Genomic DNA, 144,179 nt, shown 5'->3' with positions numbered 1-144,179 from the left:
GCCGACTTCGTGGAGGACAAAGTCCATGGTGCTATCCAGGTGGGTTCTACCAACAACTCGCCTGGCCCTGATGGCCTGCTACTGGAGTTCAATCGGACATTTCGTCCACTAATGGCGCCAATGTGGACGGATATTTGTCGGGGCTTCATGTCGCCTCTCGCGCAGATTGCAGACGGTTTCCTCGACGGTCACATCACTCCCACCCACAAGCCTCATGGTACCTCACAGATAAGCGATTACTGCCCATTGTCGTTGCTAAACTGTGACCCAAAGATCTTTACCGGGCTGTTGACTACACGTCTACAAGGGACACCTACTACGTGGTTTCCACTGATTACTTTGGGAGGTGCTAATAACGTCCACAATGCGCTCTGTCGCTATCGGGATATAATCGCCTAGACTTTTTGCAGCATCTGATGTTATCCAAACGTTCGATCAGGTCGATCACGAGTACCTAGCTGGTGTCCTCCGCAATGTGGGCTACCCTGATACTACCGTTGACGTCGTAATGCCTCTCCTTCGTGGAGCTACGTCCCGTGTACCCTACAATGGCCGTCTGACTTCTTCCATCTTGATCTCGCTTTCGCTCCGTAAAGTGTGCCTCCTCCTGCAGTGTTGTACGCGGCCTCCGTCAACGCCTGTCTGGGATGTCTCTCGGTGGCCATGTGTTCAACTGCCCTGCTTAAGCGGACACTCTTATAATCGTTTTTCGTAGGGGTGCTGACGTCAGGGATTCATTGGCGTGGGTCACCAGCTGCGGCGAAGGGTCTAGCTGCCTTAACGTCTGAAAACCGAGCGCCATCGCTATAGGTGCGGGACTGGTGAAATGATCAGGGTTCATCCTATTTGCCGTTTCTCGAGTACACTGAAGCGGATCATTTTAGGTTAATGGGTTTCAACGATCTTCATAAAACCCTTAAGATCTTCCTGAAAGTGGAGAGTCTCTAATATCAAAACGATCATCCTCTAACCGAGAACACCGTTTTCTTGACATGCTCTGTCCAACTGCACTGTCCCCATACACGGAGCCAATATTTCTGGCTGCCTCCGCTGGTGTTGCGCATCTACTTAACTCAGACAGAAGAATATGTCGGAAATGTTCCAATTTGTTCACTTGGCACTCGATCTTCAACCGTCCGTAGATCGACTCAGTATCCTTAAATGAGAAAATAATATTTTCCCTCAAAAAGCAACACAGAACTACAAATAAAAACGGCAATCGATAAATAAACCCATAGCAGCTGGAATATCATCGTGCAAACAAAAACGCTCATGCACCAACCTAATACTGGTTTTGTTAGTCATCAGTCATTGGATTCTGGACTAGATCAGTGATCAACGTTAGATCAGGGCAAAAGAACTTTAAGCAACATTGGCAAGCATCATCTTCACTCAAGATAGTTAGTGTATATTTAATCTTCATAAAATATTGTAAAGTTTTGGTAATTTGCGTTGCTCTATTTGGCTGTAGTATGCCTAAACGTTCAAATGGTTGAAATGGCTCTGAGCACTGTGGGACTCAACATGTGAGGGCATCAGTCTCCCAGAACTTCGAACTACTTATACCTAACTAACCTAAGGACATCATACACATCCATGCCCGACGCAGGATTCGAACCTGCGACCGTAGCGGCCGCGCGGTTCCAGACTGAAACGCCTAGAACCGCTTGGCCACACCGGTCGGCGGCCGCGTTGTTGCTGCGCGAAAGCAAGCCAACTAAATAACAGCGATTAGTTTCAGTGGTAGAGGTTCTCTCCACGTGACATTTGTGCTGGTCGCCAAGTACATTTGGTGAATAAAACACTATAGAACATATTTCTTACGAGAAAACTACGTACGACACCTGGGCTAGTCAGCTGCTACGTGTGTTGAAGAAACTGTCTGAACAGCCCCAGACTCTTCAACACGAGACGTGACAGATAAATGAGCCATAACGTGAATGTTGCACAGGAGCGTACCACGAGGAAACGAGAGAAACACTCTTATACCAGAAGGCGACGGTCCCTCTCGATCGAAGTGCGAGGGAAGCCGAATTCGACGCCGTCGCTTTCAATCGGCGTTCAGCGGGGAAGACTTCCTCCTCGCTCCGCCTTCCTCCACCCCGGCCCCTGCAGGCGGCCAGGCGGGACGCCGTGTAGCGTCCGCCGTAGGGCTCGGCCCTATCTGTTATGCATGAGACCGCGGTCGGAGGTGTGCCGACACAAGACGCTTTCACGGCGCCCGATGAACGCGCCGCAGCGCCCCCCTGTTCCTGCTCGAGTGGACTGCCACCACAACCTTCCGCTGTATCCGACATCCACTTGGTCACCTGCACAAGACCGCTACGCTAGTGCTCCACAGTTCGTGACTGGACACGATACAATTCTCCGCAGCCTTCTATCTGAACACCTTGATCCTAATTTCTTCTTTTACGTTTTTGTAAATTAAGTTATTTTTCGGTTTTTTCGAGTGATGTGAGCAGCTGTGGTCTAAGGATAGCTTCACGTACCAGTAATCAGGACGTCCTCGATCCCGGTCCGAGCCCACTCACTACAAAAAATTTTCAGTAATAATTATCAGCACTGGCGACCAAATACTGAAGAAGAAATCACCCTCCTTCTGCCAACAGCCTAGTCAAAGGGCGGAGCAGAGATCAAAGGCTCAGGGCACTCTCTTGCCCTTGCGGTGGGAAAGTGCCCGTAAAGGCGGACACACCAGCAGTATTCAGCGTCATGAGGATACAGAAGGCAGTGGAAAACACTGTATTAAAGACACCAATTTGTATCCACAGAGCGTTAGGCTTGTGATTGAAAAGTTTCATGATGATGAAACTTCCTGGCAGATTAAAACTGTGTGCCGGACCGAGACTCTAACTGGATTTCATGTCAAGATGATCTTTCCATTGTCAAAGGCTTTCGGATTAATCCTCAATTTCGATCTACGGGAGGGGGCTGCCAGGAGGGAGGTTACCATAAGAAAAGATAGAATAACCGAGCAATGGATAACGTTCTGCGATGCGACGGTGGAATGCATAAGTTTAAACCTCGTAGAGAAGCTACAAAATCTGAAAAGGTAAATGCAGAGACTCAGTCTAGATACAGTGGGTGTCAATGAAGTGAAATGGAAAGAAGACAAGGATTCCTGGATAGACGAATACAGGGCAGTATCAACAGCAACAGAAAATGATATAACGGGAGTAAGATTAATTATAAATAGGAAGGTAGGGCAGGGAGTGAGTTACTGTGAACAGTTCATTGACAGGGGTTGACAGGGATGTTCTCATCAGAATAGACAGCAAACCAACACAAACACCGGCATCGATAGTTCAAAGGTATTTGCCAACCTCGCAACCAGAAGATGAAGAGACAGACCAGGCATAAGAGAATATTGAACAGGTAGTTCCGTATGTAAAGTGAGATGCAATTATAATAATCACTGGGGATTGGAATTTGGTTATAGGAGAAGACGTAGAAGAAAGGATTATGAGAGACCACGGGTTTGGTAGTAAGAATGAAAGAGGAGAAAGAGGAATTGAGGTCTGCATTAAAGTACTGGGAAATGAAGAAACGCGCTTAAAGGTCTCTGAGAAAATTAAATTTGTGGTATATTCTATGGGATCAAGTTGCTGAGGTCACCGGTCCGTAGGCTTACACATTACTTAATCTAAGTTAATGTAACTTACGCTTAGAGAGGACTCGAACCTCCGACGGGGGGAGCCGCGCGAACCGTGGCAAGGCCCCTTACACCGAACGGCTATCCATGTGGCAAAAAGTTTTCTAAGGCTATAGACACTGCTGTAGTGAATATAGCACAGTAGGTAGTTGAGGTTAAGAGGACTGGACATGTTTAAAAAGGGCAGGTACAGAATTGGAAACAAAAATGTAGATATGAGGAAGGTAGCTGTGAAGAAAGAAGGAAGTACAGCGAAAGTCAGTACTACGGAAATCCAAGTCACTTAGGAATGAAGTTCAGGGAAGCTAACGCAAAACTGATGCATTAAAAATGGAAAGAAATCGAAGAAGACATGAGTATAGTAAGGGTTAACGAAATAGCTAGAAAGGTCGAAACAGCCGTCTGTGAAATTAAAATCAAGGGTAGTAATATTAAGAGTACAATGGGATTTACACTGTTAAATGCAGAGGAGGGCGTGAACAGCTGGGAACAGTACACTGGAGGCCTCTAAAAGAGGGAGGACGTGCCTCATGACGTGATAGATGCAGAAACAGGGTAGGGAAGAATTGGGGGCCAGGTATTAAAATCAGGATTTAAAATAACTTTGGAAGGCTTAAGTCAAAACAAGGCAGGAGGGATAGACGAAAGTTGCATCGGAATTTCTAAAATCAATGGGGAACACGGCAGCATTCACGTTGGCGGACAAAGACTGGAGATATACCATCTGACTTTCGGAAAAACATAGTCCACACAATTCCGAAGACTGTGAAACGTTCATTTAACTGACTGATTAATTTCTACATGTTTAATAATTCATTTTATGCCGAGAGCGTCCTTTCAATGTTTCGTCTAGTTAATTAACCTCTCGATTCAAGAATGCTTCCGTGTATATTTTTTCTTCTGTTTGTGTCACACCTCCTCTCTCATTCTTTGATCCGATGATGTATGTGGATGGATAAACGTAATTATGTATGGAATATATAATAATCTGGATTAGTCAAAGATGGTAGCAGTAGGGTAGTTTGGCGCAATCATAGCAATGTGAGCAGATTCGGCTGTAAGTTCGTGGTTCCAAAGATAGTGGGGATGAGCAGGGCAGAGTTTGTGAGGCTGGTTCTCACTGAGGTCCTACCCCCACCACCAGCTTTTTTCTTTTTTTTACTATTTTTATTATTATTATTATTATTATTATTTTTTTTTTTTTTTTTTTTTTTTTTTTTTTTTTTTGAACTGTTGGCTGTTGGTCCTGGAGCGCGACATGTTAGGACACTCCGGGGCCGCCGATTGAACGAGACGGATGCAGGAGTGCGGCGCTCGTCATTGATGGTGAGTAAAAAATTATTCATAATATAGGTTTTTTGGTGTAACATTGATTATGAACCATGTTCGGGTGTGACTTAATAGCTGGAAACTTTAGGCGGTATTTTATTTGTAGAAATTTTTCAGATTAATGTGTTTCAACTAGCGGACTTAGGCGCGAGGTGATTGAGGGCATGAACCAACGGTTCTTGTTCTTAGGTCAATGGCGGAGAGGTTCATTAATGTCTCATTTGTTGCATAGTTTCGTTCTGGATATAAGTAATATAAATTGTTCATGATTCAACGATTTATTTTACTCGTTTCTTTGTTGTCGAACTTGGTCACGTGTTGCCAGCTTTCATAACGGTAGTCACTGGATTTGCCATTCGTTACTCATAGTATGAATAATGTGGAGTCATGAAGCCTGGGATGGTTTGCTCACGTTGCATTGCGGTTGCATAATACGCGGTTTCAACATCAACTTATCCGCATGGTACTGCATTGTAGTAACACAAATAATGGTTGATAGAGTGAAAGGTAATATCCTTCCCTACTCCAAGCGTTAAATAGGTGTGACAATAACGAAATGGTGTTAAGAGGCCACAATTCAGTACCATTCATTTTTACCCATTTTAATCATTAGTAGATGTAACTGGCGACGAAGTGTTATCTATGTTTCCGGTTTGACGAGATGCAAGAGATAGTGAGTGGTTCACGTATGTTTTGTCATTGAGAGTGGTAGTTTTCTTAAATATAATTGATTTCATGTACGTTTTGTCACAAGGAGTAATAGTTTCCTTAAATGTTTTGTCACAGAGAGTAACACTTTTCTTAAATGTTTTGTCACAGGGAGTAATAGTTTCCTTGAATATTATCGAATTAAACCAGAATGCTAATTGAAATTCTCTCTTAGCGTTATTTAGTATCCTTCATCCATGCCACTGAGATAATGACTATATTCTATGAATTTTCAATCTAGACATATCCATTGTATGCATTATTCACTTCATGCGACTAACTGAATTCATAGTATCCGATAAAGAAAGTCTTACCGTCCCTAATGTGCACGTATTGTTCCAGGGCCATTCACCGATGTTGTGTTATCCGTTGCTTCATTTTAAAATTAGAATACTATCTTTTCTAGCGGGTTTAATTACTCCTATCTGAATTTATCGGGCCTAATTGAAAGAAATAGACACATAGCGGTGGAAATGGGAACCATGGAGCACTGCGTCCACTTGTATTTAAGGGAGAGACCAGAAGAAGGGATCGGTTGGTAGGACATGTTCTGCGGCACCAAGGTATCGCCAATTTAGTACTGGAGGGCAGCGTGGAGGGTAGAAATCGTAGAGGGAGACCAAGAGATAAATACACTAAGCAGATTCAGAAGGATGTAGGCTGCAGTAGGTACTGGGACATGAAGAAGCTTGTACAGGATAGAGTAGCATGGAGAGCTGCATCAAACTAGTCTCAGGACTGAAGACCACAACAACAACAACAACAACTTACATGAAAATTAATCAGCTTAACAAACAAGGGGAGACTTTCAAATGCCAGAGCCGAAAAGTGCGTGAGTTGTCTAACAATCAGATCAACAGCTCCTGCAGTCTAGCTTCTGACAAGAATAACATACAGAGAAATGGAAAAGAAAACAGAGTATATGTTGTATGATGATCAGTTTGGCTTTAGGAAAGATAAAGGCACCAGTCAGGCAGTTCTCATGTTGCGGTTGATAATTGAAGCAAGAATGAAGAAAAACAAAGACACTTTCGAAGAATTAGTCGTCCTGGAAAAAGCATTAGACAATCTAAAAAAAGTGTAAAATGTTCGACATTCTGAGAAAAATAAGGGTAAAATAACCAACAGGGAACAACAAGAGTAGGAGACGAAGAACGAAGTGTTCTGATTAAAAGGAATGTAAGGCAGGGATATAGTCACTCTCCCCTACTGTTCAATTCAATCTGCACATCGAAGAAGCAGTGATGGAAATAAAAGAAAATTTCAATAGTTAGATTCGCTGATAACATCGCTATCCTCAGTGAAAGTGAAGAATTATTACAGGACTTGTTGAGTGGAATATACAGTCTAATGAGTTGAGAATATGATTTTAGAGAAGTCGAAAAAAATGATGATAGTGACAAACATAGGAATGAGAAGAATGAGAAACTTGAAGTGAGAATTGAGGATCACAAAGTAGACGAAATGAAGGACTTCTGCACACTTCGGCAGCAAAATAATCCATGATGGACGTTGCAAAAAGACGTAAGAAGCAGTTAGCAATGGCAAGAAAGGTATTCTTGACCAAGAGAAGTTTACTAGCCTCGAAACACAGGCTTTAATTTGAGGCACACATTTCAGAGAATGTATGTTTCAACACAGTGTGGTTTGGTAGTGAAATAGGGACTGTGGGAAAACCGGAACAGAAAAGAAATGAAGCAACCGAGCCGTGGCACCACATACGAATGTTGAAAAATAGAGGTGCAGATAAGTTTAGGGATGATGAGTTTCTATGCAGAATCGGTGAGGAAATGAATGTACGCAAAACACTGACAAGAAGAATCCACCTTGTGATAAGACATCTGTTACGAGATCAGGGATTAACTTCCATGTTCCTAGAGACAGCTGTAGAGCAAAGATACGGTAGAGCAAGACACAGACTGGAATAGATTCAGCATAGAATTACGGCCGTAAGCTGCAAGTGCTACTCTGAAATGAAGAGACTGGCACAGAGAAGGAATTCATGGCGAATCATATGATACAAGTCAGAATAGTGAGGACTCTAAAAATGTTTTAACAGCCTAGGAGTCATGCTTAAGACTGTATTTTTAACCTGACCTAATGAAATCAAAACAGTAACGATATATTCGATACCTGATGTAAATAATACTGCGACGAGTTTTTGTGCGTGTAGTTTCGAACAGCGGCTATCCTATCGTCACACGAGCCGTGACATTCAACGTGCAAGGCGCTGACTGGATCCCCACCGTGCCACTGGACACTCAGAAACGGTACGTGTGCCTGAACGGGGTACATGCGCTGGCAGTGTGCTCCAGCGGCAGTTGTCGGCTGTATCTGCCTCTACAGTCACGTAGCCCTACGAAAATGGATGTAGCCTCTCTTGTCCATATGCTAGTAATGTTGTTCTGTCTGTCGTACACATAAAGAAGAACTTCAGTGTCGAGGACCACGTTATAAGCCAAAAAGGAAAGTTCGATAGTCAGTATGTAAGGGCATCGGTTTACAGAAAATCCAATACAAATCCTGCGATAAAAATTTACGGTAATCTTCCATTTAAGACAAAAATTGTTTCATCACACTCTCTTTTAGTAAGACCCTAAGATAATTCTCAGTTGATCAGTGTTTCAGTACAGTAGCAGAATCTTTACAAAACGTGAAATAAGACTTCCAAGAGGAGAGTACAAAGTATCTACCTGCAAGTGTGCAGGCTCTTCTGTAGATAATACCTGTCCCACAAACACACTCCTAATAGAGGGCGGATATGAAGAGATTTGCGCAGGACAGAGCAGCGTGGACAGCTGCATCAAACAAGTCATCGAACGGACGGCCACAGCATAAAGCACAACATCAAATGTCATAGGATACACTTCTGTTAAAAATATGTCTCGGAGCCTATTAGAAATCATGAAGGCAGACTAAAAGAATTGTAAACAGTAAAGCAAGAAACAGCTACACTTTACACAGCACTTTGAAACTCTGTGTCTCTGTTCATTATGCTGCGCTACACTACTGAAACGTAAAGCCTTGTCTTGTTGGTTACTACCTTATAAAGGTCTTAATCAAAGATTTATTTATAGCAAATCATACCAAGAACAACGTGTTCAAATGGCTCTGAGCGCTATACGACTTAACATCTGTGGTCATCAGTCCCCTAGAACTTAGAACTATTTAAATCTATCTAACCTAAGGACACAACAGACATCCATGCCAGAGGCAGGATTCGAACCTGCAACTGTAGTGGTCGCGCGGTCCCAGACTGAAGCGTCTAGAACCGTTCGGGCACACGGGCCGGCTGTCAGAACAACGTGTTTTCGATGCCTCCTCAATGTACCTTTGTCATGAAACTGCATACTTTCGTGACACGTGTGCTATAATTCGAAAATACTTTAATCACCCAATATGATATTTCACATTTTATCACAACAGATCATACCAGTAAACGACGCATTTTCAAGGGATGCTTAATTCGCTGGTCCTCTGAAATGGCATATATTCATACAAAGCAAGTTAAAAATGTAATAGCCTTCAAGTATCGGAATAATATGGAAGCAAATATGCCTTTTCCCAAATCTATACTCGAAAGAGAAGCGAGCATGTGACGTTGGTGGCATTCTTCCATCTAATTGGTCTGCGTTAAATCACACGTTTAGAATATCTGCCACACTTGATGTTGCTTTACATGTTATGGAAGACTCCATAGCAAGATTTTTCCACGCTATGACGTCAGGAACTCGGCACGCCCACTATCGACGTTCGAATGCACAGTCCGTGCGGCGACGGCTTCAGCGTTGCTGCCTGTCCAGTTGCCGTTCGCCACTTCAGATCCATTCGTCATAAAACCTTTGCTATTTAGAATTTCTAGAAGGTTCTCGAAATTTCTTATGTTTGGAATATTTCCTTTTTCTGGAATACTGGATTATTTTGTAAATAGTACCAATATCCGGTAGGAGGCTGTTCTGTCGGTACGCTGGTGTTCGTAATAAACGTGCTTTCAGGCTAAGTGTTGTATTTCGTTGATAACCTCCTTTCGGATTTAGACTTCACTGTGGTTCTGAAAGGACAATACAGTTCAAATTCACCTATCTTTCAAGGGGACGAGCACTTATAATACGAAGTTAACTTTAGATTATAATTGGACAACTATGCAAAGGCACGCTGCTTTATGTGTAGCTGTACTTCAGCTTTTTAATTCTGTGTGTTTGTAGTGTAGAGTATACGAAACTAAATACCGAAAAATTTGGTTAACTAATCCCTGTATTGAGCATTCGCGTGAACAGTGATGTGTTGTCTAGCGTCACAGTGGATAGTTTTCAAATGTAACAGAATAAAATCAATACAAATTGCAGGTCAAATGAAGCACAAAATTTTGTGTAAATAAGTTAACCAAAGTAATTCAATTACAGTCCACTGCTGATTTACGCAGCTAACTTCCGAAACAAACTCAGAATACGAAAAATGTGCCACAAACGGTTATATCACACTGTTCACATAAATTTACTTTGTATAACAAGATGAAGTAGTGAGGGCAGTAAAGGACTAAGTAGGTAAAAAGATGAAGGCTAGTAGGAATACTTGGGTAACAGAAGAAATATTGAATTTAATTGATGAAAGGAGAAAATATAAAAATGCAGTAAATGAAGCAAGCAAAAAGGAATACAGACGTCTCAAAAATGAGATCGACAGGAAGTGAAAAATGGCTAAGCAGGGATGGCTAGAGGACAAATGTAAGGATGTAGAGGCTTATCTCACTAGGGGTAAGATAGATACGGCCTACAGGAAAATTAAAGAGACCTTTGGAGAAAAGAGGACCACTTGTATGAATATCAAGAATTCAGATGGAAACCCAGTTCTAAGCAAAGAAGTGAAAGCAGAACGGTGGAAGGAGTATATAGAGGGTCTATACAAGGGCGATGTACTTGAGGACAATATTATGGAAATGGAAGAGGATGTAGATGAAGATAAAGTGTGAGATACGATACTGCGTGAAGAGTTTGACAGAGCACTTAAAGACCTGAGTCGAAACAAGGCCCCCGGAGTAGACAACATTCCATTGGAACTACTGACAGCCTTGGGAGACCGAGTGCTGACAAAACTCTACCATCTGGTGAGCAAGATGTATGAAACAGGTGAAATAACCTCAGACTTCAAGAATAATATAATAATTCCGATCCCAAAGAAAGCAGGTGTTGACAGATGTGAAAACTACCGAACTATCAGTTTAATAAATCACAGCTGCAAAATACTAACGCGACTTCTTTACAGACGAATGGAAAAACTAGTAGAAGCCGACCTCGGGGAAGATCAGTTTGGATTCCGTAGAAATGTTGGAACACGTGAGGCAATACTGTCCCTACGACTTATCTTAGAAGCTAGATTAAGGAAAGGCAAACCTACGTTTCCAGCATTTGTAGACCTAGAGAAAGCTTTTGACAATGTTGATTGGAATACTCTCTTTCAAATTCTGAAGGCAGCAGGGGTAAAATACAGGGAGCGAAAGGCTATTTACAATTTGTACAGAAACCAGATGGCAGTTATAAGAGTCGAGGGGCGTGAAAGGGAAGCAGTGGTTGGGAAGGGAGTGAGGCAGAGCGAGGCAGGGTTGCATTCTCTCCCCAGTGTTATTCAATCTGTATATTGAGCAAGCAGTAAAGGAAACAGAAACAATAGAAAAATTCGGAGTAGGTATTAAAATCCATGGAGAAGAAATAAAAACTGTGAGGGTCGCCGATGACATCCTAATTCTGTCAGAGACAGCAAATGACTTGGAAGAGTAGTTGAACGGAACGGATAGCGTCTTGAAAGGAGGATATAAGATGAACGTCAACAAAAGCAAAACGAGGATAATGGAATGTAATCGAATAAAGTCGGGTGATGCTGAGGGAATTAGATTAGGAAATGAGACAATTAAAGTAGTAAAGGAGTTTTGATATTTGGGGAGCAAAATAACTGATGATGGTCGAAGTACAGAGGATATAAAATGTAGACTGGCAATGAGAAGGAAAGCGTTTCTGAAGAAGAGAAATTTATTAACATCTAGTATAGATTTAAGTGTCAGGAAGACATTTCTGAAAGTATTTGTATGGAGTGTAGCCATGTATGGAAGTGAAACACAGACAATAAATAGTTTAGACAAGAAGAGAATAGAAGCTTTCGAAATGTGGTGCTACAGAAGAATGCTGAAGATTAGATGGGTAGATCACATAACTAATGAGGAAGTACTGAATAGGATTGGAGAGAAGAGAAGTTTGTGGCACAACTTGATCAGAAGAAGGGATCGGTTGGTAGGACATGTTCTGAGGCATCAAGGGATCACCAATTTAGTATTAGAGGGCAGCGTGGAGGATAAAAATCGTAGAGGGAGACCAAGAGATGACTACACTAAGCAGATTCAGAAGGATGTAGGTTGCAGTAGGTACTGGGAGATGAAGAAGCTTGCACAAGATAGAGTAGCATGGAGAGCTGCATCAAACCAGTCTCAGGACTGAAGACCACAACAACAACAAGAAAGTAACTTCCAAACTAAATGTAAGCCATTTGACATAATCACTGTTTAACGGTGTTCTGTATGTATAGTGTAACTGTACCACTATGACCCTGAACTATTCTTGCGCTTATCACCCTTTAGCAAACGTTTTCTCTCGAAAGCGGAGCACAGCAAGCAGCGGCGCAGCAAAGCTAAATTAGAAAGGTAAGCTAAAAATAATAATCGAACGCAAGTGTACCACTATGTACAGAGCAGACCCAAACAACATATTATTTCTTGCATGGGAATAATTTTGGATGATAATGGTTCTGCAAAATATCTTACTGAAAACATTTATCACAGGAGTCGTGCTTCGGTAGCTCAGAAGGATCACAGGCACGAGCGTGTTCGGTCAGAGGGTTAGCTGCCCGTTGCAATAAAAAAAACTCAGTTAATGGATCAACAACGAGCTGAAACGGGTGTGTTGCGACGTCCGCCCCGAGCAAATACAACGAACTAAAACGAATAAAATGATATTTAAAAAAAAGATATAGTAGAGCACTTTCCCGCGAAAGGCAAAGGTCCCGAGTTCGATTCTCGGTCGGGCACACAGTTTTAATCTGCCAGGAAGTTTCACATCAGTGCACACTCCGCTGCAGACTGAAAATCTCATTCTGGTAATTACTTTATAGCTTGACTTTAAAGATCGTGAAGAATGCTGAATGAATGGTTTTTTTAACAGATTGATTATTCAAACCTTTTATTTTGCACATTGATTAACCTAACGAAAATGAATACTGTCCTTTCACAATAATGTATATTTTGGGGAGGAGAACTAACTTCCCTTGCTATGAACAATCCCTAAGATATGTTTAAACATAATTTCGGTTCGACAGTTAATTTCACAACACGTGCTAGTATGCAAAGCTACGGATTCAACTTAGATCAGTTCTTCCCAAAACTCTTTTCAAAATCCAAAAATACTCCCACCATTGTCTCTATCATTTCCGTAAAACCTGGATTCAATACTTAGCAGCTCAATTCCAAATAAAAATTTCCTGACCATTCAACTCCGCGTCTGGTTCCCAACAAACCATGCCTAAACATAGTGCTCCCTCTGTGAACTCTCTCAGGCACAGCCAGCGTAAAATACAATTGAGGATCTCGGATCAGCATGGCTCGCCTTCCAATGTGTGCTTATCGATATATGAAAGTAAGAAGTTAATAATTCTGTAATGAGCAAGATGACATAGACACCTCACATACGACACATCAATCTTGAACACTGTAGCTACAAAATCGCAAATTCAAGGTGATGTTGTCTTTAAATAACTGACCGCGGTCGAAAAAACCACGTTTGTCTTATTCAGCGCTGCCTTAATTCAAAGAAATCTAAAACAATTACATGGCCGATTCTGAATCACTCTAACGCTTAAATTGTTACTGGTTATCTGTACAATGCTTCACTTCATAATAAATTCTCAGAACTGCGGTGAGGTTACTGAATACTGCGGTAAGAAAAGATAATGTTCTACGAGTCGTGGCGTGGAATGTCAGAAGCTTGAACGTGGTAGGGAAACTAGAAAATCTGAAAGGGGAAATGCAAAGGCTCAATCTAGATATAGTAGGGGTCAGTGAAGTGAAGTGGAAGGAAGACAAGGATTTCTGGTCAGATGAGTATCGGGTAATATCAACAGCAGCAGAAAATGGCATAACAGGTGTAGGATTCGTTATGAATAGGAAGGTAGGGCAGAGGGTGTGTTACTGTGAACAGTTCAGTGACCGGGTTGTTCTAATCAGAATCGACAGCAGACCAACACCGACAACGATAGTTCAGGTATACATACCGACGTCGCAAGCTGAAGGTGAACATATAGAGAAAGTGTATGAGGATATTGAAAGGGTAATGCAGTATGTGGAATGCAGTTCTTCATGAATCACAAGAGGGGGAGGTATACTTGGAAAAGGCCGGGAGATACGGGAACATTTGAATTAGGTTACATCATGGTCAGACAGAGATTCCGAAATCAGATACTGGATTGTAAGGCTTACCCAGGAGCAGATATAGAATCAGATCGCAATATAGTCGTGATGAAGAGTAGGCTGAAGTTCAAGACGTTAGTCAGGAAGAATCAATACGCTAAGAAGTTGGTTCAAATGGCTCTGAGCACTATGAGACTCAACTGCTGTGGTCATTAGTCCCCTAGAACTTAGAACTGTTTAAACCTAACGACATCACACACATCCATGCCCAAGGCAGGATTCGAACCTGCGACCGTAGCAGTCGCACGGCTCCGGACTGCGCGCCTAGAACCACGAGACCACCGCGGACGGCTAAGAAGTGGGATACGGTAGTTCTAATGATGACGAGATACGTTTGAAGTTCTCTAACGCTATAGATACAGCAATAAGGAATAGCGCAGAATTCACCGTTGAATTTGAATGGACATCTCTAAAAAGGGCCATCACAGAAGTTGGGAAGGAAAACATAGGTACAAAGAACGTAGCTGCGAAGAAACCATGGGTAACAGAAGAAATACTTCAGTTGATCGATGAAAGGAGGAAGTACAAACATGTTCCGGGAAAATCAGGAATACAGAAATACAAGTCGCTGAGGAATGAAATAAATAGGAAGTGCAGGGAAGCTAAGACGAAATGGCTGCAAGAAAAATGTGAAGACATCGAAAAAGATATGATTGTCGGAAGGACAGACTCAGCATACAGGAAAGCCAAAACAACCTTTGGTGACATTAAAAGCAACGGAGGTAACATTAAGAGTGCAACGGGAATTCCACTGTTAAATGCAGAGGAGAGAGCAAATAGGTGGAAAGAATACATTGAAAGCCTCTATGAGGGGGAAGATTTGTCTGATGTGATAGAAGAAGAACCAGGAGTCGATTTAGAAGAGATAGGGGATCCAGTATTAGAATCGGAATTTAAAAGAGCTTCGGAGGACTTACGGTCAAATAAGGCAGAACGGATAGATCACATTCCATCAGAATTTCTAAAATCATTAGGGGAAGTGGCAACAAAACGACTATTCACGTTGGTGTGTAGAATATATGAGTCTAGCGACATACCATCTGACTTTCGGAAAAGCATCATCCACACAATTCCGAAGACGGCAAGAGCTGACAAGTGCGAGAATTATCGCACAATCAGCTTAACAGCTCATGCATTGAAGCTGCTTACATGAATAATATACAGAAGAATGGAAAAGAAAATTGAGAATACGCTGGGTGACGATCAGTTTGGCTTTTGGAAAAGTGAAGTCACGAGAGAGCAATTCTGACGTTACGGCTAATAATGGAAGCAAGGCTAAAGAAAAATCAAGACACGTTCATAGGATTTGTCGACCTGGAAAAAGTGTTCGACACTATAAAATGGTGCAAGCTGTTCAAGATTCTGAAAAAAGTAGGGGTAAGCTATAGGGAGAGACGGGTCATATACAATATGCACGACAACCAAGAGGGAATAATAAGAGTGGTCGATCAAGAACGAAGTGCTCGTATTAAGAAGGGAGTAAGACAAGGCTGTAGTCTTTCACCCCTACTCTTCAATCTGTACGTCGAGGATGCAATGATGGAAATAAAAGAAAGGTTCAAGAGTGGAATTAAAATACAAGGTGAAAGGATATCAATGATACGATTCGCTGATGACATTGCTATCCTGAGTGAAAGTGAAGAAGAATTAAATGATCTGCTGAACGGAATGAACAGTCTAATGAGTACACAGTATGGTATGAGAGTAAATCGGAGAAAGACGAAGGTAATGAGAAGTAGTAGAAATGAGAACAGCGAGAAACTTAACATCAGGATTGATGGTCACGAAGTCAATGAAGTTAAGGAATTCTGCTACCTAGGCAGTAAAATAACAAATGACGGACGGCGCAAGGAGGACATCAAAAGCAGACTCGCTATGGCAAAAAAGGCATTTCTGGCCAAGAGAAGTCTACTAATATGAAATAGCGGCCTTAATTTGAGGAAGAAATTTCTGAGGATGTACGTCTGGAGTACAGAATTGTATGGTAGTGAAACATGGACTGTGGGAAAAAACCGGAACAGAAGAGAATCGAAGCATTTGAGATGTGGTGCTATAGACGAATGTTGAAAATTAGGTGGACTGATAAGGTAAGGAATGAGGAGGTTCTACGCAGAATCGGAGAGGAAAGGAATATGTGGAAAACACTGATAAGGAGAAGGGACAGGATGATAGGACATCTGCTAAGACATGAGGGAATGAGTTCCATGGTACTAGAGGGAGCTGTAGAGGGCAAAAACTGTAGAGAAAGACTGAGATTGGAATACGTCAAGCAAATAATTGAGAACGTAGGTTACAAGTGCTACTCTGAGATGAAGAGGTTAGCACAGGAAAGGAATTCGTGGCGGGCCGCATCAAACCAGTCAGTAGACTGATGACAAAAAAAAAAAGAATCAGTAAAAGTCACCTTCAGAAATGCCACTTGTAAACCTGTCAAGATTGAAATCGATCGCCAGTCTTTAGAGAATGATATTTGTTATGTGATTTTATCAGTTGTTTATCAGTACTTTCCATGTAGAAACTTTGCTATTTAAGCACAGATCATGGTGAAGAAAGACGTATCAGCTTCCGCTCTTTATCTCAGTATAAGAAATTCTTTCGTTATTATAAAGCATAGCTTTCCTTCTATGTGTAGGCAGATTGACAAAATCATTTCAAAATCTGTACACAAATCCACTGCAAAGTAATAATAAATATTAGCTTTCCTATTGTTAATCTATCCAGGAAAATTCTACTGAAATTTCTGATTCTCCTACATCAATTTTATAAATTACAGCATTACAGTTACATGAACTCATTGATCAGTTCATGGCAAGTGTGACTCAAAACTGAAATCCTTGCTCCACGTAACACTCCCAGATTGACAAACATTACTTGCAAAATTAAATTTTCAGTTATGATAGGAGAGTACCAAGTACATCCGTCATGTTTTTCAATCACGAGAATCCAAATGAAACAAAGCTAACTACCTCATACAAAACTAAAAGGTACGACGAATGCTACTGCCTTATTAAGGTAAAAATAGTATGTGGCTTCACTCAGCATCTTGCAGCACGTCTAGACAATCAAATGCAAGTCATGGTCCAGCGCAAATCAACTATTTGGTGACTTTCCACTCGTAGGATTCCAGCGTATTAAATCTGGCCATTTAGTTCCACATTGTAGACTGCGCTCAGGTACGGCCAGATTGCCCCCACATTCTCTCAACCAAGGCGATTTAATAGTTACCGTCGGATTTTCACTGCTTCGTACAACTGCAACCGTTTGAAGCTGGCTGCCTTGAACAATGATTAAAGGTTGACCGTGTTCTCCCTATGTGCAACAAGGACTGACGCACCAAAAGCGTCACTCCATACGCTACCACACTCTTGACATAATACTATTTTTGCCTCAGGGTAGGAACGGTTGAACAAAGATGCAGTAATTTCATAACAATGTTCTCAATATATCTTTTACGGTATAGAAACAATAAATTCAAGTGCAGTTAATACGACTAACAACACTCACAATGTACAGTTCACCCTCAAATAAAAAATTATAAGCAGTGTAGTCAATAGGAACATACTGTGAGATATAAACGTATTTTTAGTGTCATTAAGGTTACTAAATCAACAGCGTTGTAATTTAACGATCCAAAACAGAGTATTTTGAGGATCTGGCCATCACAAATGAATATTTCAAATGCAACAGGCTCTCGAATGAGCCATGCGGGTTTCGCATGTCTTTATTAACTGATTACGTTTCACCTTTCTAAAATACGTGCCACATGTACCGTACGTTTGTTGCACTACCCTGAAAAAAAACTTTAATCATCTGTGCAGATATCAAGATGAAGTTTGCCACTGTTTACAGCATGGAACTGGTTGTTCAAGATGGCGAGTTTACTTGCAGACTTGCGTTTAATACAGGACATTATTTAAAAATTTGTCACATAGTCCTACAGGATGCACTGTTGGTCAAAAGTGAAGTAGTATCCATATAATGATTTCTCAGGGAACCAATACCTGTTGAGATATAGACTGTTGCAGATCCACAATTCGCAGGCTGTATTTTATTTACAGATGAGGTAGGAGTCATGAGAGGTGGCTTACCAAATTACCATAATAGCCACATATGGACAGCTGCAAAGAATCGAGAGATCATAGAGGTAAAGCCTCAGGATCCCTTGTGTGTCAATATTAGCAACAGGTGGAAGTAGCACCCGGAATGTTGAAATCGTCTCACTAGAAAAATAATACAGCAGGTGTCAATCAAACTCAGTGAAAGATGTTACCAAGAATAGAGACTTTTGGGAGACTGCTTCAAGCAACAGAGAAATAGTCGAGACTCTCGAGAGGAAACTATTAGCACCCTAGAATTTGAGAAGAATATAATGGATCGTCTGGAGAAGATTAACCTACATCTAAACCTACAGTATGCACGCCACTTTACGGTTTGTTGTAAAGAGTACCTCAGGTCTCAGTAAAATTTCCCCCTTTCCTGTTCCATTCATGAACGCTACGCAAGAAAGGAACATTAGTAAGATTCCTTATCAACTATAATTTTTATCATTTTTTCATCTAGGTCATTTCGTTAAACGTATATGGCAAAAAGTGCAGTAATATGTCGTCCAACATATCGAAAGGTACACTCTCAGGATTTCAGAAGTAAACCTCACCATGATGCACAACACCACTCTTTTAGCGTCTGCCAATGGAATTTGTTAAATATTTTTGAGCCGTGGTGAGCTGGCGCCAGTGTTATTTTGTTCATGTATCGATTGTGGTTGAGCTAAGATCTCTTTGCTGTTTGCGTGTCCTATCTTCCGGGTTGGAGGGCGAAGGAATTGGGTTGTCAGCCTTCAACGGGTAACCCTCGAGATCTCGTGACATTTGCTGGGAGACGAGTATGAACGGCTGCCGAACGAGCGTGATGACCTTTATATGCTGTGATGTGAAATTGGTGGAGCGGTTTGGCGACATGGTCAGCTTGGAAATACAAGTTCTGCTATTTCGCTGGGAACAAAATTTGAAGTGAAGCGGTGAAGCTGTGGAACCCGCTCCTTCATATTGTGCACGTGATATGAAATAAGTGGTCGTAATGGTGTTCTGTTGACTGACGCTCTCAGAGGCATTTAAATTTTATTATTACGTTGCGACTTTCATAGTGGAACTTTAAGATGGTGTGGAAGAGTTCAGATGGCCTGGTTAAATGGTGGCCGTTATTTGAAAGTTTTCTCAGAAGTTCTAATAGTGCTCTGTGTTTCTTGTAATCAGATGATTTTAAGTTGGCGTTTTCAAACGCCTGCACTCTATTAATACAGTTGTCCATGTATAAAATGCTTAACGTCAAAGTTGCGTATTTGTTAGTACTGTAACGTGTTCCTTTACACGCTTACCCATATATCGAGTCAAACGGTCTCCTGAGTGTTCCTACGTTTCAGAGTTACTGGAATGTCTTTGTGATTCGCGCAAAAACCTTTTGATTGTGCCAGCGCCTTGGCGGGGAGTGAACTGTCATCTGAGGTCTAGGCCTGATAGTGTTTTAAGAACCTGGCCACTACGGGGAGTTGTTCACATACCGCCTTCCAAAGTTTAGTATTTATCTTCCTTCCACCAAGACGGGTTAAGCTGATGTATATATGGCAACTGGCTAAACTTTAAATTGGAAAGCATCTGCTGCGTTCCTTGCGCAGCTCTTCGTAGTAGACTTTTATTAACACGTCTGAGCACGTGCACATTCCTTTTTAAAGATAAGTGTTTCTGTGGAATTTTTTTATCTAAGTGGTTGTATCTTGGATCTTAGCTTGGCACTAGTGTCATTAAGTCACCCTTTATTGGTAAGTGTTCTCATTGTGTGTATTTTGAGGGAATCCTATATGGGAGTTTGGATTTGTGAAGTTTGTCAGTATTTCTGTTTTCTTAATAACAGAAAATAAAGCGAGGGTATTAGTGAGCGGCAACGTTAAGTTAGTAATTGACCTTTAACAAGTGCTTCTTTAACAAATCGAAATTGTAAGTTATAAGGGTATTTTAGTGAAGAATGTTAAAGGTGGCCATCTTAATGTAATAAATAGTTTTAGGGAGTTTGATGAAGTGACTATGTGAAGTAATTGATAATTGCTATGCTTAAGGTTTCTATAAATTCCTGGCACATTAAGTTTTATATAACTTTCTCTTAAGGGACTGTTTATTTGAGTAATGAGTACGTTGGGTTTTTAACTGTATTTGCAAACCTTTACCTAGTGGCTCGTCCACAATTTGTAATTGTCAAATTCCTTAAAAGGCGAAATGTCAATAAACTGTCTTCATTATAAATTGTGACAACCAACCATGATTCCATCCCGCTTCTCCTTTTATGATATCTAAGATATGGTAGGTAAGTGGGGTACGAAAAGGGACCAGGTACCAATTTCCTTAGCGCTAACTCCCACTAAAGAATCCTGTGACAACACGCTCCGCTCTTCTTCGGTTCATCCCCATTTCTTCTATTAATCTAACGTGGTATGGGTCTTAAACTGAGAATCAAACTCGAGAATCGTTAGAACAAGTGTTTTGAAAGCAACTTCTTTCATGAGTGAATTAAAATTTTTTAAAATTCTCTCATGAATCTTAACCTAGTATCAAATCTTCCTACAGTTTGCTCGATGTTGTCAGTTTATTTAAAGTTGATATGGACGGTTACTTCTACGAATTTTCCGGTAGTTACTATTTCCAGTGATTTTTTGGCAGTAGAATAATCAAAAGTTTGTAGATGTCTTCGCCTGTGTAAGTACAGTACATTACATTTATTTACATTCAGGGTCCAATGCCAGTCCATACAGCGATTGTCGATTGTACGAATTCTGGCGTTGCAACCTTCCTGAAGGCAGGAGCAGCGTACGCCAATAGCCTTATGAAGCCTCCAGCATTGTCCAATACGACGTTAATATGAACAGTAACGGCCCTTTAACACTCCTTTGGGGTACTCCCAAAATAACTGGCACATCTGTTGATGTAGTTCCATTAAAAATCACTTGTTGTATCTTCAAGGAAGTACTGGATTCAATTACAAGTCTAGTGCGATACTTAATACACTCGCGTATTATTGAATAAACTACGGTGCGGAACCGTATCGAGTGAATTCTGGAATCACAGAATGGGACAGCAAACTGCTGTCAACGGCTCTTTGTTTCTGAAGGACGATCAGAGCCAGGTGAGTGTCTCATTATCTCTGTTTTTGGAACCATATTGATCTTTACAGAACGGATTTTCCTTCTCCGAAGAGAGTCATAATAGATGAGCGTACAACATGTGCATAACTTTACAATAGATTAAGGTCAGCGATATGGTCTTACAACCGAGCGAGACGGCGCAGTGATTTGCACAATGGACTCCCATTCAGGAGGACAGCCGTTCAAACCAGCGTCCGGCAGTCCTTATTTAGGTTTGCCATGCCTTTCTCAGACCCCTTAAGGCAAATGCCGGGATATTTCCATCGAAATGGTATGGCCGCTTTCCTTCTGCATCCTTCCCTAAACCTAGCTTGTGCCCCGTCTCTAATGACCTTGTTGTCGACGGGACGTTTAACACTAATCTCCTTTTCCTCCTCCTCCGCCTCCTCCTCGAGATACGGGTGTACAGTCATATTCATTTGCCCGAAGCCCTTTCTCGAAGACGCGAACAACCTATGCTTCTTTCCCAAGTAGTTGGTACCATTCACCGCTTCAACGACTTACGTTAAAGGAGAACAAGTTCTTTCGCTTAGTGTCTGTAATGTGTCACAGGTACGAGTGCATCATACGATTATGTATCTCTACGTTTACCGTGTCCGCCCCCGGTAGCTGAGTGGTCAGGGCCACAGACTGTTAATTCTAAGGGCCCGGGTTCCATTCCCGGCTGGGTCGGAGATTTTCTCCGCACAGGGACTGTGTGTTGTGTTGTCTTAATCAATAGGATTTCCTCCCCATCGACGCGCAAGTCGCCGACGTGGAGTCGAATCGAAAGACTTGCACCTGGCGAGCGGTATACCCGACGGGAGGCCCTCGTCACACCCAATTATTATTATTACGTCTACCGTTTATGAGTTGGAGTGCAAACATAGGCTGGACAAGTATGAGAACTAATTTGTAAGAGTTATTTTGGAATAGGCTCTAAGAGGTTTATAGCAACATTGCAAACCAGAATACTGGTGACGAGATGGGGCTTTGACGTCACTATTTTCGAATACGAGTCCATTCGGTCAACCGCTGCCCCCACTGATGACTAAGGGCGTCTTTCCAGTAATGTGGTCAATTTAATCACCTGTACCAAGCACCGAATATTTTCATCTATCGCAAACCAATATTCCTTGGCAGATGTCCATCAGCTAAATTAGTGAATAACAAACATAAGTCCTCGAATGGGTGTATGAGGATGATATTCTGGACAGATACTTCATATTATTGTCGGGGAGAGTCCCAAGTATAGTCCACAGATGCGCAGGAACGGAAATAAATAAGAAGTGCACATGGTTTCAACCTATACTGATTCAAATCAAAGGTCAGTACAATTGGCCCTTTCTTGAAACCCTTATGAGTGGAGGAAATCAGCGTAAAATCCACGTGCTGGTCTTTAGAGATTGAACGGTGACTGTTTTGGATAAAAATGGCTGCAGAAGTGGCAGCGGGTCTTTTAAAGAACTTTCTCGACAATCTACTGAAACGATTGCGGATGGAGCACGTAGCTACTCTAAATTTGCATCGTTGTACGTTGAGAATGCGAATACATGGTCTCAGTTACTGCACTGCTTTGTCTCTGTTCGGAAAGCACTAGGTGAACCACATTACGTTTAGGACACATGCAGGCTGGAAGGGTAACGACGGACGAAGCTAACAAAAAGCAAAAATATAACCAAGAGGACAGTGCGGTGCTTTTTCTTTGTGGAAGCAGCGTATTCAAGATTAAAGTTTGGGCAATGGTGGTGATATACGGAGTATATCAACAAGTGTCGTACAGAGCTTTGTGGGTGGTAGAAAGATACAAAGTGCTTATTTTGTTAATAAACTGATGTTCGAAAACGTTTCGTTTGCCTGATGGCGTTTCTATAACATGGAGCAGGACGTAGGCAGTTTGCGCGACATAAGATTGGCAAGAATTACTGTCAGTAGACACCAGTGTAATTCACTTATAGGAGGTGCCCAATATGAGCGCTACCAACCTCGATACATTTTATGAATCACCTGATGTTGCGCTGCTGAATCCTCGGAATAATTCCCTGCCTATTACGGATGAAAAATGGTTAAATGGCTCTGAGCACTATGGGACTTAACATCTATGGTCATCAGTCCCCTAGAACTTAGAACTACTTAAACCTAACTAACCTAAGGTCATCACACAACACCCAGCGATCACGAGGCAGAGAAAATCCCTGACACCGTCGGGAATCGAACCCGGGAACCCGGGCGTGGGAAGCGAGAACGCTACCGTACGACCACGAGATGCGGGCCACCTGTTATGAAAGGTGTTATTCAAGTGGCCACATATGCTGGAGAGACTTCCTGTTGGAACCTCATGACAGGACGGATGTCCAAAGGCACTTCGTCCGACAACCCGGGTAAGGGAGCCCACTCAGAAATATGCAGTAACTGGAACAATCAGCATGTATGGACATGATGTACAAACCTATGACATTGTCATCAATGAGACTTGCCAATACGCAGACAGCAAAGAGATATTGATGACCTCGGCTATGCATCCAAATTGGTTGTTTCTGGTGTTGAACATTCCAATTCTGGTAAAGGTACATTCATCAGAAAACAGGATACATCGCTAAAAAAGAGGATCCTGCCTACTTTGTTCGAGCAGCCATCTGTAATAGCTGAAAAGACAAGATAATACATACCGAGTCATCGCATGAGGCTTCCGGAGTTTTTGTGCATGAATGTGTTCACCATGCAGAACGTACGACACTGCCATGCGGCTCTCACCCATGGTGCGTGCTGCAGCTTGGGTGCTCGTAGAAAGCTCTCTCTGCAAAACGCTGGCGTACAGCGTCTTAAAATTCCAGTGTACGGCGTGTCCGCAGGCATCCTATGTGGTGACCGCTAAAATATACGCTGCCCGGTTCATGGAAAGGTCTCTCCTGATTTGCGAACATGATGTGGGCTCTGTAATGCTTGTTGTGAGCCTTCGGTAATCTCTGCATTTGTGTACGCAGTTGTCATTGTTCATTTCCGTTTTATCATAGCCACAAGAATGACTGAAAGCTAGGTACAGCATAAACGTATGATACACAAGATAGTACTGTACCCTACGGTTGTCTACATAAGACTTGGTGCACTGTGTATGTCGTGTGACTGGATCCGTACCTCTGGCAAGCACTCCGAGATCACAGTATGCCCTCTGTTGATGGTTCGTGATGATTTCTTTATCTGCAGCTCCGTTTCGGATGTTCTGGCGCGCAGTCTCATAGCGATTGCAGTCACATTATGTCCTTTACTCCTTGCCTACCTTGAGTGATCCAAACTTCCTACGTGCTAATTCACAATCGAGGCTTTTCTAACACATTTTTTTTCCTAACGAACACATGTTCACTTGGTACTCATATACCAACTAGGAAGCTTATAACATTCTTTTTAATACCCTCTGTATTTATTTACTTATTTATACATTTACTTCACCTTGCAAAATTAGGGCGTTTAAGTACGCTGTTAAACTAGACATCTAGCGTTACATTACGTTGTGATAAACGTAGAGCATGAACAGTACGTAACACACAGCCACAAGAAGTTGACACCCAGAAGGAGAGGCAGGAACAAAATGAAAATACAAGGATATGGAGAGTAAGTGATATTGTTGCAGTGATTACTATATGGAGTAACATTTAGAAAGAATTGATGCCGAGTGTCAACTGAAGATACGAAATCTGCAAATGAGTCCGAGATCATGTTATTTCCCTTTATTTGTAAAGATCCGTTTTGATCACTCAAGTTTTTCAATTCATAATTACCAGTTTCGGATGGTGCCATCTTTAGATCTATAGAAAAACAGTGCTGCAAATAACTAAGTTCAGATAGCTGAAGAATAATCTGTAACATGGTCTAGTGATGTGTAAGAAAAATAGATAATATTTAGATGATTAATAGCCATGCATACCATAAAATATTCTAATCTATCAATGTCAAAATCGATATACATTGGTGTTCAAAATGAAAGCAACAAACGTAAATTTTGTAATGATGTTTTTATTTTGCCACAAAACAGAATAAACAGGTAATAGTAAAGTAGAAGCAATGTAAAGAACACAGGACGTAATCAAGTGCAACGTGCATAACGGTAGACAAAAATGTTCTTCGTTTCCTTTCTTCAAGGTAACGGATTTGGAGAAACGTTCCAACAACTCCTTAATGTGCTCAGTATGGGATGTGACCATCTCTTGCAGCAATACAGGCCTGACAACGTCGGGTAATGCCGTGAATGATGTCATGCATCTCATACAGAGGCAATAAAGCACATTCTTCGTGTAGGACTGCTCGCCAGTCTTGGAGAGTGGCTGGCGTATGCTGATGTGATGGAGCCCTAGTGGATCCCTGACATGCTCTATGGGATTCATGACGACAGTGCGAGCAGACCACGCCATGCTTGCGATATCTTCTCTGTTTCCAAAAGAAACATCAACCACTTGTATTCTATGAGGTCGAGCATTATCGCCCATCAGTACGAAGTCCGGACCCACAGCATCGCGCAACAACCGCACGTAAGGCCCCAAGGTCTTATAATAATGCCTGATAGCAATTAAACCTTGCCAGTTCGACCGTACAATTTTATGAAGAGGTGTTCGAATAATCAACATAGTGCCTGCCATTCTAGCTGTGGTTGCGGTTTTCAGTTATCACGTGATTGTGTCCTAAGAAACCGAAAGTCGGTTCACGATTTTTTTTTAATGCAGACCCTCAGGAACGTGTTTACTAGATTTTTGTTGTATTCTGTCAAAACAGACGGAAAATTCTGTTAATGTGGTAAAAATTTAATGAGATACGATCTAAAACTTCACGATTTTATTATTAGCGGCGATTTATTTTTCTATTTCGAATATCCCTTTAACAGGCTTTGATAAATCAACGGTTTTTGCGCTTCCATGTTTTCAAGTGCAGTTTCTTTTAGGCCCAAATTCTTTCATTCTTCCGGAATGTTGTTCCTTCTCTTTTTGTGTCTACTTTATCCCACTACTTGATTTTGTACCGTGCTGAATGCCAACCTCTACTCTCACTTCTTTAAAAAAGTATTTTATTTTTTATTGTCTCGCCATCGACTCCAAGATTTCCGATATCTCTTCCCACTTCTCTCAAGCACGTGACTTTCGATTTATAATTGTTCAGTAAACTGATTACTTATTCTGTCATAATTCGTCTTGCATATCAGTCCATACCTAAATTTATTTTGCATTTGGCCTTTGTACGTGTTACACATGAACAATTGACCTTTTTAGTTCACAAAAATTAAAGTATGTAAACGATAACAAATAAAGAACTGATTTTCTTAAAACAAGCAAATCCATCTTAATTTCCAAACACAGAAGTAATAATTAAATTTTACTCTGTGAAAAACACCAAATAAATTGTAATGTTGGTGTTGGCGTATTTGAAGACTGCCTAGCACATGCAAAAAAGAAGTGAAACGCGTGTAGCAATAAACTAATTGCCTTCGATTAGTTACGTAGAAGGAACATATCTCCACGAAATTAAAGCAACTAAGTAAAGACAGAAAACAGAAAAAATGGCGAATGTTTTGTAATGATTAGCTGTTTTACTTGATTGACTGAATTAGGTTCTGATCATATATGCATCCCATTGCCTATTAAAGGCAGGATGTGATTTCAAGAAAGTATTTACATCAGTACCTTTATCTGAGACCTTTGAAAATGTCATTTATTAATGCGCACATCGACACAACCTTGTCTCTTTCAGAGAAACTGTCGCTCATCCACCTGGTAGAATAGCTTATTTTTGGGTGGCAATCGCGTAGAATGTCTTCACCAAGTCGTCTAGATTCAGAGGTTAGTCACCCATCCAGACGATAGAAATGCCGGGCAAGCAGATTCGGCAAGTTTGGAGGAAGCGACACTATCCTTCCGTTTGATCCTGTGAGCAAGCTTCGATCTGTTTAGCACAAACGCTTTGTTTCATGACAAAGAAATGGGCACGTAGAAATGACATCATTCTGGATTATGGTGAGACTGTTGCTTGCTTGGGCTACATTTTCTTAGTGCTGCTTTGTGGAAAATCAGATTTATTTACACGAGATACAATGCAGTCGTATTCAGCGTGGTCAACATTAGTTCTTTGTTGGAGGCTATAGGTTCTTTAGAACACTTTGTCATGAACATTCAATTTCCTTTCAGTCCTTTTAATTTACAGGCAGACAGCATAAATTCTTTTCCACTCATTAAGTAACATCAGGACGTGCTGAAAGTAATGACGGGAATTTTTTATGTGAACACTCTTACGGATTTTTAAATAAAACAAATACTTTACTAACATTCCGCGTTTTTAAATTTCATGTGTAGATACTTATTTCTCAACGTAATCAATCTGGTGATCAACACATTTCTCCCAATGAGAAACCAAATTGTTGAGTCTGTTAAGCCACAATCTCATCTCTGCTTGCATCGCTTTATCAGTACCAAAGGGAAGTCCATGAGGGTGTTTTTTTAAGTTTTCGAAACAGATGGAAGTCAGCTGGGGCCCCGTCAGGAGTGTATGGAGGATGATCGATGACAGTGAACCCAGGTGAGGAACTGTTGCAGGTGTCGCAGAGCTCGTGTGTGGTCTGGCATTGTCGTGCTGAAACTGTCTGTTCCAAGTGTGGACGAACAACTCTAATTAAAAACTCGATTACAGAACCCTGTTTCTCAGGCACCGACATCGTTACAAAACACACTGGCATGTTACAGGCTACAATTTCGATCCCTTTCGCAGAAGGGTCTGCAGATATGAAGACTTGAAGCGTAATGGTTTTGAATGTTAATAACGTTTAAGAGTTTTGACATGAAAAATTCGGAGGCATTACTTTTCAGCAGACCTTCGTATCATGGACGTTTATAGTACTGAGCCGTGGTGCGCATTTTCGGGCACACCAGCTCTTTGGTGTGACTATCGATTACCCGGCTGTACTACGATCTTTGCCCCTGTTGTGATCTCGTGGGTGTGTGGCGCTCGGGCCGGTCGGTGTTGGACTCACAACGAGGCGCAAGGACCTGCTTGCGTGGACGAAAGAGGAAAACACGCGTACTCGGTCAGCAGTGGCACGGCGGGTCGACCACTAAGGCCGGTCGTGAGTTTGTGGTGGACGTGCCTGATGTCAACTATTGGTGCTGTTCGTCGCATTGCTTTGGTGCCTGTTTTCTCGGGAAGACGCATCCCTGGAGACCATCTCGAACAACGCTCTCTATCGAAGGTGTAAGTGATTTTGGTGCCTTCGTTTCGTTGAACGATTTGCGCTGCAGCGAGTGTACTTGTTGCTTGGTTGCCCTAGTGTACGTGTTGGTGAAGTACGAGTAAGAGCAGCCGGCAGAGTGTGTAACCACGTGGAGGTCAGCAGTTACAATTTCTATTTAAAAATCCTCTGGTTCGGTTACTATTAGGAAGCTGGTTAGTTCGAAGATGTGTTATATTTTGGTTTCTTTGGGACAGTATCCAGAAGTGTAAGTATTGTCTGTATGAGATTTTCAGTGTATTTTGATTGCCATCAAATCGACGTCCCTTTGTATATTGCTGTAAAATTTGGGTCACTTCTATTGAAAACTCTTATCAGCAAAGACTGGTATTCTGTAAAGCTAGTCATTTGTAAGTAGTTCCTTCATATACGTGCATTTTTTGGAAGCACTCACATGGTTACTAATAATGGCCCGTACTCTGTAAAACAGTTATTTGTACGCAGAACTTACTACACGTGCATTTATTTGAATGCACTTATTCAGTATTAGTAAAGTACAATTGATTCTTCATTTATTGGTATTGTTTATTGATGTCTTACGTTAATTGACGTATGATTGGTGTCTGCCGTGTCTTCTGCGGTCTGTTTGTGTTCCAGTTTTTCTGCGAGTTGGGGTGTGTGAGAGCGGCGCCACGTTCCGCTTCGGTGCACAGAAGCTGTGACGTGACGTGTAATGGGAAGTGACTCCCGGTTGGGCCCCGGGGTTTAGGCGTTGTTTTGGGCGGCTGGTCTGCTGCTTCCTGAATTTTAAGTTACCTTCTCCCCAGGTCAGCCTCGCGTCACTGCCAGTTTGGTAAACATTTAACGTCTTTCATGTACATTTAAAAATTTGCTCGGTAATTAATTGTATTAAATTATAATTTTGTCCTGCTTGTGTTATTTGGGGTCCTAACGAAGTGGTGTGCATCTCATGAACCATTTTCATACTGCAAATTATTGCCATTTTTTAAAATAAATTATCTATGCCACATTTCTGAAAATCGCTTTCTGATTGTAATTTATTGTTCCTTTAACTATTGAAATCTCTGTAGCTCATCTCTTTTAGTCAGTTTGTGATTGTAATTTTGTGCCTTGCTTGAGAAGGAAGCTATCTGTGATATTTTAGTATTGTCTTAAAGATGGCCTCATGTTGATTGTCTCTTAGTTGTTTTATAAATATTGTCATTAAATAAATTGTTAAATTATTGATTTAGCAGATGTTCTGTTTAAGGAGTAACTTTTTTCCATCCTTGACCTTCAATGTTAAGTTTACCCCTCATCCCGACTTACTCAGTCACAACTACTATAGTGCGATTTTCTTTGTCATTTGTGTAAGTATTATCATTTAATTCGAGTGGTTCTTTGAAAGCCACTTGTAAGTGAAAGATGAGACTTTTTATTCATTTTGTGAACGATATACTCGTATGTTCCGATCCCTGTTCAAATCTTTGCACGTGTTCCATTAAGAATTACGTTCGAAAATGTACTATGTTTCGCTTTCAGTAGATTTTGGGCACAGAGAGACTAGGCTGCCTTCAGCAGTGATGGAACTTCCTTATTTATGAATGGAATTTTCAGCTAGCCAGTTGAGTTCTTGTTGCAATTGAGCTTCTATACACGTGGTTACAGCGACGGAGACTTCGGTATTGTGTTACTGCATAGATTCAAATCTGTAGGATAAGAGTGCAAACACATTTGCACTGCCCGATTTACCCTTTTAGCGGTTACGAATTCAAATTTGTCTGTTTTCAGATTATGTTGAAACCTCCTTCAATTATTTTGTTGCATTATGAGGAAGTTGCTCGCAAGTACGAAATCTTAAAGGTAGATTGCTTTTGTTGACTGAAGAGTCATATTTGATCTGAAAGGGAGTATTGCGGTGCATTGACTATAGCGGTCATAGTCTCTTTCGAACTCACATGTTAAAGTAGTGATAGACTTTCTCATGTAGTCGTTACTTTAACACTTTTGGTTAAACAGTTATTATAATTGTTCAAGGTGACCATTTTCTTCGTCCTACTGGCTTGCAGACTACTGGCTCTCGCTCTTCAAACTCATGTGGTTTTATTGTTCACTCCTGTGTCCTGCGCGATTGCTGCGGTGTGATCATCTGCCTTTATTACGAAGGACCGCCGGTCATATGCGTACTGCGTGACTTCCGTCAACGCAGAGCTGTGACAGCACCATGAGCAGACTTTTGCGGCGCCCTTTCGCGGCTGCCGAGGTATGGGCGTTCTGTCGAACGCGGCGCCCGCCGCGCGCATCTGATACACTTCTCACATGTACAGTTTCTAATCGCCCGCCTACGTGTTTCTGTGCTGTGTTGGCTGCAATTTTTTTTCTTTTTTTGCAGCGTCAATGAAAGTGAGGGCATTCCTTGCTATGTCGGGGATCGGAGAGCTCCAACATAGCAGCACTGCACCACTGATGGCCTACGCTACAAGGCGCAGGGGCTACATCGGCGAACACCAACAATGTACGAGGGCTGTCCAGAAAGTAAGTTGCGGTTGATCGCGAAATGAAAATCACAGTGAAAATCATAAATGTTTCATTTGTAACAGTTAGCTACACCTTTCAGCTACTTCTCTACGTAGTCGCCGTTCTGACTCACATTCGTCGTAACGTTGTACCAACTTTCCAATACCCTCATCATAGAACCCAGCCGCCAGTGCTTTCCGCCAATTCTCTACGTTGGCCTAAAGCTCGTTGTCTGTGCCAAAATGTCATCTTCATAGCCAGCAGTTCGTTTGAGCAGAAACGATGCAGGAACATCTTCATTACCCTTGCAGAATGAGGCTGAGAATTGTCTTGAAGAAGAAACCGCATTTCAGTTATGTAATGTTGGTTGCATAGCTTCAGGGTAAAATTCTCACCAGGCCCTCGTACTTGGCGGGAGACACTATTTTCTATAACATCTTTGTACGGTGTCAGGCAAATCCAACACCTTCCTCGAAAACTCTGACATGATAAGCAAATCCAGTAGTATGTCACATAGCTCCGAATAAATCGTGACATTAAATTAACCAAAGTAATACGAGTAACGAGTGAGCAAATGGAATACCACAGACTAACACAAGAATGCCTAAATGCATGTCGTACCTTCCCACCGTGAGACCGACGCAGTTCCGAGGAGAGAAACGAGAACATAAGCCGAGAGCAGAACCGTGTTAAGCTAGAAGGCCCTACGATAAGGGACGGACTGGACACCCACGCCGCCAGCCTACCTGTACCACCACCACCCGCACGTTTTAGCGTGAGACTTTTTCGCGTCTCAGGTATGTCAAGGACCACCCCCCAGCCCATGTTAGAAGATAGAGCCCTCCAGAAGAACAGTATAGATCTTACGATAACGCTAAATGGACCACACCAGCTGCAGGTTATAGCGTGAGACTTTTTAGCGTCTCTGTTACGTTGCAAACTTTAAAAACATTGCCCCACCATGAAAAGTATAACGTTCCTCATTGGATAGACAGAATTTTTGTAGGCGGAGCTTAAGGTTAACATTGAGACCCTGATTGATCACATGAAAACACAGCCAGATAGTTTTTTTAAACCAACTTCGGTAAATTGTAGTAAGGAGAAGTTAGGGGAGAGTTAGTTCTGAGACGGCGAGCTGGATGGCTGCTGCGCCGGCCGCCGCCCCCTTGACGAACACCGACAATGTCATGAACGCACGTGATGCAGCATTTTTGAGCGCATAATGCTTCACTCAGAACTGCAGAAGACTAATCTGTTACACCCCTTTTTTGCGTAATACTAATGTCGATCGTTAATTAAAACTCATGGTGTTCACATTTGCCACTTGAAGAACAGATCTGAAGCACGATGATTTTTCTTTTATATAGTTATTGAGAAGCCACATCAGCCACTGTAATTTACGACAAGTTAGATAAGTGATTAAAGATAATTGAGGGTCACTGTAGACCATTTTGATAGTTTTCTCTTTTGTGAAACTTAAATTAAACCTAGATTATAGATGTGATATGGCATAGGTCATCCTTCGATCGATTGTAGAACTTGGAAACCCATTCAGGGAATATTCGTTCACATTTTTGTTGAATGCAGTTGGTATTTACCATCCTGTATTAAAACATCTCCTTTTATCAATAGTGCAATTTATAAACAATGTTTTGTGAGTAGAATAAAATTTCCAATGGTAAACTTAACTGCTTTTTCGACGTTATTTTACCAGCTAACTAAAAATAGGAAAGCCTTGAACCCCTTCCACTGAATTTAGTTAGTATTAAGCTTCTTTTACAGGGAGTGCAGTGGAGCTGACACTGAGATCATTAAGTATTTGGTTATATCATCGCTAGTCTCACTGAACTCTTCTGAATTCTACATGTCACGTGTGGTCTAGCATCTCCTTACCAGCAACAGGTCTCAGGTTCAAACTAGTTAATTCCCGAAAAAACACGCTCAGAATGTCGTTACGCGAAAGTGGTAGGGAGACACGATATAGAATAAACACACACCACCATGAATGTTTATATCCTTACGCGCTCACTAACAGCTCAGGAATGAAACGAGCGACATAATTCTACCTAGAGTCAAACTGCAGACACTGCCCAACACTGCAAAGCTTTATCGGATTTTCATAGTCGTTTCCATTTCGTGACCGATCGTAACTTACTTTCTGGACAGCCCTCATACATTTCGAGCGCATGTCTCGTCTGACGTGGCCAGACAAAATATAATAGCAATTTTAAAAAGGCATGGCCAAGGGAACGTGGAGCGGCTAGGCAAAGTTCAGGGAAAAAAATCTTTCACCTTTTGGTAACACACTTTATTTATAAATGCCCAAGGTCTTAAAAATATAATTTGAATAAAAAAAAGTAACCTAATCTCCAACCTAACTCAAGATCTTGAGAAAATTTGATAGTTTCCCAATTCTTAAGAGAAATGTTAACCATCAAATATATAGCTTTTCTGCAATTTAAGGCAACAAACTTTCTTTAAAAACAATGTTAAAAGCATTTAAGAGAAAACAACCATTTTAGGGACCGGCCACATACACATTCAAGGATAGCTTCAGTTATGTGCCACTGCCAACTACTTAACGAAATCTTACAACTTTTTTTACTTAAACTACAACAAACGGTTAAAATCTTAGTGTTTAGGGAAAAACAGGAAAAAAATTGAGTGTCGGCCAAGGCAGGTGCAAGCCTTTAACTACGTGTACTGCTTTACGTAACTCTAGATTCTATGGATCGTCTATAGAGCCACCGTCCCTAAGTTGTCGTCGGTGCGGGCGTCCTTCCGACCCGTCAGACCGGCGTCGTCTTCTACAAGGTTGGCCTTCACACATGCAAAACTAGACAACACTAAAGCATGTGCTAACGGCTGTTTCCATGCCAGTAGTTGAGAAATAATTTCAGTAAATTGACATAGGAGAAAAAAAGTCCATTGCGAAACAGCACAGAACGTTTGTAAAACTACAATTTGGGAATGCTAGGCTACCGGGGGCTCAAAGGGAACGGGCAGAAACTAAGGCCTGCAACTCGTTGCGGCCGAATCGAATCAAAATAGCACGGACATGTTACCGAAACCCAGAACTACTAAAGAGGTGGTCAACAGATGCAAAGCTTAAACCAAACAGTCACCCAACTTAAGTCAACTCGGAGGAGACAGCAACTTGTAAAATCCACAGATGGAGTCAATGATACACATGCATTACCCCAAAGATGTCGAGAAGTATCCTCAGCAGAACAATGGATGGACCTCCAGATAAACTGCATAAATATAACAACCGCAAACAAGGCGACGGTAGCCAGAGGTATTCTTGCAGGAGTACAAAGACTGTCGCGCATTTGCCGCTGTGTCCTGTCCTCTCTCCATCTCCACACCCTCCACATCCTTTCCCAATGCAACTTCCAGCACCTACCCCTCCAAGATGATGAGCTTCCCCTGACGTCTTCCCCTCCTACCAACTCTAACCCCACTTTCCTCCTACCTCCTCCTCAGAGCTTCCTCTCCTACCCCTGCCTTCTCCTGAGTGGCTTTCCCCCTTTCACACCCCCTCCCTCTCCCATGCTCCCCTTCAGTGTCTCTGTACTCCCCCCTGCCTTGTATTCCCTCTTCATCTCCCACCCTGCCTGTCTCCTGCCCCTTGGTGCACCTCCCGCCCCCTTTCTTTCATTGCCCTCCCACATCCCCCTCAGCCCACCCACCGCCTCTTCCTCCTCTCTTTTTCCCTCCCGTACAGCCTCCAGTCCCTTGTCAGATCCCTACCAGTTGTTTCTTATTGTTCATGAGTGCCTCATCGTTTCCAGTGGTTTTATAAGTGCTGTGCTCTGTGTGATCTTTAACCTGTGGGGGGCTTTTAGCTTGTGTTTGCCTTTAGAGTTTTTCTGAGTACACCTTGATTTGCCAGCTGTGTTCTTTTAACTTTATGTCGCCTTTTATCTGTCCCCCAGAGCATTTTCCTATCTTAGTGTTATTTCAACTCCCATCACCTCCATTTACTTTGTTTTTTATGTTATCACTCGTCCGTATTTTTGTAAAGCCAATTGGCTGCAAGGCGGTGGACTGTGCCGGTGCCAGCCCACATGGTCAGGGGACTGAAATCACAATTTATGAAAAGTATGGCAAGCCAGTTCTCCATTGAAGATATGTCTCTAGGCAATTAAGCCAACCGAGCCAAGGTCTCTGAATCAGAAAATCTCCTGGAGTCATCCTGCTACCTGTCGTCTTCAAACTATATCGACATTAGACCTCTGTTAAGAAGCGCACTAGAAACTCGTCAAATGCGACATGACCCTGCTCATACTCGACATTTTTGGCTCATATGCATTCCATTGATTTTCTGACTAGTATGTTTGTCTCGTTGGAGGTTTCTGCTACACTGAAATATTCCAGCACCCAAACGGGCTTGATCCATAGTTACCACTCCGTCACTCCTCTGCAGAGGCAAGTGTGCCCGCCCCCCCCCCCTCCCCCCCCACACACACGGTGTAGTCATGTTAATGTCACCGCCGACGACAAAGTGCAGTAACCATTCAGACGACAGATGGCAGCACTAGAGGTCGAGGGCACATAGTGTCGCATTGTCATAATGCGGACATGGAGAAATTTATCCGACGTCCAAAATGTTATTACCATTGGCTTTCGGCCCAAGCGTGGAAGCATTTCCGAAACGACTACAGTTGTAACTGTTCGCGTGTCGCCGCTGTGCATGGCAAAGTGACGATATCTAAAATCGTCTCCAAGACACCTTGGTGTACAATAGGCCACAGATGACAGACGTGAACGAGCTTCAGAGATGTTTACAAGTGAAAAGACGTGCAACTAATGGCCATCTGATAGCCCGGATGAACCCAGGGGCTAGCAAGTGTCTCCTCAACAAACGCTCAGATAAATTTGCTGTGTATGGGCTTCACAGTAGACGCTTGGCCCATACACCCTTGCTGACTGCTGTTCGTCGAAGACGAAGTGTAGAATTCGCACAGCAATATCACAATTGGACGTCTACTGTGAGACGACAGGTGGCCTTTTCGGATGAACCATGTTTTATGCCATATAGGCATATAGGTGTAAAACGTCTAAAAGAAAATGCTCTGCAGCAATCGATGGAAGGTTACAGGCCCAAGGAATGAGCGTTATGGTCTATGATATGTTTTCGTGGTATTCCCTGGGTGTTTTCGTCATTTAGGAAGGCGCAGTGAATAAATACAAGCAGAAAGGTATCTTTGGGAACCATGGCCATCTCTACCTGCAGTTTTTCCTTTCTTCAGCACAGTAAAATCTAACAGCAAGGCAACTGAACGTGCCACACAGCTCGTAATGTACGTTCGTGGTCTAATGAGCACCATGACGAGTTTTCCGTACTCCTCGGTTTCAAACAATCGAGAATCTGTGGGCGATCTCGATCGGCCTCCTCCCATCATCGGTCCTCGACGAAGAAACCTAGCGAAGCTGGCCACAGTACTGGAGTCAGTACCTCATAGAAACTGCCTTCGTTTCTGCACACCTGCACTGCAGAACGTGCTTATCAGACTTGATTGGCGGTCACATAAGTGTGGCTAGACCATGTACGTACGCAATAGCCAAACACACAATTTTAGGGTTTGCCTGCGAGTACAGAGAACATTAACCTAGGAATACATAATATTTATTCTCATCCCCTGTTCTGGTCAAAGTTTTTAGGGGGTGTTTCTTTGCTCTTATGTAAATTTTGAACTAGAGACCTCTCCTTTTTATTCCCAATTGGAAGCACCTTTACCACTCTATCAGATATCGGCCGTTAATTGGCTGAGAATAAATGTGACTCTACATTGCAAAGGCAAACGTCCGTATTAAGGCCATGATCGGCCCATCTGGATCCACCGACCGCCGTATCGTCCTCTGCCATCGACATCATTGGATGCGGTGTTGATGAGTACGGGATCAACACTCAACTCTCGTGGCTGTTGTCGGTTTCCTTGACCTTCGAGTCGCTACTTCTCATTCCAGCCGTTTGTTGGCCTCACGAGACTGAGTGCACTCTGTACAAGTCCTCCCGCCAAGGGAAAAATCCCTGGCAATACCAGGAACCGAACCCAGGCCCTCGACAAAGCAGCCACACAAACTGGCCACTGATCTATGGAGGAAAACGGGACTCCGTAATGGGCTGAATCTAAAAGAGTCCTCCTTGGAAAGAACGAGAAGTGTAACTAGTAAGAATAGTAATAATAAACAAGACCTGAGTAATTGCATCTATTTCAGTCTCATTGTTTAATGTTTATTCTTTGGTAAGGACATAGACATCCCACACGTTCCGTCCACCAGTTAAACAAAAATATTTATAGAATAAAAATCCGCTTCAGTTGCTAATTACTTCCGTGTCGTGCTGTCCAGGAGGACGCTGCGGTTGCTGGTCCTAATCTCTCATGTGTTCGTTTGACGACAGTGTGATCCCCAGTGAACGACTGGCCCGACCAGCACACATCAATTTTTCATAATTATGTGGTGGCACCCGAAGATGATACTTTAACCTTCGAAACCGGTCGTGGGATAAACTAAGAAAATTACTGGCAACTGGAGCTAATTTTTATTTTATAAATGTGTTTCACAGTTGCGGATCTTCACCTGATCAAACGTTTCGTCCACAAAAATAATATGAATAGTGAACTCAGCCCCTTCTGCGAATTACATTTCAGAGAAACAACTTGTCCCGAAAATGAGTGGTTGGAAATCAAGAAAATAGGTCCGAAAACAATGCTGGAATGAGTTTGCATGTATCTGCAGAAAATAATTTAAAGAAGTGCGATATTTTCACCGTTTTGAAGAACTTAGTGCGACTATATAGCACAAATTTATCAAGTTATATATTGTCTGTAACCTGTGCGAATATTTCACTTTTCGCTACAGTTATTACCTCAATTTTAATAACTCCATTTACATAGCTAATCGGTTGTCTACTAATTATTTTCAGTAGCTCACGATACGTTACTCATCTACGAACATGCCCACTTTCTGTTTTAATTTTGTTGTTCTACAGACTTTCCGCATACACGAGCTCGTGTGTTATTGCTGCGGATGCCTTCCATTCTTTGCATTTAAAACGCGGAAATCTGGAGAAGGCCTATTATATAATTTAAATGCTAATTATCCCAGTGTTTACATCATAAAATCAACGTTCTGTAAGTGGTTAAATAATTACCGATTCCAGCCGCATAATGACCATCCTTTGTGTAAATTTCCGTCGTTTTCGATGCAGTATAAATAGTTTACAGCAACAACGCACGAACGAACACACGCACACATTTGCCTTAAAGCATACAAAAAGAAACATGTGAAAACGGTATAAATGCCTGTAAAGGCATCGTTCATCATACGAAACCAATTAGCGGTATCAGTGACCTGCGATTCATTGTAATCACGATTTTCACAGGTGTACGCAGTCAACTTCAATTCAATATTATTGCAATCAAACTCTATAAAGTCGCTTGTTTTTAAATTGGCGTACATTAAAACTGTAAAAATTACGATACCTTCTAACAAGAGAAACTGTCTGCAGTCCCGACGTTATGCAAATTACTTAACGTGCTCTTTAGAGAAACTTACTGTGTTTAACCAAGAAACACACATAAACACCGATACACGTTGAGAAAATCTGGAATGTTGTTTTAAGAGCAAAACTATGGAACATAATTAAATACAGACGATATCCTTCGGATCTTATGTCAGCTATTGAGACCACGCACGTAGACCTGAAGCAAATCCTGAAGTACAACAGAGAGATATGTGAGAATTAAGGCATATTTTTACCTTGTATTGATTTCTAGACATTAAAACATGCAAACTCTGTTAATTAATTGTAAAAAATGTGTTAGTAATATAGTATGGAAATTTCTGTGTAAAAACTGAAACCATTATTTTGTAAGTAAACACTTAAGTCAGGATAAAACTGTTGCTAACAGTAAAATGTGGCAAATATCTGATGTGTATAAGGAGTACGATTAAGATAATGGCAAGTAAAATGAAATGAACAAGTGTAGTAATGAAACTTTCTGGTACATTAATTCCTAGCAATGTTGTTTGTTGTCCGGAGCATGATGAAGACACTACGCTTCTGAGCGCACGAAACTGTCGAATCTGCACATGGTTTACGGGTACCTTCTACACAGCGCTGTGTGTGTGTGTGTGTGTGTGTGTGTGTGTGTGTGTGTGTGTGTGTGTGTGTGTGTGTGTGTGTGTGTGTGGTGGTTAGTGTTTAACGTCCCGTCGACAACGAGGTCATTAGAGACGGAGCGCAAGCTCGGGTTAGGGAAGGACTGGGAAGGAAATCGGCCATGCCCTTTCAAAGGAACCATAGGGGGCCGATGTACGAGGAGCATTCAACACGTAACGCAACGCATTTTCTGAAAGCAGGAATGGGTGTATCTAGGATTCGAATTTTTCAACATAATCACCGTTCAAAGCGGCAGTCTTACACCATAGTACCACCACAGTCTACTAGTCTAGCTCAGAGGCAACGTCTTGCTGCATCGGCACCTTCCCATTAAGCACACACTGCTTACCGCGAGGTGTGTCCTTCATTTGCTTAAACAAACGAAGGTCGGAAGGTGCAACATCCGGCCTGTAAGTTGGATGAGGAACCACAGTTCGATGATATTTTGTGAGAAAGATTTTTGTAAGAAAGAGAGGTTCGTTTCCATTTTTGTGGCGATGAACATACTGACGTAGTTTCTTCAATTTCCTTAAGAGATTATCTTTGCACGATAAGGGAGGGCATAAACAGAATAACTTCAGTCCCAAGAGACCATCGCCATTGCTTTAATGGTTGAGGGTGCGGCTTGGAACTTTTTCTTCGGAGGAAACGTGGTGTGTCGCCACTACATGGAATGCCATTTTGTTGTTCGAAGTGATTAATTCATGTTCCATAGCCTGTGACGATGTCGACAAGAAACTGTCACGACCAGCCTTGTAAGACGCAAGCCATTCTGCTGAGTTGGTCCATCGTTGCTCTTAATGGGTATGGTCTTCAGCCAGGCAGCGAAGAACCCTGCAGGCATAGTCTTTAGAGTACCCCAACTGCTAGTGAGTCATCACTACCAACAGAGACGTCCAGTTGTGCAAGGAGATGTTTGACTGTGACTGGCGAATGAGTGTGTCCGCATGTTCCAACGTGGCAGTCACACCTTTGTGGAGCCGGTCGGCACGAGGGAGATTGGACAGGTTTGTGCGACGTTGTAGCGATGCTGAAAGACACCTCTCCGAACGATTCGCCATGCTTTTGTTCACTGTCAGGTCTCCGTAGACATTCTGGAAGCACCTATGAATATCTCCGATACTCTGATGTTACCCCAAAGGCTCAGCTTTATTCTTCACATGCACCTCCGTACAGATGCTATTTTGAAGGATATGCAAAGATCAAACTATCGGAAATTCCTGAAACTATAGGGACTGAAGCGGGAGTATTCAACGATGTTACAAAACAAATTCCGCGTTTTACCAAGCGAAACTGACCGAGTGTTACATTCCGTATTGAACGCCCTTCGTATTTCTGTGTTGTTATCCTTTAGGTGCCCATGACGTATATTTGGTTTCCTGAATTATTCACCAAGCAACAGTTGTTTGTTTCATCGCTTGAAATGGTTGAATGGGTGAACGCGAAGACCCCTAAGTAGATAACTTAAATAGTGGCTTTGAGTAGGGAAGAATTTGTCTAAACAGTGCAGCTTGGATGAGCTGTATCAGCAATGGCAGCTGCTGCGTAAGAGCACAAGAGCACGTAAACATCCTAACTTCCGACGGATCGCGGATTTAGTGGTCATTTTTTTTAATGCAGTTAAATTTGACTTAGATGCTGCAACCTAAAGATACAACACTTAAATCTACTGCGCTACTGCTCCTCTTGATTCCGCGAAACTTCGCAAGAGTCGCAAGCATATATGCAGTTGTGCACGTTTGAAGAAGTTTGCGCACAATCAATTCGAATGACGTAACTGCCTTAAGTGCCAAATACATTTGGACTTGATCAACAATGTGCATGGTTCACGGTGTGCATATCTAGCTTTTGCCAATCAACTAGAAGTTGAGGTCAATGCAACCAGGTGGTAGCACACTGTAGCAGTCTTTTATCCCCGTTAGCTCGGCATAAATCTTGTTAGAGATAGCACGCTCCTCAAATATGCTATTTCACTCAGTACGTACTGTAGTAAAATTAGACCGGACGTCAGTATATGTTAATATCCCTACCAGGTTAGTCGTGTTGTCTGACGCACGGCTTTCCAGATTGGTAAGGAGCGCCTGGTCCCCGGCACGAATCCGCCCGGCGGACCTGTGTCGAGGTCCGGTGAGCTGGCCAGTCTGTGGATGGTTTTTAGGCCGTTTTCCATCTGCCTCGGGAAGTGCGGGCTGGTTCGCCTTATTTCGCCTCAGTTACACTGTCGGCGATTGCTGCGCATACACTACCATTACTCTACCACGCAAACATAGGGGCTACACTCCTCTGCTCTGAGAGGTTCCCTAGGGAGGGGGGTGGGGGGCTCCACAATAACCCTGATACAGTGGTTCTGTGTGGGGCGGCAGAGGGGTGAAGTGGACTGCGCTAGTCGTTGTGGGGTTGTGGACGAATGCAACTGCGGTAGAGAAGGAGCCTCTCCGTCCTTTCTAGGCCCCCGGTTAACATACAATACAATAAGTTTAAGTTGTACTGACAACCTGTTTTGTGGCTTTCTTAAAGAAGTATAGTACATAAAATTTTGAATTTTATCACACAGTAATATATATAAAACGCAGAGAATCATAAGGGCCTAAAGCACATCATTGTCGATTGTGATATTATATCATTTATTCATACTTCTGACATCTGTTGAGCTTATGTTGAATCAGTTTTATTTGTGCTGTAGGCCCCCAATGTACGTAGGAAAACTCACGGAAAGCTGTATCATTGGTTTCACTGATATGCACTTAAATGTTCGATCGACGACAGGTGTGCTTTAAGCCCTTCTGATATCAGTGCCTCATTTGAATTATTTTTGCTCTCTACTCAAGTGACTATGTTGGTAGACATTACTATTTCAGTTTCATCATTTACATAAACCGTACTTTGTTTGGAGATGGTTGTTTACTGTACGGTAATCGGGTTTCGTGTGGAGTGTAAACATGAACGATGTTGAATCTATTTTAAACGTTAATAGAAAAGGGAAAATGTGAGGACGGGTCGTCAGTCGTGCTTGGACAATTGTCAGTAGAGCACTTACCCGCGAAAGGAAAAGGTTCCGAGTTTGAGTCTCGGTGAGGCACACAGCTCCAATCTGCCAGTAAGTTTCATATGAGCGAACACTGTTCTGCACAGTGAAAATCTCATTCTGGAAACAGAAAAGTAAATTACCAGGAAAAGTTAGCCACAAAGGAACTAGGGCCCCCTATAACAGATTCTCTGAGAAAGCGAGGAAGTCAAATAAGCATTACCACAGGCGAACATTTAACAAGGAAGTGTACAGTTAGCCAAAGTTTTTGTGTAGTTACAGCGTAAGAATATCTGATTTTCAGCCCGGAAGCAAGTTCTACATTTGTCCGCAAAAATGTAGCAGCATGAAACGCCCATGATATTCAGAGTTGTGAAAGCTTAAACATTATTTCGTTATTGCCCTAAACTGTACTTAATTATATACAAAACAACAAAATTCCACAAAACAATTATTTCTTTTGTGAGGCACGTGTCATTATTATTATTATTATTATTATTATTATTATTGGCAGTGGCTGTAGTTGTATAAACTTCTTGATGAGCGTAACTGTTACGCAGCGGATGCTATTAATTTCATACTCTCAAATTTATCTGAATCTAAAACGTTGAGAACGTCCAAATGTGTACTCACAAACCGCCGCAGTGTATCAATTAACGAAGGAACAGTATGACAATACTTGTACTTTCAGTGAATGAGTCCAATTAAGTACGTAAATGTGGCACTACTATATGGTGCGTTAAACGTCAGTGGTAGGGAATCTAATGCCATCATTAAGAAAAATAAGCCTCCGGCCTTCTGGGTCACGGGTGGGATGACGGGAACGCACGTGCTGCGACCGATATGAGGCCAATAGTAGACGCGGTTGTTAGTGGTCAGGTGATCCAGGCGAAAGCTGGGGCCGTGGTCGCACACACCAACGGTCAGACGTGTGCGGCTACTCGTAACACACCAGTCGCAGGTGGGGACCTGTTTACAATACTGGGACACGGTGCCACGCGGAATGGCCGCGCGGTTTGCGGCGCCATGTCACGGATTGCGGGGCCACCTTCGGAGTTTCGAGTCCTCGCTGCGGCATGGGTGTGCGTGTTGTTCTTAGCATAAGTTTGTGTAAGTACTGTGTAAGTCTAAGGACCGATAAGCTCAGCAGTTTAGGGAGTCACATACATTTGAACATTTTTGAACTAAGAGAGGTTGGACTACAGTTACAGCTCTGCGTTCAGAAAGCAGGTGAACAAGCCACCGAATGTTGTTCGTCATATTGCTTGACATTTGGCATTTTTACCACTAAATATTACCATTAGAAATAAAATAACTAATTCCATATTACAGGCTGTTCACGAAGACTGATTCTCATATCAATGAAGACTGTCCTAAAAGTGAAAAGTCATCAACGGGTTCTATGCTTGCATTTTTGACATTCTATTCTAGTTGATTGTATATTTTCGTGTTTTGCTCTCATGCCTAATTTCGAACTCTATTGTTTTAACGTTATTTTCGTAATACTTTCCCCCCAATCCACCATTTCTATTGAGGCCTTACGCACCAAATTTGGTGTTACTGTTGCATGTAATTTCTTTTATTTTAAACTGCTTTTGTCTACTCAAATTTTAAACTATACAAGTATTTAAAAAAGTTTATAATTCTTGTGCAGTTTTTCCTCCGCTGTTATGCATTGCGCCATATATATGTTTATCGGTTAATATTGGTGCCTGCCGGAGTGGCCGAGAGGTTCTAGACGATACAGTCTGGAGCCGCATGACCGCTACGGTCGCAGGTTCGAATCCTGCCTCTGGTATGGATGGGTGTGATGTCCTTACGTTACTTAGGTTTAAGTAGTTATAAGTTCTAGGGGACTGATGACCTCAGAAGTTAAGTCAAATAGTGCTCAGAGCCATTTGAACTATTTGTTAATATTGGTGAGTATGTCTATGGTCGTGCGTCAGTCAGCAAGCTGCACATACAGAGGTGCTATAACTCAAAGTGTTCATGAGAGCACTTTCCATCTCTGGTTTAATTTTTGCTCGCTTTTACACAACTTTCAGTACTGAAATCTTAAATTTGGTTAGCAGCTCAGTCGTTTCTAAATTAAACGCGTTGAAAAGGTTTGCTCTAGAGTTATCATATGTTTCTTCTGTCCCACGCAAAATAATGTCATGTAATAGGTTTCGGCTGGTTTCTTCAAATACAGAAAAACTGTCAATTTAATCTCGGAGATATGCGCAAACATAAAAAGTTGCCAGACTGTCTTTCGTTTCGGAACAGCTGCAGCCACGTTAAAGAATACTGTTGTGAAGCATTCGGACCATATGTTGTTTTTTCAATTTTTTAAAATTGTAATCCTGCGGGAAACGACGTCGTATTTGCACTTTAGGCAGCCATGTCTATCATCCTTTCACTTGTTTGTATTCTCAGTTACACAATCATTACAGCTCGCTCATTCATTTATTGCATTCCAGCCACCTCTTAATGTAACAGCGGAATGTGTTTCCGCAAACACCATCACCTAGTATATACATTTTGGCATGTATGTTTCTTTATGACACGGCCGCTGTGTATTTTGTTGCTGTAAGCACTATTGTGAAAGAAAAGCCTGAAGCCAAGCAGAATTTCTGCGAACAGTGTTGCGATGACGCAGACGGGCGTTTCTGCGAATGCCTTTGTCCCTCTAGCCAACGTTATTCGCCAGTCTGCAGTCACTCGAAAGCAAGGTAAAAAGATGTGCAACACATCCTATATCTATAGGGTCTGATTACCTGTTCAGTGCGACCTACGCCGCATAATTCATTCACCACTGTGATAATTTTGCTTTGCTTTCATCAGTATATACTAATTTTCTTTGACGTCTTGCTACAAATAAGTTACCACATTACTGTAATATCAGCTTTCATCCGCTTCAAATACTCTCAACGCCTGAATTACTCTGTAAAAGTACACCGCAATGTTATGCCTGCACTGCGCTTCGAATCCTGTGTGACAGACATTTAATTAATTCTTTAATTTTTCAATAAGAACGGTTTCTGTTTTTTAAGTCCATGCATAAGTGTTGTTGTTATCACCACTATTTGAGCATCGTTTAGTCACTGCACCTAACAACTTATAACGGATAAACTGACGAACAAAAATCGCAAAGTCAAAAATTAATTTAATGTAATGAAATTTTGGAACTGTATTTGTCTAGGTAACACATAAAAGCGTTTAACATTGCAGCATTGCAAGTTAATCTAAGCACTAATATGCCATTGCAAATATGAAACACTGGTACAATAATACCCGGTGTAACAACCAGGCTGTTGAAACCTAACTTAAAACCTAACGTAACCTAACCTAATACCTAAACCTAAAACTAGGCTGTTTAGGTTTTTATGTTAGTAACGCCACATAGCGCTGAGTATGAAAATTGCTGACTGCCCTGCGTGCAGTCTGTGGCTGGATGGACTCGTTGTTGGAATATTCGCTTGAGTAGTGTTGGGCAGTCGGATGTGAACAGCGCGTAGTTTTGGGTAGTTGGGGGTGAGCCGCTAGCAGTGGTGGATGTGGGGAGAGAGAAGTCAGTTTTGAGAGGATGATCTGGATGTGTGTCATACAAAAATTTGTTTAATTGGATGTCACAAAATTACATGACTTTTGAACGCTGTTAAGGTAAATACATTGTGTGTTCTCTATCAAAATCTTTAATTTGCTAACTATGCCTATCAGTAGTTAGAGCCTTAGTAGTTAGAATCTTTTATTTAGCCGGAAGTATTGGCGCTCGCTGTATTGCAGTAGTTTGAGTAACGAAGATTTTTGTAAGTGTCTTATGATAGGTATAGGTCATTGTTCGTCAGGACCATTCATTTTTAGGGATTAAAAGTCAGGTTGGGTTGCGCTAAAAATATTGTGTGTCAGTTTAGTGATGATCAGAATAAGTAAAGAGAAAACGGAGTACCAAGAATTTTGCTCAGCTGTTTGAAAATCAAATAGCGTAAGAGTTTTTCCAACAGAGTCATTCATAATTATTCAAAGGGGACGTTCCAATTCCTGCATTTTGTACACAGTGCCGGTCGCCGGTTTGTGGGATGCCTCTTGCACCTGGTCGGTAAATACAGGGACGGCTTATGCTGTTTGTGGATGACGCTGGAGTTGTCGTCCGATGATGTCCTATATGTGCTCGACTGGAGACAGATCTCGTGATCGATCAGTCAAAGGCAACAAGTCGACACTGTAGATCATTTTGGGTTATAAGTGCAGGACGCGAGCCAGTGTTATCCTGTTGGAAAACACGCCATGGAATAATGTTCAAAAATAGCATGACAGGTCGAGCGATCCCTCCCGCCGGAGGTTCGAGTCCTCCCTCGGGCAATGTGTGTGTGTGTTGTCCTTAGCGTAAATTAATTTAAGTTATTCTAAGAAGTGTGAAAGTATATGGACCGAAGACCTTAGCAGTTTGGTCCCTTAGGAATTCACTTAAATGACAAGTCGAATCACCACACTGTCGTACAGTTCTGCAGTCAGGGTTCGTGGGATAGCCGTGAGAGTGCTTCCGCTGTCATACAAAGTCACATCAGACTACAACTCCAGGCGCAGGCCAAGTTTCTCAAGCACGCAGACTGGTTGGCTATAGGCCATCAACTGGCCTTTTTCTGACAAACACACGGCAGTCACTGGAACCGAGGCCGAACCAGCTTACACCAGGAAACACAACAGACATGAGCTCTCGCTTGACACCACTGAAGTCGCAGATGGTGGTGGTTTGGGGTCATTGGAATCCGCAAAACAGGACATCTGTCTCGGAGCTGCGAATGAGGTATCCGTTTCGTAACAGTTCGCTGTGTCACTGTGGTGTTAAATGCAGCTGATATTGCTGCCGCAGATGCAGTACGATGCGCCAGAGCCATAAGCCGAACACGATGGTTTTCCCTCTCGCTAGTGTCATGTAGCCGTCCTTAGCCCGATCTCCTTGCGACCGTACATTCTCGTGAAAATCGCTGCCAGCGGTCTTGTACAGCGGTTACGTTCTTGCCAAGTCTTTCTGCAGTTTCACGAAAGAAACACGCAGCTTCTCGTATCCCTATTAAACGACCTCATTCACACTTCGGCGGGGTGTCGATAATAACGTCTATGTCGTCTTAAAGGCATTCTTGACTAACGTCAACTCACCATGTCCAGCCTCAAAGGTAACATAACGCTCAAGACCTTTACGCCGTGTAATCAGAGCAAACCTATTTTCATCCTGATAGTGGTACTACCAGCGCCACACTTACGTGACTGGTGCGAAATTTGAATGTATATTGTGTTCCCAGTAGAGAAACACGCGTACAAGTTATCGTTTACGTCGCACAACTCCTCCTTGGTTTTACAATCTTTCTCGTTAGTGCAATTGTCATTCCAGTTTAATACGTACACACTGTAGTAATTTATAATATGAAAATTGTATGTTGCATGCAGCAGCCTCAAACAGAAGGGCCAAAAGTTTCCTAGGCTTTTGTTAAAACAATAGCACGATATTGAGGTACATTTGATTCAACTTTGCTAACAGTGGAAGACATACTGGTTAAAGCAGCGGTGGACGGTTTAGTATACGAAACCATTAACATTCAAAATGAACGAAGTGCTGAAACGAAATTAAACTTAATCTGTTTCCCTCAGGTCACTTACTACTTGGGGCCATTTGCTGCATTACATTTGAAAACAAAAGAACAATTGTCAGATGTTTATAGGAAGAATGAAAAATTAAGATGGTGCTGAAGCATTTTAAACTGAGATAAAAACAGGAAAATAGGTTGAAATAAGAACATGTATGAATGGATAGACCGAGACTACACTAAAATAAAATAAAATAAAATAACACTGGGCAGCATCCATAGAATCCATGGAAATGACGAAGCATACAGTATCTCATAAAACATAGAAACGTATTTAGTTAAAACGGCTTTGATTAATCCCGAGAAATAAAAAATAAAGTACCCTCAGGGCTCCTCATAGGAAAATGTAACTCTGTTGATAGAAAGAAGTACCTACAGAGAAAAAGAGCTAGATACAGTAAACGCAGAATGGCGTATGCTAAGCATTAAATTATTAAATTAACTGATCTTCTTAGGCTTCTTGACAGAACAACTACATAATTACAAATGAAAATCATAGTATGGTGTTTGTTCTACATTATTTATTTATTTTATCAATAAGTTTGCAGCATATAAAACAATTGAAATTACCTCACTAGTCAGTTAATGTCTGATTATGGCTTTGTAGCGCTAAAACCACTAATCAAAGTTCATTGATACGGTAGAACACACAAATTACTACGCTTTTCATTTCTGTATTATTAGTTTTAAAAGTATAGATCATTGCAAAATGGGTCGGTACACAGTCTGAAATCGTAGTAGCTCAGCAGAAAGAATGTGTAGAAGAATCATTTGGAGAGGATTTAGCATTCACAGATGTTTCGGACAACACAGTATAAGAACTGGAAGATACATGTGTATAATCACCTGTTACCAGACCACAACAGAATTTGCTTTGAACAACAAACCGATTGGATTTGGTAATATTCCAACTGACCTATTAAAGAATGCTAGGGATAATATGCAGGAACAACTGTACAAAGGTATATGTATATAATATGATAATGTAAGTCTAGGAGTATAGGTATAGACTTAACACAGTTACATCTGCCTTAGAAAGGAAATGTCAATGATTGTCCTAATTATAGAAAATTATGTTTTGATAATTTTACTTTACGTCGCGGAAGTGAGATTTAAACATATAATTACCTACCATTTAGGAGGAGATGAATCTGGATTTACGAAAAGTAAAGAAACAAATGAAGCTGTAACAGCAGTATTTTTTATTTATTTATTTATTTTTGGAATCAATAATCGAGATCTCTCCCATGACCCATGATCCATGACCCATGTCTAGGTGGGGTGGCTTGCGCGCCTCCGTACGTCAACCACAATGAAGGGGTATCTACACCGTGGTTCTTGAATAGGTGCAAAACTATTTTCAGTAGTTACAGGAAATTATGCAGCAGTGAGATTTAACCAACAGGAATTCTATAACCTCCCTTTAGATTTCATGTGGAAGCATTGACAAATGGTTGCCAAGATGAGGTTTCTTATTTTAGGACTCCACTTCTTATGCCTTACACAATGTAGAGCGGACATAGAATTAGATAAAATGAGGACCTTGAACATTAAGGGACCTGACATATTTTAAGCCTTCTAGTATAGCTACAGCTTCTGCACAAGAAAATAGAAGTTCCCCGCGACAGTTGAAACATTTTTGAGACATGTATTAGTAACAGAGAAAGACACATCCCACAATCTCTCTCTCTCTCTCTCTCTCTCTCTCTCTCTCTCTCTCTCTCTCTCTCTCTCTCTCTCTCTCTGTTTGGAGCCATCAGTACAAAAATCCCATCCGTTTCTGGTATTCAAGCCGTCTAAATTTATACGCACTTCATGTGAGAGAACTGAATAATTGTGCATATAAATATCGTCCGAAATTGTACTAAGGATTCAGGACAGCCTATCGGTTAGAAATCTGGCCGCCAGTAATTACCTTCTGACGTATAAGAGCATATCATTCGTTTTAATTAAGAGAGGTAGAGTCCGTAGCGCCTAAGCGTTGTCGAATACATCTGAAATGGAATTTGTCCAATTTCCTCAGGAAATCCTTTCGTACAGTATGGAACGCCACACTACCCCGTAGGCTTTGTACAACGTATGACTGACCAGGTAATATGCAATGCTTTTTCCCCGTCCTTCATTAAATGGTTAATTTGTTGGACCCGTACGACCGATAATCAAGGACGACGCCCAGGAACTGCTCCTGCGATGATACTGGGAACATTTAACAGCTGGGATCATTCTGTCGGGAATCTGTCGAGGGAAACGCTTAAAAAATACGGCGAGATGTGACTTACCTGCGGAAGATTCTACGCCGCGCGCTCTGAGACATCTTTTGCCAAGAGAAACGCTAGAGGAAAGTGCAGCTTCACATTCCGCAATCAAACATCGTCTGGTACTGAAGCATTTTAATCGAGATAGGAGGATGAGATATTTCCAGATCCATGGTGTACACACCGTATAATATAGGACAGAGAATTGCCCCTTGTGGAAGGCCAGTTGCGGCAAAGCGGGGGCTTGTAAGTTTACCGTGGTACTTGATAAAAATCTACCTTTCCGAAATTAGTTGCAGCATTCCATAAATCTTTTCCGGTACTATGTCTGTGGAGCAACAGATCTATGTGTACCTTGTCTAATGCTCCCTTGACGTAGAGGAGTATAAATGTGATGTTTTCATTCTTCGAAAAGGCTGACAAGAGTATTATTGTCAGTTGGGCTTTTTCTCTTTCTAAATTCAAATTAGGGAGTAGCCAAGGGATTATCTGGTTATCGCCACCAAATCAGTCGTTGTTTATCTAATCCTTCCAGTATCTTCCCAATGCAAGGGGAAAGAGCAGTGGGTCGGTACGAAATTGACTGACAACAATCTTTACCTCTCTAGAAGATGGGGGGCAATTATGTGTGTTCCCCAGTCTTCAACGAGGTCTTCAGACCCTCGACGTTGATTGTGTACACCCAAGAGGAGTAGTAGTGCACTGGACTGCATGTTGCGCACCACAGTATACTGCCTGGAGAGCTGTCTGTGACTGAGTGAATTGCCGTCTTCAGTACTACGAAGCTAAGAGAAGAAACAAGTGGTGACGGCCTTGTGGACATATACGCAGTTGAGGACGTACCGAAACAGGACAGAATCGATCAGTGAATTCTTCTAACGAAGGTGCTTCCATCGTGTAGGCAGATCACTTACCTCTGAAGTTATTGATTTTGTGTCATAAATCTGTGAGGTGTACAACGGCACCTCATGCAAAACAGCGTCGTCCCACTGCGTGAGAGCAGGTACACTGCCACTAAACGGGAGGGGGATTCTTGACAAAAATACTTGTTTCTTCCGAGGAATGAAAACACGTGCTGCTTCGTTAACGGCATCAAGTAGTTTTGTAGATCGCTGTGGGCGTAGTGAGCAGCCGCTGTGCTGGACTAATTCTCCGAGTAAAGTGGCCAGAACGTCTGTCCAGGGTTCTATGGCGGGGGACGGGAAAAGTATGCGGGTGCAGTTTAGAAGATATCATCCACATGGATACTCAGCAAATCACATGTAAGTGCCTGGCATAGGGTTCATCGAACCACCTTCACGATTCTCTATTATTCCAATCTCGTATAGCGCGCGGGAAGAGTGAACACCTATATCTTTCCGTAAAAGCTCTGATTTCCCTTATTTTGTAGTGGTGATCGTTCCTCCCTATGTAGGTCGATGTCAACAAAATATTTCCGCATTCGCAGGAGAAAGTAGATGATTGGAATTTCGTGACAAGATTCCGTCAGGACGAAAAACGCCTTTCTTTTAATGATGTCCAGCCCAAATCCTGTATTATTTCCGTGACACTCTCTCCCGTATTTCGCGATAATACAAAACGTGCTGCCTTTCTTTGAACTTTTGCTATGTACTCCGTCAGTCCTTTCTGGTAAGGATCATACACAACACAGCAGTATTCTAAAACAGGACGGACAAGCGTAGTGTAGGCAGTCTCCTTAGTACGTCTGTTACATTTTCTAAGTGTCCTGCCAATACAATAAAACGCAGTCTTTGGTTAGTCTTCCTCACATTTTCTGTGTGTTCCTTCCAATTTAAGATGTACGTAATTGTTCCCAAGTCGTTTATATAGATACGGAACAGCAAAGTATCTATAACACTACCTTGGGGAACGCCAGAAATCACTTCTGTTGTACTCGATGACTTTCCGTCAGTTACAATGAAACTCTGACAGGAAATCACGAATCCAGTCACATAATGTAGACGATATTCCACAAGCACGCAATTTCAATACGAGCCGCTTGTGTAGTACAGTGTCAAAAGCCTTCCGGAAATTCAGAAATACGGAATCGATCTGAAATCCATTGTGAACGGCACTCAACACTTCGTGTGAATAGAGATAGTTGTGTTTCACAGGAACGATGTTTTCTAAAACCATGTTGACTGTGTCGCAATATACCGGTTTCTTAGAGGTAATTCAAAATGTTCTAACACGATATATCTTCCAGAATCCTGCTGCATATCGACATTAACGATATAGGCCTGCAATTTAGTGGATTACTCATATTACCTTTCTTGAATATTGGTGTGACCTGTGCAACTTTCCAGTCATTGGGTACGGATCTTTGATCCAGCGAACGGTTCTATTTGATATGTTAAGTACGGCGCTAATGCATCAGCATACTCCAAAAGGAACCTAGCTGGTATACAGTCTGGACCAGAAGACTTGCTTTTATTAGGTGATTTGAGTTTCTTCACTACTCAGAGGATATTTAATTCGACGTTACTCATGTTGGCAGCTGTTCTCGATTCGAATTCTGGAATTTTACTTCGTCTTCTTTTGTGAAGGCATTTCGGAAGGCTGTGTTCAGTAACTCTGCTTCGACAGCACTGTCTTCGATAGTATCACCATTGCTATCGCGCAGAGAAGGCATTGATTGTTTCTTGTTGCTAACATAATTCATATACGAATAGAATCTCTTTGGATTTTCTGCCAGATTTAGAGACAGTTTCCTTGTGGAAATTGTGATAAGCATCTCGCATTCAAGTCCGCGCTAAATTTCGAGCTTCTGTAAAAGATGGCCAATCTTGCGGATTTTGCGTCTGTTTAAATTTAGCATGTTTGTTTCGTTGTTTCCGCAATAGTGTACTAATCCGTTTTGTGTACCAAGGAGGATCAGCTCCGTCGTTAGTTAATTTATTTGGTATAAATCTCTGAATTGCTGCCAATACTATTTCTTTGAATCGAAGCAACATCTGGTCTACACTTATATCTTTAATTTGGAAGGAGTGGAGATTGTCTCTCAGGAAGCCGTCAAGTGAATTTTTATCTGGTTTTTTTGTATAGGTATATTTTTCGTTTTTCTTTCGAGGATTTTGGGATTACAATATTCAATCTCGCTACGACAACCCTGTGTTCACTAATCGCTGAATCGGTTTTGATGCTCGATATTAACTCAGGATTATTTGTTGGTAAGAGGTCAAATGTGTTTTCACAACCGTTTACTATTCGTGTGAGCTCATGAAGTAACTGCTCGAAATAATTTTCTGAGAATGCGCTTAGCACAGTTTCGGATGATATTTCATGCTTACCTCCGAAATTAAACATGTGTTTTCGCCAACATATCGAGGGTAAATTAAAGTCATTACCAACTATTATCGTATAAGTGAGGTACGTGTTTGAAATCAAACCCATGTTTTCTTTGAACATTTCAGCAACTGTATCATCTGTACTGGGACGCCGGTAAAAGGATCTAATTATTATGTTATTCCGGTTGCCAACAATGACCTCTGCCCATACCAACTCACAGGAAGTCTCTACTCCAATTTCGCGACAAGTTAAACTACTTCTAACAGCAAAAAACACCGCACCGCCAACCGTGTTGAGCCCATCCTTTCGGAACACCGTTAGTTATTTTTCGCAAAAATTTCGACTGAGCTTATATCTGGCTTTAGCCACGATTCGGTGCCTATAGCGATTTGAGCATCAGTGCTTTCTATTAGCGGTTGGAGCTCTGGTACTTTCCCAACACAGCTACGACAATTTACAACTGTTATGCCAATTTTTCCTGTATCTACGTTCATTTCTTCAGCCTGCAACCTTTGTGGCTGAAGCCCTTCTTATGTTTTCCCGAGAGCCTCTAACCTAAAAAACCGCCAACGCCACACAGCCCCTGATACCCGTGTAGCCGCTTTCTGCGTATAGTGAACACCTGACCTATTCAGCGGAACCCGAAACCCAATCACCCTCTGGCGAGGAATCTGCAGCCTACACGGTCGCAGAACCGTCTGAGCCTCTGATTCAGACCCTCAAGGCAGTTCTGTACCCGAGATCCACAATCGGTCCTGTTGACTATGCTGCAAATGGTCCGCTCTGATTTCATCTGGCAAAGCAAGACTGGCAAATCTATACCACTTCTGTTAGCCGCTCGAAACCGGCGAGAATCTATTCTGATCCAAAGTTACACACATCATTGGTACCGACGTGAGCCACCACCTGCAGTTGGCTGCACCCTGTGCTCTTCATGGCATCCGGAAGGACACTTTCCACATCTAGAATGACTCCACCCGGTATGTCCACGGAGTGCACATTGGTTTTCTTTTCCCTTCTTGTCAGCAAAGTCCCTAAGGAATCCCATAACGCGCCAAACATTGAAGTTTACAGCTACCAATAATCCCACCCTCTGTGACTGCCCGGATCTTGCAGGCTGAGTGGTCTCCTCTGAAACAGGACAGGTGACAGCATTTGGCTCAGACTGTCAGACACAGACAGCACCTGGAACTTGTTTGTCAGACAAACCGGGGAGGCCTTACGTGCGGCCGCCTGGGAAGTGTTTCGCCGCCTGCTTCTTCCCGGGGCGACCTCCCACTCAACCACAGGTCAGGGGTCAGCCTCAATGCGAGCAGTAACTGGGTTGGTCACCGGTGAGGACCGATCGGAGGACTCGGATGTGCTGGACGTCCGTTGGATACCACAACAGTGGTGCCCATCCACTGCAGTCTCAAGCCATGTAACTGAAGTCATCACAGCCTGAAGTTGAGAGCGAAGTGTCACCAACTCGGCTCGCATCCGCACACAACAATCGCAGCCCCTGTCCACACCAAAGGCCGTGGAAAACTAAAAAAAATGCAGATAAACGGACTATCGGCACGTGCTGCTCAACTCTACTGTAGACCCTGACGAAAACGCAGGAAATGTGTCCATTAATACAGATATTCAAAAATCGAAACACTCAGGTGAAACTAAGTAATTCGCCTCTGATTGTAATATGTCAAAAAATCTGTTTACTTCCCGACGCAAACCAAAACACGAAAACAATGGCTATTAGATATTAAATTTACATCCAGAAACTCAATAAACCCAACTATTAAAGCACACAGATGATATCATAAAATTAGCTCCTGGTTAGGAACTCGTAAATGTCACAAAAGCGGTTACTTCCCTATTGCTGCGTCTGTCTCGGTCGATTACTACTGACTGGCTGACTTGATTGTTACCTCTGATGGGAAGCGATGTGAGTCCAGCTAGACTTTTTTGACGCACCATTTGTCGAAAAAATGGAAGACACTGAAACAAAGTGTGATGCCAACAGCAGATCTGTTTCAGGAGATCCATTACTTGGCATAACTAGGCTGTTATCCTCCACATCCTGCAACAAATCCGTCATTAACATTCGCAGCTATACATACTCAAGCTTGATGGTGAGCGTTAATACCTCAGTAGGTTATGTACGGAGAGGGAAGCTGTCTAAATAAGTTGCCCGAAGTAGTGATTTGCACTCCATAATGGGAAGGCTTGTGAACTGAGGCAATGCGGAGCTCAGAAGTAGGAGTCTTGATCTCAACAGCTGTTGCCTGAAAGTCTGACGGCAAATTTATATGTTCTCGCTAGAAAGGACACGTAGAGCTTATTAAGAGACCAACACCACATTTATCGTCTTGTCGATCCTGTCATATCAGCTCATAACCTCGGAGAAGATCGATTAACGTTGGGTTTAAAACACATTTCACTTTATTCAACTGCAAAATATTCTGGATAAATTTTCTCTGAAAATCTTCTCGATTAGCTAGAACGGAGCGATCTTTCCACTGGACAACCATACTGCCCGTTGTAGCTTTTCATAAAAGTACCACCTACATCCGTCAGAATGTACAAACTTTCCCCGTTTTGAATGTATAGTCAAGCGACCTGCGAATAACTTTAATAACGAATGTCAAGCAAGATTCATTATGTTGCCTAACATGTGCCGTATGTTTGCTCCTTTTGTTTGTTCCATAACTTCGATAATGATGTTGAGAAGTTTCTTGACAATAGCCTTCGAGTCGTGATTTGGTCGTCCATTCCTTGTGCTACACTGTACGTGGGTTGATGACATGATCATGTCGTCGAGGAATGTGGGTTACCTGTTGCAGTACTACAATGAAGCGCCAAAGAAATTGGTACAGGAATGCGTATTCAAATACAGATACATGTAAACAGGCAGAATACAGCGCTGTTTTCGGCAGTCTATGTCAGACAAGTGTCTGGCACACTTCTTAAGTCGGTTAATACTGCTACTATGACAGGTTATCAAGATTTAACAGAGTTTGAACATAGTGTTATAGTCGGCACACGAGTGATGGGACACAGCTTCTCCGAAGTAGCGATGAAGTGGGGATTTTCCCGTCGACCATTTCACGAGTGAACCGTGAATATCAGGAATCCGTAAAACATTGAATCTCCAACACCATTGAGGCCGGAAAAAGATCCTGCAAGAGCGGGACTGACGACGACTGAAGAGAATCGTTCAGCTTGACGGAAGTGCTACTCTTCCTAAAATTGCTGGAGATTTCGGTGCTGGGCCATTAACAAGTGTCATCGTGCAAATCATTCAACGAAACGTCGATATGGACTTCCAGTACAGAAAGACCACTCGTGTACCCTTAATGACGGCACAACACAAAGCTGTACGCCTCGTCTGGGCCCATCAACACCGGGATTGGTCTGTTGACGACTCTAAACACATTACCTGATCGTACAAGTCTCGTTTCAAATTGTATCGAGTAGATGGACGTGTACGGGTATGGAGACATCATGAATCCATGGACCATGCATGTCAGCAGGGGACAGTTAAAGCTGGTGGAGGTTCTGTAATGGTGTGGAGCACGTGCATTTGGAACGATACGAGACACACATCTAGATACGACTCGTGACAGGTGACACGTAAGCATCCTGACTGGTTATTTGTATCCATTAATGTCCACTGTGCACTCCGACCGACTGGGGAACTGCAGGCAGCATAATTCGACACCCCTCACGTCCAGAAGTGCTACAGAGTGGCTTCAGGAACACCCTTCTGAGCTTAAACACTTCCGCTGGCCACCAAAGCTCCCAGACATGAACATTATTGAGCATGTCTGAGATGCATTGCAACGTCCTGTACAGGAGAGATCTCGACCCCTTCTTGGCAATTTATGGACAGACCTGTAGCATTCAAGGTGTCAGTTCCTTCCAGCACTACTTGAAACATTAGTCGAGTCCATGTCACGTCGTGTTGCGTAACTTTTGTGCGCTCGCGTGGGCCCTACACTATATTAGGCAGGTGTCCCAGTCTCTTTGACTCTTACGATAAAAATTGCATTCGTAGTTCAGTTGATTAATGACTTAGCCATGACTTATATGGAAAAGAGTCGAAGATAACGAAAGTAAGTAGCAACAAAAAAAAAAGAAATCTACTTGGCTGGAATAATTATCTTAAACGAAAACCGAGAACCTTCATGTCCAATATAGTATTGCGCATCGCGAAGTCGTAATATTGCGAAATAGCGTTAATTTTTAATAATTATTGAACGCAACGGGACTACCGCGGTAAAGTGGGGATTTTGGGTGATGAGAAACTAAAATGTAACATAAAAACGGCAAAATGAAATAAATATTAACATATACGAAACACAAAAAAAACAGAAGCAGGAAAAGTTGATTAATCCTGTGTAACCCTCTCCTACGTTCACTAGTTTATCTGCGAAGTTACCCATGCCTTTCTTATTGTATTTCTTTTCACGGCATCAGTGCAACATTGCCTATGGCTCCCATTGAAAAGTTCAACAACCTCTGTTTCTGTTTATCCTCGCCCCATCCTTTTCTATCATCATATTTCTGCAAATTTTTCAGTTCCAATATACACTTCATATTCAATGAACTATGGTCAGATTTCGTATCAGCTCCTAGAAATGTATTGCACTTTAAAGCCTAGGTTCGAAACCTCTGTCGTGATACCTCGTCGTATGTCCAGCCTCTTACACGTATGCAGTCTTCTTTCATGACCGAACTTTCGTGAGCAACGATTAACCTATGTATTCTAAGAAAAAAATCTACCAGGCGGCTTCTCCTTTCACTCATTTGTTCCAATACATATTCTTCAAATACTTCTTTCTCTTCCTTTTCCTACTTCTAGCGGCGGGTCTTTTCTCCGTGTATGTCTTGTGTACGATATTGTGCTCACTGTGCTGTCCATAATAGCTGACCCCGCATTCCTATTTCCGTATTCATTATGAGACGCCGAGCCGAGTAGTCGCACCAAAAGCGGTATCAGAGCAGCTGACATTCAGTAACTTAGTTTAGTTTGTTTTTCTTATGTGCTTCTGCAAAGGAGTGAACTATACCTGTGTATTTTACTGCGTAGACTAGTGGTTAGCGAATTTCTGTATTTATTTTTGCGTAACTCTTTTGGCTTCCTAGTACAAGTTTGCCGTCGTCAGACTGCCATGTTACGTCATTAAGTCTAAATCTCGTGCTGGTACACCTCATATAGGTTAAATCAGTGCATTCTAATTTGTATACTTATCTCGTGTGGTAGCTCTCAGGTAAGTGGAGTTTCTAGTAACAGGTAATTACAGATACATCCACTTCAATAGAGAAATTTATTTCTGTTTAAGAGTTTGCCGTCCCATGGCATAATGAGAAATCTACAGTGCAATTTTAGTGTTCCTTTACTCTCTCCATCATATTTTGTATATATTCCAAATTCGGTTGAGCCATTTGAGATTCTGTATCTATTTTTACACACTACACTATGGCTAGGGTCTGTGTTTGTTACGAGCGGACCAGAGGAAAGTTGGCTGCTGTCCGTAAACAACTAGAAGCTGCGTTGGCTACCGTCGACATCTTCTGGCTAATGCTCAAAGTTGTGGAAACATCGGAGCGCTGGGAGCAAGGGCTGCGACACCTGTGGAGCCGTTGGAATCGCTTGACGATCCAGGTGTCGCTGCACTTCTGATACGCAGCATCTGGCCTGTCCGTCCTCACTCCAGAGTGAGTGGCAGACAGTGGTGGGTTCTCTGGTCACTGGGCGGAAGACGAAAGAGGGAGCAGGTTGCGCGCTTGGTTCCCTACGCTTTAGAAACATGTGTGAGGTGGTACCCAGTGTTAATGATTAATCTGAGCCAGCACGGGATGCCTCTCCTGTTTGGCCAGTAGACTGTTTTCTTGCCCAGTCCAAACAATTACAGCGAGTGGATATGCTCGTCATTGGGAGCTCCAATGTAAGGTGGGTGATGGAGCCCCTCAGGTAAATAGCAAGCAAGACTGAAAACAATACCAGTGTGCACTCGGTACGTTTGCCAGGCTGTCTCGTCGTTGATGTGGATGCGGCCCTCCCGGAGGCTATGGAGCGCACTGGGAACAACCGGTTGCATATAGCTGTATATGTCGGCACGAATGACGACTGCCGCTTGGTTTCTGAGGGCATCCTAGATTCCTTTCGGTGGATGGCTGATTTGGCATATCATCGTACGCGGGATACAGGCTAAGAAGTCTATTTGTAGTATCGTACCCATGATTAATCACTGCCCTCTGGTTTGAAGCAGAGTGGAAGGTCTAAACCAGACGGCCAGACGACTCTGAGTCGGTATCGGATACGAACTTCTCGACTTCCGCTTTTAAGTACAGAGTTGTAGGTTTCCCTTAACAGGTAAGGCGTGCACTACACGCAGAAGCGGCTACGAGGGTAGCGAAGTATGTGTGGCGTGATACTCTCCCTTGGGATGAATTGCCTGATAAATTAGCGTCCATGTGCTCAGAGAATGTTCATCGTCGCAGATCAGAAACAGAAAAGCTTAATACGATGTTAGTAAACTGCAAGAGCATCCAAGTAAAGGTCCCAAAATTAGTATCGCTTACTGAAGGTTATAATGCACAAATATTATTAGTAACAGAAAGCTTGTTCAGGCCAGAGTCAACGAAATCCTAAGTTCCCATTGGAATATTTATCGTAAGAGTAGGTTAGTCACCAGTGGTGGCGGCGTATTTATTACAGTAAGGAATTCGGTAAAATCTAGCGAAGTTATCACGGATTCCGATTGTGAATTAATCTGAGTGACGTAAACCATCAAACATCGGCCAGAAATGGTAGGGTCAGCAGCCCTAGTGATAGAGCGCTTCAGACAGAACTTGCAGGATATCTTTAATAGTTTTCCTGGTTATGCTTTTGTAATAGGAGTGACTTCAGCCTTACAGGTTCAGATTGGGAGTGTTATGTTGTCAGACCTGGCACCAGAGACAGGGATCGGTGACATTTTTCTGGATTTCTTGTAAGAAAATTACTTTGAGTATCAATTTTTTGTTTGCTCGTGTCACAATCATTCTGAGTTGATATCCGAATGGGGAAGTATTTTGTCACGGAGTACATTACCTGTTTTCAGTAGCAGGTTAGCTAACGTTACCGGACCAGGCCAGTCATTCACCAATACTGAGCCATAATTCATAATAAAGAAGTCGATTAATCTGGCTATAGAAACTACAAACTCCGCAGCTTACGCCGACCGCAAACTATGGCCCTCTGAATAGTACCGTCTAGCCACACAGAGTGCCTTTCGAGAATGGCAGAAGGATTGGAACGCATCTCTGCTATTTGACGGGGAATATATTACGCCGGTATTCAGCCTGTTATCCCGCGTAGACCCTGGTTACGTGATGATCGTTTACCTGTATGGCTCATATCTACTGTGCGCAGTATGAGATTCAACCACGGAAGCTTTCCGATGGACTTCCACCACACTGGAATAACTCCAACCCCGCTCTGTGATTGTAATAACACTACAGAAGGTGACATCAATCACAGTCTCTTCACATGTGCAGGAGGGATATGCACAGACAAACATTTTTACAATAGTTACTTTGTCTGAAAGTAGAGCCTCTAGTTACTTTGAATAATAGTGCAAGTAACAAAGAGCCTTTCATACCTCTACAAGCAGCTTAGGTAACTTTGTAATAATAACACAGCCCTGGGAAGTATGCATATTTTATACGTATAGTTGTTTTAATTTGAGTACTGTAGAGTCGTATTTCTGGTGCTACTACATTTGTTTTGTGTAATCGCTCTGATAATCGTTAATGTTGTTATATCATCAATGTATGGGTTGTCCTACATGTCTCTTTTTTTTTTTTAAGTCCTCGTTCTTCTGACTCGTTTGATGCGGCCCGCCACGAATTCCTCTCCTGTGGAAACTTCTTAAGCCCCTGAGGGGCTCCATCACCCACCTTACATTGGAGCTCCCAATGACGAGCATATCCACTCGCTGTAATTGTCCGGACTGGGCAAGAAAACAGTCTACTGGCCCAACTGGAACACTTGCAGCTTACGTCCTCAGTTACTTGCTAGATTTAGATATAGATGTCTGTCACTATAGTATCCACCCTCTACGGCTTCCTCTAGTATCATGGAAGCCATTTCCGGAACTCTTAACAGATGTCCTTTCAGTGCTTACCATATATTTCTTTCCTCTCCGGTTCTGCGCAGAACCTCCTCATTCCTTATCAGACCACCTAATGTTCCAAATTCGTCTGCAACCCCACATTTCAAATCTTTCTATCCTAGTCTGCTTCGATTTTGCACCAGTCCATGTTTTACTACCATACAATGCTGTGCTCCAGACGTACATTCTCACAAATTTCTTCTTCCAATTAAGGCCTATATTTTATGGTAGTAGACCACTCTTGGCCAGGAACGCCCATACTGCCAGTGCTGTCTACTTCTGATGTCCTCTTAGTTCCGTCCCGCATGGATTATTTTTTTCCTTATACAGCAGAATTCCTTAACTTCGTGACCATAAATCCCGATTTTAAGTTTCTCAAAGTTTTCATTTCTCCTACTTCTCATTACTTTCGTCGTTATTAGATTTAGCTCAGATTTAGCCTCACTACTCTGTTAACTCCGTTCAACATATCCCGACATTCCTTTTCACTGGGGATAGCAACGTCATCAGTGAATCTTATCACTGATATTCTTCCACCATGAATTTTAATTTCGCATTTGAACCCTTATTTATTTCCATCACTGTTTCTTCAATGTGCAGACTGAACAGCAAGGGCGAGAGACTACGTCCCTGTCTGACACCGTTTTTAATCCGAACACTTCGATCTTTGTCTTACACTCTTGTTATTTCCCCTTGGTTCTTGTACATGTGTATTAACAATTGCTCTCTATATTTAACATCTGTTTTCGTCAGAATTGCAAACATCTTGCGCCATTTGACATTATCGTACGCTTGTTAATTGTCGACAAATCCTATGAACGTGCCTTGATTTTTCTTTAACCTTGCTTCCATTACCAACCATGACGTGAGAACGGGCTCTCTGGTGCCTTCACCTTTCCTAAAGCGGAACTGATCCTCATCTAAGGCATCCTCTATTTTCTTTTCCATTCTTATGTATATTATTCTTGTCAGCAGCTTACATGCAGAAGCTGTTAGATGATTGTGCGATAATTCATGCACTTCTCAGCTCTTGCACTCTTCGGGTGATATTTTTCCAGAATCATCTTCACACCAACGTGAAGAAGCTTTTTGTTGACTCTTCCCCCAAAGGTATTTGAAATTCTTATGGAATATCATTTATTAATGTGCCTTATTTGATCTTAAATCTTCCAAAGATTTTACTTCTGGATCCCCTACTACTTCTATATCGACTCCTGTGTCTTCATCTGTTACTTCAGCAAAGTCTTTCCCTCACAGAGGCCTTCAGTGTACTCTTTCCATCAACCCAATATCTCCTCTGCACTTAACAGTGGAATTCCCGTTGCACTCTTAATGTAACCATCCTTGCTTTTTATTTCACCGATGGTTGTTTTGACTTTTCTCTATGGTGAGTCAGTCCTTCTGACAGCCATTAATTTTTCGATTTCGTCGCATATTTCAAATCGTAATTTCGCCTTGACATACTTGCACTTCCTATTTATTTTATTCCTCGGCGGCTTGTACTTCTGTCTTTCTGAATTTCCCTAAAATTTTTGCAGTTTTTCTTTTATCGATAAACTGAAATATTTCTTCTACTACCCATGGATTCTTTTCAATTACCTTCTTAGTATCTATGTTGTTCTTTCCAACTTCTGTAATTGTCCTTTTTAGAGATGTTCATTCATACTGAGCTATTTTTTATCGTAGTACCTACAGCTTTAGAGAACTTGGAGCGTATCTGTTCATTCCTCAGCACTTCCGTATCTCACTTATTGCGTACTGGTTATTCCATACTAGCTACTCTTCGTCATTACTAAATTGTGATCTTAGTCAATATCTACTCCTAGAAATGTCTTAAAATCCAATATCTCAGTTCGGTACCTCTGTCTGGCCATGATATAATCTGAAATCTTTCCGTATCTCTCGACCTGTTTCAAGTATACCTACTCCTCTTGTGAGTCTTCAACAAAGTATTCGCTATTCCTAACTGAAATTTATTGCAGAACCCAGTTAATTTTTCTCCTCTTTCATTCCTAGTACCAAACCCATATCCTCCCATAACTCTTTCTTCTTCCTCAACGACCGTGTGCTATCTTCTTTACGTACTGAAGAACTACTTCGATATCGTTATATACTTTAATATATCTTCTTCAGCTTTCGATGTCGACATGTGTACCTGAACTATGGTTGTCAATGGTGGTCGGCCGTCGAGTTGATGAGAGCAACCCTGTCACTGAACTATGCAGTAACTCATTCTGTGTCCTACCTTCATATTCATAAAGAATCCTACTCCCATTACACCATTTTCTGCTGCTGTTGACGTTACCCTATACTCATCTGACCAGAAATCCTTGTGTTCTTTCCATTTCACATCACTGACCCCCGCACATAGCTAGACTGAGCCTTTGCATTTTCCTTTTCATATTTTCTAGCTTCCTTGTTCAAACTTCTGAGATTGCACGCCACGACTCTTAGAACGTTATCCTTCCTTTAGTTATTCAGTCTTGTTGACACGGTCATCTCCCCCTTGCCAATCTCCTCGCAGAGAACCGAATGGGGAACAAGTCCGAAACTTCTGACATTGACACTTTTTATATTACATGCCACATAATGTGTCTTTAATGGAGTTGTTTCCATTGCCTTCTACATCCTCAAGTCGTTGACCATTGGTGTTCTACTCGTTTCAGGGGCAGTTTCTCATTCCAAGGGAAAGAGAGTGCACCTCGGCCCTCTTTGACAATGTAGTTGACAGAGTGATGTTGACTTCTTTTGCTGTAAGTCTTCGGTCTACAAACATTATTATTTTTATCGAAATTTAAGCGGTGGCATTGTTCGAACCCGGGACCAGGGACGTTTTAATTACTAATCAAAGATGCTACCCCTTTTGTTATACTTTAATTAGAATAAATAGAAACAATAGATAAACGCATTATGATATTTATAAGGGATAGATGCACACAATTAAATGAAGGAAGGAGAGAGGAGAAACAATCGGGGCTCTACTTCCGTCCGTCGGCACAGCCCGAGGGCAGGGAGGGCAGAAGTCTTATTTGAGGCGTGGACCGGAGTGCACGTGTTAGTCGTGGTGGTTGGTGGAGGCTTCGTTTAATTTATTTAATCCTATTTCATGGAGAGGGTAAAGTGTCATGGTGCTGCCTTATGTGGACTGCCTTTTTGCGAAATATGCGCCCTTCTTTTGTTATGTGCTCAACAATAGGGGACGAAAGATTTAGATGGCAGCTAGAAGAGCGGAAGAAGTCGTAGTGGGGAGGGCAGGCGGTGAGGGAGCATGTGTAAAGCCCGTGGTGCTCCAACTGGGCGGGTGGTGGAACATAAATACTCTACGCAGGTAGCTGGCAAATAAATTCTGGTAAGAGGGGGTCGTCGTTCCAAGTCGGCGTGGGCTTTCTGTAACTTGTACCAAAAGCAGAGGCTTAGATTTTCCCCGTCACCGTAGATGTAGCTGAGTGTCCAACCTTTCATCCAGAGAATGGCGTTGGTTTTAGCAGCTGGAAAATGTATGTCATAAGGAAAGATGTATGTCTTAGTTTCAGCCATGATCTTAGGAATGTGGTGAAAGCAGGCGATCATCTTGCGGCTTAGTTGCCAGATGTCAAAGGTTCATGGGCTTGTGAAGATGTCCTCGTCGCAGTTTTGGCGGACGGCAGGAAATGGGGTGTTATCTAATCCAGTTGCACGCAAATTCTGCAGTGTTGGAATTTTGCCATTGGTAACGAAGTACCGTATTCCTCTAACGTGTGTGGGAAGTAAACTTGATGGACCAATGGGTCGCAGCGTACTTAGGGTCGACGATGTTGCGAGACACTGAACGTAGCAGGGTGAGATAAATGTCTTTGACCGTAGGAGGAAGCGTGGTCGGGAGTGCAGGATGTACGTAACTATAGGGCACAATAAAGGTCGAAATATGATACTGATGTATGAGAGTGACCAACCGGCACTGGTCGAAATATAGACACCGGCATGAGGACGTCCACCAAACTTCGTGTAATGGATGCTCCTGGTCCAGCCCCTAGTTTCCGTATCGTTCGCATATACAGAGCATCCGCCCCGTGCTGTAGGGTGAGTAGAACATACCCTGCCTCACGCGTGGAAGTCATCAGTCTTCTGACTGGTTTGATGCCGCTCGCCACGAATTTCTGTCCTGTACCAACCTCTTCATCTGAGAGTAGCACTTGCCAACCACGTCCTCTATTACCCGCTGGATGTATTCCAATCCCTGTCTTACTCTACAGTTTTTTTCCCTCTACAGCTCCTTCTAGTACCATGGAAGTCAGATGACCTGTGATCTTGTCCCTTCTCCTTGTGTAACGTTCACTGGCAGCACACACACACTATTAATAAACTGAAATGACATTTAATTGTACTATGTACTCGGGTATGAAGCAATTCGTATGTACTGTAATTGTTTAACAAAAAATATTATTTAATTTAGTAAAGGACGTTGGTTATTATTCTAATATTTTCTGTAATAATATTCTCGGTGTATTTATGATTGTAATATTTCTATACTCATAATGTAATTACGAAATATGTTAATATTTGCAGTGAAAAAATGTAAAATATAGCCACAGAGGAAAATAATGTTTTAAGATTACAAAGAGATATTCACAATCAGCAATACTATAAATAGCACTACATAATGTGCATTCCTTGTCGTCTCCCTCTAGAGCTGAGAGAGAGAGGAACCTGTGACGTAGCATTATATGAATGAGTAAACTTCTTATGTCTGTATCTATCTTTAGCCGCCATTAGAGGAGAAATTATAAAGGTGTGTAATTTTAATTAATGTTATGGTCTAAATAACTTATAATTTATCAAAATTGTGTATTACTAATGTAAACTAGCTTGCCCATGTCATCTACAATATTTCTTTAAAGAATTTTCAGCACTTTTAGCTATTATCGTTGGTGTTGGTGGGCTGTGCCGCGACCGAACGATTTGCAGCGGCGGCACATTTAAAAAACTGTTCCGCTATGAAATTACCCAAACCCGTAAATCGGGAGCAGGTAAAATTAGCAGTGAATTACGAAATTCTTTCTTTTACAGCGATCCTGAGGCTGACTGAATTTATTACTGGTTTTACATTTGTGCTTTCATAGGCGGATAATTAACGTTGAAGTTGTTAATCTGTTGGTTCTTTCAATTTCTAAAGCCAATAACTTAAACGTATAGTGAAGTGTGTTTTGTCAATGATAATTAAACGTTCAGGTCGGCTTGGCAATATTTAACCATTTTATGCTAACAGACAGTCTTGTTCCATAGCTAACGCCGGGAAAGAATTCGGTAAATATTTAAAAACCCACTGCATCTAGAAAATGTGCCAAGGCCGAAATACATTAAAAAAATTTAAATAATTTTCAAAGTCATAAATGTTATTAATCAGTTAGTTTGAGTTTATCAGCATGAGGGGGTTGCTAAAGTTCACGTATTTTAAATGTGCTTAATTTTGTCTAAATGTATTTTTATTACCACGAATAAAAAAATGGGTTCTACAACAAAGTTCGTACTGAAAGAGGAAATAACAAAAATATTTAAAGCCATTTCTTCCCCAAATTCATCCATTCATTTTACATTATATATATATATATATATATATATATATATATATATTTTCATCAAACTTGTCAGTGTTTTCCACATGTTCCTTTCCTCTCCGATTCTGCGCAGAACCTCCTTATCCTATCAGTCCACCTAATTTTCAACATTCCTTTGTAGCACTACATTTCAAATGCTTCGATTGTCTTTCGTTCAGGTTTTCCCACAGTCCACGTTTTATTACCATACAATGCTCTGCTCCAAATGAGTCTCATACCAGACCATAAATATTGTCCCCGGCGTCATATAGTAGCCGAAGGCCGCTTGCAAACAAAGTCCCGTCGTGTTTGATAATGGTAAGAGTTGTATAACACTCCCCAGTTGTGAAGCAACATGGCGATTTAGATACACCGCCCATTGAAGAGTGTCGAGATGGTGGAATACACTATTGTAGATCACGCCGCAAACACTCTGCAATGCTCACCAAAAATTAGTGGCCCTCGTACGGAAAATATTTGCGATGAAGACAATGCCCACGTATTTGCTGATCTGCATCCGTGGGAAGGGCTCTAGTTCGACGTCGAGGGGTTGCGTCCTGTTGAGGTTTATTCAGGTCCGTCGAGGTGCCTGTCACTGCGCTGTATGTCGTGATTGCTTCAGTTGTATGTCGTGTTTCCGCTCCCGAGCGAACAAAGAGGAGCAAATTGTCGGCGTATACTCGACAATGGAAGGAACGTTGTCGTAGTGTGAGTCCCTTGAGTGTAGATTCGAAGTTCGCAAGGAGGGGCTCCAGCGCGAAGGCTTCTAGATGGGTCGATAGCGGACAGCCTTGTCCGGAGATCGCCGTATCGGAACTGGACTCATTCAACGAGCATTGACATTTATGTGGGAGCTGGTGCTGTCATAAACGCTGTGTTTGGCATTGAGCAAGGGGGGGGGGGGGGGGAAGTAAGGAAGCCCATCCATCCTTTGATAACAGGTGCATCACAAGCCTCTTATTTAACGTTTACCTCGCTAAATAACCTTTACCTGCCGGAGGCCACATTAACAATAAAATAAAGTAAATAAGTTTGCCTATAAGTAGCGTTTTGCTTATGGTGTGACGTCATTGCTCAGAGCTGACGGGTGGAACTTGAAATGTAATAAATTTGTAATGTACTGAATCGACTGTGAGAAAGCTGAGTGGCGGAGACGTTATCTGAGAGACTATGATAATTATATTGTTGACTCGGAATATTACTTTCTCTGTGGTTTACTCGTAACCAAGAGTAGAGTTTTCTGTTCGCTTCTTTTGATGTTATGTGGAGAATTGTACAAGAGACACAATAAATCGTTATTATTTTATGAGAACAAAGGTGAGCGTCACGACATTTATTAGTATTTTTGGAAGTATTGAAACAGCAGAATTGTTTCAGATTGAATGCGACGTGTACGGGAAGAGACGTGGATAACAGCACTCGAACCTGCAATCTCATGTATGAATAGTTGCTAAAAATATCCAGCCGTCTCTCTCAAGACTCTTCGTACGCGCAACAAACAGTAATTCTTTTAACAGCACTATCAGAGACAATTTTATCACGTTGTTACGAGCTTTTACTGCGAGCATAATACATCGACAACAGACAAACAAAAATATAGACACACACAGAAGAACGTACCACAAATTGTACACTAGAATTAACTCAAAGGTTTTACTAGACGAAAGTATATGAACTTAGGAAAACATCAATCAGTCAACGCCTACGAAAAATGGGAGATGGTCACTCAGATTCACGAGTGGTAGTATTTAAAATCTATAGTGGTGGTAGAAACAGGCTTCAAATAGAATTCAGCGCCGAATATCAAAATTTTGTTAAATGCAAGGGTTTGACAGAAAATATAGGTGCCTTTATACCTACGCATTTGGCTGATAATCAAGAAGTCTTCCGAAACACGATAAAAGCCACAGATGGCCCTACCCTGCGGTGCAATTGGTGCACTGCATCCAGGGGGAGTTTCCTGGGGTAGGGGAGGAGAGAGAGACAGACAAATCCGCCACTAAGCTGACTCTACTCAAAGCTACTGTAGTACTAATTTTAGTTTACATATAAACGTCGGCAACTGATCTATTTTACACAAGTGCCAGTCTTCTCAACACCTCGGACTCACGTATTTGATTGCGTCGTTCTATAATTTGAATTTAAATACGACATTATCAAGAACTATTTCAAAATTAAAACTAGAAAACATGTTTACGATAAACATTTTTATTGTTTCTAAGATTTCACTACTAATTATTGTTAGTGTTGTAGGTGTGATAAAAAATGGACGTTTTACAAAATCGGTTTTGTGTGAATTCTAAAACTTAATTAATACCCCCAATAAGTTAGCTAGTGAACGTAACTTCATCATCAGCTCTCATCGCTAAGATGATGCTCACATCCAAGTGACGAATACGCTTGGAGCGTATCTGATTAATCCTAAATATAGACAGAATTATAATCTTGAAGCGTTTTTTTTTCACTGCATCGTCGTAGAATTTTTCCTTTTGCTTTTATAGTTCTGAACTATTTCGTTCAACTACAGATTACCTTTGGAGAGGAAGCAGTTACTTCCGGGACGTGTATTCAGCCTACATGAGTGAGTATGTGTTGAAATCGTAAGCAGAGATGAATCTCTTCCACTGATGTCTTCGACTGGAAAATAAAACGAGCGTCCGGGGCAAAAAGACATAGAACTCTACTCCTGCGTACCAGGTAACTACTTGATGGGTTATTTCGTACTGAAAGAACAGATTAATTACACTTACAAGGAGAGGCCACCAATTGTGAAATTCAGATGCGATTCATACTGCCCATAATAAAAGCTCATGGTCAGAGGTGTAATGTGGCAAAGCACAAAGATGAACTTCTCAGCCGTTGTCCCGGCAATCAGTTGCAATTATGAATATAAGCATATAATAAGTTGTTGAAAGTCGTTGGTCGTGGTAAAACTGGCGACTTCGAACATTATCATGTTTTCCGCAAACAAAGTTGTATTTCACAAATGTTATTGTCTTTATAATCTTTACCACGTATAGTTACCGGAAGACGTAGAAACGATATTCCGAAACGAATACGTATAGTATAAGTCAAACGTTCGAATTAGTATACAGACCCCACGAACACAAATTTGCTGTGGCAAGTATGAAATATAAACTCCGTTACTCGCTCGTTACACTTGAAGAACAGATGTTGAATGGGCCGAAACGAGCCGCCGCATAACAGCGTAGTTGCCTGCTAACTTCGAAAGAAGGTAGATGCGGTCCCTAGCGCAACTTATAACATCGTCGAAAATCAGTGCGTACACCCTGTGAAACAAAGGGAAAAAAGGAGGCGGTACAATTTGAGAGCGATCCGGGCCCTTCACATGAAAGTGATGTGATCGAAGAAGATTCTATACACAGTGAAGTGGCGAAACAACAATTGAAAGATGAGTTGGTGTATTTTGAAAGCCTCCTTCGTAACAGTAATCGCATCGCAGCAGAACCGTCATCATCAATCAACGAAGAAGCCATGGTAATTGGGGAAGAAATGTTCCAGAATACGCTGCAAATGCTTGCCGAAAAAACCCTCGTTTATGATGAGGAACTGATAGACACTAATGAAATCGACGATAATGCCTACGAAGACGTTAAAACGGGTCCCATTGCCAACGAATCATTAGACGAATACGAGCATGACGAGAAGAAAAAAAAGGGTACAACTATATTTCTCTGGATTACAAAATTAGAGCTGTCAATCTGGCCAAAGTACATCTAGGCTGGAGTAAAAACTCTACAAAAAGAAGGGGTGCTGTCGTTTGACAAATATGGGCTATTTATCCAGGTGGGAAGAGCAAATCAATCGTGGCGCTAGCAAATTTGATAAATATTGTGCCATCGATTCATGGGTGCATGATCGCTTCGTAGAAGATCGACAAAACTTTCAGCAAGTTACTACCAGAAACCTGCAGCAATGGGCCTTGGGCGGTGCAAGTCAGTTACCAGATTTCAACTTCAAAGCTTCAAAAACATGGGTCACCGAATGTAAAAAGAAGCATGGGATTCGGCAACGGAAAATCACATTTGTTTCTCGGAAAGAGACGGCTACCCAAGACGAAATTTTGGCCGCAGCTGACACACTTCGGATCCAGACGCGACCGTTGATAACTAACTTCGACAAAGATTTCCTAATTAACACTGATCAAACTGCTGTTCAAAGATGTCGTATGACATGATGATAGAATATGATAATCTGATATATGATAGACAACACAGATTTTGTATATTTCTTATATAAACGGTATTTTTATATTTTGTTTGTCAGGGTGCCAGTACATGTTTAACAGAACTCTCGACGAAAAAGGGTCAAAGGCTGTCCTGATAACTCGACACGACATGAACAAGGTGACGCATTCGTATACGGCACAATATTCAATAACGATGTCTGGACGAGTCTTGCCTCTTGTTTTCGTATGCCTCCAAGAGCCCACAGGTACGTTTGGACCCAGAGTACAGAAGACAGTCGACGAGTACGCCAAGAAGTATACCAGCGTTGTTATTACATCCTCCAAATCCGGTAAACTAACAACGGGTTTATTCATGGACTTCTTGCGTAATGCTTAGCAACCATACGTACAAAAGAAAGAATTTCTCCATCTGATCGACTCTTGGGGTGGGCAAACGAACCCGGCGTTATACGATGAGATGTTCTAGGACGATAAGAAGTTGCCAATGTGCACTATAAAAGTCATTCCTCCAAAGTGCACTCCTCTCGTCCAACCGTGTCACGTGTATTTTTACCGGCAGGTAAAAAAATTTGATCAAGAGCCTTCAAAATTGCGCTTTTTCAATCGGGCGGAACCGTGACATCAACTCCAGAGACGATTGCATAAAAATCCAATCCATCGTCCACCACCAATTGTCTTCTCCGATTTTTGCCGATATACGATACGCTTGGTATGCATCAAACCTGACGAACGATAGAACAATTTTTCAGAATGTCAGTCAGGTGTGTTTCCCCAACAGATAATTTAAAAAAACAATTGTTCTTGTAAAAACGCATCGTTTATCAGATGTACTCGATGTCGTGCTGTTTTCTGCTTTCCATGATTCTGTGATAACTATTACTCGGTATCGTGCGATACTCCAGCTACTTCTGGTCACTAATTCTTAATTATGTGCGAGTGTATCCATTTGAATTACAAAAAACAAACAAGGGTTTCATGGCGCGAGAGTCGATCCGGCGACCTTCGGATTACGAACCCGAGCGCTTACCGCTGCGCCACGACGCTGTACAGAATTAATCGTAGCGAGTATTTCACCGCAACTGTTTCTTTTAACTGTCGATTTTCTCGACAGCGGCTGAGAAGTGCATCTTGATGCTTTGCCACATTACACCTCCGGCCATAAGCTTTTCTTATGCGCAGTATGAATCGAATCTGAACTTCACAATTGGCGGCCTCCCCTTGTTTGTAATTTAAAGTACTAAGACACACTCAGTTCTTGCAAGTTTCTATGTGCTGGCAGTTTTACCGTTCACCTAAAACACCTATACTGTAAACTGTTATATGATGAACATCTTCCTAGATGTTATTAGATCTCTCATCAGAGAAAGAGAACCAAGTAAGCTGGCATACTGGATAAGACTGTGAAGGAAGACAGGGAAGAAATGAATTTCTAAGCCCCATATTGGTATCCTAACCCATATTTTCCGAGGATTCCAAATCACGTCAGCTGGATGCCGGGCTAGTTCCTTAAAACTTGGCAAAGGCAACTGTTTTGTCATCTGTGTCCAGTAGTAGCCACTGCTACACCTCCTATCTAGACGTTGACGGGACAGTTCAGCAAATACGCATACCAGGTAGTCACGTGAATAACGTAAATCTGTATGGATGGAGTGAGCGTTTCTGAAAATCACATGGATATTTTCCTTAAGGCTAAATCGTTGTGTAGAATTAGATTTTCTAAGTAAACAACATCCATTTTTGTTTGTTTATTTAGCTGTATCGCTAGTAGGGTACGCCGGTAATTGTCGGCTGTAAGTGTGAGACAAATGTGCTGCAGCAGTATTTTTTCAACGAGCCGCCATGACTGATGGCAGGTGCCAGCGTCACAATATTATTACTTTATATTTACTTTTAATGTTACCTTAGGAACTAATTTGTGACTGTTATATCTGTTGACAAGTATGTGATTTATGGTATAAGCGATATCTGAAGTACAAAGCTCTTGCGAACCGTTTTACAAGGGAACAGAAAGATTATTGTCATCATCAATATATCTGTCGGTACATTAGGGCGATTAATGGACTGTTTCACTGGCGATTAAAATATAGAGAGAAATGTTTGTATTTGACATACGTCACATTCAAACACCGACTGATAAACGACATTAGTGCTTTTGTTATCCGTAAATGCGAAATATGCACAAAGGGATTACGCTGCCAAGCGGAGTAATAAAAAAGCGCCATGAAATCTTGCGCAGTGGTTATAAACCTCATATTCTTTGGAGCTTTGTACTACTTCCTTTAAAAAATTGCTAAGATACATTCCTGGAACGTGTGTGCCTTTTTTCATAGTGGGCTAAACTTAATGTTTTTCGCTGTTTGCACACAGTTTGAAATCATCTCTTCATCTAAATCTAGACCTTTTTCGATAAATGTTGAGACAAAATTTTTTTTATTTCTTTGTTCGAAATCAATCCACAGCATAGAGATTGTTTAAATGATATCTCACCCCGTCAAGAACATCGACACGGCTCAAAAATGCAAAACATGACAAAAATCGAGTCCGAGATTTCAATGAAACTTATATTTAAATAGTATAAGCGTACTTTAAATTTCATATACGTAATTTTGACAGTAAATTTAGCTATACTCTATACATACGCAATATGGACAAATGGTTCTGTTCTCGTCGAATGTGATTTCTAGCGCTGTGCTTCTTCCCTTGATTTTCTAAAACCTTTTTGTTTTTGTTGTGACCAGTCATGTAATACTTTTGCCCATTTTCCACCCCAAATAATGTATATTTTTTTACTTATTGTAATGTAATACGACTTTAGAGTCTCGATCAGGTCAAATTAATTATTAAATTAAAATAAAGAAGGGAGAAAGAAGTCGAAATTGTATTAGAAATACATTACACAAAATTTTAATATATGAAAATTAATACAATGTACTAAAGAACATCAAATAGATACAATTTAAGAAGCACATTTTTCGAAACTATAGAATCATAAATGGACTTACATACTGTTGGAATAGTTCTCGTTGAGAAAAGGGATTCAATATGAACTTTTTTATAATTAATTTCAATTTTTTCTTCTACGCTGCAACTCTTCAGGCAGCTGTAATCGACATCGACAAAACAGTGTTCGTTCCATCAGACAGGCATGAAGTGTCTGAAAGGCATTGTAGTGTAAGAAGCAGACACCGTATAGAAGCACATATTGTAATAAGCAACGATATTAAAAATTACATTCAGCTTACTTTGTGCACAGAAAGTTTTGCAACTCAGTATGGCGCTTTTCTTGAATGACCAATGTACAGCAGTCAGTAGCAACGCTGAAGTGTCACCTTTCTCGTGACTAAACATGAAGCAGCCTACAACAAAACTGACATGACTGGCCTGAAGCTAACAAATTGCGAGAAGTGCGACGTTTTCCGTGCACTTTGGGGAACATCAAAAGTGACAACTAAAAATTGATGTTTCGAGTCACTTTTCTATCCGGGGTGCGACATAGACTCTGCTTTCTTACACTGATTGCTTTTATGCATTCTCAAAATAAACGAAACTGATTGTAGGAATTCTACGTAATTTTCAGTTTTTCCCTTAATGTAATAGATTAGTTTTATTCGATCAAATAAATCTTGGTTCCTATCTTTCAATCTGTAATTGTTAACTATTTGATTTCTGCTTTCATTGCAAATTCTGTGGATGCTCGTTTGTAAGCATAGACTATGAATACTGCACTTTTTCTATATACAACTGATGGCTTAAGTATGAAAGCCAAACGATCTAATAACCACAGAATCTACGGTTAAAGACCGTCACTTATTGTCATTATTGGCTTTGAACATATTAACGACGTACAAGTAACTGTGCATGAACAAAAGTTTTTGTTGTCGATTGCAGGAATGGAACATTACTTCTGATTTCTTAACTCTTTCCTCATCATTTCGACAAAAAAAATCATTCCGATTATCTGTGGAACGTGCAACTATATAACTAAGTACGGTTCGCGACCCCTGTTATGGCGTCGTCAACATGTCTCCTATTCAGCTTTATTGCTCCTCTCATTCGTATGTTTTCGCTCCTCTAATGCCTTATCCTTCTAAGATGGTCCTCCGTCTGGAATATGTCACAAGTTACGCACGTGAATGCTGTTTGGTGTTGTTGGATAGTTTATTACTTTTATAGCTTCATTTACAGCTCAGAGCAAGAAAAAGACACAATTGACTATTAAGTATCACACAGTATGTGCGTTCAGTGGTTAGCGAACTGGACTCGCATTCGGGATGACGGTTCAAACCCGCTTCCAGCCATCCTGATTTAGGTTTTCTGTGATTTCCCTAAATCCTTTCAGACAAGTGCCGGGATGATTCCTTTGGAGGGAGACGGTCGACTACGTTCCCTGACCCGTTGGGACAAATGACCTCGCTGTTTCGTCCCCTTCCCCAAATCAACCAACCAACTACATGTGTTCCTGAACCACTGATGCTGCAAATTCGTTACATAATTCAAGAACATTTTAAATCAATGTTACAAAAAAGTTAAATGTTTTTCGTAGAATAAAACAGATTTAAAATATAATTTCGCTTTAGTTTAAGGGAGTGTCATAGGCGATACAGGTATTATAGATAAACTTGGGAAGTGTTCTGTCTGATCTTAACAGTGGATTACGTATTTAAGAAAATCGGAATGGGGCCAAATTTAAGTGTAAACCAATTCAATTTGGTTATGTAGTCTGACTGCGAAGAATTAGTAGAACACCTAATTTTTGTAGCGCAGCTGTTTGCAGTGGGCATAGTAAAAGAAAACTGAATTTCAGCGAATATAATCAGTCGCACTACAAATCTCACCGAGCATAAAAATGTTGAAAGCAACGTCATTTATTTCCAGTTGAAGTACAGATAAGCATGAGAGCCCCAAACTGTTAGAAGACTAGGCAACTACTGTACAAGACATTGAATATAAACACTTTCTGTAGGAAAGAAGCACCGCGTGTCTGCAACCTGAGTTAGCAATAAAATTGTGATGCACACTATTTTCAGAATTTCTGCTAATATTGATGTTACCTGAGGTGAGAAACCTATGAAATATTACCAGTTGCTGGAGTCGAGTTCAATCGTATATTGACCTCGGAGTGCAAGTCCGGTTAGTTCTTTTAAAGAGGAAAATGAATAGCAGGGAAAACTTAAGGTAAAAATTGTTTGAATGTGAATTCATATAATCGACTTTAAAAAGTAAAATCATAGAAACAGATGTACTGCTAGCGCCCCAGAAATACGTGGCGTACAAAGTTCCAACGAAGTTCAAACAAAAAACGTCGCATACCATTTACAAAGAGTAATTCATAGGCATTATGACGAAGTTCACTGTAAGACTTCTCGAATGAATTAAGAACAAGTAGATTCTCTACTGGGCCTCGAAAGAAGCTCCTGTCACAAATAGTCGATATCGGCATGTCGGACTAGTTTCAAAGTCATTAAAGCTACAGTAACTTGGAGATGCGAATAAAAAAAGAGTTTTGCTTGAACCACACGTTCCTCGTGAAGAATAAACATAATCGACTAGCAAGACTGCATTTTCCGCACTCAGCCTATCTTCCTCTCAACAACTCTCGGACCGACGTTCGGCAAATCGAGGAATTCGACAGCAAACACAGCCTTCTTCGACACAGCGGAACAGAAGGGTATCTGTTGAAACTCATGCCCAGCGGCCCCAGCAAGCATCCAGTGACCCGACTGATTAGCTCACCCGGAACTCTAGGATCATTGCCCGTATGCCTCACAATAAACCCGAAGATAGCCGAGTTGTTACCAGTCTACTCTAGGTACAGAAATGCATCTTTAAAATAAACTAGTATGCGAAATAATTGAAATACCAAAAATGCCAGATTAAATGTTGAAAGCGGCAGTGTGATAGTCAAGTTTCACCTTCTAATCTCAGATGGTGAGATGGATAATCATTTACACAAAAACCCACTGTCTCGTAAGCAAGTTTTTACAGAACGTTTTAGACATCAATCTTCTGAATGGTCTGATGCAGCCCGCCACGAATTCATCGCCTCTTCCAACTTGTTCCTCGCAGACTAGCACTTGCACAACCTACGTCCGCAGTTACTTACTGGAGGTACTTCAATCTCTTCTTCTACAATTAATGCCTTCTATCGGTCCCTCTAGTATAGTGAAAGTTATTCCACTACATCTTAATAGATGTCCTATCATCTTGTCCTTTCTTCTTCTCCTCATTGTTCTCCATACATTCCTCTCTTCACCGATTAGCAGTGCAACTAATTCCCAACATTCTTCTGAAGCAACATGTAAAATGCTTCAGTTCTCTTCTGTTCCGGTTATCCCACAGTTTCACAACCACAGAAAGCTCCAAACGTATATTCTCCGAAATTCCCTCCTCGAATTAAGGCCTCAGTTTTACAATAAAAGACCTCTTTGCCAGTAATTCGCTTTTTGCGGTGCTAGGCTGCTTTCTATGCCCCTCGTTGCTCTGTCCGTCAGTGGTTATTTTGCTGCCTGGATACCAAAATTCCTCTACTTTATCTACGTCGTGATCAGCAATACTGATGTTCAAATACTGATGCTCAATGTTCTCATATCTCTTACTTCGGTTGCTTTCGTTTTATTCTCAGTTTATATTCTATAGTTATTGCACTGTTCATTCCATTTAGCAGATCCTGTAATTCTTCTGCACTTTCACTGAGGACAGCAATGTCATTAGCGAATCTTATCACTGACATCCTTCCATCTCAAATCTCAATCTCATTCTAGAACCTTCCTTTTATTTCCGTCATTGTCTCCTTGAAGTATAGACCGAATAGTAGAATCGAAAGACCATGTTCCCAGCCTTAACACCTTTTAATCGGAGAACTTAGTTCTTGACTTTGTGGTAGTGGTAAGATCTTATGGGACCAAACTGATGTCATCACTCCCTAAACTTTCAGACTACTTAACCTAATTTAAACTAACTTACGCTAAGGACAGCACACACACACACACACACACACACACACACACACACACACACACACACACACACACACACACACACACACCCATGCCCGAAGGAGGACTCGAACCTCCGAAGCGGTAGTCACGCGAACCGTGCAAGTCGCCTGAGACGGCGCGTCTACGCCCGTGTTGTTCTTGAGTTTCCACTCTTATTGTTCCCTCTAGGTTCTTGTTCATATCATATATTATCCGCCTTTCCCTGTAGCTTACCGCAATCTTTCTCAGATTTTCATACATGTCGTACCATCATGCACTGTCGAAACCTTTTTCCAGGTCGAAAAACCCGATGAACGTGTCTTGATCTTTCTCCAGTTTTGCTTACTTTACCAGAGGTTGAAAATACCGCTGCATCCGTAAGGCTCTTTTTATTTAACACGACCGGTTTCGGCCTAGGCTCTTTCACACCCTTCTTTCAGGTGTCGTAACTTGGTGGTGTGACCCTGAGCGTCACGGTGGACGTGTACAACACGCGGAGTGCTACCAAAGAGCGCATACTCCATGCTCTGCACTGCGCGTGTTGTACACGTCCACCGTGACGCTCAGGGTCACAGCACCAAGTTACGACACCTGAAGATGGGCGCGAAAAAGCCCTAAACTGGTCGTGTGTTAAATAAAAAGAGCCTTACGACTTTAGCGGAATTTTCAACCTCTGGTATAATGCTCAGTTGCAGATTGCTTACTTACATTATCACCCCCAACTACAAAATTGCCTCTGCTGGCATTACCTTTCCGAAAACCTAACTAATCGTCATCTAACAGTTCCCCCGCTTTCTTTTCCATTCTTCTATATAATATTCTTGTCAGCAACTGGGATGCGTGATCAGTTAAGCGATAAATCTGGCGTTTATCGGCTCTTGCTACCCTCGGAACATTAATGATACCGTTTCTCCAAAAGTCTGATTGCATATCTTCAGCCTTATACAATCGTTTTGTTGCCATTCTTCACAATGATTTTAGAAATTCCAATGGAACGTTATCCATCCCTCCTATTTCATCTTAAATGGTCTAAAGCTCTATTAAATACTGGATCCGCCAACTCCTCCATGTCGACTTCTCTTTCTTCATCTATCACATTTGCAAGTTAGACCACTCATGGATGCCTTCCCTGTGGTTATTCCATCTATCTGGTCTCTCCTTTGCACGTAACAACGGAATTCCCATTGATCTCTTAATGTTACCGCCCTTGCCTTCAATTTCACCAGAAATTGTATTGACTTTTCTGTCCCAATCAGTCCTTCCGAGAACCATCTGTTTTTCGATTTCTTCACATTTTTCATGTAATCATTGGGCCTTTTAGCTTCGTCGCCCTTCTTAAGTCTTATTCCAAGTGAATGTCCCTGCCGTCCGCTGTGGACGAGCGGTTCTAGGCGCTTCAATCCGCAACCGCGCTGTTGCTACGGTTGCCGATTCGAATCCTGTTTCGGGCATGGATGTGTGCGACGTTCTTAGGTTAGGTAGGTTTAAATAGTTCTAAATCTAGCAGACTGATGACCTCAGATGTTAAGTCCCACAGTGCTCAGAGCCATTTGAACCATTTGAATTTCCCTGTATTTTTTTTCTTCCTTGTTTCGTGGATCAACTTAAGTATTTCTTCTGTTATTCATGATTTATTTGCAATTATCTTCACGTACCTACGTTTGTCTGTCCAGTATCTGTGACTCCTATTTTTACTGATATCCACTCTTCAGCTGAATCGTTATCGCATTATCCACATCCTACTCGAAACAAACGCGTCTCATCATTCAAGAAATGGTTTAAACTGCACTAATCAATATGGGACTTAACATCTGAAGTCATCAGTCCCCTATACCTAGAACTACGTAAACCTAAATAACCTAAGAACATCACATATATCCATGCCCGAGGCAGGATTCGAACCTGCGGCCGTAGCAGCCGCGTGGTTCCGGACTGAAGCGCCTAGAACCGCTCTGTCACAGCGGCCGGCTCTCATCATTCCTACGTGCTTCAGTACATTTTCCTTATATAATACTGGAAAGTGGCAGCAGTTCTTTATTAAGCATAAAATCAACAGCTCCTGGCACAATAATAAATTCCCCTCCAACCACCTCCACACCCAGAAGCCAGCTTCCTTAAGGGACTTGTTGTCTAGAATATACATGATTCCACTCAACTGGGGAACCTATGAAGAAGAAATAGATACATTCACAAAAATACGTAATAACAGCGGGAATGACACAAATGTAGCACACAAACTCAATCAAAAAATTAAAATACAGGTACAGAACAAACACACTATACCTAAGAATTCAGGAAAGTCAACCACGTAACCTACAGATACACACAATGCCAACACCATAGAGAAGCAAAGGAAATGCGATATACTACGATTTACATTCATGAAATGCTGTTGTGTCGTGACAGCAATTGTCACTGTGTTATCTGTCTTCCTCTTTCCTTGTCCACTCATATAACAGCTTCAGATGTGCTCCACTAACGTACATCACACTCTTATGTCCTTCCTCACTATTATTATTCTTAGTTGCAATTATTATTATTATTATTATTATTATTATTATTATTATTATTATTATTATTATTGTAAATATGTGGAAGAGATATGCTGTACTCCTCCTGGTCCCCATAAGCTAGTCAGGCTAAATAATGTATAAACAAAATAAAAATAAATTAAAACGTATTGTGGCAAAGAAACAGATCCTACATACAAAATATGAAACTGTACACACATTCAAAACAATCTAAACCGCTTACAGGAAGGAATAAAGTCCACTGAATGTGCATATACAAAGTTGAATGTTACTGTTGTGATGCAGTATGCATAGAAATGACAGTGAAAAACTACATACCAAATGTCCAAAGTATGAAACGATCCTTTCCACATTCGGAGACCACTTACAGGCGCATAACTATCATCCCACTAGCACGGAACAAGACATGAAAACCATCAGGGTAAGTAACTACAACAAAAGCCTTATCCTAATACAGCAAAAATGCCACATCCAGTAAGAGAAGAAACAAGCGATAAAGGACCAGACACATGTAAAGGTGTCTCGGCTAAGAGTTGACTGGCCCATTTTCTCTGGTGTTTCGGCAGATACTTGCAGTTTTGTTTTTGAAACGTGTAGCTGGAGTCAGCTATCATGGCTTTCACGAGACGCTCAGCGTAGATGGAGAACATCGATCGGTTTCCCGTCACGAACAAAGTGATTTTTTAAATCGGAATTTTATCTGTCCATTCGACAGAGCTGTTCAGAATTAGCCTAATGCGATATTCGTTTTACCGATATGTTCCTGCGGAGCTTAAGGGACCAGCACACCTGGAAGAAAGAATATCGCCAAGGCATGGCTTCGCTACATGGTGTGACACATTTCCAGCTTGAAATGTTTGTAATGGCGTGTGTGCTGACGTGAGACTTTTTGGTAGATCAAAACTGTGTGTCGGACCGCGACAAACTCTGGACGTTTGCCTTTTGAGGCTGACTACAACTTGTGACGTCGCAAGTTATTACGGGATAATATTTATTGCAGTAAGATACCTAGACGTGGAGCCCATTGAACATACAGGAGGCTGCAAACCTGTGTCTTAGCCCTGATTCATAGCACATTTGTCACTACGCTTCATCCCGGGTGCAAGGTAGCTCATACGCTAGTATACACTGATGGGAGACAGGCGAAGCTAGAACTAAGAAAGTATTTGTTTATAACGCGATTTCATTCTCAGTCCGAAATGACCACTAATAAAAACGTGTGAGATAACTTGTAAATGCAATGTCTACAACTTCGTAATCTTTTCACAACATATCGTTTTAAAAATGCCGAGCTAATGAATAAGCTACTTTCAAACAAAAATAATCGCTTATTGCTGAGGACACACGATACAGAAACAGAAAGACGCCGCGTTTCGTATCGCTTTAGCTGCCGTTTGAGTGTTATTGAATCCACTCCGTTGTAGCATGTAGTAACTCACAATATTGTACTTACATTCAAAGTTAATAATAATTCCGAGCCAGCCGGTGTGGCCGTGTGGTTCCAGGCGCTTCAGTTTGGAACCGCGTGACCGCTACGATCGCAGGTTCGAATCCTGCCTCGGGCATGGATGTGTGTGATGTCCTTAGGTTAGTTAGGTTTAAGTTGTTCTAAGTTCTAGGGGACTGATGACCATAAATGTTAAGTCCCATAGTGCTCAGATCAATTTGAACCATTTTTGGAATAATTCTGAATAGCGCTGTAAACTTTTTTTTAAATATCCGGTAACGTCGGCAGTATATATATATATATGTGTGTGCTGAAAAAGAACTTAATCGCGGTAATTACACCTATTTATAGCATCTCGGTTTTCGATGAAGAATTTTGCGTTTTATTATCTACTTAATGTTCCTGACTTTCTAAGACGAATCTTTCCTATTACTATATTTTTCCTGTGAGAGCTATATTCATCGAATGTATTGTCATTATAACTCAAGGTCCGAAGGGACGAACAGTATCTGCAAGCATGTAAGTGGTCGAGGTGCAGTTAGCTTTAATTTAAGGTATTCGTATAGGAGAAAGTTTCCAGAATGCATAATTCAATCTGAAGTTTTGAAACTTTGTGGACGATTAAAACTGCGTGCCAGGCCGAGCCTCGAAGCTGCAACCTCGTCTTTTTCAAGCATGACTGATCTCTCCTTGTGTGAACCACAGCACGCTCTCCTAGCTTCGGCCACAAACCCTCCTGACAAGTTTCACAGTTCTCCTGAATATCTCGCTGGTCAAACACTGGAAGACTCATGCCGGAAGTAATCCTCAGGCTTCGGATAATCCATTTCTCCGCAGTATCCTTTTACAGACAAGTCCTATTCCAGCATAATAAGCAGGACTATCACCCAGAGATTTAGCGAGTGGGCATGCAAATCTGCTAAGTTCGCATCCCAACCACTCTGATGAATTTTAGTGGCGAGCAGTTATTTCAAAGAAACACCATCTGAAATACAAAAAGAGTAAAAGTTTTGCTGACAAAAATTTTACCCGGCCCTGTTCATCTTTTTTCGGCTACGGTATAACACTGCGTAAACTCCTACGGCTATAATTCTCACCCCTTAAGGCAATGCGTATTACAAACACAAGCGTGGCCACGGAGAATCTGCGAGAAGTGCTTTTCGCTTGTTTTGTACGTGCGCACACAGCGGAAAGGTCAACTGTATGCTGTTTTTCATTCCACTTTCTGTTTTGCTTAACAACATGGCCAGAAACACACTCGTAGCGATAATGGTCTGTGCGAGATTAAAAACAGTTCCCAGCGGCGACAAAATTGCGCGGAACAGCGGGCGCTGCAAGAGCTCGCTCGCCCACCTGTGGCACCGCAACCTGTGTGGTGCTGGCAGCAGAGTCTGCTCTGGCGTCGGCCTGTCCTTACTGGGACCTTGACTGTATGACAAGAACGTACTGACGATATACTGGAAAAGGTGTCACTTTTTCCACAGTGGCTGTATCCATCAAGACCTCTTTTTAATTACACAAAGGTACCACAGGCATAAAAATGGCAGCGAATTCAGACGGTATGTTACCATTCGTGATGGTTTACAAATACTTTGACGTACGAGTTGAGTCTGAAGAAAAGGTAGATACTTTCAGGGTTGGTAGTATCGGCGATTTCTGAACAAAATCTTCAAATGAACGTAAACTCTTTTCTTAACCGTATCCACCGCACAGCTGTTCGAAAATCATCGGTGTCAGTCACGTGTCCTTCTTCACCAGCATTCACACGCGAATACAGCCAAAGTGACATTAGGCTACGTAGTGCGGCCTTTGCTGACATTTTAAATGGGCACTTCACTTGCGCATGGTGGAGCTCGTATTTTACAAACGTGTGCTCAATTAAAGGGGCGTACGAGTGAGCTCAGACCAGCAACACAATACTTGCCTACAAGAGCTGCAAAATCCACTGCTGTTGATTGTGGACGATTTTAACATTTTTTGTGAAGAAATGTACACAATTAAACAAAACGTTAGATCAAAATGTTTCATTTACTATTACCTACATTTGTGCTGTTTCCTACTGTTTCCTCCGAAACTGATAAAAATATCACACATTCATATGACGTTTTTCGCTCATATTTGCTAATATTATCATCCCTCAAAGCATGTACTTTTCTTCCTCAGTCCCTATGTATACTGAAATGCATTTAAGTATCTGCCAAACAATTCAGTATAGGAAACAGAGCTCAAGTTTGGCGCCAAACTGACATGAGAACAAGTGAACATCAACTGGGCTGGACACACAACAGCAATATTAAGACTCATATTTTGACTAAAGTTCACTCTTGATCACACCGTTTATGTCTCAATGACATAGGTAACCGGCTTCGGTTGTTTTTAGGAAATACTAGAAATCAGTCTTTAAATAAAATGAAACTGTCTAATAAAGTAATTTTTTTTAACAAGATAAAATAAAATTAATTATACACTTCGCTTCCTTAGGATGGTAGGTGGAGCTCTCCTCAGCACCTACGAAGTCAACTGACGCTTTCTTTTTTTTGGGTCATCAGTCTACCGACTGGTTTGATGCGACCCGCCACGAATTCTTCTCCTGTGCTAACCTCTTCATCTCAGAGTAGCACTTGCAACTTCCGTCCTCAATTATTTGCTTGACGTATTCCAATCTCTGTCTTCCTCTACAGTTTTTGCCCTCTACAGCTCCCTCTAGTACCATGGAAGTCATTCCCTCATGTCTTAGCAGATGTCCTATCACCCTGTCCTCCATATCAGTGTTTTCCACATATTCCTTTCCTCTCCGATTCTGCGTAGAACCTCCTCATTCCTTACCTTATCAGTCCACCTAATTTTCAACATTCCTCTATAGCACCACATCTCAAATGCTTCGATTTTCTTCTGTTCCGGTTTTCCCACAGTCCATGTTTCACTACCATACAATTCTGTACTCCAGACGTACATCCTCAGAAATTTCTTCCTCAAATTAAGGCCGGTATTTGATATTAGTAGACTTCTCTTGGCCAGAAATGCCTTTTTTGCCATAGAGAGTCAGCTTCTGATGTCCTCCTTGCTCCGTCCGTCATTGGTTATTGTACTGCCTAGGTAGCAGAATTCCTTAACTTCACTGACTTCGTGACCGTCAATCCTGATGTGAAGTTTCTCGCTGTTCTCATTTCTACTACTTCTCATTACCTTCGTCTTTCTCCGATTTACCCTCAAGCCATACTGTGTACTCATTAGACTGTTCATTCCGTTCAGCAGATCATTTAATTTTTCTTCACTTTCATTCAGGATAGCAATGTCATCAGCGCATCGTATCATTGATATCCTTTCACCTTGTATTTTAATTCCGCTCCTGAACCTTTCTTTTATTTCCATCGTTGGTTCCTCGATGTACAGATTGAAGAGTAGGGGCGAAAGGCTACAGTCTTGTCTTACACCCTTCTTAATACGAGCACTTCTTTCTTGATCGTCCTCTCTTATTTTTCCCTCTTGGTTGTTGAACATATTGTATATGACCCGTCTCTCCCTACAGCTTACCCCTACTTTTTTCAGAATCTCGAACAGCTTGCACGATTTTATATTGTCGAACGCTTTTTCCAGGTCGACAAATCCTATGAACGTGTCTTGATTTTTCTTTAGCCTTGCTTCCATTATTAGCCGTAACGTCAGAATTGCCTCTCTCGTGCCTTTACTTTTCCTAAAGCCAAACTGATCGTCACCTATCGCATTCTCAATTTTCTTTTTCATTCTTCTGTATATTGTTCTTGTAAGCAGCTTCGATGCGTGAACTTTTAAGCTGATTGTGCGATAATTCTCGAACTTGTCGGCTCTTGCCGTCTTCGGAATTGTGTGGATGATGCTTTTCCGAAAGTCAGATGGTATGTCGCCTGACTCATACACTCTACACACCAACGTGAATAGTCGTTTTGTTGCCACTTCCCCTAATGATTTTAGAAATTCTGATGGAATGTTATCTATCCCTTCTGCTTTATTTGACCGTAAGTCCTCCAAAGCTGTTTTAAATTCCGATTCTTCTATCACATCAGACAAATCTTCACCCTCATAGAGGCTTTCAATGTATTATTTCCACCTATCTGCTCTCTCCTCTGCATTTAACAGTGGAATTCCCGTTGCAATCTTAATGTTACCACCGTTGCTTTTAATGTTACAAAAGGTTGTTTTGACTTTCCTGTATGCTGCGTCTGTCCTTCCGACAATCATATCTATTTCGATGTCTACACATTTTTTCCTACAGCCATTTCGTCTTAGCTTCCCTGCACTTCCTATTTATTTCATTCCTCAGCGACTCGTATTTCTGTATTTTTGATTTTCCCGGAACATGTTTGTACTTCCTCCTTTCATCCATCAACTGAAGTATTTCTTCTGTTACCCATGGTTTCTTCGCAGATACCTTCTTTGTACCCATGTTTTCCTTCCCAACTTCTGTGATGGTCCTTTTTAGAGATGTCCATTCCTCTTCAACTGTGCCGCCTACTGCGCTACTCCTTATTGACTTATCTATAGCGTTAGAGAACTTCAAACGTATCTCGTCATTCCTTAGAACTTCCGTGTCTCACTACTTTGCGTATTGGTTCTCCCTGACTAATGTCTTCATCTCTACTATACTGTGATCAGAGTCTATATCTACTCCTGGGTACGTCTTACAATCCAGTATCTGATTTCGGAATCTGTGTCTGACCATGATGTTATCTAATTGAAATCTTCCCGTATCTCCCAGCCTTTTCCAAGTATACCTCCTCCTCTTGTGATTCTTGAACAGGGTATTCGCTATTACTAGCTGAAACTTGTTACAGAATTCAGTTAGTCTTTCTCCTCTTTCATTCCTTGTCCCAAGTCCATATTCTCCTGTAACGTTCTCTTCTACTCCTTCCCCTACAACTGTATTCCAGTCGTCCATGAGTATTACATTTTCGTCACCCTTTACATACTGCATTACCCTTTCAATATCCTCATACACTTTCTCTATATGTTCATCTTCAGCTTGCGACGTCGGCATGTATACCTGAACTATCGTTGTCGGTGTTGGTCTGCTGTCGATTCTGATTAGAACAACCCGGTCACTGAACTGTTTACAGTAACTGACCCTCTGCCCTTCCTTCCTATTCATAACGAATCCTACACCTGTTATACCATTTTCTGCTGCTGTTGATATTACCCGATACTCATCTGACCAGAAATCCTTGTCTTCCTTCCACTTCACTTCACTGACCCCCACTATATCTAGATTGAGCCTTTGCATTTCCCTTTTCAGTTTTTGTAGTTTCCCTACCACGTTCAAGATTCTGACATTCCACGCCCCGACTCGTAGAACATTATCCTTTCGTTGATAATTCAATCTTTTTATCATGGTGACCTCCCCCTTGGCAGTCCCCTCCCAGAGATCCGAATGGGGGGATATTCCGGAATCTCTTGCCAATGGAGAGATCATCATGACACTTCTTCAACTACAGGCGACATGTCCTTCAGATACACGTTACGTGTCTTTAATGCAGCGGTTTCCATTGCCTTCTGCATCGTCATGTCGTTGACCATTGCTGATTCTTCCGCCTTTAGGGGCAATTTCCCACCCCTAGGACAAGAGTGCCTTGAACCTCTATCCGCACCTCCGCCCACTTTGACAAGGCCGTTGGCAGCATAAGGCTGACTTCTTATGCCGGAAGTCTTTGGCCGCCAATGCTGATTATTTATCAAAATTTAAGCAGTGGTGGGGATCGAACACGGGACCGAAGACGTTTGGATTATGAGTCAAAGACGCTACCCCTAGGCCACGGGTTGTGTAACCGAATGTTATGAGTGATAATATTCTTCTCGGGTATGCAGCCGGATCATAACGTCTTCATGACACAATATTTCCGCCGTCCAACTGGCCGCCATCTTCAGGTGAGAGTGCTGGTGCACGGTCTCTCCGGCGAGACCGTGCACCAGCACTCTCTCCTGAAGATGGCGGCCAGTTGGACCGCAGAAATATTGTGTCATGAAGACGTTATGATCCGGCTGCATACCCGAGAAGAATATTATCAATTATTACGCCGGAAGAGCCTTCGTAGATGTTTATGAGTGTTTTTTTTTTTTTTTTTTGTTATTTTCAAACCAGTTTACAGGAATGCCAGCAGCAGCATACTACGCCGCTCTTCGGCCGCAGAGGAACATACAAGATACAAATGAAGGCAATGTGAGAGAAAAAAAATACGGTGGACATGTAAACGGAGACAAACACTTTTTAAAATACATGGAGCCGTTCACAGGCATAGTCTAAGATAATAGTTGTTCAGACACTTGGACACAGACATACACGAAAATTGTCACACGTTAACGTAGGTGCACAAAACGAATTACACTAAACCACTGAACCACTGAAGCACAAACCGACGGCACACACAGAAACACAAGGCGTCGATCTCATGCGCGCAAATGTTCACTAACTGTGTATGAGTCCGGGGTCCTGCCAAGAGAGGATGAGGGGGGGAGGGGTGGAAGAGGGAGAGGGAGAAGGAGAGGGCAGAAACGATGCCATGGGCAAGGGAGATAGGGGGAGGGAGAACAGGATGGGAGCCTGGGGGGAGAGGGGTGGAGGAAGGGGACAGGGATGGGGGAAAAGAAAAGAGAAGGGAAGGAGGGTGCCAAGAGGGGAGGACACAGATAGTGGGGGTGGGGAGGATCAAAGTTGATAGGAGTGGTAGAGGGACGGGAGGAGGACATCATCAGGGAGGGGGAGCTGGCGGAAGCCACCTTGGGAGAGGGTAAGGAGGGTGGAGAGATGGAGACCGGGTGGGATGTGGGAATACAGGTGCGGCAGTGGGAGAGGATGGGCAAGACAAGTGGGTGGGGAGGGTCGAGTTTGCGGGAGGTGTACAGGATACGTATCCTTTCAAGGAAAAGGAGGAGTTGGGGGAAAGGAATGAGATCGTACAGGATCCACGTTGGGGAGGCGGAGAGCATGGCGTTCAAGGATTTGAAGGGATTTATAAAAGGCGGGGGGGGGGGGGGGCGTAGATCCAGGCCGATGGGCGTAGCAAAGGATAGGGCGGATAAGAGATTTATAGGTGTGGATGATGGTAGAGGGGTCCAGACCCCACGTACGGCCCGAAAGGAGCTTGAGGAGACAGTCGGGAGTGTGCCTTGGGTTGGATTGTCCAGAGATGGGGGGTCCAGGAGAGGCGACGGTCGAGGGTGACGCCAAGGTACTTGAGGGTGTGAGTGAGGGCGATAAGACGGCCATAGATGGTGAGATAGAAATCAAGGAGGCGGAAGGAAGGGGTGGTTTTGCCTACAATGAGCACCTGGGTTTTGGAGGGTTTGACCTTGAGCAACCACTGGTCGCACCAAGCGGTGAACCGGTCAAGATGGGATTGGAGAAGGTTTTGGGATCGCTGCAGGGTGGGGGCAACGGCAACGAAGGCGGTGTCATCGGCAATCTGGAGAAGGTGGACAGGGGGTGACAGCGGCGGCATGTCCGCCGTATACAAAAGGTACAGAAGGGGGGAGAGGACGGAGCCTTGGGGCACTCTGGCAGAGGGAAAAAACGTGTAGGAATCCGTTTTATGGATGGTGACGTAGGAAGGACGGCGGGAGAGAAAGGAGCCGATCAGACGGACTTAATTAATGGGAAGGGCGAAGGTTGGGAGCTTGAAGAGCAGACCGGAATGCCATACACGGTCATAAGCACGTTCGAGATCCAGGGAGAGGAAGATTGCAGAGCGACGGGAATTAAGCTGTTCAGAAAGGAGAGGAGTGATGTGAAGGAGAAGGTCGTCGGAAGAGAAGAATGGCCGAAAGCCACACTGGCTAATAGGAAGGAGGCGGTGCTGGCGGAAATGCTGGTGGATGCGGCGGGTGAGGATAGATTCCAGGACCTTGCTGAAGACCAAGGTAAGGCTGATTGGATGTTAGAAGACGGTGGATGGCGGTTTACCAGGTTTAAGGAACATCAGGATATGTGAGATTTTCCACAGGTCGAGGTAGTAACCAGTGGACTACATTGTAGAGCCTGGCCAGGGTGGAGAGGAAAGAGACAGGAACTTCACGAAGGTGACGGTAGGTGACACGATCTTGACTAGGAGCGGTGTTGCGTTTGGTGCGGAGTGTAGCAATGAGATCCTATGTAGTGATAGGGGCATTGAGTTCTGTGTGTGCAATGTTGTCCAAGTACTGGAAACAAGGCGCTAGGTGAGGGACAGAGGTGTCAGTTCGATCGTGGACATCCAGGAAGAGGGAGTAATCGACCTGTGGATCGTCGGGGATGGAAAAGACATTGGAGAGGTACGAGGCAAAGTGATTGGCCTTACTAAGAGTGTCAAGGAATGGGTGATCATCATGGAGGAGAGGATAGTAGGGGGAGGGTTTAGTTCCGGTAAGGCTGACCAGAACTTGGACGAGTTGACAGGTGCATTTAAATGGGTGCATGTCTGTCGCCAGTCCCGGCGTTTCTTGGCTGCAAGCAAATTACGAATGTGTCGCTGGAGTTGCCGGTGGCATCGTAGTGTGTCCGGGTCATGCGTGTGGAGGAAGGTACAGTAGAGACATTTCTATCTCACCATCTATGGCCGTCTTATCGCCCTCACTCACACCCTCAAGTACCTTGGCGTCACCCTCGACCGTCGCCTCTCCTGGACCCCCCATCTCTGGACAATCCAACCCAAGGCACACTCCCGACTGTCTCCTCAAGCTCCTTTCGGGCCGTACGTGGGGTCTGGACCCCTCTACCATCATCCAACGGAGGAGGACGGCCTGCAGGGCTAAGGTAGGACGGTGGGGATGGATGGCGACAGTAGGGACGTGGGCCTCCACGACCTCAGACAAGGTCTGCTGGAGAAAGGGTTACATCATCAGGGTGGCGGTAGGTGAAGGGGTGGCTATCGACCTGGGTGGAGAGGGTATCCCGGTAGGCATTCCAGTTGGCACGTGAATAGTCATGGATGTACTTCGGGGGAGGGTCATTAAGAGGGTCGGTGTGGGGGCGACAACAGAGGGAAACGGTGAGGAGGACAGGGAGATGGTCACTAGCAATCAGCTCCAGGACATCCACCGTTATGCAGACAAGGAGGTTAGGGGAGGAAAGGATAACATCGGGAGTGGAGTTGGATTTGGGATGGGTGTGCTGGGGGATGGGGATGAGGTCCCCTTGAAGGGAGAAGAGGAACCCACGCCACCGCTGTAACTGGGCGGTGGAACGACTATGGATGTTGAGGTCGGCGGCGATCACGAAGGAGGAGAAGGTATGGTCAATGTGGGAGAGGAAGTCGACGGGAATAGGGACGTTAGGGCGGACATAGATGGTGGCGCAGCTGACGGTAAGGCCAGGGAAGAAGAGACTAAGGATCAGGTGTTCGGTGGGGTTGGGAAGGAGAGCTTGGAGCCGAACTGGGATCTGGTGTTGGTGACCAATGGCAACTCCGCCACTCGCAATCGGGAGAGGATTATCGGAGCGGTGAAGGAGGTACGGCGACGTGTGGACGGTGTGATGGGGTTGGAGGAAAGTTTTATTGAGTTGGAAGGCATCCACGCGGTGGGTGGCAAGGGTGTGCAGGAAGAGGTTCTTGTTGGCGGGAAGGGAGCAGATGTTGTTGAAAAGGATGCGGTGCTGTCGCGCCATGACAGGGATTTAGACAAGGGTGTCAAGGCGGGAGAAGGTGAAATGGGCCTGGTTGTTGGAGTAGGTGGCATATATTTTGAAGTGGAAAATGGAATGGCGGCAAGGGAGACCTGTTGGAGGGTGTGAGTTCGCTGGAAAGGGTGGACGTTTTGCGTTTTGTAAGACAATGGTGACAAACTTGATGATGTCCTCAGCGGTGCGGGGGGGGGGGGGGATGAAGGGAATTGCCAGGACGGGTGGGAGCGTCCAGAGGATGGACAGGTACAGTGAGTTCAGGAGTGGTCGGAGGGGTTTGGACTTTACACTTTTGGTAGTAGGTGGGATGGGGGAGATTGCAGGTATTGCAGGAGGGAGGGGATTGTAGGTTAGGACACTGCGGGAGGAAGTGTGCTTGTCTACAATGCGGGCAGGTGGAGGCCTCGTGACACTCAGCTGTTGGGTATGTGTCATAGTGCAAACACCTCTGGCAGTGCAGGGATTGAGGAGGGGAACAGGAGAGGTCGACCTTATAGCGCTGGTGGAAGAGGAGGGCACCCTCCTTCAAGAGACGGTCAATGGAGGGGGCATCCTCGGGGGTTGCAGGGATTGGGGTTGGCGGGTTGGAGATGGAGAAGGAGCAGGGGTGAAGGGAGCATTGGGGCCAAAACGGGTAATGGGGACGCGGGAGACGATGTCAGTATGGAGGGTAGAGCTGGGGGAGGAGATAAGAACGGAATCCCATCTGGGAGTGAGGAGAGAGACAGGGGCACCAGGGATGTGTTGACGGAGGAGGAGGGAGCGATTCCGGGCCTCGAGAAGGGAAGGATCCGGAGGGGAGAGGAGGTATTTCTATAAAGAAGGGGGGAGGAGGAGGAAGCGGATTGAGCAGGGGCAGGTGGGGAGACATTCTGGGAGGGGGAAGGAGGACGGGGCGGTGCCACTAGGGCGTTTAACGGTGGCAGAAGGGTGCGTGGTGATATGAAGGATGGGAGCTATATGGAGGTGGCGGGAACGGGCAGGTCCCGGCGTGGACGTAGCAGACGGCGCCGGAGATCGTGACGGTGAAGGCGACGGCGACGGCGGTGGCGGTGATGGCGAAGGCGATGGGGAGAGTTGGGCCACCACCCTAGCTGGAGCTGCAGTAACAGACTGGGGTAGTGGGGGGAAAGTATCAGAGGGAGAGGAGCGGGAGGAAGAAGCTGGAGAGGGGGCGACAAAGAGCGAAGGCGAAGGGAGAGTGAGGAGAGGAGGGATGGAAAGAGGAGGCTGTGACTGGGCAGACTATGTAATGGTGGTGGTGGCGGCAGATTAGACTATAGCTGTGGTGGTAGTGGTCGTAGTGGTGGTGGGGGCTGACATGACGACAAGGCTATACAAAAGGACACAGGACAAAAAGGAAAGGGGAAGAAGAAGAATAAGAAGAAAAAACTGGGGACGGACGAAGATGAAGACGGACGACAACCAGAGTCCCACGCTGCTCGCGCCGAAGCTGAAGCTGACGCCGACTGGCAGGAATGCCGCTGCTGCCGCGGACGGGGCCGGGGCCGGGGCCGCTGCTGCTGCTGGAGGGCGGGCTGGCTGGCCGGACCGCTGCTGCTGGAGGGGTGGCTGGCTGCTACAGGCTGGACCACTGATGCTGGCCGGTACCGCTGCTGCCGGCCGGGACCGCTGCCGCCGCCGCTGCTGCTGCTGTTTGGCTGTACCGCTGCCTGGCTGGCTGGCTGGCACCTGGAAAACTAGCGCTTCGATTAGTGCTGGAATGGCACAACCGAAGGGCGGTAACCTTGCGGAGTAGCGCCGGAGAGTGGTTATGAGTGCTGAGTACGAGCTTAAATATGTAGAGGCTCCGCCTACTTCCTGTCACACTACTTACTTCACCACTGCCAAAAAGCGTTCATAATATGGCGCCATCATCAATGTATAAAAATATGAAATACACTAATAACATAAAACTGATTCATTCAAAATGTCTGATTAACAGATAGTTAGTATGTGTACAGCTTATATATTTTTTAGATAAAAACGGTAAACTACGATGTGTAATACACTCCTGGAAACTGAAATAAGAACACCGTGAATTCATTGTCCCAGGAAGGGGAAACTTTAAGGACACATTCCTGGGGTCAGATACATCACATGATCACACTGACAGAACCACAGGCACATAGACACAGGCAACAGAGCATGCACAATGTCGGCACTAGTACAGTGTATATCCACATTTCGCAGCAATGCACGCTGCTATTCTCCCATGGAGACGATCGTAGAGATGCTGGATGTAGTCCTGTGGAACGACTTTTTTTGCCATGCCATTTCCACCTGGCGCCTTAGTTGGACCAGCGTTCGTGCTGGACGTGCAGACCGCGTGAGACGACACTTAATCCAGTCCCAAACATGCTCAATGGGGGACAGATCCGGAGATCTTGCTGGTCAGGGTAATTGACTTAAATCTTCTAGAGCACGTTGGGTGGCACAGAATACATACGGACGTGCATTGTCCTGTTGGAACAGCAAGTTCCCTTGCCGGTCTAGGAATGGTAGAACGATGGGTTCGATGACGGTTTGGATGTACCGTAAACTATTCAGTGTCCCCTCCACGATCACCAGAGGTGTACGGCCAGTGTAGGAGATGGCTCCCCACACCATGATGCCGGGTGTTGGCCCTGTGTGCCTCGGTCGTATGCAGTCCTGATTGTGGCGCTCACCTGCACGGCGCCAAACACGCATACGACCATCATTGGCACCAAGGTAGAAGCGACTCTCATCGCTGAAGACGACACGTCTCCATTCGTCCCTCCATTCACGCCTGTCGCGACACCACTGGAGGTGGGCTGCACGATGTTGGGGCGTGAGCGGAAGACGGCCTAACGGTGTGCGGGACCGTAGCCCAGCTTCATGGAGACGGTTGCGAATGGTCCTCGCCGATACCCCAGGAACAACAGTGTCCCTAATTTTATGGTAAGTGGCGGTGCGGTCCCCTACGGCACTGCGTAGGATCCTACGGTCTTGGCGTGCATCCGTGCTTCGCTGCGGTCCGGTCCCAGGTCGACGGGCACGTGCACCTTCCGCCGACCACTGGCGACAACATTGATGTACTGTGGAGACCTCACGCCCCACGTATTGAGCTATTCGGAGGTACGTCCACCCGGCCTCCCGCATGCCCACTATACGCCTTCGCTCAAAGTCCGTCAACTGCACATACGGTTCACGTCCACGCTGTCGCGGCATGCTACCAGTGTTAAAGACTGCTATGGAGCTCCGTATGCCACGGCAAACTGGCTGACACTGACGGCGGCGGTGCACAAATGCTGCGCAGCTAGCGCCATTCGACGGCCAACACCGCGGTTCCTGGTGTGTCCGCTGTGCCGTGCGTGTGATCATTGCTTGTACAGCCCTCTCGCAGTGTCCGGAGCAAGTATGGTGGGTCTGACACACCGGTGTCAATGTGTTCTTTTTTCCATTTCTAGGAGTGTAGTTGTGCCCTCTATGGGCAACCTTAATACTATTACAGTGTCAGTTGCATCAAAGATGTGAAAGTCCTTGGAGTTGTGGTACATATCGATTATACCGAGTCGCCTACATCATAATTGCATCTTTGTTGGATGTTGCAGAATCGTCTTACTTTAACTGTAGTTTTCATAACAATATTCTTTATAGCAGTAGGGTAGCAGCCAAGAGTACGTTCCGCATTATGTATGTCTAAATAACAGATGAAGCCGCTGATTAAATTTTTGGAAGTAATCAATCTAATAGTTTTTATAATAATCATTGTCAATTTAATAACATTTTTATATGTTGTACAGCATATTTTATATACATAGCTTTTGCCATGGGTACAACTAATCCTATATTTTAAAACAAAAGAGTAGGTGCTTTTATTATAAAATTTCGTCAAAAAGGTCTTAAAAATATTTTTCCCGAAAAACTAATTGTTCATTGAGCAGCATTGACGAGTTGGTTTTCAAATGAGCATATATCTCGATTTCTTCTAAGATATTCATAAGTAAGCCTTTATTTGCATAATGAAGAACTTCTGCTCTACAACATACGTTTCATATTAGGTGCATTGTTCTGCCACCTACTGCCAGGTACTCCGTGTCAGCGACCTCAGTAGTCATTAGACATTGTGAGAGAGCACAATGGGACGCTCTGCGGAACTCACGGACTTGGAACGTGGTCAGGTGATTGGGTTTCACTTGTGTCATACATCTGTACACGAGATTTCCTCCCCTACGTTCACTGTTCCCGACGCGATACTAAAGTGGAAACGTGAAGGGACACGTCCAGCACAAAAGCCTAGAAGCCGGCCTCGTCTACTCACTGACAGAGACCAGTGACCGTTGAAGAGGGGCATAACGTATAATAGGCAGACATCTATCCGCACCAACCCACAGGAATTCCAAACTGCATCAGGATCCCCTGCAGTTACTATGACAGTTCGGCGAGAGGTAAGAAAACCTTGTTTTCATGGTCGACCGGCTGCTCATAAGCCTTGCATCACGCCGGTAAATGCCAAACGACGCTTCGCTTGGTGTAAGGAGCGTAAACATTGGATGATTGAACAGTGGAAAAACGTTGTGTGGGGTGAAGAATCACGGTACACAATGTGGCGATCCGATGGCAGGGTGTGGGTGAATGCCCGGTGAACGTCATCTGCTAGCGTGTGTAGAGCCAGCAGTGAAATTCGGAAGACGAGGTGTAATAGTGTGGTTGTGTTTCCTATGGAGGGGGCTTGTTTTGCCTACAGGGACGTTTTAAGCACCTTCTTGCTTCCCACCGTTGAAGAGCAATTCGGTGATGGTGACTGCATCTTTCATAACGATCGAGCACCTGTTCATAATGCACAGGCAGTGGTGGAGTGGTTACACGACAATAACATCCCTGTGATGTACTGGCATGCACAGACTCCTGACCTGAATCCTATAAAGCATCTTTGGGATGGTTTGGAAAACCAACTTCGTCCCAGGCCTCACCGACCGACATCGATACCACTTCCCAGTGCAGCACTCCGTGAAGGATGGGCTGCCATTCCCCAAGCAACCTTTCAGCACCTGATTGACCGTATGTCTGGGAGAGGCTGTCATCAAGGCAAAGGATGGGCCATCACCATACTGAATTCCAGCATTACCGATGGAGGGCGCCACGAACCTGTAAGTAGTTTTCAGCCACGTGTCCGCATACTTTTGATCACATAGTGTATGTCTGAGTCGAATCTCTCTGCACGTTCACTTCAAATTGTAGAGTTAGTACGCCTCGCACGCGACCTCACCCGTTTTGACGTCCTCTGAGACCACCTGCTTCACCCAGACGCCGGTAGATAGCAGCAAACGGAGAATGGTGTGGCTGACGCCCATTTGAATATCTCTGTCCATAGACGCGTAAAACTGCGTGTCTGCTTCCTCTCGCCTCACCACAAACGAAATGTATATTGTGTTGTTCACTCCAAGTGATGTTCTCCACGATGTGGCACAACCGCATAAGGCAAACTGCGAATGACAGCTCTCCCCTCTTCCGCCACTGCTGTTAGCGGTCCCTAAATCGTTGTCGCGACGGGTGTTGGCGCGTTTGCCGCCATCTAACGTCAAGAATGTTGCGAGATGCATTGCGAGACGTTCCACTTGCGGCACGTCAGCGTACAAGCTCACTTCTGCCAAACGGATGGCCTAGTGACAGAGGCCGGCGCGAATAACCTCGACGCTCTGGGGCGTCATAGGATGACTCTTACGAACACAGTCTCGTATCCTCAGTTTGTTCGTCCGGATACCGTCCCACAATTCTCTAAAGATTTTTATTAGCACCAAAGTAAGTGACTTTAAATGACGATAAAGACTTTCTTATCTCTACTGTTGCCTCCATCAAATAAGCTGTTACTTACAGTAAGTGATAATGTTATTTATGACAAATTTCTTTCAAGAATAAAAATACTACGAAGCAATAGTCGATATCTCAAATTCCTTGAAGAGTTAATAAAGCTATCACAAACTGCATACGATAAATTTCCTCAAAATTGTTGAGGCACTATCCCTGTCTTTCTCTACAATTACCTACCCTGAAACATAGAGATTACATATTGTTTGTTAATTATAAAAACCAACGCCAATACAGCAAGTTAATCGGTTCAGAACATTTCAGCAATTTTGTGAAATATCGGAGTCTAACCTATCCTTGGTACAATGGCTGCGGTGCTAAGGAACAAGTGCCTTTCATGAGCAATCCTGTCTCCTGAACAGCTTTCACAGTGGAACCTTGTGCTAATCAGAGGCCGGTACTTTCCTGATTGGTATTTTTTACATAAAGCAATATGTAATATACTGCAACTCTCTTTGCTTACTTGTCTTTTAGAAAACATGTTTTAAAAGAAAAAGGACCTTTGTCCTTTAAATGCTGCTCTGTGCTACGTTTACTCGGCTGTTCGCGGTCTCTGCTGCTTTCTATGAATGTAAGGACTGCCAGACCTTTGGCCCCCGTTCCAGGACATTCAAAGGTTGTGCCTTTGAACCTAGCGACAGTCCATCTGTAAGCCCTCACTGGGCAGCATTCGACACAGCCGTACAACGAGCTATCCTAGATCTTGAAATTCTTGTCCTGCTTGTACATGCCTGAGCGATACCATCCACTTCAGCATTCACACCACCTTTGAGCGTGGCCGCAGGCCGCAGTGGCTGTGCGGTTCTAGGCGATTCAGTCTGGAACTGCGTGACCGCTACGGTCGCAGGTCCGAATCCTGCCGCGGGCATGGATGTGTGTGATGTCCTTAGGTTAGTTAGTAGTTAAATAGTTCTAAGTTCTAGGGGACTGATGACCACAGCAGTTAAGTCCCATAGTGCTCAGAGCCATTTGAACCATTTGAACGTGGCGACAACATCTGACATTAAACTTGTTGTCCTCTCAGTTACGTGTCCCATTTGTCCCGTTGTATATACCTGGGGTCGATAAAAGTAAGTCGCCCATTAAATATAGCAAAACGACTCCACAAATCCAACTTAAGGATTTCATCAATGTTGTTTCATAAATTTGGTGGGTACATCCGATTCCATTACCCATGTCCGAAATTCACTTATGCCGTCAGGTTTTGTAAATACGTGCGACGTAAATACTGATAAATCAGAACATGTTATCAAAGCTCAGAATTTATTCTGCTAACAACATTCAGAAGTTGGTCGTGGGTGACATTTACCATGTTCATGCACTGTTACCTACTTGTATTTGGCTGACATACTCACATATAAAAATATTGCAGGTCTACATTATCTGTGTAATGTGTAATGTGCGAAAATGCGTCATGTTGAAAGTCATACAGCAAGTAGTCGTGCCAAGAAGACAAGTAAGTAGATTTGTTTCAGATTAATTTTGCACTGACAGATTAAAATAATTTTGACAGGTATACAACTAGTTTATAACAAGTATCTTAAGTGGAAAAGAATGTGAATTAATTTCCATAGATAAAATCAGTCACGTAATCACCTTGGGAATTAATACCCATTACCAGTCCATTTCCTCTCTTATTATTGGATCACTACCGGTTTCGTGGTACTGAAGGCTACGTGAACATATGATAAAAACATTAGAGCTGAAACGTTCGGACCCTATTTACCCACATCCGTTGTCCGTCAGAACGGTACACCGATAAAAGGCGGTGTGTCGTTGAATAAAACAGCGGTATTCCAGTATAGTGAATGGGTCCGCTTCTCCAAACTATACGCAACCGTAACTAGGGGACAACGCCGCAAGCTCTGTCATACTCATACTGTTTTAGTCATATGTCCATCTGAAGATGTGGCTTTTAGTGCCACGAAAACGGTAGTGATCTAATAATAAAGGACTATAAAAAGCTGAAGCGGTTAGTAATACCCACCATGATCCCTCATAGTTGTGCTTGGCCTGCCCACAAGGTTTTCTGAAAGTATGTATTGTTTACATCAAGACGTAAGCTTCAGTGCTGATGCTCTTCGCTTTCGAAATCGCAAAAAATTATTCAATTTTTACACATGAAGTTGTTATTTGTTTGACATTAGTGTGCATCTGAAAAGTGAAGCTATAAATATTAGGCAAACTCCTTTAAATAAGCTATACAAAAGCACTCAAATTCTTGACGTACAAAGGATGTGGTAGTTATTACACGCTAGAATAACTATTCTAAATAGAAGAACGCACTTTGTTATGAATGTCGTGAAGGTATCAAATCTAATTTTGTAGGGTTTTATATTTATAAGGTGCACTGCCGTGATGAACAGTTGCAGATAACAATTGTTATAGGAGTATACATCTATACTATACATCTACTACCAACTTATTACTTACATCTTAGTAGAACTATACGACAAGTTGAAACATGATACCTACATTGCATCAAAAAAGTCTGTGGACTGAAGAACTCAACAACAATAGCTATATTTTAAGAAACAATGTGTTAGGAGTCGTTCATTAATTTTATAGCAATCAGATACTGTAGAAAACTAATATGTTGTTATCAAGTTCTGTTTGGGAAGAAGTAGTTAGTTGTTACAGGAGTGGCCAGCCATAACACTCACTCACTCTCAAGGGGCGCTTTTTGTCTGCCCAAAACGTACTTGAAGACATTTCCCTCTTTCTATCTTTTCAACGGAAGTCAAGACCGAAAATGAATTATAAAATTATGTTTAACAACAGAATTAAGTTGCCTGAAGGTTACCTCTGATATCATTTATATTATTATCAGCTTCGAAGAATTTTATTCTTAGCATATGAAATTGGTTTGAAATTATTTTAACGTAGTAAGAACTATACTAGAGTCCACTATTATATCCTCAAACCAATCTGCAATTTTAGCTAAACAAAATAAGTGAAACTTTAATGAAATATTAAGGGAAGACATTTATGTATAAACTATCTCACCTTAAAGGAGCTTTTAGCTGATTCAAAACTGCTCGTATATTTTGAGACTCTGTAACATTTCAAAAGATATGGAGTATACAATATTCTGATACACTCCTTATTAACATTAATTCAGTTCATGCGTCTGGAACGCAGTATTAAGTGTATAAATGATGGTCTTTTCTCCTCTAGAAACACCTCAATAAATGTCACTTTTCAGAGCAGCCATTTAATTACTCCAAAGAAACTCATTACTAGCAGCATTGTCCACGGAACTGATGTGACACCGGGTATGAGTCGAGCGCAAAGCTTGAACCAGAGACCTAGAAGGTTCTATGACAGGCTGGGCTGTGACTTCGTATGTATGCTCCCTAAGAACGAGAACGGTCTGGTCCCCCAAAATGTGTACAACAGAGGCAGCTGCCAAGATTGCTCACTGAGTGTGAGGTGCTGACAAGACTTTCTTAGATAAAGTGATCCTTGATCCATTCCACATAACGATAGCTCCAGGAGACCTGAAAATGCCATTATAAGATCTAAGGAAACAATCCGTATAGGCGAGAGCGATAAATCGTAATGGTTAACTGCCGATATTTTGCAACAAATTGCCAGAATTTGAAGCGCTCTTAGAAAACGGTTGAGCTCACATAATACTGGGCCCAGAAAATTGGTTAAAATCTGAAATTGTTAGTAATAAGATTTTTGGGTAATTTTTAAATCAGAGCGATAGGCTAATGATAAATATAGGTCATGAATATTTGTCGCACCAGACAAGAAATAGAGATTATTGTTGTGGTGTTCAGTACTGAGACTGGTTTGATGCAGCTCTCCATGCTGCTCTACCCTGTGCAAGCTTCATCTCCCAGTACCTACTGCAACCTACATCCATCCGAGTCTGCTTAGTGTATTCATCTCTTGGTCTCCCTCTATGATTTTTATCCTGCACGCTGCCCTCCAATACTAAACTGGTGATCCCTTGATGCCTCAAAACATGTCCTACCAACCGATCCCTTCTTTTAGTCAAGTTGTGCCACAAACCCCTCTTCTCCCCAATTGTATTCAATACCTCCTCATTAGTTACGTAATCTACCCAGCTAATCTTCACCATTCTTCTGTAGCATCACATTTCGAAAGCTTCTATTTTCTTGTCTATTATCGTCTATTTACCGTCGATGTTTCCCTTCCATACATGGCTACACTCCATACAAATACTTTCAGAAACTACTTCCTTACACTTAAATCTATACTCGATATTAAGAAATTTCTCTTCTTCAGAAACGCTTTCCTTGCCATTGCCAGTCTACATTTTATATCTTCTCTACTTCGACCATCATCAGTTATTTTGGTCCTCAAATAGCACTGTCCATTCCTTTAAGCTGCTCTTCCAAGTCCTTTGCAGTCCCTGACAGAATTACAATGTCATCGGCGAACCTATAAGTTTTTATTTCTTCTCCATGGATTTTAATACCTATTCCGAATTTGTCTTTCGTTTCCTCTACTGCTTGCTCAATAGACAGGGTGAGTAACATCGGGGAGAGGCTACAACACTGCCTCACTTCCTTCCCAACCATTGCTTCCCTTTCATGCTCCTCGACTCTTATAACTGCGATCTGGTTTCTGTACAAATTATAAATAGCCTTTTGCTCCCAGTATTTTACACTTGCCACTTTCAGAATTTGAAAGAGAGTATTCCAGTCAACATTGTCAAAAGCCTTCTCTAAGTCTACAAATGCTAGAAACGTAGGTTTGCCTTTTTTTAATCTATCTTCTAAGATAAGTCATAGGGCCAGTGTTGCCTCAATTGTTCCAATATTTCTACGGAATACATACTGATCTTCCCCAATTTCGGCTTCTACCAGTTTTTCCATGCGTCTGTAAAGAATTCTCTTTAGTATTTTGCAGCTGTGACTTATTAAGCTGATGGTTCGGTAATTTTCACTTCTGTCAACACCTGCCTTCTTTGGAATTGGAATTATTACATTCTTATTGAAGTCTAGGGGTGTTTCGCCTGCCTCATACATGTTGCTCTCCAGATGGTAGAGTTTTGTCAGGACTGGCTTTCCCATGGCTACCATTAATTCAGTAGGCAGGATCTACCTTACGCCTAGTGAGATAAGCCTCTACATCCTTGCATTTGTCCCTGCATAGCCATTTTGCAGTTCCTGTCGATCTCATGTTTGAGACCTTTGTATTCCGTTATGCCTGCTTCATTTAATGCATTTTAATGTTTTCTCCTTTCATCAATTAAATTCGATATTTCTTCTGTTACCCAAGGATTTCTACTAACCCTCGTCTTTTTACCTATTTGATCCTCTGCTGCCTTCATTATTTCATCCCTCAAGGCTACCCATTCTTCTTCTACTGTATTTCTTTCCCCCATTCCTGTCAATTATTTCCTTACGCTCTCCCTGAAACTCTGTACAACCTCTGATTTAGTTAGTTTATTTAGCTCTCATTTCCTTAATTCCCCACCTTTTTGCAGTTTCTTCAATCTACAGTTCATAATTAATAGATTGTGGTCAGAGTCCACATCTGCCTCAGGAAATATCTTACAATTTAAAACATGGTACCCAACTCTATGTCTTACCATGATATAATCTATCTGTTACCATCTAGTATCTCCAGGCTTCTTCCATGTGTACAACATTTTTTTGAACCAAGTGGTAACTATTACTATGTTATGCTCTGTGCAAAATTCTACCAGGCGGCTTCCTCTTACATTTCTTACCCCAATCGATATTCAGCTACTACGTTTCCTTCTCTTCCTTTCCCTACTATCGAATTCCAGTCACCCATGACTATTAAATTTTCGTCTCCCTTCATTATCCGAATAATTTCTTTTATCTCATCATACATTTCACCAATATCTTCGTCATCTGCGGAGCTACTTGGCATATAAACTTGTATTACTGTAGTAGGCGTGGGCTTCGTGTCTATCTTGGCCACAATAATGCGTTTACTATGCTGTTTGTAGTAGCTTAATAGCACTTCTACTATTTTTATTCATTATTAAACCTACTTCTGCATTACTCTTATTTGATTTTGTATTTATAACCCTGCATTCACCTGACCAAAAGTCTTGTTCCTCCTGCCACCGAGCGTCACTAAAGCCCACTATATCTATCTTTAACCTATCCAATTCCCCTTTTAAATTTTCTAATCTACGTGCCCGATTAATGGATCTGACATTCCACGCTCCGATCCGTTGAGTGCCAGTTTTCTTTCTCCTGATAATTACTTCCTCTTGAGTAGTCCCCACCCTGAGATCCGAATGGGGGACTATTTTACCTGCGGAATATTTTACCCAAGAGGACGCAATCATCAAACTTGGTTTGATGCGGCCCGCCACGAACTCCTTTACTGTGCTAACCTCTTCATCTCAGAGTAGCACTTGCAACCTACGTACTCAATTATTTGTTTGACGTATTCCAATCTCTGTCTTCCTCTACAGTTTTTGCCCTCTACAGCTCCCTCTAGTACCATGGAACTCATTCCCTCATGTCTTAGCAGATGTCCTATCATCCTGTCCTCCTTATCAGTGTTTTCCACATATTCCTTTCCTCTCCGATTCTGCGTAGAATCTCCTCATTCCTTACCTTATCAGTCCACCTAATTTTCAACATTCCTCTATAGCATCACATCTCAAATGCTTCGATTGTCTTCTGTTCCGGTTTTCCCACGGTCCATGTTTCACTACCATACAATGCTGTACTCCAGACGTACATCCTCAGAAATTTCTTCCTCAAATTAAGGCCGGTATTTGATATTAGGAGACTTCTATTGGCCAGAAATGCCTTTTTTGCCATAGCGAGTCTGCTTTTGATGTCCTCCTTGCTCCGTCCGTCATTGGTTATTTTACTGCCTAGGTAGCAGAATTCCTTAACTTCACTGACTTCGTGACCATCAATCCTGATGTTAAGTTTCTCGCTGTTCTCATTTCTACTACTTCTCATTACCTTCGTCTTTCTCCGATTTACTCTCAAACCATACTGTGTACTCATTAGACTGTTCATTCCGTTCAGCAGATCATTTAATTCTTCTTCACTTTCATTCAGGATAGCAATGTCATCAGCGAATCGTATCATTGATATCCTTTCACCTTGTATTTTAATTCCACTCCTGAACCTTTCTCTTATTTCTATCATTGGTTCCTCGATGTACAGATTGAAGAGAAGAGGCGAAAGGCTACAGCCTTGTCTTACACCCTTCTTAATACGAGCACTTCGTTCTTGATCGTCCACTCTTATTATTCCCTCTTCGTTGTTGTACATATTGTATATGACCCGTCTCTCCCTATCGCTTACTCCTACTTTTTTCAGAATCTCGAACAGCTTCCACCATTTTATACTGTGGAACGCTTTTTCCAGGTCGACAAATCCTATGAACGTGTCTTGATTTTTCTTTAACCTTGCTTCCATTATTAGCCGTAACGTCAGAATTGCCTCTCTCGTGCCTTTACTTTTCCTAAATCCGAACTGATCGTCACCTAGCGCATTGTCAATTTTCTTTTCCATTCTTTTGTATATTATTCTTGTAAACAGCTTCGATGCATGAGCTGTTAAGCTGATTGTGAGATAATTCTCGCAATTGTCAGCTCTTGCCGTCTTCGGAATTGTGTGGATGATGCTTTTCAGAAAGTCAGATGGTATGTCGCCAGACTCATATATTCTACACACCAACGTGAAAGTCGTTTTGTTGCCACTTCCCCTAATGATTTTAGAAATTTTGAGGGAATGTTATCTATCCCTTCTGCCTTAATTGACCGTAAGTCCTCCAAAGCTCTTTTAAATTCCGATTCTAATACTGGATCCCCAATCTCTTCTACATCGACTCCTCTTTCTTCTTCTATCACATCAGACAAATATTCACCCTCATAGAGGCTTTCAATGTATTCTTTCCACCTATCTGCTCTCTCCTCTGCATTTAACAGTTGAATTCCCGTTGCACTCTTAATGTTACCACCGTTGCCTTTAATGTCACCAAAGTTTCTTTTGACTTTCATGTATGCTGAGTCTGTCCTTCCGACAATCATATCTTTTTCGATGTCTTCACATTTTTCCTGCAGCCATTTCGTCTTAGATTCCTTGCACTTCCTATTTATTTCATTCCTCAGCGACTTGTATTACAGTATTCCTGATTTTCCCGGAACATGTTTCTACTTCCTCCTTTCATCAATCAACTGAAGTATTTCTTTTGTTAGCCATGGTTTCTTCGCAGATTCCTTCTTTGTACCTATGTTTTCCTTCCCAACTTCTGTAATGGCCCTTTTTAGAGATGTCCATTCCTCTTCAACTGTGCTGCCTACTGCGCTACTCCTTATTGACTTATCTATAGCGTTAGAGAACTTCAAACGTATCTCGTCATTCCTTAGAACTTCCGTGTCTCACTACTTTGCGTATTGGTTCTCCCTGACTAATGTCTTCATCTCTACTATACTGTGATCAGAGTCTATATCTACTCCTGGGTACGTCTTACAATCCAGTATCTGATTTCGGAATCTGTGTCTGACCATGATGTTATCTAATTGAAATCTTCCCGTATCTCCCAGCCTTTTCCAAGTATACCTCCTCCTCTTGTGATTCTTGAACAGGGTATTCGCTATTACTAGCTGAAACTTGTTACAGAATTCAGTTAGTCTTTCTCCTCTTTCATTCCTTGTCCCAAGTCCATATTCTCCTGTAACGTTCTCTTCTACTCCTTCCCCTACAACTGTATTCCAGTCGCCCATGAGTATTACATTTTCGTCACCCTTTACATACTGCATTACCCTTTCAATATCCTCATACACTTTCTCTATATGTTCATCTTCAGCTTGCGACGTCGGCATGTATACCTGAACTATCGTTGTCGGTGTTGGTCTGCTGTCGATTCTGATTAGAACAACCCGGTCACTGAACTGCTCACAGTAACACACCCTCTCCCAACCTTCCTATTCATAACGAATCCTACACCTGCTATACTATTTTCTGCTGCTTTTGATATTACCCGATACTCATCTGACCAGAAATCCTTGTCTTCCTTCCACTTCACTTCACTGACCCCTACTATATCTAGATTGAGCCTTTGCATTTCCCTTTTCAGATTTTCTAGTTTCCCTACCATGTTCAAGCTTTTGTTATTCCACGCCCCGACTCGGGGAACATTATCCTTTCGTTGATTATTCAATCTTTTTCTCGTGGTAACCTCCCCCTTGGCAGTCCCCTCCCGCAGATCCGAGTGGGGGACTTTTCCGGAATCTTTTGCCAATGGAGAGATCATCAGGCAACATGTCCTATGGATACACGTTACGTGTCTTTAATGCAGTGGTTTCCATTGCCTTCTGCGTCCTCATGTTGTTGATCATTGCTGATTCTTCCGCCTTTAGGTGCAATTTCCCACCCCTAGGACAAGAGAGTGTCCTGAACCTCTATCCGCTCCTCCGCCCTCTGTGACAAGGCCGTTGGCAGAATGAGGCTGACTTCTTATGCCGGAAGTCTTCGGCCGCCAATGCTGATTATTTATCAAAATTTAGGCAGTGGCGGGGATCGAACCCAGGACCGAAGACGCTACCCCTAGACCACGGGTACATCAATTAACCATACAGTAAAGATGAATGCTCTCGGGAAAAAATACGGCCTTAGTTTTCCCTTGCTTTCAGCCGTTCGCTGTACCAGCACAGCAAGGCTGTTTTGGTTGGTGTTACAGGGCCAGATCAGTCAATCATCCAGAATGTTGCCCCTGCAACTACTGAAGAGGCTACTGCCCCTCTTCAGGAACCACACGTTTGTGTCGCCTCTTAACAGATACCCCTCAGTTGTGGCTGCACCTACAGTACCGCTATCTGTATCGATGAGGCACGCAAGCCTCCCAACAACGGCAGGGTCCATGGTTCATGGGGGGAGGAAATTGAAAGTGCATGTGAAATAGTTTTGCCAAGATTCAGTATCAAGGATGGGCATAATTTTTAATCGGTTCCTTCTATAGACCACTAGGCTCACATCCACACAAACTGAAAACTTTATAGAAAAGCTAAAGTCACTAGTACGTAAATTCGCGAATCATATTGTCATGATTGTAGTAGACTTTAAACACGCAACAATAAAATGGGAAAATAACGTTTTGGTAAGTGGTTGGAGTGACAATATATCTTGCGGAGCGATACTAAATGCCTCTTCGAGAGCTAGTCAGAATATATTCTTGGGAAATCCAGTCATGATGAAAGTGTACTACATTCCATAGTAACAAAGAGACCTGGCCTCCACTGAAATTAGCAACGGTGAGGACAAGGCAGCGGTAGCAGCAATGTCTGCGAAAGTACGGAGGGCACATAAAACAAATAGAAGAATGTATGTGTTCAGTGTACTAAATAAAAATTCAGTGGTGTCGTATTTCAATAACTAGCTCCAAACATTTAAAACTGGAGAGAAACGAAAGAGGAACTGGTGCTCAGTTTTAGACTAGTTGATGAAGTACTCGACAGTTACGTACTTAGTAGAACAGTTCATGATTGGACGGATGATCGGGCTACTCAGTCAGTGTAAATAAACTTCTAAAGAAGTATATAATACTGCACAGCTAGTACAAAACACAACGTAGGGCTATAGACAGAACGATGATGAATAAAATTCTTATGGTTGGCAAGAGAGCAAAGTGTGAATCATTCAACGACCACTGTAGCAGAATATCTACATCTACATACATACTCCGCAAGCCACCTGACGGTGTGTGGCGGAGGGTGCTTTGAGTACCTCTATCGGTTCTCCCTTCTATTCCAGTCTCGTATTGTTTGTGGAAAGAAAGATTTTCGGTATGCCTCTGTGTGGGCTGTAATCTCTCTGATTTTATCCTCATGGTCTCTTCGCGAGATATACGTATGAGGGAGCAATATACTGCTTGACTCCTCGGTGGAGGTATGTTCTCGAAACTTCAACAAAAGTCCGTACCGAGCTACTGAGCGTCTCTCCTGCAAAATCTTCCACTGGAGTTTATGTATCATCTCCGTAACGCTTTCGCGATTGCTAAATGATACTGTAACGATGCCCGCTGCTCTCCGTTGGATCTTCTCTCTGTCTTCTATCAACCCTATCTGGTACGGATCCCACACTGGTGAGCAATATTCAAGCAGTGGACGAACATGTGTACTATAACCAACTTCATTTGTTTTCGAATTGCATTTCCTTAGGATTCTTCCAATGAATCTGTCTGGCATCAACTTTATTTGATCATTCCATTTTAAATTACTCCTAATGCCTACTCTCAGATAATTTGTGGAATTAACTGCTTCCAGTTGCTGACCTGCTATGTTGCAGCTAAATGATAAGGGATCTTTCTTCCTGTGTATTCGCAGCACATTACACTTGTCTACATTGAGATTCAATTGCCATTCCTCCCAACACCATGCGTCAATTCGTTGCAGATCCTCCTGCATTTCAGTACAATTTTCCATAGTTACAACCTCTCGATATACCACCAATTCATCCGCAAAAAGCCTCAGTAAACTTCCGATGTTACCCACAAGGTCATTTATGTATATTATCAATAGCAGCGGTCCTACGACACTCCCCTGCGGCACACCTGAAATCACTTCTCTCCATTGAGAATGACATTCTACATTCTGTTATCTAGCAACTCTTCAATCCAGTCACACAGTTGGTCTGATAGTCCATATGCTATTACTTTTTTTCATTAAACGGCCGTGGGGAACTGTATCGAACGCCTAGCGGAAGTCAAGAAACACGGCATCTACCTGTGAACCCGTGTCTATGGCCCTCTGAGTCTCGTGGACGAATAGCGCAAGCTGGGTTTCACACGTTCGTCTTTTTCGAAACCCATCAACAGATCTGTCAGAAAATTCAATGAAAGTCTGGTCACATGTAAAGGCTGTTGGTGAAACCAAAGTTAGTGTCCCGACAGTCATGGACGAGACATGAATTGAAACTGACGGTGGCAAAGCAAAACCCAAATAGCTGAACTCTTTTTTTTTCAAATATTCATTTACAAAGAAAAATTTAAGATGTTTTCCCAGTTTACCTCAGACATGACTAATATAGATTTTAGTGTCATTGGCGTCATATATTTGTGTGTGTTTGTTTCTGCATTACTCTGGAAAGCTAGGAGCGGTTAACTAACCAACAAACTATAGCATTTGACGATGACTCTTACCCATTCCCCTTTAATTCTTCAGGTTTCTAAAGTCTCAACATTTAAGCATGTTTCTGTGTATGAATGCGTACGAGAACGTGAGCGACACCAAAAGACAAGAAGGCAAGGAAAATATTTCTAAGAATTTTCGAATGATTGGCAAATTTCTGTTCACACCTCATATCTTAAAAGTCCATCATGGCTACCACCAGTAGCCCTATTGTCCCCAAAATTGTGCATTCAACGCAACTGTCGGTCACTTCAATATGTTTAGACCTCAGTTCCTTCCCATACTCACATATGTTCATAGGAATGATGAAAATGTGTCGCACTCACTGTATGTTTCCCACATGTCGATCAAACACGGTTGAACTTTCTCCAAGTATTCAAGAATTTCAGAGAGATACTTTTATGTATCAGCCCTTCCCGTCCCATTGCCTCTTTATGGACGCTACGTGGCTCTCGTACCCCTCCCCCCACACGTGTGGGTGTGCGAAGATGAACTTTAAAAAAAAAAACAGAGAAGTAGAGAAAATTTCCTTATTAAGACTTAGAAGAAGAAAGAAAGAAAGACAGCTGTAGGGCTGTGAGCAGAAGTAAATGTTTGTACCATAACTGGCTTCCAATGTTCAATTTCTGCAACAGCGGTTCGCTTGCCTAAAGGAAAAGCAAGTAAGATTAGAGAGATGTATAAAGTTTTAATGAAGCCTGAATGAGCATAGCGGACATGCTGACATCTCCCCTAACGTGGATGGCACGTATCGAGCGGAACACGGCCGGCGGGCGAACTTAATAAGACGGTGGTAAGAAATCTTCTGGAAAGAGGGCGCAGCTTTTAGAGGTAGGTGCCGCTTTACTGGCAACTGCGATTTACGGTTGTTTTCGTTGCAGCCTTGTAGAGCTCTGTCGATGATCAAGCAGAGGCATCTCAGCCACTGTCGTCTAATAATGACGCAATGTTTATTAAGACTGGACGTTCTCTGTCACAGTTGGTCTGTCACGCGATAGTGTCATTTATCTACGTATTGATTTACCTTTATCCTTGCGAAACTGTGTAGTACAAGATCGTAATGTTCAGTGTCACTCTAGAAGAGATTGTTCCATCTGCATTCTTCTGCACCCTCTTCTTCCATTAATAGTTTGTACGATCTGTTTTTATTGAGCGTTAAGTGATACGTTGCTACAATCTGTTATCAGATAGTTCTTGTAATGTACTACCAACATAAACGTCATGTAATTAACTGATGTTCTTCCACTGTGTGATGTTGGCATGTATTTACAACAAACACCAAGAAAAAAATACGATATTCAGAAACAACATAAATTCATCTGCTTAGAATATATTTCAAAGACAACACCATTACCTGTTTTCTTATGCAAAACGTATTTCTAAGTTTCACTATCAAGTTAGAAGTGTTTGACACTATATAAGAAAAATAGACGCACTATAACGGAATTTCAAGATTTTGCTTGACTTAAGTTCGAACCCTCTTTTCTATACTCTTTTCGTTGTTATGATTGTTACGAAAGAGTCACACAGCATTTTTGGTAAGTAATGTTTGGGTTCCAACATTCAGATAATTTATTTTGTTGCAAAAGTGCACATTCATAGTAGCTAATCGCTTTTGTATAGAACTGAAAATTATGCTAGTACAGTACAAAGTAAACCAGTTCTTTTTCTAACTTTTTTGTTACAAATTGTCATTCTTCGGTACAGGTACAGTAAACAGCATATCACATCATTCTTTTTTAATAAGGGAGTCTTCTGACTGGCCGGACGTTATGACCGAGCGGTTCTAGGTGCTTCAGTCTGAAACCGCGCGACCGCTACGGTCCCAGATTCGAATCCTGCCTCGGACATGGATGTGTGTGATGTCCTTAGGTTAGTTAGATTTAAGTAGTTCTAAGTTCTAGGGGACTGATGATCTCAGATGTTAAGTCCCATAATGCTCAGAGCCATTTGAAGTCTTTTGACTGGTTCTATTTTTGTCGTCTTGTATACATTTACCATCTCGGGCAACGTCTTGTTCGTCATACAGGGTGTTTAAAAAGTGTCACTTATTCCTACCGGAGGCATTATTGGTCAATACTAGAATGATATCCTGGAATCCAATATCTGTCGAGATATGGACTGTTAAGGTGCGCAGTGCAGAGCCTGCATTTTATTTACAAGTGAGGTAGGGTTTGCAAGAGATGGCATAGTAAATTACAAATACACCCATATGTGGGCTGCATACACCCAAGAAGTCATGGAGGTGAGGCATTAGTATGGTTTCTGTACCAATATATAGGCAGTGATTGTCGTTGATAGGCTCATAGGGCTATTCACTTTAGCAAATTGATGACGTGTGTTACCAGTTTCTGAGTGATAAATTATCAGCGTCATTGGACAACGTTACCCTTGCAGAATGACAACGACTGTAGTTTCTGGAATAAAGACTACCCCATTTTCACCTATCGCACGACGACCAACTCATCGACAATGTGCAGATACTAAAAGAGTGCGCGACCAGTGCATGTAATGCATCCATAATGGAGCCAGGTTTATTTGAAAGATACGTGATTCACAGCAAATGATGCTGAAACATGTCTGCAAAAGCGTAAAAATCACATGCAGCAGTAAATATCGTGTAGACTGCTACAGAGAGATAAAAATGAGAGCACATATTGGCCCTTGTCTCAACATGTATTTGTTTCTTCACATATCATTAAAGGAAATTCTCGCCTAGCTTTTATCAGTATTAACTCCTATAGAAATTTATGGCGCTTTTCTTAAAGACCCTGTGTGGTTTAACAAAACCGACAAACTGCACCGACAGATACCCCATTAGAAATGCGGCAGTGACAGGTGCAAGTTCCTCTGACCGCGTGCCGTATTACTTATGCGTTGCAGTCTGTGTGATTGACGCAGCGTACTGTAAGCAGCAGAATGGTCCGTTATTCATGTCTGGAACAAGCCGAAATAGTGTTTGTGTAGAGCCAAACGTACGGAAACGGTCGAGGGGCAGCATGGCTATACCAAAATAAGTACTCTCGCAGACACCAACCACATCATACAGCAGTTCAGGCCGTTTTTGGGAGTCTATGCGAACATGGGTCTTTTCAGACAGACGAAGGTGCAGGGAAGCAGTTAACTGTGCGTCTACCAGATTTGGACGTCAGGGATCTACAGGACGTTGAGATGAACCCTAGTATTGTGCTCTAAGCAAGTGGCGCACCAATATGGTGTAAGCCAAAGTACCATTGTACACTACTGTGCATTAAAATTCCTACACCAAGAAGAAATGCAGATAAGAAACGACTATTCATTGGACATATATATTTTACTCGAACTGACAAGTGATTACATTTTCACGCAATTTGGTTAAATAGATCCTGAGAGATCAGTACCCAGAACAACCACCCCTCGTCGTAATAACGGCCTTGATACTCCTCGGCATTGAGTCAATCAGAGCGTGGATGGCGTGTACACGTACAGCTACCCATGCAGCATCAACACGATACAACAATTCATCATGAGTGGTGACAGGCGTATTGTGACGAGCCAGTTGCTCGGCCACCATTGAACAGACCTTTTCAGTTGGTGAGAGATCTGGAGAATGTGCTGGCCAGGGCAGCAGTCGAACATTTTCTGTTTCCACAAACGCCCGTACAGGACCTGCAACATGCGGTTGTGCATTATCCTGCTGAAATGTAGGGTTTCGCGGGGATCGAATGAAGGGTAGAGCCACGGGTAATAACACATCTGAAATGTAACGTCCAGTGTTCAAAGTGCCGTCAGTGTGACCGAGACGTGTAACCAATTGCACCCCATACCATCACGCCGGGTGATACGCCAGTATGGTGATGACGAATACGCACTTCCAATGTGCGTTCACCGCGATGTCGCCAAACTCGGATGCGACCATCATGATGCTGTAAACAGAACCTGGATTCATCCGAAAAAATGACGTTTCGCCATTCGTGCACCCAGGTTCGTCGTTGAGTACACCAAAGCAGGCGCTCCTGTCTGTGATGCAGCACCAAGGGTAACCGCAGCCATGGCCTCCGAGTTGATAGTCCGTGCTGCTGATAACGTCGTCGAACTGTTCGTGCAGATGGTTGTTCTCTTATAAACGTCCCCATCTGTTGACTCAGGAATCAAGGCGTGGCTGCACGACCCGTTACAGCCATGCGGATAAGATGCCTTTCATGTCGACTGCTAGTAATACGAGGCCGTTGGGATCCAGCTCGGCGTTTCATATTACCCTCTTGAACCCACCCATTCCATATTATGCTAACAGTCATTGGATCTCTACCAATGCGAGCAGAAATGTCGCGATACGATAAACTGCAATCGCGATAGTCTACAATCTTATCAAAGTCGGAAACGTAACGGCACGCATTTCTCCACCTTACACGAGGCGTCACAACAATGTTTCACCAGGCAACGCCGGTCAACTGCTGTTTGTGTATGAGAAATCGGTTGGAAACTTTCCTCAAGTCAGCACGTTGTAGGTGTCGCCATCGGCACCAACCTTGTATGAATGGTCTGAAACACTTATCAATTGCATATCACAGCATCTTCTTCCTGTCGGTTAAATTTCGCGTCTGTAGCACCTCGTTTTCTTGGTGTAGCAATTTTAATGACCAGTAGTATATGTGTCCTGCATGACAACCGCAGGGAAGTATTTTGTCGACGGATTTGGCAACAGGACATCACAATTATGCGATTTACGTCATTAGTCCTCTTTACTGGCGAAGCGATCTTTACCAGAACTGGTATCATCAATCTGCATAGTCATCATCTGTGGGTTACAGGCAATCCTCGGCGAATGGTTGAGGCGTCTCATCAGCATTGGTATAGCATCAGTGTGTGTGCAAGTATTCTTGAAGACCACGTTTTTTGACCGATTTTTATTCCACAACGCCCCGACGAAGGAACTTTCCTGGACTTCCTGCGGAATACAGTGCCTGGGCTGCTTGAGAATGTGGCTTTAGCAAAACGACAGGTTCTGTAGTTTTTGCACGACGGAACACTAGCCGACTTCCGCGTTACGGTTGGCGACACCTCAACAACATCTTCCCCAGTCGTTGAACGCGATGCAGAGGCCCTGTATCATGGCCTGCTAGGTCACCGGTATTAAAGCTTTTGGATTTTTACCTCCGGGGCATCTGAAAAGCGTTGTGCATGCTGTGCAGATCCTTCAACAACGTGTTGACGACACCTCTGACGCTATTCGGAGAGGCCGGAAAGTGCGATAGTATGTGGCAATGTATGATGGGACTTGTGAACGCGTGCATTGCATCCCGTGTTTTTTAACATTTGATGGTTTGTAAGACGATTACGCATTTCTTTCTAAGACGCAGTGATATCACTCGCAAGAGAATCTTATGCGACATGCCCGCCAATGGTTATTTTCTGTCAGTATTATTTCGTATCACCAGCAGTCAGTTATTGACGACGTATTATACTTAGTTGTAGCGTATATGTGATAGGTTCGCCATGAGTATCAGGTTTATAATTGATGCGTTTGTATTCCGACATGTGTAAACGAGATGACGATGTCCTGTCGTAAGGGAGGTATCGATTTGACGTGGAATACTGTGACAGCAAAGGAAGAGTATGTCAGGTCATACGAATGCTACAGATACTTCTATTTACAGAGCCACAGCCGTCAGCAGGGTGTATTTGCGATACTTCGCTCACTGTTAAATGCCGTTCAGCTTGTGAGGGTACTGGTGTGTAGTATCTCTAAGTGGTTGTTCTTTGGGGGGCGACAACGCGCAGTGGCGCATAGCTTCGCAAGTAGAGGCAGTTGTTGAGAGGGTGTGGAAGGTGTAGACTGCGTGAGCCAAAGGCGGTTGCGTAGCGAAGGATTTATCGCTATGTTTAATAGTATTGGCAAACCGTTTGAATAATAGTGTGTTTATGTTTGTGCAGTGTGTTAAAGGAAATAAATTAAATATTACCAGTTCTTAATGAGTCTCCAACAGTTAGTACCACACCATTGCATTTAACATTGAACGAAGTCTCTATATACACGGTCAACTACAACAAGAGGATTGTAACATAATAATCATTAATTAACGCATATAATCTCCAAAGACTAAGGGAGCTTATAAACTGAAACCGCAATCATAATATTTTAATTGTAATTATAGCGATCAAATATACGTATGTGGTCGGTTTCGTAAGCTGATTCGGTCTATGGGTGGCCTGTGGTGAGAATGATTCACGTTTCCCACTAACGGCGGGGACCGTCCAAATGGAGAGGGCTGATGCAGAGCGCGAATGTAGTTGACTTATATTTAGTCCTCTAGACGACCGAATAGCGAACTAATACTTAGTATGTGTTGGACAGCTTTCGTGATCAAGTGGAAATTTGACAAGATTCAATATAAACGTGTGTTTCTGCTGGGTTATTATTCCCATATCATGTAAATTCTTTGGTTGACTGCTTCTTTGCATTTGACTTCCGTATTTAGTTAAGAGGAGATGGATTGTGGTGTGTGCATATAGCAGGAGGAAGACAAGTTTGCCGGTTCTATAGATATGAGAAAGACCTTATTTGAATTTGTAAATAATAGGGGGTGATTTTGAATCTGCAAAATCACCTACATTTGTATTCAAGAATGGAAATTTCGGTTTCCTCGTAAATGTCTTCGCAGACGTGACAAGTTTTCCAGTCGAACGTGAAAATACTGTACCGATTTTGCTCTTAAAATTAAATCAAACAGGACTTCCTCTATTTTCGTGGAAAGAGGACATTTATTATGGTCGGAAGAGGCGTTGGGGGCCTGTGACAGCGGTGCTTCGTAACCGTGAGGAACGGCTGTGTCAGTATACTTTTAGACTAACAGGATTCGTTTGTGGGGAAAGCGGGACTTTCGCCTTGGCTACGCGAGTCATTTTGGCAAGTCTCTCGTTTGAAGGCCTCACACGCCGCGAGATTGTCGGCTTAGTAGCTTCATCTCGTAGCTTGTGATTGTGTATGGATGAGAACGCAGTCTTTTAGAACGACAATATCCCCCCAGTACTGTGATTTTTTTTCCACCAGCTGTGATAGCGTGAATTGGCTTCGGTTAGAGTGATTTCTTTTAGTAGGTGTGTTAGTGAACTCTGATGTCAAAAAGGGATACATGCTATATGCTTGTAAGTAATACACTTTTTTTTTAACTCATCTCTGTCCAAGACAAGGATCTAGTGGGTTGAACGTTTTCCCCCTAGCTTGTAGGTGTAGGGCAGAGTTTGAGCGTTTCTGTCGCGGGTTTCGAGAGGTATAGTTTTTTTTCCAGCAGGATAAGAATAGTTGTCAATTTTTGCGGATTATGGCCATTCTTGTGCAGTGCTACGCATATAGTTGTGTAATTAGGACGGATCTTTGTTAGGACAGATAACTGAGTCATTTTCCTGAGAAAAATAAATAACGTACACTAACTGAAAATTCCTCTACCGCATGTGGACAGTTTTCATGTGTTAGGGGGTGGACTTAGGCCTTTCATCCACTATAATCAAGGTTCGAGCTGCAGATAAGTTGCGTTTTTTTATTTGCACTGAGTGTTTCTGGATTGAATTATTTTAGGGTATTTAAGCATTGTGAGCGTGTTTGAATGCATTATTTTGGTAATCTAGGTGTAGTTTGTACATCTGCATAGTGTGTCCTGGATTATTTGAGTAATTTACGAGTTGTTTGTGTCTCTGCACAACAGAGTAATGCATTATTTTAGAGTAGTTTCCAGATCTATGAACCGTATATTGTGACTCCAAGTACACTAGGATGTGTGTTTTGAATCTCCGTAAAAAATACATAAATTAGGTGAAACCCCTGGCTAAATAAATTATTTAAAAAAATAATGAAAGCACACCCCTTCCTCTCTTTAAGAGCCCGCTGGCAGTGTGAGTGCTTTGTATCAGCGTAATAAATAGACTGGGTGAATGCTTCAAATGGCTTCTAGGTCATCAGTCCCCTAGAACTTAGAACTACTTAAACCTAACTAATCTAAGGTCATCACACACATTCATGCCCGAGGCAGCATTAGAACCTGCGTCCGTAGCGGTCACAATGTTCCAGAATGAAGCGCCTAGAACAGCTCGGTCATAGCGGCCGTCAAACTGGATGTTTTCAATCCCTCGAAGTATGTAGGAAATGTGGTTGGATGACCTTCAAAAGTAGTTGATGCTAGGTATTTGAAAGTGTAGTGTAGCGAACCCCTTTTCTTACTTATATGAACACTTACTGCTCTATAAGCACTGATATTTCAGCCTTTTGTGGTAACATCGAACTAAGTCACTATTGCCGTAATTAGCTAATAAATTTAAACAAATTATATTTGAATTGAATGAACAGGCTCTAGTTGGTGAAACACGATACTAACTCGCGTCAGCTGCAGGAGAAAGCTCTTAGAGCAAAATTAACGTCCATTTTCCAAGAGGATGCCAAACACACTTGATGGTGGTCCTGGTTCTAATTGTTTAAATAAAGACTTATGTCCTATTCCTAGGAAGAAGCGACTTAGGTTAATGGAAGTAGCCCAAGTGACCTTTCTTTCCCGCCATTTTCTTAAGTCAGTAGAGGTAATCCAATAGACCTATCTTCCCACCAAAATCCAAACTTCGCACCAGTTCCTAGGAAGAGGTGGGGGGTCGTGTGACTTAGGTTAGTAGAGAGGCCGCAGTTGGCACAATAAGCATGCGATCGTCATGTATCGCGTCATCCGTCGACGGGAGCGGCGCCATCGGAGGTGAATCCGTAACTTGTAGAACGGAAGTGTCGTCATCGCCCTGTTTTGGAGGATGGATTGGCGACTCAACAGTGGATATAAGCTGTCGTGGTGAAGTGGTAGCTGTCGTGAGGGCTGCTGCATAGGTCACGGGAAGCAGCGTCGGCTGCGATGGCGGGTCCGCGTCAGCCGGCGGCAGGTGAGTGATTCGGCGTTGGATACATTCGGATATGAGGTGTCCCTCCTTCCCACAACCAGAGCAGGTCTTCGGTTGCCCGTCGTAGATAACGATGACACGGCAACCACCGATATTCAGATATGAAGGTACATGTCTTTTATGTTCTATTCGGACCTGGCGGACGCCGTTCAGTACAGGATATGTCCGGAATTACGTCTATTTTTCCGCAATATAATTATGCACCGTGCCGTAGGTGCGTAGCACTGCCACGACGTCCTCCGCTGGTAGTTCGAATCGAAGTTCGAAAAGTCTGATCGTGCGGAGTCCCATGCAGAATAATCGACGTGCACAGTCCTCACATTGCCATCAGCATGGCACAAACGGAGGCGCTCTTTTGTCTCCCGAAGGATCAGTTCACATGTTGCTTCGTTGATGATCTTGACATATACGATGCTACTCACAATCGACAAGTGAATGCCAAGAATGTTGGTCGCCGGGATTTTTGCCTCTTCTCGTAGGAATCGTTCGACTTCAAGTGCTTTGGGTCGTGCAAATTCGTTGCGGAAAGCAAATTTGAGCGTCGATTTTCTGTATTGGTTCGCCATGGTGATCTATATGCTGAGTACGGCACGCGCGAAACGGTCGAGTATGGTGTAAACCACACGAGCACTCGCTCGGCGGCAGAGACACAAATAGCGCGTCCTCACCGCAACACTGCCAAAGGCTAAGTACACCACTCAGCTACTGGGGGCGCAGAGATTTATGATGGTCCCCCAGATATTGTAAATGGAGAGACGTGGATCTCAATAGGACGTGTTATCACAACGGTCGGCAATGCTTGCTCTACAACGTGCTTCCCCGCTAGACGAAAGGCTGGTAAGGCGTTCTTCTGGTAGGGAGTTCATTTTCGACAATGTTACAAGCAACAATACTGCTCCACACTCACGCCGTTAAAGGGGTACGTCCAGCATTGGCGAACATCATCGTTTTGATGGTCCAGGTGTTACAGCGGGGGGAAGCATAATGTTGCACTGGCGTAGTGATCTCCAAAACTCTTAACACAGTACACTCAACGGTTGTTACTGATACAGTACTGCTTCCCCACGTGCATCTTTACAGGGGTGCATCGACCCTGACATCATTTTTGTGGATGACAACGAGCGACTGCTGGAGCAGCTCTCAGAACGAGAGGATATTCGGCGAATGGACTAGCCCGCCCGTTCACCCGAATTCAGTCCCGTCGAGTCCCTGTGGGAAGCTCTGACGAGACGTATTTCAACGACTCCACATGCACCAACGACCATCCAGTAACTCAATTGCTCTGGTGCACAGTAACTTCGCATAAACTTTGTGGCAACTATGGGAGCACGCTGCAAAAGCACACACTGCCGACAGTAGTGATCACACTATTACGAACCGTGTGCCGCCGACTCTAATGTCCAGGGACCATCATCAATCGCGGTGAGGTCAGTGTAATTATTGTCTTTGAATAGCAATGTCATTTCAGTTCGTCTTGCTGCGTATTTCTTTCAGGTCCGTTCTGTGCTGTACTGTAGTGGTTCTTTATGTGAATGGTCCAAGTTTTTTGGTTACTTTCTTCGTCGTGTCTGGCACATTATTATACTTCAAAACATAATAATTAGTGTTAAAATGCTTGGCACGTAAATGGGGTCGACGGTTGCGGAGCCGCTATTGAGTTTGTGACACTTTGAGACCATCTTATGTAACGAACGGCAGACACTGTGCCATACAATGAGACCATACAACAGGACAGCCACCGTACTACTCATGTGGACATTACGGACCGTACAGATTAGTTCTCAGTGTTACCCCAAAGTCGGGATGCTGCAACGTGTGAGAATCGATGTTGACCAATCGACGCTGCCTTCTGCCATCTGAAGTGGTTTCTCAGAAGCCACTGCTTCGGCATCCATCCGTCACAGACGCTTGTAGCCTGTAATGGCCACTGAACTGCGACTGCAATCTGACAGCCCGTACTGTTCATCAGTGCAGCGACGAAACGCTCGACTGATGGTTAGGAGTGTCATTGGACAAAACTAGCTTTTCGACTGGTACGCATTGCGGACATGGTAAGCATTTCTGTGAACAGTTGTATTAGAAGAGACTACAGCCAGAGGTCCTCTCTCTTCTTCAGGAAACCTCAGGTGCTGTGTTTACGTAGTCAGTCCTCGGTCTCTTGCGACAAGGAATTTGAAAGCTTTTTGCAGTCATTGTAATACAGCGTCCCTTGCCTCCAGCTTCACATGAAATGAAACCCTTTAGACCTGTCGAGGTATGGTGAAAGCAACACCTAAACTTGCAGCAATTTCATGTAATACTGTGCAATTACTAACCTCTTTACTTTATTGCAGTGAACCACAAAACTGTGTGTGTAATTCTCGTCCCCTCGCTCGCGGGAAGATGGGTTGCCCCTTTAATATAGGTACATGTACACTGCATGGTTGGAGGGCACAAGACACACATTAACTGGTGACAAAACTATTACATGCTCTCAGTACATTAATGGTACTAAAAGCACGGCACCCGTCGAGCCACAAAAGTAAACGCATAAAGTCAAGAAAGATTACGTCTAGGAATGATGGATTTGGGAACATGAAAATATGAATTACAAAGCCTACAGAGCTGGAGCTGATTATAGCTCAGCCTCAATACCGGGAGTCAAAACAGTGCCTGTCATATGCTATGAAGAAAGAAGTAGCAGAAAAACAAATGTAGTATTCACAAAAAAATAAAAGATGTGACTCAAGTAAATAGGTTTTGAAATGTATCCGGCTACCAGCTAAACACAAGAGAGTGATGACGCATTGATGCGTATGGATTTCTTCCTCTCTTACACTGTGACCTTCGTCATTCACCAGTTACCGTACTTGAACCTCTGTTGATTCTATTTAACAAGTTAAAAAACAAGAAATATTGACTGAATGAAGATTGGTTTGTAATGGTACCGACTGAAACCAACAAAATGAACAATTTGAATCAGCTTTGTGCGTGACATTTTTCAGTCCATAGCAGTATGTGGCATTGGGTGACTCTGAGAACTCTAGAAACTAACGCTACCACGCTAAACTCTCCCTTAGACATTAGGGCACAAGAAACACCTATAGTCAAACAAAGTGAATTTATCGTGTCAGTGCGTCACTGGCGCAGTTTCCACAAGCTAAAACAGGTATTAATTTACAGAGCTTCACTTTGTACACGAGAAAGAACTTGAGCGATCATGAAAAAAGAGAAGGTGGTCGACAGGCAGCACGCTCTTGATGATCGTCCAAAAATCACAGTGCTTCGAGGGTTCATATACAAGTGTACTCAAGGGAGATTCGCGAGGAAGATATTCATGATGTCTCTGAATCTCTTCAACGGCACTTAGAGGCTCTGACTGCACCATGTAAGACATTTGCCCCACAGTGTATCACAGTTATTACACCTACAGTATCTCAGTCATGTCTGCATTACTGTTTCTAATATGTAGCTTTCGCGTCACAACATGTATCCTTGAAAACTTAGCGTATTATCTACGTCACTTACTGACGATCGCTTAAATCTTTGAGTGCCTCGTTAAACTCAGAACTCGTTACTTGCTGACCTATTATCTTTATGGAACTCTTTCTCTCTTTATTTTCTGTTGCAGAGTTTGTCTTTCCCTTCTATCTTCCAGCACCGTGTCCCACTTCTAGATCCTGAGACCCCATTGGTTTGTTACATACTTCATATGTATTAGCGAAGGCATAAGGAAATCTTGGATTCGTTGAAAGGGCTCTAGAAACGTGCAGTGAATCTGCAAAGGAAATCGTGCACAAAAGGCTAGTGCGGACAATTCTATTGTTAAAGCGTCCCAAGTTCTGATCAAGTTCTTCTGATAACAGACGAACGGTATCAGAAATGCGTTCATATGGCTGTGTCATCTCGATGTAGCCCTTACGAAAGTGTAACCGAGCTGTTCGGGAGACTTAAATCAGAATCGCTGGAAGAAATGTAACACAGGTCTCGAAATCCGGTTGAGTAAAATTAGAGAAACCTTTTTCAAGGAAGATTGTGTGACCATTCTCCTGCTATTACCGTGTACCTTTCATACGGATCATGATAATATATGGTAAATAACGATGCATACAGAGGTACACACTCCTTTTGCTTTGCTCGATACGCAAATCAAATAGGACAGAAGGATCGTTAATATTGGTAACAAGTATCTTCTGCCGTAGACTGTAAGGGCCTCGTGGCGTATATATGTTCACTGGACATTAATATTGGGTGTGGACAAGCTTCGCCTTTAAGATAGTTTGAAATCTCCTAAGGACACATTCTTAGGGAAGTCTGAATGCCTGTGCAGGAGTGCCAATCTATTTTTTTCTCAAGGACCACAACCAGACAACGTGGTGACGTTGATCGCTGGGATCTGTAGCGAACGTGACGTTATAATGTTTTCAAAAGGAGTTTCATTAGGCCCAAGTCGGACCTCTGGGCGGACCAGTCGATTTCAGGAATACTGTTTTCATAAAACCGTTGGGGCAAAAATGCTGCTTTATGCTAGTTTACACTGTCACGCCGTTACAAATAAGTGTCTCGCAACTGTACACATACGCAATGCTGTAAACCGAGCGAGGTGGTACAGTGGTTAGCATACCGGATTCGCATTCTGGAGGACGACGGTTCAATCCCGCGTCCCGCCATCCTGATTTAGGTTTTCCGTGATTGCCCTAAAGCGCTCCAGGTAAAAGTCGGAATGGTTCCTTTGATAGGGCACCGCCAACTTCCTTCACCGTCCTTTCCTAATCCGATGAGATCGATGACCTCGCTGTCTGGTCTTCTCCCCCAAGCAACCCAACTCCAACAATGCTGTAAAATGTTTTCATATCCTCCCACATTTACTGTCTTCTTAAGCACAATAATGGGACCACAACGTAGCCGTGAGAACACCCCCTTACCACACTACCACTTCTTCTATACCTCAATTTTGTGTCTGTCGTCAATGGTAAGTAGCGTTCGCCATGTAGTCTCCAAAGTCAGACACTTCCATCGGGTTAGCACATGGTACAGCGTGATTCATCAATCCCAGTCACTGGCTTTAGGTGATGCATTGCCAGAGATATCACACCTTACACCATCCCATGCGTCGCTTACCGACGACTACGAAAATCTGATGCTCAACAGAATCCGGTCAACCACTATAGCCTTACCTATTAGCTACGTATAAACATTCGTTATGCTGGTAGCACTCTCAAACTCCTGAGTAATTAGTCCTTCGCGTTTTCACTTCAGTCACTTCACCTACAATGGGCAGCATTAGAAGGGTTGAAATGTCGCTGATGAATTTATTGCTCAGATGATATCCAACCACTAGACCACCTTTTAAGCCACTGGACTCCCCTGACCGACCGCTCCTGCTGTTACTGAAAATTTCCATCTCCTCTTATAGTGGTGGGTCCGCCTTTGCTGACATCTAGTTGGCCGAGCGGTTCTAGGCACTACAGTCTGGAACCGCGCAACCGCTACGGACGCAGGTTCGAATCCTGCCTCGGGAATGGATGTATGTGATGTCCTTAGGTTAGTTAGGTTTAAGCAGTTCTAATTTCTAGGGGACTAATGACCTCAGAAGTTAAGTCCCATAGTGCTCAGAGCCATTTGAACCATTTGACATCTGGCGACCAGTTTCGCATTACATGGCAGTGCCCGGATTCTTTTTAACAGTGTAGGTGTACATATTTTCGAATCTTCCCTCTTTTCTCAGCACACACACTTCTGTTTTTGTATTTGCAACAAAATTTCTTCCGAACAAGCACCTCTTTTCCCATCAGTTGGTCAAGGAGGACACGCTATGGTAAAATAGTGTAATATTAAATTTACGATCACCTAATTTATATAATATTTATTAAACGCTGTCGTTCAATGTCTCCTCCCTCAAACAACCTAACTCCAAAAATGCTTTAAAACGTTTTCGTATCCTCCCACATTTACTGTTTTCTTAACCGCAGTAATGGAAGCACAACGTAGCAGTGAGAAACACCCCCTTACCATACCATCTCTTCTGTACCTCAATTTTGGTACTGTCGTCAACGGTAGGTAGCGTTCACCGAAGTCAGACTCTTCCATCGGGTTAGCACATGGTATAGCGTGATTCATCACTCCCAGTTACTCGCTTTAGGTCATCCACTTGCCAGACGTATCACATCTTACACCATCCCAAGCGTCGCTTACCATCGACTACGAAAATCTGGTGCTCATCAGGAGTCACTCAACCCCTATAGTTTTACCTTCTAACTAGGTGATAGTCGCCAGCTCTATATGTTCTTATCTCGTCTTTTCTACTCAAAATCTCGTGCTTGTAATCTTGTTAACTTTACTATTTTATCTTATTGGTCCTGTGCGCAATAAATAACTTACTTGGTCTTTCTGCTGCCACTGCTTGATCTGCTGCATTCCATTATTTAACAAAAACATAAAAAACCTATTGTTCATGCTGAGTGCAATGCGGCTCCTGCTGTTGCTGCGGCTGCTGCTGCTTACTACAACTACATATAATTCAAGAGAAATGGTTTGGTCAAATCTAGACTTGATAAATGATAACCCAAACAAAAAACTATATTCTGAAAGCGATTGTTTCTCATTCAATTAACAAAACGCTGGAAGCTCTTTGAACAATCGCTTCGTTTGTAAATCTGCCTCCAGTGACATTAAAGCAATATTAAAAATTAATCAAACTCTTGAGACAGACTGAAATACTTCTCAATTGAATTCATAGTGAAACAATTCCTTGACAATTACAAAAGAAACCAACGACAAAAATCAATACTTAATCTAACAATGGTTTCCCCTTAAGAATTCAACTCCTATCATTATCAAAATTACCGTCTGCTGCTACGCACACACACAAACCCTTTTCTTTAAATTAATAAGCGCTCTGCAAAATATAAAAAAATATCAACTAAATACCTGTGTCGCTGCTGGCGGACACGGCAGTACGGCAGCTCAGTGACGACCCCTCGCCCAACACACCTGCGCACCACAGCAGGCGGGTTCCTACACTGGCTCCAAAACTGCCGCTAGTTAATCCGTGTGCTGCGAGGCGCAACAACAATATCTTAGATTCCAGAGCTTGTGTATGCGCGCTATAGCCAACCTTTACATCCTAAGAGAGTATTGCCAACTCTTATACGTATAAACATCCGTTATGCTGGCAGCACTTTGAAACTCCTGACAAATTAGTCCTTCGCGGTTTGACTTCAGTCACTTACCCGACAATCGATATGAGCAACTTTAGAAGGGTTGAAATGTCTCTGATGAATTTATTACTCAAATGGTATCCAATCACTAGACCACCTTCGAAGCCACTGGACGCCCCTGAGTGACCCCTCCTGCTGTTATTGAAAATTCCCGTCTCCCTTTATAGTGGTGGTTCCGCCCTCTGTGACATCTGGCGATCAATTTCGCATTACATGGCAGTGCCCGGATTCTTTTTGTCGGACAGGGTAGATGTGCGTATTTTCGGATCTTCCCTCTTTTCTCACCACACACACTTTTGCTTTAGCATTTGCAACAAAATTTCTTCCCAACAGGCACTTGTTTTCCCATCAATTGGTCAAGGAGGACATACTGTGGTAAAACAGTTGCTGAAGTATAAAATTTATAATCACCCAATTTACATAGTGTTTGCGAAACACTATGGTTCAATGTTGCTTTGTCGATCTTCGCAGCGACCAAAGGTCGGCAGCAGCCGTGCTCCTCCTCCGCCTGTCGCCCGCCCTGCGGGCAGGTGAGATATCCCTGCGCCGTAATTCCTGCGGAATGCTCCGGCTGCAGAATCTCTGGACGGGGCCGCCGCTGTTCGCAGTTGGCTGTTCCTGAGGAACGTCCAACAAATCTCCCTGCTTATCACCTCTCGTCACGCGAGCCTCTCCGCAGCGCACGACCCAGTGCCGTTGCACGCCGTACATGAGGAGCTCCCTTTACGGAGGCCAATTTTGGCTCTGAAAATCAAGCAGAAGACCTTTGTAGCTGTGTTATATGAGCGGGATCGCTAACGGTGCATCACTTCTTTCGAATGTACCTTCAGTCGACAGGTATGGGGAGGTACATACAAGCAGGACAGCTGCTACTTCTTTCAGTGAGTTCATGCAGGCAACCAGACCTACCGTTCGTTTGACACACTACGTATCTGCTATATTTGTAAGTAGGCTGTTTAAGTGTTTTTATTGGTAACGCCAACACCACGTAGCGCTCTGTATGAAAAATCTTTCATTTGCTAACTATGCCTATCAGTAGTTAGTGCCTTCAGTAGTTTGAATCTTTTATTTAGCTGGCAGTAGTGGCGCTCGCTGTATTGCAGTAGGTTGAGCAACGAAGATTTTTGTGAGGTAAGTGATTTGTGAAACGTGTAGGTTAATGATAGTCAGGGCCATTCTTTCGTAGGGATTTTAGGAAGTCAGATTGCGTTGCGCTAGAAATATTGTGTGTCAGTTAAAGCACAGTCGTGCACAATTTTTCTAAGGGGACGTTTCATATGAAAGATTTTAATAGAGAACAAACAATGTATTTACCTCGCTAGTCATAATATATATAGCAGTTCAAGACACCAATTCTTACAAATTTCAAAACTCCGCCATCTCTCTCCCCACGTCCACCACTGCTGGCGGCTCACCAACTGCGCAACGCTACGAGCTGTTAGCATCCAGCTGCCGCTACCCAACACTACAATGGCAGACAACAATGCAAACCAGCCACAGACTGCACACGGCACAGCCAGTGATTTTTCATACAGAGCGCTACGTGGTGTTGGCGTTACCAATAAAAATACTTAAACAGCCTACTTACATGCTCCATTAAGTTTCGGGAATGCAGCCGCATGAATTCTGCTTCTTCTAATATTTCGGCTGTATACCTTTCAGCCATCTTCAGAGAGAGCCGTACGACTGACGCTCCAGCGCTCGCTCCATCCTTTTAAACTCGCGGACCGCGCCACTGCGCATGCGGCCACAAATAAACAAGGCGCCAGTGAAGTTAATCGGCGGCAAAGACGTACAACATATGCATGAGTTACGTCTGTGGCTGCGCATTCGATCCATGCTGGGAGGTCGATGTATTACTGGGAGCTGAACTGTAGCGACGTCTTTGTAAGTTCCATATTGAAAGTGCCGGATTCCATGATTTATCTAATGTGAAACCGCTGTCTCTATTAATTAAATTGTTCGTCAAGCGGATTTCAATGGCCTCTTTTACTACGGAGTCCCAGAAAGATGAAACAGAAGTCAGAATTTCGACATTTTCATATACCATAGAGTGACCAGAATCAATACAATGCTCTGCCACAGCCGATTTACTGGGTTGTAAAAGCCGAGTGTACCTGCGATGTTCCGTACACCTCTCTTGGACTGTACGATTCGTTTGTCCGATATATGAAAGGCCACATTCACATGGTATCTTGTAAACTCCAGGCTTGCGGAGTAGTAAGTCATCTTTAACGGAACCCAGGAGTGCAGCCGTCTTCGCCGGTGGACGAAAAATCACTTTTACTTTATGTTTAGTGAGGATCCTTCCTATTTTGGATGAAAGGCTTCCCACATACGGCAGGAAAGCCATGGATTTAAATGTTTCCTCGTCATCTTCTGCATTCCTTACGGACACCTTAGGTTTTATTTGTAGTGCCTTACGTATCTGTTGTGGAGAATACCCGTTGTCCTCAAAAACTCTCTTCAGATGTAAAAGTTCGTCTTTTAAACTACTTTCATCAGAAATGACGTGTGCTCGGTGTACCAAAGTTCTTAGAACACTACTCGTCTGCGAAGGATGGTGACAGCTATTTGCATGTAAATATAAGTCCGTATGGGTCGGTTTCCGATATACTGCATGACCCAAAGTGCCATCTTCTTTGCGCCGTACCAGGACATCCAAAAATGGAAGACATCCCTCCTTTTCCACTTCCATTGTAAAATGAATTTGTCCATGGATGGAGTTCAGATGGTTTAAGAAGTCCTGCAATTTGTCCTCGCCATGGGGCCACACTACGAAGGTGTCATCAACGTACCTCCAAAAAACTGTAGGCTTCAAAATAGCAGACTCCAGGGCCTTCTCCTCGAAGTCCTCCATAAATAAATTGGCCACCAAGGGTGACAAAGGACTACCCATGGCAACACCGTCAGTCTGTTCAAAAAAGTCGTTATTAAATAAAAAGTATGTGGAGGTCATCACATGGTGAAACAAAGCTAAAATCTCCTTATCAAAACTTTTTCCAATGAGATCTAAAGATTCAGAGAGAGGTACCTTAGTAAATAGCGACACTACATCAAAGCTGACTAATAGGTCAGAGGTGTTCAGTTTCAAAGATTTTAATTTGCCAATGAAATCTGCAGAGTTCCTTATATGATGATCACATTTTCCCACAAGCGGCCTCAATAGTGACGCCAGGTGCTTGGCACAATCATAGTTGGGAGAATGCCTCCCCATTTCCACCGGAGGTCATACGAAGACTGAAACCAAGCGGTGCAGTGCCTCCAAGGCTTTATGGACTTCCAAAGATCCATAAGAAAGACGTTCCTCTACGTCCTATCGTGAGCAATATTGGTTCTCCCAACTATGATTGTGCCAAGCACCTGGCGTCACTATTGAGGCCGCTTGTGGGAAAATGTGATCATCATATAAGGAACTCTGCAGATTTCATTGGCAAATTAAAATCTTTGAAACTGAACACCTCTGACCTATTAGTCAGCTTTGATGTAGTGTCGCTATTTACTAAGGTACCTCTCTCTGAATCTTTAGATCTCATTGGAAAAAGTTTTGATAAGGAGATTTTAGCTTTGTTTCACCATGTGATGACCTCCACATACTTTTTATTTAATAACGACTTTTTTGAACAGACTGACGGTGTTGCCATGGGTAGTCCTTTGTCACCCTTGGTGGCCAATTTATTTATGGAGGACTTCGAGGAGAAGGCCCTGGAGTCTGCTATTTTGAAGCCTACAGTTTTTTGGAGGTACGTTGATGACACCTTCGTAGTGTGGCCCCATGGCGAGGACAAATTGCAGGACTTCTTAAACCATCTGAACTCCATCCATGGACAAATTCATTTTACAATGGAAGTGGAAAAGGAGGGATGTCTTCCATTTTTGGATGTCCTGGTACGGCGCAAAGAAGATGGCACTTTGGGTCATGCAGTATATCGGAAACCGACCCATACGGACTTATATTTACATGCAAATAGCTGTCACCATCCTTCGCAGACGAGTAGTGTTCTAAGAACTTTGGTACACCGAGCACACGTCATTTCTGATGAAAGTAGTTTAAAAGACGAACTTTTACATCTGAAGAGAGTTTTTGAGGACAACGGGTATTCTCCACAACAGATACGTAAGGCACTACAAATAAAACCTAAGGTGTCCGTAAGGAATGCAGAAGATGACGAGGAAACATTTAAATCCATGGCTTTCCTGCCGTATGTGGGAAGCCTTTCATCCAAAATAGGAAGGATCCTCACTAAACATAAAGTAAAAGTGATTTTTCGTCCACCGGCGAAGACGGCTGCACTCCTGGGTTCCGTTAAAGATGACTTACTACTCCGCAAGCCTGGAGTTTACAAGATACCATGTGAATGTGGCCTTTCATATATCGGACAAACGAATCGTACAGTCCAAGAGAGGTGTACGGAACATCGCAGGTACACTCGGCTTTTACAACCCAGTAAATCGGCTGTGGCAGAGCATTGTATTGATTCTGGTCACTCTATGGTATATGAAAATGTCGAAATTCTGACTTCTGTTTCATCTTTATGGGACTCCGTAGCAAAAGAGGCCATTGAAATCCGCTTGACGAAGAATTTAATTAATCGAGACAGCGGTTTCACATTAGATAAATCATGGAATCCGGCACTTTCAATATTGAACTTACAAAGACGTCGGTGCAGGTCAGCTCCCAGTAATACATCGACCTCCCAGCATGGATCGAATGCGCAGCCACAGACGTAACTCATGTATATGTTGTACGTCTTTGCCGCCGATTAACATCACTGGCGCCTTGTTTATCTGTGGCCGCATGCGCAGTGGCGCGGTCCGCGAGTTTAAAAGGATGGAGCGAGCGCTGGAGCGTCAGTCGTACGGCTCTCTCTGAAGATGGCTGAAAGGTATACAGCCGAAATATTAGAAGAAGCAGAATTCATGCGGCTGCATTCCCGAAACTTAATGGAGCAGTCTTTGCGCCGCGAAAACTTGAAGATTCACAGCCTACTTACATATTTGCACTTCGAACAGTATACTCGAAGAACCTGAATTCAACCGAAAAACATTTCAGAGCCCATATGTAGCAGACTTTTTTTTGTTTTGATTCATATTGTTCGAATCTGTGTGAAATCTTATGGGACTTAACTGTTAAGGTAATTAGTCCCTAAGCTTACACACTACTTAACCTAAATTATCCTAAGGACAAACACACACATCCATGCCCGAGGGAGACGTCAAACCTCCGCCGGGATCAGCCACACAGTCCATGACTGCAGCGCCCTAGACCGCTCGGCTAGTCATATTATAACCTCTGAAAGCTTGTTGTCCCAGGAGGTATCGTCAATATTCAGGGTCATGACTATGATTATTCGAAGCAAAAAGGTTTTGTGAGAATGGGCTCTAAATTACATACCTTAAGGGCTATGAGCGCTTGTTCCCTTCTCTATTCTGGAATACCTCTTCCCCCATAGGTCTTACGGTATGTGTTTTAGAACTCCTGTTTATTTTGCAAGCGGTACAAAGATCACAATCCGCAGCCAAAAGGTTTAAAATATACCTCAAGATAAAACAATATAAATAAAACGCGAATCTTCTACAAATGTTTTCAAAATTTCCTGATACTTATGCGAAAATTGTTTATATCCTTCGTTTCTAATGAAAACAAAATAACTGAAGAATAGAACAAAAAATAAAGTATATTTGAAACATGTTGCAGACCGATGACGATCATATAATGGAGCACTGCACGTTAACTAAAATGCTGAAAGATCTGCAGCGCCAAAAACAATTGCTGCGAGAGTAAACTTGGTGTTCTGTGGGGTTATAAAGTGTTAGAAATGCGTTCAAAATGTGGGTGAATTCCGAAGGGACCAAACTGCTTAGGTCGTCGGTCCATAGACTTACACAGAACTTAAACTAACTTATGCTAAGAACAACACAAACACCCATGCCCGAGGGAGGACTCGAACCTCCAGCGGGAGTGGACGCGCAGTTCGTGAGATGAAAGTGTTAGAATAAATATGGGGATCTGTTGGGTAGTATCTCTAAAGATGAAGGTAGGTGTTGGGGTGGAAGACGTGGAAGTAAAAAGGAGAGAAGTAATTTGTTTTGTGGGTAGTAGAATGAAGGGACAGGGAAAGATAGGGTGGGAGGAGAGAGTCCAGTTGGAGGTGGGAGAGATAGGAAACAGTTACAGTCGACAGCACTGATAAACATTGGTGTTTCAGGAGGCACCACACCGAAGATTTATTTTGCATATAGGGATAGCTGAAAAACAGACTGAAAGTCTAATGGTGATACCAATAACCACGACGACTGGGCTCGTGTTCACGCAGCTCGCATCGTCCGGGAGTGGTTTTGTGAGCAGGAGGATGAATTGTCTCATCTGCCCTGGCCATCACAGTCACCAGACCTCCATACTACTGAGCCTCTTTGGTTTCCTTTGGATAGAAGGATGCATATTCACTGCCCACCTGTATCATCATTACCTGAGCTTGCCACACTTATGCTGAAAGAATGGTATAAGATTCCCTTGAAAACCATATACAATCTATATTTATACATTCCGAGACCACTGGAAGCTGTCTTGAATGCCAGTGCTTTTCCTACAGAGTACCAAGCATAGAATGTGTTGTGTTTTTGGTATTGCCATCCTTTTTTCCACGCCCTGTATCTTCTACATGAATGATGACAGAAACTTGCTCTAGTTTAGGGATCGAAATTAAGTTTACGTTGGCACCAGCTCTCTCTCCTGAGTCAGAGATCAAACTGTATCCTGTACTGTTACTCAAGTACATCATTGTTTACGTAATTCTGTTTCTCATTTTCTTTTTAAATAATTGAGACACTAAGCATCTCGTGTTCTTCATCTTTTTTCTTACGTTTTCCATCATGGAAGCACCCATTTTTTCTTGCTCTCTGCATTATCAGTATAGTAATAAGGTTAAATAAGTTATGTTTTATTTCTTAGAAGAGGTTTCAGTATCCACTATTAATAATAGTAAATCTTTCGTCTACGCTTCAGCATTGCCATAAAGCTGTAAATCGAGTGGTTCTTTGGTGGCATAGTGATTAGGCGCCATCAGTTACTATTGCACTGGAGTGGGACGATACCATGACTATGACACTATGACACTATGGCACCTACACAAACAGGAATATAAAAAAAGCATTTTTACATGACATTGTAGTACTAAAATGCTAAGGAGCCACACCACGCAACATTAAAAACAATAAATTAACTGTGGACGCAAACGGTAAGCTGTGGATGTATCGGAGGGAAATACAATAAAATTTACATTTAATGAATGTGCCGACACGACAGAGGAACTAAGTACGGACCATTTTCAATGCCATTTTCGGAAAGGCACATGTTGCATCATCCTATTTGCTGAATAAGATTTTTAAGGTCACATACGTACTCACATATTCTGCATTAAACTGTAAAATCATAAAATGTCAAGACGCAACTTCAGGTGGTTGTTAAAACTGAAAATGGAGTGATAAAATGCCGTTCCTGAGTACTTGTGAATTGGTTGTAAAATGCATTCACAGCATTGATTTCCAATGAGTAAAGGACACACTAGACTTCTTTTCAGGTAAATGCTTCCTAAACATCGATAGCGAGAAGAATCTACTAGACTTAATCAAAAAAAGTTTGTGGATGATAAATACTGCCAAGGTTTAAGGGTGAAGTAACTTAAGACAAGAACAACATACACCAGAACCACAGAGTTTGCTACTACTGACTCACTGCAACAGCAGAATTATAAGAATTACTATTGAAGTATGTACACGTATTTGGAAGAAGGTTGGTATTATCAGTACATACCAGTATTGAATGGATGGTCACTCCCACAGAATGTACTGCCATAACACGTATTTCAGCTCGTGGACCAAGAGGGCAGCAGTCACAGATGACATAAAACAAATGTTTGAGTGGACATTAATTGAAGCTTCTATGTCGCCCTACTTTAGTCTGCTATTATATGTGGCAAGGCCTGATGGAAATGTTAACCTAGTTTTGCAGATTAGTGCTATTAGTAAGATTATTATTCCTGTAAGAACCTAACCAGAAAGCTTAGATGAACTGTTACAAAAGTTCCATGGAGTTAAATACCTTACGAGATAGATTTTAGTACTTCATACTGTAAAAGTCCCACTAAGGAATCTAAAAGGAATACTGCCTTTACATTCAGAGGAAGAAATTACCAATTTTGTGTACTATCATTTGACCTGAACATGAGTTCATGCAAGTTCATTACAGCCTTAGATGCTGATTAGGACCTGACCTGTGAGACAGAGTTACATTATACTTTGATGATTATTAAGAGTCGCTCACACCTTGGTGGAACATGCAGGTTTGTCAGAAAAGACACTACAGCAATTTTCTGAAGAAAACACTAAAGCAGATAGAAATTTTCTAAAGCAAAGGCTACAGCGAATCTGCAAAAGCCTAAATTTTTTAAGCAAAAAATTAGGTTTACTGGGCACATAATCTCATCTACAGGAATAGCACCTGACAAACAAAAGTAATTCGATAAGCAATTTTTCCTTATCCATGCATGAAATAACAGCTTAAAACATTTTTCGAAGGTTTTTGAAAATAGGTTCTGTTAAGTCTATTGAAGAAAAATGCGCTGGTGGTTTGGATAAGTGAATGTAAAAATGATTTTGATGTTATAGAGGGTGTTTTAGTTAACTCTGATGTTTTACTCTATGCAGACATGATCAAAAGAATTTGGCTAATTACTGATGGCTGATTTTCTGGTCTATGAGTCTATCCATTTGAAGTAAATGAAGAAAATGGCAAAAAAGATATTCGTTTTATAGTTTTGGTAGCTGCATGTTGTCACAGTGTGAATGTACCTACTTTGTTACCGAATTAGGATCTCTAACTGTAGTACAGGTCTTTAAAAAAATTCAGTTACATTAAAACATATTAAACTTTACTGTGACTGCTTTAAACTTTCTATTGACTTGCAAACTACTCTGAGCATGCTTACAGTGTTGGTCTTTGTTTTTAGAACAATACATTTTTTTGATGATTCACATTGCCAGAAAAGGCAATATTGTGGTAGATGCTCTGTCACAATTACAAGCGTTGCCAAAACACACAGAGCTTATACAACAATCTGCTGAGTACTGTGTTTCACTGAAAAAGATAGAAAACTATTGCCATTAGAACTTACGTGTTTGTAAAAATGTGGCTGATTTACAGAAGCTGAACTGCGATCGTGTAAAGTAAAAACGCTCAAGTCACAAGATCCTATAATTAAGCTGAAACATCATTACAGAGTAAAGAGTGTAGTTCTGTCATATAGATGACACATGATCTGAGACATGTTGTGTTTATATGCCAATTGCATGTGAAGATGCATTAATTTTTCACCATATATCTCTGGGGTCTCTATTGTGCATCTAAAAGTAAGAGAAAGATCCATTTACATTGCTATTTTCTCAACACAATAAGACGAATACAGCAGTTACTTAAATACTTCTTACTTGTCAGAAACCAAAACCTACAAACAAATGCTCTCACGCATGATCACGTCCTATAATACCAACAAAGCCACTACGTTCCTCTCAATAGATGTTGCAGGACCTGTGTCCGCATTTAGAGGCGGAGGTACTTATGTGGTAGCATTATATGACATTTTTTCCAAAGTATGTTAAATTGTATACTACAAAGTCCACTGCAGTTAGCATCACCATTGAAAGAATATTAAACAATTGTGTATCAACAGTTGGCAAAGCTTACCACATTTTTACAAAATGCTACGAAATCTACCGCAACAGATACAATCATTGAAGAAACAGTAAACAGTTATAAACCAATAGTTGGCAAACTTACCACTTTGGTGTCCGATATCGACTCGAACTTCACCTGCAAAACATGGAAAAGATTTTTACATGTACATGGCATTAAACAGATTCTAATATCAAACTTTCATCCTGAAGGGAATCCCACCAGACGTATCTATGAATAATAGATCATAAGAACAAAAAGAGTCGGGGAAAAGTGAAACACAATATAGAATGTCTTCAAATTAAAGAAAAGTAGGAAGAATAAAAGAAGAAATTAGAAGAGATTTGAGCCGGTACGGATCTCTATTGATTTTTTTTTTTTTTTTTTTTTTTTTTTTTTGTCTTTTGAAACCACCCACCTTCTTGGTACTCGCCGCGATGTCAATATCGAGATTGGATTGTAGTCACTGGTCGCCGCATATCTTTAGCGAGTTGGCTTCACGCACGCCGCGAGGCGGACAGAACGAGACAGAAGGGGCTTGTTGAGAGTTAGTGCTGGACTGTTGTTAAGGAGTGACGACGGTGGGCCCCGCAGAAGCAGTCGGTTGGGGGTGGAGCGCCGTGGGCTCGAAGATCCTAGTGTGGAGGGCCGGTGTTGTCCTGAGGGCGATCATCGTATGGTCATTCATGGGCTGAGAAGTGATATCTTGGTTCTGACCTTGGATTCCGACGATGAATTAGGGCAAGTTTGATGTAGGAGGTGAACACAAGAATTCTAAAAAGGTGCACGTTGGTGGCGGGTATACCAGACTTGTGAGTGGTATAAGCTTTGCTTCGGTACTGCAGTCTCCAGGTAGAACTGTGCTTTGGAGGAGAGCATTGATATCGGCATTGTCATCTATTTAGCTGCTTTAAAGTAAATGACTGATTTGGATCGAAGATGGATCCAAGTGAGACACCGAATCATTACTTGTCTTATTAAGAGACTTAAGCCGACCCCAGCTTCTTCACAAGAAGAGAACTGCAATTAACACAATTCACAAGGTCCGACTGAATAGCTCCACAGTAAATCTTTCCATTATTACAAACATTTAACAGTGCCTCCAAGGTTTGCTCGCGGACACTACGAAAGTGTCAAATTATTTATTATAACTGCTGATTACATTTGACATTGGCGCGCAGGGGTTGGCGGGGATAGATACCTGACAACGCCCGAAGGCCAAAGCTTTGAATATGTGGAAGTTGTGGGAGGTACGGGCAGACACCGTTTCTCTAATAATAGCCCCCCTTTTATCATTAAAATTATGCAGCTTTATTGACTTGATTATACACTCCTGGAAATTGAAATAAGAACACCGTGAATTCATTGTCCCAGGAAGGGGAAACTTTATTGACACATTCCTGGGGTCAGATACATCACATTATCACACTGACAGAACCACAGGCACATAGACACAGGCAACAGAGCATGCACAATGTCGGCACTAGTACAGTGTATATCCACCTTCCGCAGCAATGCAGGCTCCTATTCTCCCATGGAGACGATCGTAGAGATGCTGGATGTAGTCCTGTGGAACTGCTTGCCATGCCATTTCCACCTGGCGCCTCAGTTGGACCAGCGTTCGTGCTGGACGTGCTGACCGCGTGAGACGACGCTTCATCCACTCCCAAACATGCTCAATGGGGGACAGATCCGGAGATCTTGCTGGCCAGGGTAGTTGACTTACACCTTCTAGAGCACGTTGGATGGCACGGGATACATGCGGACGTGCATTGTCCTGTTGGAACAGCAAGTTCCCTTGCCGGTCTAGGAATGGTAGAACGATTGGTTCGATGACGGTTTGGATGTACCGTGCACTATTCAGTGTCCCCTCGACGATCACCAGAGGTGTACGGCCAGTGTAGGAGATCGCTCCCCACACCATGATGCCGGGTGTTGGCCCTGTGTGCCTCGGTCGTATGCAGTCCTGATTGTGGCGCTCACCTACACGGCGCCAAGCACGCATACGACCATCATTGGCACCAAGGCAGAAGCGACTCTCATCGCTGAAGACGACACGTATCCATTCGTCCCTCCATTCACGCCTGTCGCGACACCACTGGAGGCGGGCTGCACGATGTTGGGGCGTGAGCGGAAGACGGCCTAACGGTGTGCGGGACCGTAGCCCAGCTTCATGGAGACGGTTGCGAATGGTCCTCGCCGATACCCCAGGAGCAACAGTGTCCCTAATTTGCTGGGAAGTGGCGGTGCGGTCCCCTACGACACTGCGTAGGATTCTACGGTCTTGGCGTGCATCCGTGCGTCGCTGCGGTCCGGTCCCAGGACGACGGGCACGTGCACCTTCCGCCGACCACTGGCGACAACATCGATGTACTGTGGAGACCTCACGCCCCACGTGTTGAGCAATTCGGCGGTACGTCCACCCGGCCTCCCGCATGCCCACTATACGCCCTCGCTCAAAGTCCGTCAACTGCACATACGGTTCACGTCCACGCTGTCGCGGCATGCTACCAGTGTTAAAGACTGCGATGGAGCTCCGTATGCCACGGCAAACTGGCTGACACTGACGGCGGCGGTGCACAAATGCTGCACAGCTAGCGCCATTCGACGGCCAACACCGCGGTTCCTGGTGTGTCCGCTGTGCCGTGCGTGTGATCATTGCTTGTACAGCCCTCTCGCAGTGTCCGGAGCAAGTATGGTGGGTCTGACACACCGGTGTCAATGTGTTCTTTTTTCCATTTCCAGGAGTGTAGAATAGTGAGACAACATTCACTATCGTGAACAAGAAGATCCTCAATACAGTTTGTTAATGAAAGTTCCTGAAGTATTTAAACAGATCAAAGAACAACTCTCAGAATCAATTTACAACGCTAAAAAGTCAAAATAACGTTTTAAGCAAAGAAAAAAGTACAAATTGCATAATGCAAAGTTAAATAAATGATTCTAACGTCACAGGTAAACACCAAAATTTTCGTAGATATGACCTCTGATCCCTAAAACCAAAAAATACTGATCACTAAATTTTTAAGTAAAACAACTAAAATGTAATAAAATGCAATAGCACGTGGAAGGAAGGGGATATGGAACTCAGTGAGAAATACTGAAAATAGCCATCAGTTTATTAGTGGGAGAAGTACTGTAGAGGGCAGAATATCAAAGAGCAGTGAGTTGTTTGATATGGAACGCTCACTGATAATACATGAGAGAAATGAAGCAAGACAGGAAATGCTGCAAAGAGAAACAAGACTGGCGGTGGAAGACTATAGAAGAGAGAGCAAATAAGTTATGTAAGATGAAGAAAAGGCAGTACGAAAGGAGGAAGATAGAGCAGCTGGAGGAAATGAGGCATAATAATGAGATACGAAAGTTCTATGAAAGATCTAGAGTAATGAAGAAAGGATTCCAACCCAGAGCAGTCCTCATCAAGAACAAAGATGTAAATGTAATTGGAGACAAAATAAAACCTTTGGGAAGATGGCTGGAGCATTTTGCCGAGTTACTTGATGGAAAGGGGGGGGGGGGGGGGGGGGGGGGAGAGAGAGAATGCAGGGGAAATATTGAAAAGGAAGAGGAGGAACTGAACATGGTATTAGAAATGAAATCAGAAGCTGATGAACAGGAAGTCGAATCACCAGTCTCGGAGTAACTGAAGAAAGCAATTAAAAACTTGAACAATAACAATGCTGCAGGAAAAGGCAGCTTTGAGGCTGAATTATTAAAGTTTGTGGGGAACTAAGATGAAGATGCTGTTAATGAATTAATGAAGAAAGTATGGACAAAGGGAGAAATGCCTAAAGACTGGAGTGTAGGAATAATCTGTGCATTACATAAGAAAGACCATAAGGCAGAGTGCAACACTTACTGCGGGAGTACTCTCTTAGATACAACGTTCAATGTAGTAATATGTTAGCCTCTCAGCTAGAATACTGGGTTGGAATAATACTGGGTGATCATGGGGCTGTATTTAAAAGGAACAGGTCCACATCAGACCAGGTAGAGAAATTTTACGAAAGTAACGAGCAACGGCATCGATTTTAAACATATTTATTACAACCTATACAGGAAAACGGTTCTCGAAAGCATGAAGGATTTTAGAATACCGCTTAGCGAGTTTGACTCAAATGACCATGAAAGCAACAGACTGCAAAGCACAATAAAAAGAGTTGTCAGGAGATATGAAAATGACATGCTCGTGTGGCTCTGACGGCCGGGAGGCCCCATCCGGGGAAGTTCGGCCGGCGAGCTGCAAGTCTTACTTTATGTGACGTCACATTGGGCGACTCGCGTGTCGGTGATGACATGATGACGAGGACAGTGCTAAACCCAGTCCAAGAGCGGAGAAGATCTCCAACGCAGCCAGGAGTCGCGACCAGATAATTCTGAAAATGCCAACAAACCCAGGAGGAACAATGTTTAACCCGTAAGTCCTGGCGGTGGCATAGGCCATGCCACTCATTTCGTAGCATTAACAGCAGGGAATATCAATGTCTTGAAGCATATTTAGGCTACCTTGCAGGGAGCAATGCGAAAGTTAGGATTGCAAGTTAATCGAGATAAAACAAAGTATGTGATGATGTGTGATCGTGGTGGGGACAGAGGAGAGACTTTGATACAAATAAATGGAAAAAAGTACCGAAGAGCAGAAAAGTTGAAATACCTATACTCGATAATAAAAGAAAGTAACAGGAGAGCAGCAAAAATTCAAGGAGGGATAACAAATGGAAATCGATATTATTATTCCTTGTAGAATATATTCAAGTCCAGAAATAAAGAAAAATGAAAATTCAAATATATGTAACTGTACTAAATTTATTAATGTATGGATCGGAAGACTGGGTAATGATCACAGAGGAAGAAGGCTGGTTACTGAGATGGGAAAGGAAGATTTAGAGAAATATTTATGATGCAGTGACAGACGAAGGAAAGTGGAGAATAAGTACAAATGCAGCACTACAGACACTTTTTGGACAGATGAATGTTGCAGAGAAAATCAAGCAAAAAAGAATAAGATGGGCTGGACATGTAAAGAGACTGCCAGAAGCTCGAATTGTTAAGAAAGTATTTACAGAAAAGTCAGGGAGAAAGAGAAGAGGAATAGCCTGGAAAAGGTGGACTGAAGATACGGAGATGGCCTCAAATTTATGGGAGTCATTAACTGGAGATGGAAAGCGATAGACAGGAAAGGATGGAGGGATGGAGGCTGGTGACAAAGGATTCCAAGATTCTACAAGGACTATGGCACTGACCAGATGCCAGATGACGGATAATTATATGCAGTTGTCGATGTACTTATTACTGTATATTTTTGTAGCTTACGATGGTATCTTATGAGACCTAGTGCATCATTTCCTTACAAAGCAGTGTAGGTTGCTAAATAGTACCTGAGTATGAGTTAGTTTAGTTACAAAGTTTTTACTGCCCTAGTTTAAATCTCAGGTTAATGTTATTCCAGTAGTTTTACCGATAGTTTACGGCATGTTGCATTTAAGGTATAAGCTTCATGTGTGTTGCTGACAGTTATGTCTTCTCAAAAAATTTCAGTACAAATAGAAACATATGTTACTTCACTACCCAGGTGCTGCAATTCTCAACTTGTGAATCACAGCCCACGTTCTAACATGCATATACTCAAGATTCATGTCATACGTTAATTAACAGATACATCACCTCTCACCTGAGATTAATTTCACATACCTAACTCCATGATTTCGCCATCCAGGAATTGCAATTATATCACCTATTGCCCGAACTCCAAATACCGTGTAAACTAGGACATAGTGTTTGAATTCTGAACGGATGATTTATTATGTAGATCATAGTGTACTTTGGATTCACATCATCTGATACTTGAGATCTTGTTTCATGTATGTATGTCATCTGAGTATTGGGATTTACGGAACCTGCACCTTGAAGTTGTTGATTACACGTTACATGACAATGCCCAAGACTGACTCCCTTGAGATTAAATTTCTTTGTGGGCTTTTTACTGAAACTCGCTATGAAACAATAAATAAAACACAAGTTTTGAACATGGTTGGGTGGTTAGCGAGCGTTTACAAAGTAAAATTAAAGCAATAGCAGCCCCCGGTCTCAAAAAAGTAGTCTTTTGACCTAGGTTTCAGCTCTGCTATGAGTGCCTTCATCAGAAGTAAAACATTCAACTGGTATGTCGCGTCTAAAACTAAATACTTCAAGCTTAGTCGCAAAATTTTGAAATAGAATACATAGAAGGCAAGCCTCTATGGAGTCTGTCATAACAGATTTTTCACAGATGTTCCTGCTCAGTGAATGAGACAAAGACTTCGTACTTTCTCTTCCCGGAACACTCTTCTCTGTGTAGATGTCCTTCACCCTACATACGAGTTCAGCTGAAGTGAGTTTTGTGTTGACTAGTGGCAAATCGTACGCTGTTCAAAGAGCTCTAAATCTCTTATCCTTTCTGCTTGATTGATGTGTGCATAGGTCCTGCAGATTACCATGCTAGTGAGTCTGTCTGTGACAAGAATGTGGGACAGAGAGGAACATACACCAACAATAGTTATCACGACACAGTCAAGCTGTGTTAGGGCGTTTTTATATGAAACGCAAAACTAAAACCCAACTGCATGCTTTACGATAATTTTGCCCTTACCGAGGATGAACTCGTCGAAAGACCATCCGCTCTTAGGATGTCGGAAGGTGATGATGTTAGCCCGAGTGTGAGGTGCGATGTACGTTTCCACACTTCACAAATAGTCGCGCTAAAGGAATCACAACTTTGGACAGGCAAAAGTCAACAGTCTCTGGCGTTTTCCAACCTTTCTGTGTGGCAGAACACTAGCCCAGATTGTTACTGGAAATATTCGACCAGTCGTCATTATTGAACTGAACCACTGTTTTATTAACAATAAAAGTTGCCCAGCAGAGACACAATGCACAGATTGTAGGAATTAACTGAAAAAGTGAGTTTTGACTTATGACCTCATCCATCACAGAGTTAAGTATTTTGAAAAACCATGTATTGGAAACTGAGTGACGCTTTTTAAACGAAACAGTACAAGATACTCCCATGCTAAAAACGGATCCATCTAATGTATTATGTTTTGTACTTTCTGTTCATGTAAAATATTTTATTTGCATACTAAGACTTTTTTTCAGTAAAAGGTGTATAGGTCATACTCCACATACTTGAATATTCCACTGTACAACTGTATCATGTAACATGATAATGCTGAACGTTCGGAGGCAACCTGAAGAGACTAAGAGAATTGGGTGGATGCCACGCGATCACTGCTCCTCTTGGTGACCTTCGTATCGAGAACCTGATCGTTAAAATGGGTCCTACCACTTCCGATGACTTTTGCTGATAAAGGAACATGATAATTATTGAAATGTAACTGTGCGACTTCTTTGTTATGTGCCTTCACAGTTAACAAACACCCCACGAAAAATGTAGTTAAATGGCTTTTTCCAAAATTATTAGCGACCATTGTCGTAGCTATTCAAGAGGGAATTGTAACAAATTAATCTTTCTCTCTCCAAAATCAGGGATCAAATTGCACCCCGTGTAACTAGTAACATATATCATCGTTTAAGTAACTTCATTTCTCATTTTTTTAAATAAATGATGCGCTGAAAGTGTAGTGCTCTTCACCATTTCCGTACGCCTTCCATCCTCTTCCCATTTTCTTTGTTGTCTGTAATATTAGTATAATGATAAGATTGATTAAGGCGAGTTTTATTTCTCACGGAAGGCGCTAACAGTCTATACCAATAATATGTAAGGCCTCAGTCTACATTTTAGGATTTCAGTAACACTGGGAAGGGACTGGCTTGGTGCCGTGTCGATGGCGCGCCATCCGCGTATCATCATTACACATCTGGAAGTCTATAAGCCGAGCCCTGCAATGGAAATTTCTTGTCTCAAAGTCCCATTACTTGTGTAAGTGGGCTGTTTAGGTTTTTATGTTGGTAACGACATGTAGCGCTCTATATGAAAATCACTGGCTGTGCTGTGTGCAGTCTGTGGCTGGTTTGCATTGTTGGAATTTGCTACTGTAGTGTTGGGCAGTTGGCTGTTAACAGCGCGTAGCGTTGCGCAGTTTGAGGTTAGCCGCCAGCAGTGATGGATGTGGGGAGAGAGATGGCGGGGTATTGAAAGCGGATGACCTGGACGTGTGTCCGAGAGTAAATTTGTAAGACTGGATGTCATGAACTATATATATATATATATATATATATATATATATATATATATATATATATATATATATATAAAATGACTTTTGAACACTATTAAGGTAAATACATTGTTTGTTCTTTATCTAAATCTTTCATTTGCTAACTATGCCTATCAGTAGTTAGTGACTTCAATAGTTAGAATCTTTTATTTAGCTGGGAGTAGTGGCGCTCGCTGTATTCCAGTAGTTTGAGTAACGAAATTTTTTGTGAGGTAAGTGATTTG

The sequence above is a fragment of the Schistocerca gregaria genome, chromosome 5 (genome assembly GCF_023897955.1).
Source record: "Schistocerca gregaria isolate iqSchGreg1 chromosome 5, iqSchGreg1.2, whole genome shotgun sequence".
NCBI classification, from domain to species: Eukaryota; Metazoa; Arthropoda; class Insecta; order Orthoptera; family Acrididae; genus Schistocerca; species Schistocerca gregaria.
The sequence above is the reverse complement of the archived record's forward strand: the minus strand, read 5'-3'. Positions refer to the sequence as shown.